This window comes from Crocuta crocuta, unplaced genomic scaffold, assembly GCF_008692635.1.
Source record: "Crocuta crocuta isolate KB4526 unplaced genomic scaffold, BGI_CrCroc_1.0 scaffold27, whole genome shotgun sequence".
Classification (NCBI taxonomy): domain Eukaryota; kingdom Metazoa; phylum Chordata; class Mammalia; order Carnivora; family Hyaenidae; genus Crocuta; species Crocuta crocuta.
The window spans coordinates 8,169,386-8,293,049 of record NW_027532250.1 but is presented as its reverse complement, the minus strand read 5'-3'; the positions used below and the strand labels follow the sequence as shown (position 1 = coordinate 8,293,049).

Below are 123,664 nucleotides of genomic sequence, written 5' to 3'. Positions count from 1 at the left end.
AGCAGCCCCCCCTCGCACCTTCCCCACTCCTGCCCCCGCCCCCTGCCCCTGTGTGGTGACTTCTGGGGCTGGACTTGATGAGCAGAGACTGTGCAAGCCTCTCCGGCTCAATCAGTCATGTGATCTGGCAGTATCGTGTTCTACTCCCAGCCGCTCTCTCTCGTTTGTTTCGGCTTCCTGAATGGCGCTGCTGGCACAGTTGGCAAAGGGGCAGGCTAGTGAGGATGGGAGCCTGGCCTCTGCAGAGCAGCAGGTCGTCGCAGCACCGGGGTGGCAGCACTGTAGAGAATCTCAGGACCTGGTGTCATTTTGTGTGCCTACAGGCAAGGATATGACAGATCAGGAGCCAGAAAGGTTAAACAACAGAAAAGCATTTTAAAGAGTCTTTAAGTCAGTGGAAGCGAAGAATGCCTTAGGAGGCACATATCCTAGAGGGGTTGTGTCAGATGAGTGATTCTCTTACCTGGTCAGAAAAATACCGATCACCAGGCTCTACCCCAGAAGTGAGGATTTGGTAGATCTGGGTTGAGGTCCAGGAATCTGTACGTGTAATGGGCTCCCTCAGGTGGTTGTGACTCTCAGGCAGGCTTGGAAGTCATCCTGCCCCTGACCTTTGGGATCCTTTCCAGCTTTCAGGTTCTCTGTGGTGAAATCCAGGTGACAAGTGAGGTGGCACAGCCCCTGTCCCACCTACTCGGTCGCCTGACCAAGAGGGTGTGGCCCAAGTGACCCCTCACCTCTTCAGCCACGGGATTGACACACCTCTGATGACATAGGTGCAGAATTTTGAGGTCCCCCTTAAGCAAGACACACGATCAGTTGTTTCCGATGTATCTTTCCTTTTAAAAAGAAAAATGTGTACATACGGATTTTTAACAGCTCGTGATAAGATTTACATGCACACAAGCCACCCATTGAAAGTGTGCAGTTCAGTGATTTTTGTACATTGACAGAGGTATGCAGCCATCACCACGATCAAATTCTAGGCTATTTTTATCACTTCAGAAAGAAACGCTGGGCTCATGAGTAATCACTGCCTGTTTCCTACTGATGACTTCCTGTCTCTATTCTGTATAGATTTTAGTCCCTCCTCCTTCACACTAGTGGTTGTGTGTGAAGTGTACTGGCGATTGTTGTATACCTTGCCTGTTCCACTGGACACCGCCTCACCGTCCTGAGGCTCCTCTGCATGGGAGATAGGCTGAGCGCTGCGCCCACAGGGTGGCTATGCCGCCGTGCCCCCGGGGAACAGAGGGGTCTGCGGAGACCAGAAGTTAAGCACGGCTTTTGCTGCCAGGAGCAGCCTCAGCCTTGGTCAGGCAGAAACTTTTCCTTCTGTTCTTTCTGCATAGAAACTCATCGCCTATGGGCACATCACCGGCAACGCCCCCGACAGCGGAGCCCCCGGGAAGCGGCTTATCGACAGGATTGTTGAAACCGTTTGCAACTGTTTTCAGGGCCCTCAGACTGATGAAGGGGTTCAGTTACAAATAATTAAGGTATTTCTGTCTGTTTGCCTGATCTGGATTTTAAATAAGAAAGCCAGTCTCCTTTGGGAATTTGAATTTCTAATTTACCATGTGTTAGTTGTCTCAGGTGGTGCTGAGCTGGAACAGAAGACTGTAAGCATCACTTAGATCTTTTGTTAAGTGTCAGAATTTATTAGCCCAGACTGAGACAAGAAGAGTGGAACCAGGTGTGTTTTCAGAGTAAACAGTTCCGCTAATAACACTGTAAATTGCTTGTCAATTGGATCGGCCTGAAATCTCCCGGTCTTTCTCCTTGAAATTCTGGATTCCCAGCCTGCCATTTCTCAGTGGGTCCTTGTTGATAATCTTAACACCAGTCTGCCCCTTGTCCTGCACCCCACCCCCCATTCCATTTCCTTGTTCCATTCCATTTCTGCTGCCAGGAGTGTACCAGCTGCTTGTTGGGAGAACAGGATCAGGATGGGTGTAGCCAACAATCCAGATCTTAAATCCTACCTGTATCAGCTTTGTGTGGGATGACTCCGTGTTGGCCACTCCCAAAGCTCTCTTGGAAACCCTCCAGGGAACTAGGACTCTGACCGCCTATCAGGACCTGTATATTTTGTGATTATTATAGGCGAGATTGAGTCAGAGCAAGTTTCCCTCCTGAGAGAGTGGTCTGTATTTTTGGCTCTTAAAAAAGTAAACTGGTAGAAGGCCGCCTTCAACACAGCTTAACGTCAAGTGATCTGGGTTTTATAAAGTGAATAATTATCTTTAAACTCAGAGCAACGGGAAGTTTTGGTTTGCAGAGCCATCTTAAAATGTACGAAACCAAACCAAAGCCAAACCCTGTATAAAAGTTCGGCTGTGTAAGGATGGGAGGCAGGTGGGTGCTTGTGAAGGTAAAGGTTCTGGATTTTTGTTTTAGGCTCTTCTCACAGCGGTGACATCCCCACACATTGAAATTCACGAGGGCACTATCCTGCAGACAGTTAGGACATGTTACAATATCTATTTGGCCAGCAAAAATCTCATCAATCAAACCACTGCCAAGGCTACCCTTACTCAGATGCTGAACGTCATTTTCACCCGCATGGAAAACCAAGTGGTAAGTGGTGGCCGTTACCTGCTGCCGGGGGTGGAACATCTTCTGGTATGTGAACTGTTTCACCTTAAAGTTTATCCCTTCTTCCCCTAAATTCTGTTTTTGTTCTTGCTTTAAAAGGCAGAGAATCTGGCATGAATTTTGGAATCGGCATTCAGAATTTGTTCTGACTTTTATCAAAAGAATTTATCTCCTTTTTAAAATGTTATCTTCCTGTTTGGATTTTTTTTTTTAAGCAACAGGCTAGCTTATTTTCTGATCCTTCTCAAAATGACCTTTTTTTTTTTTTTTTAAGGATTTTATTATTTTTAAGTAATCTCTGCACCCAGTGTGGGGCTTGAACTCCCAACCCTGAGATCAAGAGTCGCATGCTCCACCAGTCGAGCCAGCCAGGTGCCCCACTGCTGGGACCATTTAGAGTGAACCTTTTTTTTTGTTGCCTTTTAGTTGCAGGAGGCCAGAGAATGGGAAAAACCAGTCCAGTCAAAACCCCAGTCCCCTGTGATCCAAACCGCAACAGTGTCTCCAAAGGTCAGTCATTTGAAGCAGAGCCAGGCACAAAGCAAACCAACGACTCCTGAAAAGACAGATTTAACTAACGGCGAACATGTCATGAGTGGTTCTGGAAAAGAGACCTCAGAGAATGGAGACGCACCCAGAGACAGAGGCCCGTCGGTGTCAGGTACGTCCTGGGCACTGTCCCTTTCCCACTGTAAGAGGGACCCCTCTTGTGTCCGAGGGACAGTTGAAGGAGTCTGGTAACACCTGCAGGAAACCTCTGAGAGCCGCTTGTCTATTTCTGGGCCTTTCCCTCCCCTGTCACTTTTCTCTTGAACACAGCCAGAGAGTTAGTGTCTCATGTCTGGTGTCAGCTGTGTGCTTTTCTTGAAACAGTCCCTGGAATGCATCAAGCTACTGCTTCTTGATGTCAGCTTCCGTGCCACGGGTTCAGTTTGGAGTATTTATCTCCCAGTAGTTAATTGTTGGGGTAGTTAGTTACTCAGTGCCTGCCTTATCCGCCCTGAGGGGATGGGGGACCTCATCTGTCACGTCACATATACATGGGACTCTGCACCGTGCCCACAGCCTGGTAGGTGGTGGCTACTCCTGCACATCTGTGAAAGAAGCAAGAAGGTGATGAGTAGGTGGGCATATAGGTGGACAGACAGCTTTGTTTTCTCCCTCTGTGACCTAGTACATTGCATGTTTTCGTTCGCTTTTTTTTTTAATGAAAGAGATAAACCACACCTGATTATAGTCTTCAAGTAAATGAAACATTAAGCATGAAATGGTGGGTTGGATTATCATCAGATTACTTCTGGAGGTTTGCATGTTTCCTTGGGCAATTTGTATGAACCAGTTCTCAAATTCGTATTTTTTTCAGAAATGTACCTTCCCCAGTGATTTCTGTCCAATAATTCTTCACTCTGGCGGCTTAGTGTACATTAAATATCTGACCCATCCTTACACTTTATCTCACCTCTTTCTGTGTCCCACTATGGATAGGAGTTTCTGTTGGTAGTGTGTTCTGTGAAAGCACACACATCTGAGCAGGTTTCGTTCCTCTGTTTATCAGAGCCCATGGCCTGCGCAGGAACAGACCAAGTGCTGTGACTGGAAGGCCTCTCTGTATCTTTACTCCAGGAAAGGACAAAAGAGAAAGTTACTGCTAAGAATGGCATGTGCCTCGGGGTGAGCACAGAGTTGCTGTCTCCTCAGTCCTGCTGTCTTGTGTCCCAGGGAAGGTGCTCAGAAACTACTGGCCCACCCTCTGTATCTGTCACCATCTTGACCTTCTTAAGCTCTCAAAGAAAGGACCAGGTTTTTACTGTAACCCTTATCAGGCTGTGGACAATCAATAAGTATTAATATTTAAACACACAGTAGGTAGTAAGCATAGCTGTGCAGATGCAAATGTCTCTTTAACTGCATGAAAGTGCTTCCACTACAGCCCATTTTCTACATGGCAGCCAAAGTGAGGTCTTAAAAGCATGAATTAGATCCAGCCCTTCACCCCCCCCCCACTATGGTAATTTCCCATTGTATCCCATTTAGAGTGAAATCTGTGCCCGCCCTGCCCCGTGGCTTCTGAGGCCCTTTGTGACCCAGCTCCTGCCCACCTCTCTGTCCCCTTCTTACATCTCTTTCCCCCATGCTTGCCACGCAGTGTGTGGGCAGGTTTCTGTCTTGAAAGTGCCACCCTTGCTCTTGGTGTCTTTGCACCTCCTACCCCTTCCCCGCCCCACCCCCTTTATCTTCAAGTGTCTCTGTTCGAACTGATCGCCCTCTCCAAAGCTGCCACTGCTTCTGCCCCATCAGCCTCTTTCATGTCCTTCATAGCACTCATCGTTACCTGAGATCACTGAAGAATTTACGTTCACTTATTCCTGGACCAAGATCTAGACCACTCTGCTCACCACTACATTCCCAACACTTGAATGTGCCCGGCACTCATGGCAGAGTCTCCATAAACACATTTTTTTTTTAATGAATGGGGGAAAAAAACGTCTAAAATATGCTTTTGCAGGAACACAGTAACTTAAAATTCTGCAGTAACAAAGAATGATTTGTACTCAGTATATTGCTGTGGATTTTGTTGCCAGTACTTGATGTCCCCCTGCAAGGCTTCCCCCAAGAATGTGGGAATCAGATCGCCTGTAAGAATCCAACAGCAAACCTGCAAATAGTGGGTCAGAATGGAAGTGGCCTGTTAACCCTTAAAAAGAGTGAGTGGCTTCTGGTTCTGGTTCTTAATATGTGGCTCTAAAGAAAGAACCGCTCCTTCAGAAGAAGGGGTTGAGTAGCCAGAGAAGCCAGAGGAAGGACTGCATGAGAGGCAGGTGGTGGAGGTGCCCGTGCTGGGAGGCTGTGCCCTGGGCCCGAGTCCAGGCCGTTGCGGCCGCTCCAAGGCCCGGGCTCTGGTGCCTCTGTGCTGGAGATAACACAGCCTGCCTTCTGCGGGGCCACGGGAGCCACCCCTCGCTAGCCGGTCACTGGGACTCCACATACATTTTCCTGTCTCCTTCCCCAAGAACCCTGCCCACGGCTGTCCTGGGGTCACTCGCCTCCCGCACTGAAATTTGCGTAGATGGAGACAGTTCGCCAACTGATTTGAGCCTCTCTTTCGCCTTAGAAGTTTTTCATCCTAAGTCGATAAATCAGTAGTCACTTGGTAAATCTTATCAGCTTGTTCAAGTCATACATTAGATTGCTCTTTTAAAGTCACAAAATGAGATTTTAGAACCCGAGATAATGCTAGCTTATGTGTATTTGGGGGCACAGCCAGCAGTCTCCCGAGGGGACCTCCATTTGTCCATTACACTCCTCATTGCCTGCCTATTCTTGTCAATTCTTTTAAAAAACAGCTTTATTGAGATACAGTTCCCATACTGTAAATTCACCTGTTTAAAAAGTACAATTCAGGGGCGCCTGGGTGACTTAGTCGGTTAAGTGTCCGACTTTCGCTTAGGTCATGATCTCGCGGTTTGTGGGTTCGAGCCCTGCGTCGGGCTCTGTGCTGACTGCCAGCTCGGAGCCTGGAGCCTGTTTCAGTCTGTGACTCCCTCTCTCTCTGACCCTCCCCTGCGGGGTGCACGCGCTCTCTCTCTCTCTCTCTCTCTCTCCTAGAAATAAATAAAACATTTAAAAAAATAAAATGTACAATTCAATTATTTTTAGTATATTCACAGAACGTGCAGTCATCACTGCAGTCAATTTTAGACCATTTTCATTACACCCAAAAGAAATCCTGTACTCAGTAGCAGTCACTTTTTTTTTCTTTTTTTTTTTTATGTTTATTTTTGAGATAGAGCGTGAGCGGGGGAGGAGCAGAGAGAGAGGGAGACACAGAACCTGAAGCAGGCGCCTGGCTCTGAGCTGTCGGCACAGAGTCCAATGCAGGGCCCAAACTTATGGACCATGAGATCGTGACCTGAACTGAAGTTGGCCGTTTAACTGACTGAGCCACCCAGGCCCCCCACTCCTTGTTTTCTTTTAAGATCCTGACTTTTTGACTCCCACCAGGCACAAGACATTAATTAGCATTTTTACATTTATACAGCAAATGAGTAGCTATGGTAGGTACATAAATACCTGTGTGTTTAAAGATTTCTTAGTTCATTTTTTCTTGTTGCATTTCATTCTTTAAGGGAAAAACAACCCAATCTCTAAGTACTATAAATTAAAGAAAAGCTGTCCTCTTTCCAACCAGTATGGAGATTCTGATCAGACAGCCAGGTTTCAGACCGTGACTCTGCCATGTAGTAGCTCTGTGACCTTGGGAGAATCTTTAACCTCTCTGAGTTGCGGCTTCTCATCTGTAAAATGAGTCTACAGCCAGTACCTGCCCTGCAGGTCTGTGAGACTCAAATAAGACTGGTATCTGGCCCTGGGATCTGTGTTAAGTGTTTGCTGTAATTAACTTTCAAGTAAGTTTCAGCTTAAAAAAGGAGTTACAGGAGCGCCTGGGTGACTCAGTTGGTTAAGTGTCTGACTTCAACTCAGGTCATGATCTCACAGTTCATGAGTTCAAGCCCTGCAGCGGGCCAGCTCAGAGCCTGGAGCCTGCTTCAGAGTCTGTGTCTCCCTCTCTCTCTGCCCCTCCCCCTGCTTGCACTCTGTCTCTCTCTCTTCTTTCAAAAATAAGTAAACATTTTAAAAATTATTTTTAGAAAAGGGGGGGTTACAGAACAATTGCCAACAGTTAAGATGGTAACCAGATGTGAAGGTGGTAGGCGTGGCCCTGTGGAGTAATGTGAGCCTGTTTTCCATGTTAGCACCCGATCCTCTGCTTTAGGAATTTTAATTTTTTGTATGTGGAGAAAACAAAAATTGTCTCAGGACAACACTCTATAAAAATAGCAAAATGTACCCCCAGACCCCCTCCTTTCTGACCTGTTGCTGACACAGGCTTCTGGGCAGGGAGGCTTCAGCTCACCGGGTTACAGCATTTGTACGATGGACATTTATTTTGCAACAGGAAGTTGCCTAATGTATTCCTTCCTGTTGAGGAACCATACTGGCATGTGGCTGGAATGTGACAGCAAACAGCTACGTTCCCTCATTGTTTCCCTTCAGTATCACCACGTGCTTGGACGTTGGGCACAACCAAACCCCAGTTTCTAGGACACAGGCATGTCACGTGTTCTTGTCACCATGTGTTCACATTTGTCCCTTCCAATTGCACATCCGCTGCCTCCCACTCTACTTTTTCCCTAGCGCTGTAGCATACAGCTTGTATAGTTATTTACTATCCCAGCTAGAATGTAAGCACCATGAGGATAAGGATTTTGCTTTAAACAGTGATCTAGGCCAAACGCCTGTAATGGTGCCAAACACATAGGCACTCAGTCTGTTAACTGCATGAATGAGTGAATGCATCTTACTTCCCTGCCTCCCCCCATTCCCCCTGGTCCCTGCTTCACTCGACAGAAAACAGGGATGTGGGAGGGTCTGTGTCAGATTCCCTCCATTTTTTCCCCAGTTATTCTCAGTATGTGACTTTCATCCTCCAGGCTACCTCCTGGTTCCAGATGCTGTCATTTTGCTCTAGGCAGGAAGGAGGAAGAGGGCGGGACTACAGGACTCCCAGCTGAGTTATGCCCCTTTCTAGGGAGCCTTTCTGGAACCTGGTGCAGTCTTCCGTAATTTATGCTTATGCCTCACTGGCTGGAACTTGGTCAGATGGCTACCCTCTCTGCTAGGATGGCCTGGAATCTGGGGACAGCCCCTTCCAAAACAAAATTAGAGCTCTTTTAGGGCTAAGGGGACAAGTTAGTACCTGACGGTCCCAACCATGGGGACCGTTATTCTCCTGCTGGCTAGGGAGGGAATGGCAGCAAGGCTTTCTTTCATCTGAACCTATTCAAGGTGACCCTCTTAATGACAGAGGCTGTGAAACAGGTAGGATCTGGTGCCTAATCAGTGATGACCAAAAGGTGACTGCTTGCCATCCCAGGAAACCAGCAAAACCAGAGTGTTGTTGTTGTTGTTGTTTTTTAATGTTTTATTTATTTCTGAGAGAGAGACAGCGTGAGCATGGGAGGGTAAGAGAGAGAGGGAGATACAGAATCTGAAGCAGGCTCCAGGCTCTGAGCTATCTGCCAGCACAGAGTCCGACGTGGGGCTCGAACCCACGAACCATGAGATCATGACCTGAGCTGAAGTCGGATGCTTAACCAACTGAGCCACCCAGGCGCCCCAGAAACCAGAGTTTTTTAAGTTATACTCTGAACCTTACAAGAATTTGATTTGATTTGGTTTCCTGACATTTTGACCGCATGCTTGAAACTTAAACACAGCAGACTTCCCAGTGGTTATTAGGTCATCCAGAAAGGCCTCTTCTGTAACCTACCCCAGGCTGACACGAAGCAGTCCACGGATACTGTGGGGAGTCCCGCCACTTCTGGGCCTCCCTGGGGGCTTGTCAGCAGCAGCTCCCTGTGCAGGAACCTTCTGTTGGAATTAGGGCCTCCTGACTCTCCCGCCCCTTCCTAGCCTGAGAATGTTCTGATTTGCACAGGTGCCATTATGGATCCAGCCTGTGGAGGAAAATGAGTTAAACACTGTCATCCCTCCAAATAATGGTCCTGATGTGGTTTAAATGGAAAACTGCCGTGAGGGAAAAGGAAGATCCCTGTAGAGATGGACATTCTTTAGAATGAAAGATAGTGGTGGCTTGAAGTAACTGAAACTCCTTTCCATGTGGTTGGTTGGGAAAGTTCAGTGTGGACTTTGTCTCCAGGGCCAGGCAGATGACAGAAATGAGAAGTCCTCTTCTCAGAATGTCATGAGGACATTCTGAGCACCTTACCACAGTCACACTCTGTGGGCCTAAGAAAAACGAACCTTCTGCTCCTCACTCTGCAGGCACTATTTGAAACGTTTTCTGAGTATTACTTTTATTGAATACTCATTAGGCCCTCGAGGTCAGTGCTGTGGAAATTGTCCTTGTTCGCTACTGAGGGAACTGAGGCTTGAGGGGGTCAGGTGACCTAAGTCCCCACGTTGGGAAGTGGCAGAGCAGGGACGTGAACCAGACACACTGGCTCTGGAACCTTCATGCCTCCTCCCCATGTTGAAGTCATTTCCACAGGGAACATTTTCTCTCTGATGTCTTTCAAATACCCAGCACTGTCAGCCTCCCTTTTTCCCCACTCTTGACAGAGACATGTGTCACATTCCTGCTGACTGTGATAATACCTGTCCTCTGTGGATGAGAGACAGTTGACCTTGGCAAGGACCAAGGCACCAGGACATCTGCAGATTCACACCCTGGCTGAAGGGGCCAGTTACTCCTGGGTCCAGCCGTTGTGGCCTGATGTGGCCACATAATCTTTTTCTGAAGCTAGATCTGGATTTTTATGACGTCTCCCAGTGTTTAAATGTTCACAGTGAATTCACATGTTTTTTAAAACCCTGCATAAGCACAGCAAAGGACACAATGAGCAGAGTTTGAATGTTCCCTGTGGGGTGGGAGAGCATATTTGCAAACCATATATCTGATCAGAAGTTAATATCTAGAATATACAAGGAACTTATACCACTCAGTAGCAAAAAGAACAAATAACTCATTGAAAAATGGACAAAGAACCTGAATAGATATTTCTCAAAAGAAGACATACAAATGGCCAACGGATACTTAAAAAGGTACTCGGCTTCACTAATCATCAGGGAGATGCAAACCAACACCATGATGAGATATCACCTCACACCTATTAAAAGGGCTGTTATCAGAAAGGTGAAAGACAAGAGCTAGGTGAGCACTGGAGAGAAGGGAGTCCTTGTGCCCTGTTGGCAGGAATGTAAATCGGTGCGGCCGATATGGAAAACAGCATGGAGGTTCCTCAGAAAATTAAAAATAGAACTACTTTATGGTCCAGAAGTTTTATATCTAGGTATATCTCCAAAGGAAATGAAATCAGGATCTTGAAGAGATGTCTGCACTCTCATGTTTGTTTCAGCATTATTCACATTAGCCAAGATACAGAAATAACCGAAATGTCCAAAGATGAATGGATAAAGTGCAGACATACACGCATGCCTGCACACGCACACTGCAATATCATTCAGCCTTGAAAAAGAAGAAACTCCTGCCATATGTAACAGCATGGATGGGTCTGTAGGGCGTTATGCGAAGTGAAATAAGCCAGTCACAAAAGGACAGATAACTGCTGGGGCACCTGGGTGGCTTAGTCGGTTGAGCTGCCGACTTGGGCTTCGGTCATGATCTCCCATTTCATAAGTCAGGGTCCCACACTGGGCTCGCTGCTTTCAGTGCAGAGCCTGCTTCAGATCCTCTGTACCCTCTCTCTGCCTTGCCCCAGCTTGTGCTGTCTCAGGAACAAAACAGTTTTTAAATAAAGGACAAATACTGTGTGATTCCACATAGATGAGGTGCCTAGAGTAGTCAGATTCATTGACACAGAATGTACCATGATGGTTGGAGAAAGGGGGAGGTGCTTGTTGGGATGAGGGACAGAGTTCTGGAGATGTAAGATGCAGCAGTATGACTGTAGTTAACAATACTGTGTTGTATACTTGAAATTTGTTGAGTGTAGATCTTACGTGTTCTCACTGCACGCAGAAACGGAAGAAAATGTTACCTGTGAGGTGACGGATGGTTAATTAGCTTGACTGTAGTGATTATTTCACAGTGTATATGTATGTCAAATCATCAAGTTGTGTACCTTAAGTATATACAATTTTTTTAAAATGTTTATTTTTGAGAGAGAGACAGCATGAGTTGGGGAGGGGCAGAGAGAGAGACACACATAGAATCTGAAGCAGGTTCCAAGCTCTGAGCTATTTATTAGCACAGAGCCTGATGCAGGGCTCGACCCCACAAACCATGAGATCATGACCTGAGCCAAAGTTGGACGCTTATCCAACTGAGCCACCCAGGCGCCCCAAATATATACAAATCTTAATTGTCAATTATACCTCAGTAAAGCTTAGTTTGGGAGGGGGGTTGTGGGCAGTGCGTAAGCTAACCAGCACCTACCTGCAGACCAGGTGTACCCTGCAGCCTCCACTTTACAAACTCTGATCCAGCTCACCCAGCCTATGACTCCTCGAATAAAATGTTGTATTCCCCACACTGGTATGCCTCAGGTGTTCAGTGTGTACAAGGGACTTTGGAATGTACAATAGAGATTGGAAACTGTCATCATGATTGTATTAAATCATAGCATCAGAGAGTGTTGGAGCTAGAAGGGAACTTGGAAACATCTTGTCACATGTAGATGAGAGGGTCTTAGGTGGCCCATACATAAACAGTTTTTATTTCAATAGTTAACATATTTATTTTTACATGCATTCAGAAAACATAGTGCATGAAATCTGTGGTTTTGTGAATATTCTTGTTTAAGGTGAGTTAACGTAAAGAGGACTGTTAAATATACACGTGTAATCTACTAATACGAGTAATGCGTGAAAATGGTGGAGGTGGTACAAGAATGCCTGAATATGGTCACAGCACATTCAGATGAGGACATGGGTACCGGGGATTGTAACTGTGGCTGCAGACAGACTTTCTTTCAGGTTCTTTTTTGCCCTCTAAGAAAAGCATACACAACATCAACGTTTTCATCTCAGCAAAGCTTGGGGTGTGTGTGGGGAGGGAACAAATAAGTAGTTTGAGTGGGTCAAGTGCTCACTGGAAATGAAAATACGTTGTGCTGCTTTCTAGGACCTTGTGGGTTAAGCACAGAACTCATAAAAATAAGGGCTTGATTGAAAGTCCTCATTCAGGAAGAATTTAAAGGGTAATTTTAGCTCTCTTAAGTGTGGTGATTTTTTTTTTTTTTTTGGTCAGTATGATGTCTGAGAAGTCAGTAATGTTTATTCCTAAAAGTCCAGTCTAGGCCTGTTTACTAGTTCTCCCAAAACTAGTTTTCTACAGAAACAACTAGTGCTGAAGCTCTTCCACTTAAGTATTAACAGTGTACAGAATAATTTTATTTAAAATTTAGTAAATCTGCACCACATTTAGTAAAGCCTCATTCTGCGTTCTGGGGGCAGCATGTGGGGTAGTCGAGGCAGCAGGAGGCATGTCACTTCCCAAGGCTTTGGGGTACCGGACGTGAAGGCACAAGAGAAAGCCCTGTCTTTTGTTCTGCTGAGCAGTATAGCTGGATGAAATCTGGCTCCTACCTCCAACTCTGGGGGTGGTGGAGAGGTCCCTTGGCCCCGTGGCTGTGACTTTGGAAGGAAGAGTGACCCACAGAGGGAGACTCAAAATCATGGCAGACGCTGCCTCAGTTTCCAGATTGTACAGGACCTGTTTTTCGTTGGTGAGAGGACTTGTTTGCCCTCTTTGCCCCTGAGATGTGACCTTCTGCTCCTTCCTTCGCTTTCCCTGGAAATACCCACATGTATGTGCTTATGTCTCTGGGTGTGTGTAGGGACTGATGACGGAGCCCAGGAGGTGGTGAAGGAGATCTTAGAAGACGTGGTCACATCTGCTGTTAAAGGTAAGAACCGAGAGCCCGGCCTCTCCTCCAAGAGAGTTCTTGGGGAGATGATTCAGTGGTGGAGTGCCCAGTTCCCATGAAGTCATGGAAACTGAGTCTGCCCGTATCTGCCCATCTTTCATATGAAACTCAGAAATTACCTCTTTTAAGTGATTAAGTTTATTCTCACTGGGGCTGGGTTCAAAAAGCACAGTCTGACAATGCTAGCATTGGGTGCTCCACACGAAAGACAGAAGGCCGCTCCCATGTATGTCTAGCTTTTCCCAGGAGTGGCTGGGAGTCCTGAGGTGCTGCTGAGTGTTTTGGCCAACCATTGATGTGTCAGTGGGACAGTCCCCACATCAGTGGGGTATCAGATGCGCAGAGAACCTTTGTTTTGTTAGTCTTCATTCATAGCTCCCTCAGTTTTACGGTGTGGTTTTGGTGGAATTAAACTTGTNCTCTCCTAGAAATAAATAAAACATAAAAAAAAAAAATAAAAAAAAAAACAACAAAAAAACTTGTATAGCTGAGAATGACTGTTTAATGAGTTGGGGTTTTTTTGCCTCAAATCTTATGTCAGTGCCTATGTGTTGAACGCTTGGTTCCAGTGGCAGTAAACCATTAATGGGTTGAGAAATCATTAAGTTAGCAGGGTGTTAGAATCAGCCTTTCTTAAATGAGCGAGAATAAAATGAAAATAGAAATTGAATACATCACGATGGTAACGTTAAGCACTGTTTCATGATCACATGTGTATTGATTGGGTCATGGTTTGTTTTTTTAAGTTGATTTACCTTGAGAGAGAGAGCCCATTGTGCACACACATACATGTGTGGGGGAGGAGCAGAGATGGGGAGAAAGAGAATCCGAAGCAGTCTCTGCTTTGCCGACATGGAGCCCGACGCAGGGCTCGGGCGCACGAACCGTGAGATCATGACCCAAGCTGAAGTCAGACACTTGACCAACTTAGCCACCTAGGCGCCCCATTAAAATGTATTTCTTGGGGCGCCTGGGTGGCTCAGTCGACTGGGTGTCCGACTTCATCTTGGGTCATGATCTCATGGTTCGTGGGCTTAAGCCGCCCGCTGGGCTTTGTGCTGATAGCTCAGAGCCTAGAGCCTGCTTCTGATTCTGTGTCTCCCTCTCTCTCTGACCCCCCCCCCCACTGCTCATGCTCTCTCTCTCTCTCAAAAAATAAATAAAACATTAAAATAAATAAATAAATAAATAAAATTTAAAAATGTGTTTCTTACTGTGGGTCATGGTCAAAGAAGTTTGATCCACTGTTCTAAGCCCTGTCCTTTTGTTAATTTAGGTTACCACCAGTCTGTATTCATAGATTTCATAATTTATTTAATGTAGAATTAAATAAAATTAATAGCATGTAAAAACGTACGCTCTGGTAGAAATATCTTTAAAATAGAATAAATTTAATTCTTTATTTTTCCCTTTTCACACGGCTGCCAGGAAGCTCAGATCATTTTTTGTTTTTTGTTTTCCGGGTTTTTTTTTGTTCCCCCCCTCCCCCCCGCCTCATGACTGAGGTCTTCCGTCACAACTGTCAAACTCTTTTCATTTACATGGCTCTTCTTTAACGCCTATATATTAGTAGCCCTTTTTTAAAAATCTATGCTTTGCATGTTTAGCTGCTTCTAACCTTTTCCAGAAGTGGCCGGTAAGGGGGGGGGGGGCTGCTATATTGCTCAAGTCTAGAGACACCACTGATGTGGACTGCACTATGGATGAAACCTCCGGGGAATGGGACTGTGGATAATGGACACATGACACACGTAATGTCTAAGCACCGCTTTGGCCAGGCCTTTTTGAGTATTGTGTCAGTTCCTAAGGGAGTGTGAGGAGAAAAGGGAGAAAGCAGGAGCTGGCAAACCCTGGGAATAACTTCTTCCTGGGCTCAGGCCGCCGTTGAGGATGAGTACTAACTTGGTGATGACTTCTGCACCTGTGTTTCAAGAAGCAGCACAAAAGCAAGGTCTGACCGAACCCGAGAGGGTCCCAGGGGAAGCGGAGTGCCAGGAAGGTGCTGTGCCCCCGGCAGCGGATGGAAATCTGCAGAGCAACGGGCTCGCGGACGACAGGCAGTCCTTGTCGTCGGCGGATAATCTGGTATGTTGGTGACCCCCTACAGATGTGTCTCCAAGTTCCCTTTTTTAGAAGGTGCAGATTTAAATCTGTAGCAGAAGCAGCGAGTGAAAACCAGCCAGCCCTACTCACCAGTCACACTGTCCTAGTCTCTGATACGCTTTGTATTAGTGGGTCCATTCTTGGACTGTGTTCCTGTTGGTTGTATAGACCATTGTTGTCAACCCTTGTTATTCAGACTTGTAAAAACTTAACACTTCCTGCCCTTTTCTTCTCCTTCAACATATGTTCATTAGAGAAGAGTAAGAAAATACAGAGAAGGAAAAATAGGGAAATAAAAGTCATCCATGATCCCCTAACCTAGAGATAAGCCTTGCTAACATTTTACTTACATCCTTCTAGAGCTTTCTCCCCCTCTCATATTTTTTTTTTCACTTAAATGTAATCACACAAGATAACATGCTGTTTTGGAACCTGTTTTTGAAACTTAGTGTGTATTATGAACATCCTTTCAGACTCCTAGATCTGTCTGCCGCATTATTTTTTTTAAATAGCTTTGCTGTTCTCTTGAAAATGCTGTATATAAGCATTCAAAACAGGGAGAAATAGGATGTTAATGTCCCACCTGAACCCACTGCCTGCACCTTTTCACTAGTGTTCCTCAACCTTTTGAATTATCAGCCCCCGCTCCAATCCTTTTTCTGATTCACCACTCCCTTTCATGAATTTTAAAGCCACTGATAAACTGGATATCTGTTTATTTATTATATGTGTGTTCGTGCTTTATACATAGAAACAATAAGGTTTTCTTCAACCCCCTCCCCCTATCTTCCACCAGGAACCAGCACCTGTCCCAGTTTTAGGCTGTTTGGGCCGCCATAACCCAATAGCATAGATGGGGTGGTTTATAAGCAATCAGAATTTATTTCTCACAGTTTTGGAGGCTAGGAAGTCCAAGATCAAGGTACCAGCAGTTTTGGTGTCTGGTGAGGGCCTGTTTCCTGATTTATAAATGGCTATCTTGTGTGGCCCAGAGCTTCTGGGCCTCTTTAATAAGGACACTACTCCCATTCATGAGGACCCCACTCTCTTGATATATTCACCTCCCAGAGGCCCCACCCTCCAAATATCATCACCTTGGGGATTAAATGCCAATTTATGATGGGGATGGGGGGCATAAGCATTCAGTCTGTAGAGGTCCCCAAGGGGTTATGTCATTCCCATTAAGAAAGAATGCACTTAGAGGAATGTACTTAAATCTATATGAAGGACACATGCCTTATATACCAGGCTGTGACTTGCTTTGTTTACTCAGCACTATTTTATGGACATCTTTCCACATCAGTACATATAGACCTAACTAATTTTTTTAGTGGTCATGTAAAATTCTGTCATATAGATTTACCATAATCTATTTTACCAATTCCCCATTAGATTTTTATGTTATTTCGGTTTTATCACAGGAAATGGTTCTATAATGAACATCCTTATAGATAAATCTTGTGCACATCCTTAATTCTTTCTTTAGGATAAATTCCTACAAGTGATATTGCTGGGTCACGAGTTGGAAGCTTTAAGGCTTTTGTTCCTTAACATCACATTAGCCTGCTGGGAAGGTAATGCTCAACTCTCTGCCCACCTGTAGGCTATCAGTGCTCATTTCCCCATTCCCTCATTAAAACCGGGCAATAGAATTCATTCAAAATTTTGCTAGTCTGTTGGGAGAAAGATCCTGCCTTAATAGTCAGTAGTAAGATTATTTAGGTTAATCTATCATTTGCATTTCTTGGTGAATTGCTTATTCATGGTTTGTTTTTGTTTTTTTGCCTGTTTTTCATTTGGGTGGAAGGTTTCTGTATTTCCTTAGTGAATTATAACAACTTTTTGTATGTTGAGCATATTAATCTTTGTCATATGTTACAAATATTTTTTAATTTTTAAACGTAGCTAATTTTTTTAGTTAAAGAAGTATATTTTAAAAAGCCTATCATTTTCCCCCATCTATCCTGCAATAGTGTTCTTAGAAGTACTGTTATCCAAGCTAATAGAATTACTTATACACGTGACCCTTAAATAATGCCGGGGCTAGGGGCAGTAACCCCCATGCAGCTGAGAATCTGCATATGACTTTTCACTCCCCCAAAACTTAACTACTAATAATCTGTTGACTGGAAGCCTTACCAATAGCATAAACAGTTGATTAACACATATTTCATATATATGTATTATATACTATATTCTAAACAGTAGACTAGACAAAACAAAATCTTAAGGAAGAAAAAATACATTTACAATACTGTACTGTATTTGTTGAAAAAATCCACAGATAAGTGGATCCATGCAGTTCAAACCCGTGTTGTTCAAGGGTCAGCTGTATTTGTCTTAGATTTTTAATGGTTTAATGTTTGCTCATTTATCATAAGCCATCCACACCAGTTTTTAAAGGACAAGGAACAAGGTTTTAGAATTGCTATAGTGACTCCCCCATCGCTCCTATTTTGACATATTGTCCCCTTCCCCACATTCCTCACTTCCCCATTGAATAAATACAAGAATTTTAATTTCCATGAGTTAATTACATTTCTTATTTTTGAAAAGAGTTCTTATTTGGTTTTGATGGTTTGATTTTTCTCTTATTTGTTTCTCATCTCAGGAATCAGATGCACAGGGACATCAGGTGGCCGCTAGGTTCTCTCACATTCTGCAGAAGGATGCCTTCCTAGTGTTTCGCTCCCTTTGCAAGCTGTCCATGAAGCCCCTTGGTGAAGGGCCCCCAGATCCAAAGTAAGCAGACAGCAGTTCTTGGCCGTGTGTAACATAACACAGATGACCCAGGAGGATCTTGAGGGTTTCAGAAAACCCCAGTGCCTTGTCCCGTGGTTGCTGTGAATGCAGAATTTACAGTCCTAATGACTTGTCCCTACATTCACACCAGCCAGGATTTTGCCCAGTGTTGCTTTCCTTGTTTTGTGTGTGAAAAATAATCATTCTATTGAGTGTGCTCCCTCTTTTTCCTGACTGATAGATTTAGTCCTGGGCAGGGTGGGCAGAGGCAGGGTGCGTGCGAACCTCCCTGCCCTGCCTTCGTTGGAAACCTCTGCTTCACGGGTATAGATTTAAGCCTCAGACTCAACCCAGAGAAGCCAAACCATTCTTTCTAGTGAACCAGTTACTGCAAGGATGACAGCCCTTTGGAGCCAGAAAGCTGTGTTCCCTCCTAGCTCACTTGAGACCGACTCCACAGCTGTATGAATTACTGAACCTCATCTGAAAAATGGGAACGTGGAAAGTTGCCGCAGGATCAATTACATGCAATGATGTAATCACATCCTGAGTGCAGGGCTCTGCACTTTATGAGTTTTATAGCCACTGTTGTTATTAGTTGCTAATAATAATCTTCAGATCTTCTGTTGAGATACGCTGACCATTAAGGAGATGATTCAGGAAAATTTCCCTTCCTTTTCAGCCCCGTGGGTGGCGGTGGTGAGCAGGAGGCCGGTAGACAAAGAGCACTTTTATCGTCCATAAAGGTGGAGCAGGACACACGTTTCGGTTTCACATGATGTACGATGTAAAGTGATTCATTCTGTTAGGTTAGTTGCAGAACCAGCTTTCTGGAGTCAGTTTACACTTATTTTGCTCCTGCTGTATTCCCTAATTTTGGCAGGGAGAGAAAAAAAGTCGTAGGAGCTGACAGTTCCTGCTCTTTAGGTGTTGGTACCAATTCTTTTTTTTTAATGTTTTGTTATTTATTTTCAAGAGTGAGAGAGAGAGCATAAGCAAGGGAGGGGCAGAGAGAGAGGGAGACACAGAATCCAAAGCAGGCTCCAGGCTCTGTGCTGACAGCTTAGAGGCCCAACATGGGGCTCAAACCCACGAACCATGAGATCATGTCCTGAGCCAAAGTCGGAGGCTTAACTGACTGAGCCCCCCAGGCGCCTCTGCTAGTGCCAGTTCTTAACTCACTGGCTCTCAGAAAACTCTACTCACTGGTAGAGGAGCGAAGCTTTGTCAAGAAACGTGCTTTTTGAAATGGAATCGTGTAGCGCTATGACCGTTTCTCACCTTCTGTCCCAGGTCCCACGAGCTGCGCTCCAAGGTGGTCTCCCTGCAGCTGCTCCTGTCGGTGCTGCAGAACGCGGGCCCCGTCTTCAGGACTCACGAGATGTTCATCAACGCGATCAAGCAGTATCTCTGTGTGGCGTTGTCCAAAAACGGCGTCTCTTCAGTGCCTGATGTCTTTGAGCTCTCTCTTGCCATTTTTCTTACTCTTCTCTCAAACTTTAAAATGCACTTGAAAATGCAGATAGAGGTATGGGCTCTGAAATGATTTTTTTTTTTTTGATGATGATGATGATGTTTATACTCAGTGAGTTAACTCCTGTCGACTCTGTGAGTTACACAGTCTACTTGCTGGCACCCTAAAGAAGGACTTTTTGAATGAGCAATACCTTCTCCTAAAAGTTCTTGCCCCAAAATCTTGCATGCATTTCATTTTAACCAGAAGCTTAAATCAAGCGGTCTCTCTGCTGGGCTCGGTTCCCTGAACATGTTTGATTAGCCTATAAATTGTTTGAAATAAATAACCTGAATTAGTTGGCAAATCAAGAAGTCGGATTTTACATGAAAATCCATGTAAGGAAACCAGATTTCTGGTTTCTCTGAAAATCATACCCTAGTCGTCCTTTGTGCCTGGCAGCTCTTCTTACTGGTCGCTCAGGAGCAGCTTCTCCTACTTCTGAGGGGGCCGACCTTCTCCAGGTCACTGTGGGCCCAGCCCACTAGCCATCCCCACAGGAGGCCGGGGCTCCAGCGCGCCTCCGAGGTGCATGTATGCATTGCTCTTTTACTTCTATCCAGCTACTTCACTCTGCCTGTTCCCTAAAGCCTTTAGGGTTTTTGAACCCTAATTTAAACTGTATTAATTGGTATACTCCTTTGTCTTCATGCCATGTAGGTCTTTTTCAAAGAGATTTTCCTGAACATTTTAGAAACATCAACAAGTTCTTTTGAGCACAGGTGGATGGTCATTCAGACTCTGACAAGGATCTGTGCAGGTACATTCACCCCGAGAGTGCTCATCCGTTGACTTACCCAGAAGTGCTTTTGTTTTCCAGAATCTAGATTGAGCCCTTTACTTTCTGCTTTTAGAGTTTTAATGAAGTGCTGGGAAACCCTTTCCTAAAAGGCTAATGCTAACCTAATGTCTAGTCCTGCCCCACTTCTCCTTTAGAGGATGAACAGCTCAATCTGCTTTTGCCCAGTACTTTGTGGTCTTAGCACAGAAAGTCCTGGGAAGCCTGCAAAACTAGGAGACTTGGTCACTCTACCTACAAACTGAACCATTTGTTAGTCACAGGACCCAAGGTGTTGGTGCTGCCAACCCTCGACTGTGGACAGTAAGGTACATTTGGATTTACCTTATCCACGCACAATTGTGTGGTTGTCCACAGAGCCCCCACCTTCGTCTGTCATCAAGCATGATTTCATTAATTACACAACTTTAAGAGGTGGATCAGGCAATTGTTATTTCTTTTGAGTAGAGTGAGCCTTGGAGAGGTTGGGCCAACTTCTAGAATGACTGACACACTTTTCTTGAGGGAGGTGTGTCCACCCAAGTCAGTAGTTTACGGGGAAGCATTTTTGAAAAAGGAATCTCATTTGATAAGAAAACGTAACTGCTGTGTGTGTTTTATCAGAATTTCTAATATCTGTATGTTATTTTCCAAGATGCCCAGTGTGTTGTAGACATATACGTCAACTACGACTGTGATTTAAATGCTGCTAACATTTTTGAGCGCCTTGTGAATGATTTATCCAAAATCGCTCAGGGAAGAAGTGGACATGAGCTGGGAATGACACCTCTGCAGGTAAAAACCCTGAGAACACCTGTTTATGTTTAAAGTGCATTTGTTTCAATTAACATTTATTTATTATTATTCAGTTAACACGCCACCGTGTCCCAGGCAGGTGCTGTCCGTGGTGCTGGAATACAGTGGTGAAAAGACACTCCCGTGAGCCTGCACAGTTGCTGTGCTCATGACACTTACTAGCGGACAATGGAGAAATAAGCTGTAGAGGAGAATAAGGCAGGGATAAAGGAGTGCTAGAAGTGGGGCTATTGCCACTTTTAATGGGGTCATGAGGGTAGTCCCTCTGTGGTGACATTGAGCCTAGACCTGTGGGAAGTGAGTTAACGCTCAGTCACTGTTCCAAAGATTGAATGAAGACAGGATCTCAGGCTTCAGTAAGGCAAAGTAAATTGCCTCTTATCAGATTGCCTCTGCCTGATAAGAGAGAGAGAACAGGATCTGAAGCTAAGATCTCTGAAGGAACTGGTCAAATGGTCTGTGAGCTGCCTGGAATTATGTGTACAATTTTGGTGTATGGGTATTTTCCCTAGAAAGTCCATAGCTGTCATTAGATTTGCAGAGAGCGCTGTGCCACCTTAGATGCTGTTTTGAGCCTAAACTGTTTGCATTTCTTTAAGTTATCTGTGATTCACATTCAATTTTTTAAGAAGTGCTACTTAAAAAAAACAATACTTTTGTTTACTTTTTGAACAAACCTTAAAACGGAATACAGTTGTGAGGGATTGAGGACTAAGAATGTGTCTAGAATCACTCATTTGCTGGATGATATAAAATTCTTTTCTTTTTTTTCTTTGGGAGGGCGGCAGTCACTGGTTAAGACCCTGTTGGTTTTTTAAAAAGTAAAGTGTCAACTGGTTTTCAAATTACATAAACAATGAATAACTTCCTTTTAAAAATTCAGATAACACTTGGCGCGTACCTAGCTGGCTCAATAGGTAGAGTGTGCAACTCTTTTTTTTTTTTTCTTTTTTTAAGATTCATTTTATTTTAAGAGCGCACACACATAAGCATGGGAGAGGGGTAGAGGGAGAGAGGGAAAGAGACAAAAAAATCTTGAGCAAGCTCCACACTCAGTGTGAAGCCCATCACGGGGCTTGATCCCATGACCCCCGGGATCATGACCTGAGGAGAAATCAAGAGTCAGCCGGCTGAGCCACCCACGAGCCCCTGAGCATGTGACTCTCGATCTTGGGGTTGTGAGTTCAAGCCCTTCATTGGGTGTAAAGTTTACTTTAAAAAAAAAAAAAAAAAGGCAGATAACATTGTTCACTTTTGGAAAGCACACATCTCACATTTTTGCTGCTAGAGTGTTTGTGATGAGCAGCTTTAGAGATTTTCAGGAGTTTTGCCCTTAGTCCTTAGGTCACCTGTTCACTTTTCCTTGGGTTCTGCTTACTAGCACTGAATGTCAGTGATTATCTTCTATACTCCCAGGATTCCCCAAGAGCCCCGTAGATGTCTGCACTCAGTTTATCTGTTAAGTCTCTGTGTCATGTCCCTTCCATCCTTTAGGAGCTCAGTCTGAGGAAGAAAGGTTTGGAGTGCCTCGTGTCCATTCTCAAGTGCATGGTGGAATGGAGCAAAGACCTGTATGTGAATCCCAACCACCAGACCAGCCTCGGTGAGAGGGCACTTCTTACCACCACCTCCCTTCGCCATAGGCTGCTTATGCCTGCTGGGGAAGGCTGTGTTTGTATCGCCATCTCAGAACTAGCAAAATGCTTTAGTTTACTGACTACGTTAAAGCTTCTGCTCTTTAATGCCTCTGGGATTTGGGGGGAATAGTGTGAGTTGTGCTCCCATGTCATTTTCCCAAATGGAGAGACAGTTGTTGTGACATATTGTTAGTAGTCTCTCCTTCCCTCACCTCCCTGAAGCACCACCTTTATGATACATGGATTTCCCTGTGGAAAGAAGCCTGTTCTATGGATTTGTCTGTTCTTGTGCCTTTTCAGAGGCCTTGAGTTCTTAGTGAGTTTGTACCTGTTGGAGCAGGTCTTCCTATTCACTGCTCTTCAAGTGGCTCGACAGTTTTTGCAGTTTTTAGAATTAGCTTATCAAGTTCCACAAAAAGTAAGTTTTTAAGTAAAGTATCCGAGAGATACCAAGGTTTCATGCTTAGGATTCTTCCAGCATGAGCTTTATTGTTGCAGGTCTGGGAAAGGGAACCGCAGCACCAGACCTGAGCTCAGGTGTGTCTGTATCCCATCTGCTTATTTGGTTTCCTCTGCTTTTATGTCAGGTCAGGAGAGGCCCACAGATCAGGAAATGGGGGACGGGAAAGGCCTGGACATGGCCAGACGCAGCAGTGTGACCTCCATGGAGTCCACGGTGTCCTCAGGGACCCAGATGGCTGTCCAGGATGATCCGGAGCAGTTTGAGGTCATCAAGCAACAAAAGGAGATTATTGAACATGGCATCGAGCTGTGAGTATGGCTGCTGCTCTGGCCGGATCTCTTGGGGCCTCTGACAAAGCCACATCTTCTCTGGGACCCTGGGACTAAGTCCACAAGGGGATGCCTGTTAACAAAAGGGCAGTGGTGGCACTTGCAGCCGAGCCCGACTGAGCCACGCAGAGGGAGGGAGTGGGGGAGAGAGAGGGACGTCGAGACTGACATTCAGTAGCTTTGTGTAGCTGACGCCTGGTCTTTTTATTTTTATTTTTCCTAATGAAAGAAATTAAACCAATTCAGAAAATTAAGAAAAGTATGAAGCACAAATGTTTAATCATTCTCAAAATTATTACCTAGACGAAATCACCTCTGATAACTTTTTTCCGGCTCTATCTTATGAAAATTTTCAACATTATAGAAGAAATAATGATACTGTTTTAGGGTATCTTTTTTTCTAAGCCATTTGAAAGTAATTTGCACCTATCATGATACCTCAGTCCTACCTCTGTGAAAAATAAGGACATTCTCCCATATAAGCACGTCATTATTATAATCATTGGTAAATTTTAATGTATTTCTTTCCAATCTTTCACACACAGAAATACATAAGCACAGTTTCATATCGTAACTTTCGAATGATTGGCCAACTTAGTAAATCAGTTTGTTTTAAAAGTTGATGTTAGGGACGCCTGGACGGCTTAGTTGCTTGACTGCCCGACATCAGCTCAGGTCATGATCTCACAGTTTGTGAGTTCGAGCCCCGTATTAGGCTCTCAGCTGTCAGCACAGAGCCCACTTCAGATCCTCTATCCCCCTCTCTCTTTGCCCCTCCTTCGCTCATGCTTACGCTTGCATATGCTCCCTCTCTCTCTCAAAAATAAATAAAACATTAAAAAAGCAAATGTTGAGGCACCTGGATGGCTCAGTCAGTGGGCGTCTGACTTTGGCTCGGGTCGTGATCTCATTGCTAGTGAGTTTGAGCCCCACGTCAGGCTCTGTCCTGACAGCTTGGAGCCTGGAGCCTGCTTCAGATTCTTTCTCTGTCTCTCTGACCCTCTCCTGCATAGGCTCTGTCTCTCTTTCTCTTTCTTTCTCTCTCTCTCTCAAATATAAAATTAAACAAAAAAAATTCTTTTAATAAAAATTTTTTAAAAAGTAGAATACTCATTTACTAATTCTAGTGTTGATCTCATTTCTACTCTCCCCAGACCAACATCTCCCCAGTCTCTTCTCCCCCCAGCAGCTAATCTTTTAAAAGCTCAAATCAGGTCTTACCACTCCCCTGCCGTCAGTCATTCCAGGTGTCCGTCTCCTCATCACAGCCACGTCCCACTTCCGGACCCCCCTCACTGACCTCATCCTCCTGCCGGCACCCAGGTCACAGGATACACTTCATCCCCTTGAACGCTTCAAGCTCTTTTCACCCTCGTGCCCTCTTCTTGAACCTGTGGGTCTGTTTCCTCCTTGAGACTTGGCAAAACCCCTCTTCCTCCTCAAGGAGGCCTTGCCTTCTCCAGGCACCGCCTGCACGGGTCCCAGGCTGCTCTTGCTTGCACCCTGTCCATGTCCTCTCTCTGCAGCCCTTGCCCCAGTCTGTGCTGATAGGCCTGGTAAATAGCGAGTTTAGTTTATACATAGTTAAGTACGCCTACCTTTAACGGGAAATACAAACAGTACTGAAGCTCTGTTAAAGGAAATCCCAACACGGACAGTCTCGGGCTGTTATATTGGCTCTTACGGACATCAGAGATTCAGGCTCTTTTACTTTTTCTGCTTCACCATCTTTACACAATTTTCACCTTCAGTGCTGCCTCCTGGTTTAAGGTGACTGCTAGAGTGTCAGCCGTCACACCTATACTAGGGAATGAAGAAGAAAGGGCAAAAAGAATATACCTCCCAGCCAAGCCAGCTTTGTTCAAGGCTCCTTCCTGAAAGGACCCACACCACTTGTGCTCACATGGCCGTACTTTGTTTAAGGGAGGCAGGAAAATGTTTTTATTCCAGGTAGTGGTGTGACCACATCTAGAGTTCTGTTCATGTGGGAGGAGAGGAGAGCCGATGTTGGGTGACAGCCATCAGATTCTGCTGTAACTGGGTCAGAAACTCACGGTGGAAATCAGAGAAGCTACCAGGACACAGAGGACCTTCCTAAGCTGATAAATGTGATGACTTGTTCATGGCTCCGATGCCAGCTTTTTCTGTCCTCTAGGCTTTGAAATAAGTAACCCATGTCCTGTCTCTTCTCAAAACAGTTTCAACAAGAAACCCAAGAGAGGGATCCAGTTCCTCCAGGAGCAGGGCATGCTGGGAACGTCCGTTGAAGACATTGCCCAATTCCTGCACCAGGAGGAGCGCCTTGATTCTGTAAGACTGGGGGTGGGGTGCTGGCGTGTAGGTTTTACCAGGTGATTCTGAGACCCTCCCGGCTTTAACCTACAGCATGGCTGACCCTGCGTGCAGTGGCTGTTGTCCACACCCCTGCTGAACAGCAGTCCTACTTGTGAGCACAAAGCTCACAAGAGGTGGTTGTGTCCTTGGTGGAACAGGGTCGAACCTAGAAGTGTGCTTTGACTGCTGGAGACTTGTGGCTGCCTGTCTGCAGCGAACCTCCCTCCTGAGTGTGTCTCATCATTTCCCATCTTTAAGTCTCTCGTGCCTCCTCCTCCTGCTCCGCCGCAGGATAGACTGAGCCTGAACCGGTTGAGTGGGTGGGCAGGCTCGGAGTCACCCAGCTTTTCTAGCGGGCCAGCCTGTTCTGGGTGCTGAGAGCAGGGAGTTCTGCCTTCCCCGCTCTGCCTGAAGTGTGCCTTACGGTGGGTTCACACATGACAGTTTCTAGATGTGATGCAGTGTGTATGTTTCAGACCCAAGTAGGTGATTTTCTGGGAGAGAGCACGAGGTTCAACAAGGAAGTGATGTATGCCTACGTGGACCAACTGGACTTCTGTGAAAAGGAGTTTGTCTCCGCCCTGCGGACGTTTCTAGAAGGTTTCCGCCTACCTGGGGAAGCCCAGAAGATTGATCGATTAATGGAGAAGTTTGCAGCGAGATACATAGAGTGCAACCAGGGGTGAGCACTGTGTTTGAGTCCCTTCCACGTCGTCTTTTTGCCTGCCTCAGAGCACTAGTCCTAGATTGGTTAGGAGCTGAATTTAGTCTTTCTAAATCCGTGCTGGGCAACTGAAATTTCTGTTACCACGTACCAGGCACTGTTCTGGGGGATTGTCTTACATAAGACCTCACAGCTTCTGTTTGTGTCCCCTTTCTACAGACAAGGAGAGGCCTGGAGAGGCTTAAGTAACTTGCCCACATTCACACAGCTAGAGTCAATACTGTTTTTTAATTTTTGTTTATGTTTATTTATTTATTTAGGAGGGAGGGCAGAGAGAGAATCCCAAGCAGGTTCTGCACTGTCGGCATGGAGCTTGGATGCAGGGTTCAAACCCTAAATCCATGAGATCATGAGCTGAGCTGCAATCAAGAGCCAGACGCTTAACTGACTGAGCCACCCAGGTGCCCCTAGAATCCATACTATTAATTGTGACAAGAGTAAATTCGTGAGTTGAGGGGAGGTCCTTGGGCATCTCTTCCCTAATTCACAACAGCTCCCTGGGGTGCCTGGGTGGCTTGGTCATTTAAGCGTCTTGCTTTTGATTTTGGCTGAGCTCATGATCCCAGGGTCGTGGGATCAAGCCCCACATTGTACTCTGCTGAGCACGGAGCCTGCTTGGGATTCTCTCTCTCTTCCCCTCTCTCCCCCTCTCTCCCCCTCTCTCCCCCTCTCTCCCCTTTCCCCTCCCTCCCTTCCTCCCCCCTCCCCCTGTCCCTCTTCCCTGCTCACTCACTCTCTCTCTAAAATAAAAAACAAGGGGTGCCTGGGTGGCTCAGTTAAGCGTCTAAATTCAGCTCAGGTCATGATCTCAGTATTCGTGGGTTTGAGCCCTGCATCGGGCTCTGTGTTGACAGCCAGCTCAGAGCCTGGAGCCTGTTTCAGATTCTGTGTCTCCCTCTCTCTCTGACCCTCCCCTGCTCACACTGTCTGTCTGTCTGTCTGTCTCTCTCTCTCTCTTTCTCTCAGAAATAAATAAAACAATAAAAATAAAAACAAAAAAGTACTATTTAAAAAAAAAAAAGAACAGCTCCCTGATTTAACATACAGAGTAGATCTCAAAGATTTTGGTTTTTCTTTGGTTACATAATAATAGGCAGATTAGAAAAATGGCTATATAACTAGTAACACTTGCCTTAAATGTATGATTTCATCTTGTGGCCTCTTTTGGTGGGTAGTTCATGTTTCTTTTTTGTAGGAAGTGGAAATTAAAAAGAGAGCTAACCTTTATTAACTATTTCCTGTATGTTCATCATGCCATGGGGTTCCCATAAATGATGGTAATCCTGTGAGTGGTGTCTCCATTTTATGGATGAGGAAACTGAGGCTCTGGAAGATTGAGCAACCTGTCCAGAAATGAGTCAGCTAGCAAGTAACAGAGTAGGATTGACTGAATCGTCTGACGCTGAAGCTCGTGCTCTTTCTAGCGGGCACGACGTGCCGAGGGTCCGAACGTGCTGTGAGCGTGACGTGGCCGTTGCTCAGTGGAGACATTTTGAGAACAGGTTTGCCTCAGGTCAGCTTGGTTCCCACACTCCTTGGTCCTGATGCTCCAGGTGCACGACAGGCTGTTCCCTCTGAGACACACGGTCAGTAAAGGCAGCATCTGGTCATTTGAACCCAGGGGACACGAGACTCTGCTATGAAGGCATAAGGAGTTCGTGTTTACTTTAAGCACATTCTCCTATGCAGACCGTGTACCTTGATCTGTTTCTCTTCGTAGGTAAACATGTGACCCTACTGCCTTTTATTTTGTAGTGCAGACCTTCTGTTACGTTCTTCAGAGTGTCTCCCTGTCCTTGTGGGGGCGATTTGGACACAGACCAGTTTTGTAGCTTCGGCCTCACACATTTTTGAGGCTATGCATCCCCTGGTTTTTCTTTCTTTTCTTGCCTTGGGCAAAAAAAGAAAAAAACCAGACTTCAGCTTATTATTTAGAACAATATAAATATTTTTCTTCAAATGTCTGCTGTTCAGTATTCCAGTGGGAATGTAAGCTATAAATAACTAATAACTGAACAGCTGTTATCTTTTTAAGATTCTATGTTATTTAAGTAATCTCTATGCCCAAAGTAGGGCTTATGTTTTTTTTTTAATGTTTATTTATTATTTACTTTTGAGAGAGACAGAGCATGAGTGGGGGAAGGGCAGAAAGAGGGAGACACAGAATCTGAAATAGGCTCCAGGCTCTGAGCTGTCAGCACAGAGCCCAATGCGGGGCTCAAACCCATGAGCTGTGAGATCATGACCTGAGCCGACGTCAGATGCCCCCCCCACTGAGCCCCCCAGGCGCCCCCAGCCTGGGGCTTGTTAAACTTATGACCTGAAATCAAGAGTCCCGCGCTCCCCTGACTGAGCCGGCCAGGCGCCCCTGGACAGCAGTCCTTGTCCTCGTCACACCCAGCCCCCAGCACAAAGTAGATGCTCTCAGGAGCAGGGCCAGGGTGAGGCAAGTGCGGTGCAAAGGTGCAGACTAGAAGGGGGCCTCACGCTCATGGTTGGAGTGAGGGTCTCCTTGCATTTTGTGCTCTGGGTGCCTTGCTTGCCACACCCTGATCCCTGGGCCTGGATGTGCCCTGAGAATCTTTAAAACTTTACTTAAAACTGCTTTGTGCGACGAAATCTGAAGCCTGACATGGTTTCTTGATTAGCTTTTTCTACACTCAGGGTCATTAGTAATTATTATTCAGTGACGACGACGAAAGGATGAGCGCTCTTGATTAGTTTAGTATCACGTGGAACGGCCACCTTGCTTTCAGTACAGCGTGCCTCCATTAGTCTCTTCTCTCTTCATGTTCTTACGTCTAGAACCTTCTCTTCCAGGCAAACCCTATTTGCTAGTGCTGACACTGCGTACGTCCTGGCGTACTCCATTATCATGCTAACTACAGACTTGCACAGCCCTCAGGTAAAATGTGTTAGTGATTTATATATTGTAGCTAAATAAGGAGCTTTATTTGGACCATTGGATGTTTTCTCAAAAATTTTTTTTAAATTTCAGGTGAAAAATAAAATGACAAAAGAACAGTATATTAAAATGAACCGGGGTATCAATGATAGCAAAGACCTACCGGAAGAATACCTCTCAAGCATCTATGAAGAAATAGAAGGCAAGAAAATTGCAATGAAAGAAACAAAAGAGCATACGATCGCAACCAAATCTACTAAGCAGAGTAAGGTCTAATGGCACATTATTTTTATTCTAAATTTCAAGGGTATTCGACTGCATGATTAAGTCCCCTGATAATAAATCTAATTTGTGTATTTAGACATCTGAATAGTAAATGTGTTTAAATTAGTTACTGTGATTATATTGAGTCTTTCATAATTATAACCATCTTCTTGCTAAATTTGTGATTAGCTTCAAGAAAGAATTTAAATGAGTGATCTGAGAGCTGAATTATCCCCACAAAATGTTCCTTAAAACTGCTTTAGTGCCAGTGGTGATTGTGATCTCAACCTTGGTGAGAATTCTGTTAGGTAAAGCCCGTGACACAAGCGGTTTCAGCCCCATGTTGGGGTTTAGAGCACAGTCTGTGGAGCCATACTGGCTGGGGTTGGGTCCCACCTCTACTACTCACTGGCCGTGTGTACCTGGCCGAGGTGCTAAGCCTCTCTGTGCCTCATTTCCTCCTTCAGTAAAATGGTAATAATTCGGAACATACTCATGGAGGGGTGGTCGGGGGGGTTGTGAATTAATCGTGGTGACTCTTAAAACCATGCCTCGCACACAGCGAGCTCCCAGTGGGTGTCACACTCCTCTGTCTCTTTGTAGGTGTGGCCAGTGAAAAACAGCGACGGCTGCTGTACAATCTGGAGATGGAGCAAATGGCTAGAACAGCCAAAGCCCTGATGGAGGCCGTGAGCCACGCCAAAGCCCCGTTCACGAGTGCCACTCACTTGGACCACGTCCGGCCAATGTTCAAGGTGAGTATGCTGGGGACTGACGACCTGGCTCGGCCTAAGTCCGGAGGTGACCAGCTAGAAGCTAACCGGTCACCCCGTAATGGTGAAGAGGTTGAGGAGAGGAAAGGCCAACTCTGGATGCTTCTGTCTGAAAAGTAACTAAAAGTGAGTCCTTCCCAGAAGCTTTTGATGATGCCAGCGATGTGCCAGCACCAGCCACTGCACAGGCTGTACTGTCAGAATGTCTGGTTTGAATCCTGCTGCAGCCACTTCGTAGCTCTGTGACCTGGACCAGGTTACTCAGTGTCTCATCATTTGTACTGTGGGGACAGATAGAGGATTGTTGTTAGAGCCGCTGGGGAATTGAGTGAATGAATGATTATTTAGGCAAAAGGGATCATTTTATTTTAACATCTCACTTCAGTGGCCTCAGGGTTAGTTTACCAGATGAAACTAGCTGGCAGTAAAAGATAACGTCCCGAAGTCCTTCTGTATTTAAAAAGATACAATGTTTTATGTACATAACACATAATTTTTCTCTAAGATATTTTTATAGTAACTATCAGTATCCTGTTAGATTTTTGTGAACCTTTATTTCTAGGGAATTGACAAGAAAATTGGAGGAAAAAATAAAGTCTAAATAATTTGAACTAGGAAACTTTCAATAAACTTAAGTTTATAGAATGTAAGTTACTTAAAGGTTTTTTTTTTTTTTTTTTTGCATGCCAACCTCTGATTGGCAGTCGCTGCCTGCTGCACTGTGTGAATGAAGGGTTCTCATGCCCTGAATAGACTCAGCAGGGAGTGGGCTCTCCAGTTGATTAATGATGTCTGCCACAAGCACAGGTCAGCGGAGTGGTAGCACATCAAACCCGTATTTATCTTCCTTCTTCTTGAGCCATATGTTTAGTAAAGAGCATATCTGTCATGCTATAGTGATACCTTTGACCACAGGTTAGGAGGAACTATTTTATATTGTGAATGGAATAGACTGAAATCAAAATAGTGATGACTTTGGCATCCTGACCATTCTCATAACTAGCAGTGTGGCCGCCAAGTGCTGTTTCCATGCTATAATTGTAGCATTTGAAACTTTGCTGCCTTTTAGCTGGTGTGGACGCCGCTGCTGGCCGCCTACAGCATCGGACTGCAGAACTGTGACGACACAGAGGTGGCCTCCCTGTGCCTGGAGGGCATCCGGTGTGCAGTCCGCATTGCCTGCATCTTTGGAATGCAGGTGGGTCTAAGTTAACAAAGCTCTAGAGATCCTGGTGGGCCGTGTGTTTTTAGATCTGGCAAAACTCAGACGCCACCAGACATGTCCACTTAGCCAGAAATCTGCAGCAAGCTCCTTACTCATGCCTGCTGAGAGGCAGCCCACAGATTTGTGCTGACAGCAGTCTCATCTGGGAGAAGAATTGGAGATTTGGATTATAACCTTCTTTAGGGCTGGGTGGCGACCAAGCCGCTTGACAGGGTTTGACAAAACAGACTTCCTATCCGCCTGACTAATTTGCGCGCCCTAGTGCTTAAAGCATTACTCTTCCTTTTAATATTCGTTTTTATTATAATTTCCTTTATATCTAGGTCTTCTCTGAGGGAGACAAATAGCTTACTGCAAAATGAATGTGTCTGTAAACCTCCGAATCTTGAAAACTTAAAGCAACTGAACAAAATACAATTCTCAAACTGTCAGGAAATCAGGAAATTGTCGGTCCCATGCATTACTTCCTAAATAAGAATTTGCACCCATTTATATTGAAAACCTCAAATCTATTTCTGCTTACTTTACACTTAGACATTTTCTGCTGTACCAAGACCGCAGACTTTTACATCAGACTGGGTTTCAGAACCCACCTGTGCTACTTCCCCAGCCATGTGACATTGGCCCAGCTAACTTCTCTGTAAGATACTCTTGATTTCCTCATATGCAGAGTTGAGAAAATAGGCCTACCTTTCAAGATTGATGCAGATGCTACAGTGCATGTGACAGTCTTTTTTTTTTTTTTTAATTTTCGTGTCTACAAAAATTATTAATTCAGAGAGAGCAGAGGGAGGGGCAGAGAGAGAGCATGGACAGAGGATCCAAAGCGGGCTCTGTGTTGACAGCAGAGAGCCTGACACAGGGCTCGAACTCATGAACCGTGAGGTCATGACCTGAGCTGAGGTTGGGCGCTTAACCAACTGAGCCACCCAGGTGCCCTGAGTGTATGTGACAATCTTAACATTTCAACAGATTCCTCTCCCACTCCCTCCAGAGGGAGTAGAACCGGGAACTTAAGCTGCAAAGGAGAGAGCTGGCTCTCAGCCATGTGGTGTGCAGGGCTGTTCCGGGAGCAGGAGGGCGCCAGCACCGAATAACTGGCACGATGATGTGCGTGGCGTCTGTTAGCGATGTGTGTTCAGAAGGTATCAGACGCCCAGCAGCCCTGTCAATGTGAGAGCGGTCGTGCTGAGGGTGCAATCTGTGTCTCTTGTCCGGGCTTCCGTTAACAGCTGGAGCGAGACGCCTACGTTCAGGCTCTTGCGCGCTTCTCCCTGCTGACGGCCAGCTCCAGCATCACGGAAATGAAGCAGAAGAACATCGACACCATAAAGACGCTTATCACGGTGGCGCACACCGACGGCAACTACCTTGGGAATTCCTGGCACGAGGTGAGTTTTCTGTGAAAGCTTGCTAGATGCCTTTCCTTAGGATGACTCCCAGCATTCCTCTTCCTCGTTGTTTGTCTGTCTTTGGTCAGTTGCATTTTTGGAACTACAGGGAAGCCTAACTTTAACTCTGGGGTTTCCCTTATCTTTCAAGTACGTCACCTGTCTTAAAGTCAGCCTCCGTGGCTCTGGTGGTTGGGGTCACAAGCACCATCCCATGAGAGTCCACATCCCCGGCAGCTCGTGTTACACAAGCACACGTGTGTTGCGTGGCTTTCCTCCCACCTGACTGCTGCTTCCCTAGCCCTATGCACTTCCTGGGAGCTCCTAATGCCAGCGTATAGACTTAGAGCTGGGAGCCTGGTCTGAAAAGAAATGGTTGACATTTATAGTAAGCCACTGAGGAGATTGCCGGTGGGTTTACAGTTCTTCTTAAGTAACATTCTAAGGTTCTCACCTAAGGGTAATCATTTATGGGTACAAACATGTTGTTTGAAAGGTCATTCATTGAAATTTTAGTTGTTGTAGGAAAAAGACTGCTTGAGAAACAGCCTAGGTGTCCCAGTAGTGAGAGATTGCACTTTAAAAGAAAACAACAAAAGTGTGGCACACCATTCCTTCCAGTGTTATACAGCCATTTTGAAATAATGTTGCTGAAAGGAGGGACGGCCAGACGTCCTTCCCCCTGAGGGAAGCACACAGTAGCCCCAACCAAGTGTTTCTGCCCCGAACTCCAACCTGAGTCCGTGCAAGCCTGTACTGCAAGTTTACGGGAAATTTGGGGACAGAGGCACTTGTAAATGAGATCATGAGAATACAGTCCGCAAACTCTGGGAGATGAACCCCCCCCTACTGAGTAAATGACCAGGCTCTTCAACAAATAACGACAAGAAAAATAATAAATGGAGGATGGGTCTATGGATTAAAAAAGACTTAGGGGCACCTGGGTGACTCAGTCAGTTAAGTAGCCAACCTTTGATTTCGGCTCAGGCCATGATCTCATGGTATGTGAGTTCGAGCCCCACATGGGGCTCTACACTACAGTGCGGAGCCTGCTTGGCATTCTGTCTCTCTCCGTCTCTCTCTGCCCCACCCCCCTTCTAAAAATAAATAAATAAACTTAAAAAAGACTTCAGGACCGCCTGGGTGGCTTAGTCAGTTAAGCGCCTAGCTTCTGCTCAGGTCATGATCTCATGGTTTGTGGGTTTGAGCCCTGCCTCAGGCTCTGTGCTGACAGCTCAGAGCCTGGAGCTCCTTCAGATTTTGTGTCTCCCTCTCTCTCTGCCCCTCCCTTGCTCATGCTCTATCTTTCTTTCTCTCAAAAGTAAACATTGAAAAAAAAAAGACTTCAGAGAAAAAAATAAAGATGTCATAAAAATGATCTTGTGTCATGGAAATGTGGTCACAGTATATAAAGTAAAAATCCATTCTAAACATACATAAAGAATGAGATTTGAAAGGATAAAGAAAAACGTTAACATCCTAAGTGATAGAATTAGGTGAGCAGTAAATTTTCTGCTTTTTTTCCCTTAAGTTACATCACCTGACTTCTCTCCCATCTGCATATATTGCTTCTTGCTTAGAGAGAAAATTGTGACAAAGTGGAGGTGAGCGAGTGCAGAGTTGCGGGGACTGTGGGCACCTAGAGGGAGGATTGCTGCCTCCTGCCCCACGGAATCCTTAAGGGGGAGCCCCCCCCCCACCCCCAGAGCTGCACTGCGAGGGGCCGGGCCAGGTGTGCACCTCTGCCTGCCTGTGTGGAGTGCAGGTCCCTAAGTCCCCGGGCCATACCTGTGTGGGGCTGCAGGGAGAGGGGAGGTCGTGCGTGGGAAAGGGAGCGGAAGTGCGTTTGGCAGGTGGCCAGGGCTCAGCTGGTGTTAGCTGTTCTCCTTGCCCTCATCGCGGCCCAGACACATACGTCTTCCACCCAGCCTTTCCTTTCCCTGTCACAATCCTGGAGTTTTCGGTATTAGAAAAGACAAAGTTCTATGGGATAGGGGTGGAGAGGGCTGGGTTGGTGTGTGTGTGGGTTTTTTGTTTTGTTTTATCTCTGTGTCCGGTGTGGGGTTCAAACTTATGACCCCAAGATCAAGAGCATGTTCTGCTGACTGAGCCAGCCAGGAGCCCTGGTTTTGTTTGTTTGTGGGATTTTTTTTTTTTTTTTTGGTATTTTTTAATGTTTCTTTTTGAGAGAGACAGAGACAGAGCATGCACGGGGGAGGGGCAGAGGGAGAGGGAGACAAAGAATCCGAAGCAGGCTCCAGGCTCTGAGCTGTCAGCACAGAGCCCCATGTGGGGCTTGAACTCAGGAACGGTGAGACCATGACGTGAGCCGAAGTCTGACACTTAACCAACTGAGCCACCCAGGCGCCCCTATTTTTTTAAGAAATAATTTCCTGTCTTCTGAAGAGCCATAATGTCTAGTGAATCAATAAGTAGCTCCTCTTTCATAGCACTTTCTTTAACCTGGGAGGCATGATCTGTGCAGGATTCCCGCTGGTTGCCAAGTATATAACAGCACCTGGAAATGTTAAAATGAATTACCACCTATCTGACCTATCTGATGGTCAGAAACCCTGAGAAATCAGACTTAGAACCAAGAAGCCCTCGGCCACAAGTTGTTGCCGTACTCGAGACCCTGGCCATCCTCAGCTTCTAGAAAAGGGAGGGAATTAATAGTTTACTGGTAATAACTTAGTAGTATCATTGTATGTGGAGCAGTCCGGGGATCGCTCTTTCTGATAGAATTCAGTACCTTTCTCAGTCAGCTGGAGGGCAGCCTGTAAGTAATGACAGAAGCGCTCTGTGGTACAGCGGGCTCATACTCTGACATTGGACTACAAGGTCAACACAAAAGGCAATACTCAGCTTTATTCAGAAATCCCCATGAAAACCCCTTGGGAAGGGCTTACCAGGAGATCTCCATGCTGCCCCACAATAAGTTTCTTGTAAGCAGTTTTTCCTCCTCTGGAAGTTGAGACCACTTTCTGTTTCTTCAGATAAGATGTAGCTGAGAGAGGGCTTGTGTGCAGGTAGGTATGTCTTCTCAACCCCGGAGGCACCCCACAGGGCTGGACGGCACAGTCTTCCCGCCGCACACCCATCCTAGGGCATCTTCTCAGTCAGTCAGCCGAACAGTAGTCAGCTATTTGAAGTGCCGGGGATTCAGCAGTGAACATAACAGTTAATGCCCTGTTGGGACTTAAGGCAGAGAACAAGCAAATATGTGGCAAAATGCCAAAAAGTGGTAAGTGCTGAGGGGAAAAAAGTTACCAGGGGACGGTGGTGGAGAGGATGTGTGACCTCAGGGCAGTCAAGGGAGGTCTCTGAGGGATGCATGTCTGAGGTGGGAGTGAGCCCTAGGGAAGAGTGTAAGGAACGTATTCCAGGCATAAGGAACAGCAAGGCTGTTGAAGGCTCATGAAGAGACAACAGAGCGGCAGGGAGACTAGTGTTATTTGTGTCTGAGGAGCTAATTAAACATCTGTGTGGCCTAACTCTGTCATACCAGCTTTTCTTTCTGTCATTTTCTCTTCTCCTTTTAATCGTTTGAAAAAAAAAAAATAGCGAAGTCTGACTTCCGCGGCCCGCACTCAGTGGGTTGTCCAGCCATGACTAGAAACCACCCTAGGACCCTCAGATTTTATTCTCACCTGGAAGCTGTGTGTTTCAAAGAACTCTTTAATGACTAAGATTGCTAGAAATCAGAACTCATTTCTTTTTTTTAAAGATATGAGTTTTTTCTTATTTTTTCAGCCTTAGCAGATACTGTTTTTCATTTGTTTTTGTTTTTTAATTCTAGTACAGTTAACATATAGTGTTATATTAGTTTCAGGTGTACAACACAGTGATTCAACATTTTTATATTAGTGCTCATCGAGATAAGTGTACTCTTCTTTTTGAGAGAGATTGGAGGGGAGGGGCAGAGGGAGAAGAGGGAGAGAGAGAGAGAGAGAGAATGAGAATCTTAAGCAGGCCCCATGACCAGCATGGAGCCCTACTTGGGGCTCAGTCTCACGACGGTGAGATCATGACCTGAGCCAATATCAGGAGTTGGATGCTTAACTGACTGAGCCACCCAGGTGCCCCAGGAACTCATTTCTTCATGCCTTCTCTTCATTAGATCCTGAAATGCATCAGTCAGCTGGAGCTTGCTCAGCTGATAGGAACTGGTGTGAAAACCCGCTACTTGTCTGGATCTGGACGTGAAAGAGAAGGGAGCCTGAAGAGCCACACGTTGGCAGGAGAAGAGTTCATGGGCCTTGGCCTTGGTAAGACACCGCACCCCACGTCTGGCCGTCCCGGAGTCACAGCTTAACCGGAACGAAACCATTCTTGTCTCAGCAGGACTGTCGTGCAAACCTTCTCTTCCTTGTATGCTGGCTGACAGTGTGTTTATTCGTGGAAGTGCAAGTGCCGCTCTGGCGCTCTTAACTGTGATTCGGCTGTTGAGTAAATGCCCATTTCATCAAAATCAGGGTGCACTATCTTTCTTTCTGTGCATATCACTATTGGGTGGAGAAGCCGTTTGCTGTAGAAAGGCTACAGCATTAGTACCTCGTGTATATCTGTTTCTGTAGATTTTTAAAAGTACATTCAGTGCCTCTTCCATGTTCATTTGGGGGCCTTTTATTAAGTGGTATTCTCATGAAGGGAGGATTCTCTCTCATCGAATCAAGGGACCGCATCAGTGACAGAACAGTGACAGTCAACAGGGCAAACCACGTGCCAGACCACACTCTAAACCCTCCGTTCCCACATTTGAGCCCCTCTAATCCTCTCAGTTCATTGAGATCGGCACGATTGTCGTCCGCATCTTCCAAGTGAGGAAGCTGGGGGGCGGTGAAGTGACAGGAACAAGGCCACACCGTCTCGGGGCAGAGGGCAGGCCCCTCGGGCCCGCGCACGCTGGCTGGAATAGTGCAGGGCAGCGTAAAGCACAGGCTGCACGAGGGGGAAGGGGCTGTCATAGCACCCCCTCCTCAGGGAGCACGCAGGGATGGCCGGAGTGAAGTCCCGGGAAGCACGCCGGACATTCAGCAGGTGGAAGCCATCGCGTCTTCCAGGAGCTCCAAGTTAGGGTTGTTTAATTTTGTATTTGTTTTCCTGTAGGTATTCTGTACTATAAAAGTGTAAAAGACTGTGAAGGAAAGGAGCTGGTCAGTACAAGCAAAGGAGCTTGTATTTAGAGAATAAGGGTGTATTATAATGCAGTGCCAAAACCTATGTTTAATTTTATTCTGTCATCAGTTGAGGGGGTTTGGGGTTGTTTTGGTTTTGGTTTTGGTTTTTTGCCTGCAAACCCTTCTCGTTTGTGTCTTGCCTCTGCAGACTGATGCCACAAAGTACTTTGTTCTAACTACTTGACTGGTTTTGAAGCACCGTTGACTTTGCACATTGTGTTTCAGGTAATTTGGTGAGTGGTGGAGTGGATAAAAGACAGATGGCCAGCTTCCAGGAGTCGGTTGGGGAGACCAGCTCGCAGAGTGTGGTTGTAGCTGTGGACAGGTAAGATTTTGTTCTCCAGTAGCTTGGCACGTCCTCTGTGTAGTGACTGGATGCTCCATTTATTCGTTTGACTCTTGTGAGTGTCGTGAGCTCCAGATCGCTCAAGCTGGGAAGGGCATCCCCAGCTACTAATAACCTTTACTTTCATTTCATTTGAATTGTGACCTGAATTGCATCATGACCATTTAAAAAAAATTATAACTTGTGACCAAATCATGTCAGAGACCAGAGTTTTTGCTTGTGCTGATGTTTTAGGTTACCTTGTTTCCTTAATAGAATGAGTGAGACCTGGCCAAATCAATAGTTTCCATTCCTTTTTGCCCAGAACCTTTCCATTATATCTGTTTACTTGAAACTTGACCTAAACATCCAAGAGAAATACAGGCAATCTTATTTGAAGACATGCATTAGGTACCGATGCCTAAAATGTGAATTGTCTAAAATGAACACACTCCTGAAAATTACTGTTGAGTAATCATGTACACTGCTGTTCACTCGGTTATTGACCTAGCCCGGTGCATGAAATATAGACAACTTTGAGATGATAGCCGAATAGCAGAATTTTTGTCATAATTTGTACTATTCTCGGAACAGTCCTCTTAGTATTTTAAATTCTTTATCAGTGTATTTTAATTATCTTGTTCCTATTGCTTCTCTACAACGGAGACACTGTCTGTAACGTACTTTTGACAGGTTTCCCGCACATTTTTCAGTCAGGTTTAGGCTAATAGTACAAAATGTCCTTCCATTAATCATACTTCCTCCTTCTCTGTGCCTCTGCCTCAGCCAGATCTAGCACTGCTTTATGTGCAATTACATTTTNATCCTCCTATATGTGCAAACATATGATATTTGTCCTTCTCTGCCTGACTTACATTTTTAAAAATCAAGATATAATTCACATACCATAAGATCTGTGCTTTTAAAACGTACAATTCAGTGGGTTTTAGTATGTTTGGAGCTGTGCGGTCATCACCACTGTGGAATTTCAGGGCATTTTCATCGCCCCGTACTTCCTAGCAGTCACTCCCTGTTTCGTCCGCCGATGGTCTCCAGAGCCAGTGGTCTTCCTTCTGTCTGTATAAATTTGCTGATTCTGGGCATTATTCAGTTGTCCATTTCTCCTTTTCAGTTCTGTTTGCCTCGCGGTTTGGGGATTTGTTGTTAGATGCGTATGTTTATAATTATGTGTTTTCTTGACAGATTTAACCTTTTATGTTATAACACTCTTTGTCATTAGTAGTGATTTTTAAATCTCTTGTCTTATATTGGTACAGACACCTCAGCTTTCTTTTGTTTACTTTTTGATATGCCATATCTTTTTATTGTTTTACATTCAACATAATTTGTGTCTTTGAATCTACGGAGTTTACTCTTTGGGGACGCCTGTCTGGCTCAGTTGGTAGAGCATGTGACTCTTGACCTCAGAGTCATGAGTTCAAGCCCCATGTTGGGCGTGGAGCCTACTTTAGAAAAATAATAATAATAAAATAAATTGAGTCTCTTTGCACAGTGGATGGTTGGACCATTTTTTAAGTTTTTATTTATTTATTTTGAGAGAGAGAAAGCATGGGGCAGAGAGAGATGGGGAGAGAGAGAATCCCCAGCAGGCTCCACACTCTCAGTGTGGAGCCCGACCTGGGGCTCGAATGAACCGTGAGGTCATGATGTGAGCCGAAGTCAGCCACTTAACCGGGCCACCCAGGCGCCCCTCTGGACCATGTTTATTTTAGTCCATTCAGCTAGTCTCTTCCTTTAGATTGCTTTATTTTATCTATTTGCATTTAATTATAATTTAATTGCTGATATGTAAGATTTATATCTGCTCTTTTGCTCCTTTTAAAAATGTGTTGTTTTTGTTCTGTTCCTTCACGATCACTGCCTTCTCATGTAGTAAGATATTTTCTGGTGTATCATTTTACTTTCCTTGTTTTACTATATTTCTTGAGTGTTTTTCTTACTGATTGCCTTGGGGATCATGATTAGTAACATTTTAACTTTCACCATTCCACTTTGAATTAATGTCCACTTAGTTGGAATAGTCTGAAACATGTTGCCTTCCGTATTAGCTCCATTCTGTCCCCTCCTTTGTGCTGTCATATGAGTTACATATTTATACACACCTGCCGGTCAACACAGCTTACAATGATCACCTTTGCCGTCCTCAAATCAGGTAGATAAAATGAGTTAAAAAAAAAACTACCTGTTTCCTCAGGCAGTTACTTTTCCCAGTGCTCTTTATTTCTTCAGATTGTTTTGAGTAATTATCTATTGTCCTTTCATTAGAACCTGAAGAACGTCCCTTAGTGTTTCTTATAGGGTAGATTGGTTAGCAACGCATCACCTCCAGTTTTGTTTATCTCAGGATATTTTAGTTACTCCTTCATTTTTGAAGGTTAGTTTTGGTGCATTTAGAATTCTTGGTTTATAGTCTTTTTGTTTCGGCACCTTGAATATATATTCCACTGCCTGTTAGCCTCTGTGGTTTGTGATGGGAAATCAGCTCTTACTTTTCCATAGGTTCCTTTATGCAGTCATGAGTCTCTGCTCTCTTTCTACTTCCAAGATTCTCTCATGGTCTGTGCCTTTCATCATTTTGATTATTATGTGTCTGAATGTGGATCTCTCAAGTTTATCTTACTGGAGTTTGTTGAGATTCTAGAATGTGTAGATTGCTTTTCATCAGATTTGGGGAATTTTTAGCCATTATTTCTTCAAAAGTTCTTCCAACCCCTTTCCTTCCTCTCTTGTTCAGACTCCCCTTATGTATGTCTGTATACTTGATAGTCCTCACAGGTCTCTGAGGCTCTGTTCATTTTGTTTCTTAAGTCTTTTTATTTCTGTTTATTATACTGCATAATCTCATCTGACCTGTCTTCAAGCTCATGAACTCTTTGGTCAGCTCAGAACTGCTGCTGAGCCCCTCCAGTGAATCTTTTATTTCAGCTTTATGATTTTCAACTCCAGAATTTCTGTTGGGTTATTTATTAAATTTTTAATATATTTATTAATATTCTCTATTAGTGAGACATTGTTCTTATCCTTTCTTTTAGTTCTTTGAACATATTTAAAATAATCAACTGGGGCGCCTGGGTGGCTTAGTCGGTTAAGCGTCCGACTTTCGCTTAGGTCATGATCTCGCGGTTCGTGGGTTCGAGCCCCGCGTCGGGCTCTGTGCTGACTGCCAGCTCAGAGCCTGGAGCCTGTTTCAGTCTGTCACTCCTCTCTCTCTGACCCTCCCCTGTTCATGCTCTCTCTCTCTCTCTCTCTCTCCTAGAAATAAATAAAACATTTAAAACATAAATAAATAAATAAAATAATCAACTTTAAAGGGCACCTGGGTGGCTCAGTAGGTTAAGCATCCAACTTCAACTCAGGTCATGATCTCATGGCTGGTGAGTTCAATCCCTGCATTAGGCTCTGTGCTGACAGCTCGGAGCCTGGAACCTGCTTCAGATTCTGTGTTTCCCTCCCTCTCTGCCCCTTCCCTGCTCACACTCTCTTTCTATCAAAAGTAAACATTAAAAAAAAATGTTTTTAAATCAACTTTAAAACTTCAGTAAATTCAATACCTGGTTTCCTCAGGGACCGGATTGTTGTTGTTTACCTATAAACAGGCCATCATTTCTTGTTTCTTAGCATGTCCTAACAACAACTTTTTGTTGGAAATTGATGTCTTTAAAAATACACTGTGACAGCTTGGCTATCAGGTTGCCTACCATGCACCCCCAGGGTTATTATTGTTATCATTGCTATTTGTTTGTTGAATGACTTTCCTGAACTAACTATATAAAGCCTGTATTCTTTTTGCATATAGCCATGGTCTCTTGCTCACTTGGCCTTTGTGATCAGCTAAGAATAGGACAAAGATCCCATATGCCAAGACTGTTAAGCTGCCAGCCTTTGCTGGGGAAGGAGTGTGTGTTTGGGGCGCATCTTTGATTCTCTGGGATCTTGTGTTGTGCCTTAAGGCCTGCCAGAGATGAGCGCTCAGGGCCTTATCCTGTCTTTCCTGGGTGTGTGCAAAGCCTGACCCGTGTGATGGCTGGCTGGATTACCAGGAATATGGTAGAGCATTTTATTTTTTATTTATTTGTTTTTTAACATTTAAAAAAAAAATTTATTTGAGAGAGGGAGAGTGCACATGTGTGCACATGCGAGCAGGGGAGAGGGGCAGAGGGAGAGAGAGAATCTCAAAGAGGCTTCACCCCCAGTACTGAGCCTGACGCAGGGCCCGATCCCATGCCCCGATCCCATGTCCCCAGGATCACAGCCTGAGCCAAAATCAAGAGTCAGATGCTCACCTGGCTGAGCCACCCAGGCGCTCCTGGCATAGCTTTTTAAAGCCTCCTGTGAACACCTTATTTGCAACTTTTCCTTTTAAATTTTCACCCAGGTCCTTGTTTGCCCTGGGTGTGTCATTGGTTACATAGATTGCTTGTGACAAAAGCCCTGCGGAAAAGGCTATTTGAACTGAACAGAGTCTGAGTCAAATGTAGACAAATCCTGGAAGGGGGGGTTCCCTGGGTACTGCCAGCAGGTCAGATGTCAAGTTGCCTGAAGGCAGTGTTTTCAGGGAAACTCCAGGACTGTTCTGTTCTCTCCCATGGAGCGAGGTTGCCGGTCTCACAGTTACTGTGACTTCAGAGCTGTTGGTTTTCAACCCTCCCGTGGGACTGGGGAGACATTAGTAGAAATAGGCCTCAGTGGCCTCCATTCACACCAACATTTAGCTATTTTTCTTTTTTTTTTAATTGTTTTATTTATTTATTTGTTTTTTTAAATTTATTTCTAGGAGAGAGAGAGAGAGAGAGACAGCGTGAGCAGGGGAGGGTCAGAGAGAGAGGGAGTGACAGACTCTGAAACAGGCTCCAGGCTCTGAGCTGGCAGTCAGCACAGAGCCCGACGCGGGGCTTGAACCCACGAACCGCGAGATCATGACCTAAGTGAAAGTCGGACGCTCAACCGACTAAGCCACCCAGGCGCCCCATGTTTTATTTATTTTTTGGGGGGGGAGAGAGAGAGAGTGCGTGAGCAGGGAAAGGTCAGAGTGAGAGGGAGACACAGAATCCGAAGCAGGCTCCAGGCTCTGAGCTGGCAGTCAGCCCAGAGCCCGACGCGGGGCTTGAATCCACAAACCGAGAGATCATGACCTGAGCCGAAGTCGGATGCTCAAGCGACTGAGCCACCCAGGTGCCCCTGGCCATTTTTCTTGAGTAAGCATTTTACCAGCTTTGGTAATTTCCAGAGTTCGGTCCTGAAAGAGCTGGTTTTCGTAGATTTCTTGCCAAAAAGATTCTTTTGTGTGTTTCTGTTCACCTTATGGAGGAGCAGCTTTTCGGAGGGCTTCACTGTACTGCTCCCACTGCCCTGACATCACGTGCTGCTATATTTTACTCTCCCTTCCTCCTTCCGATGTGTCGCTTTTTCTTTCTGCCCTTATAGACATTTCTGCTCTCAACTCGGTTCATTTACCAGCTCTGTATCTCTGATGCCTCATCATTTATTTTAGAAAAGGTGCCAGACCCGAAATACTTCCTTTTGCCTTTTCTTCAGTGTTTGATGTTGAAACTCAGCTTCCAGATCTAACTTTGATCTTACCGTGTCTGAAATTATCTTCCTAGAATTTTTACTGGCTCTACCAGACTGGATGGAAACGCCATAGGTATGTATTTGTCACTCACGTGTGACAACCTGAGAATCCTCACACTGTGACTCTCTGGCCCTTACTAACGAAGCCTTGCATGTGTTGTTGGGTCTGGCCTGTAGTTGACTTTGTCCGCTGGCTGTGCGCCGTGTCCATGGACGAGCTGGCCTCCCCGCACCACCCCCGCATGTTCAGCCTGCAGAAGATTGTGGAGATCTCATACTACAACATGAGTCGGATCCGGCTGCAGTGGTCCCGAATATGGCACGTGATTGGAGATCACTTCAATAAGGTAACTCTTCACACTCAAAACCCGCTCCACCAGTGTCCAGAAGGAGGCAGACAACTATATTCAAAAAAGAAGTGCTGGAGAGTTGAGGTGCCTGCACCCATTTCCCTGCTATCCAAGAGCAAGAGTGTTCCTGTGAAACCTTTCATAGGCCGAAGTGGTGTGAAGCAAAGAGGCAGTTGCCATTAATTTGTATGAAAAATTTTTCGAGCATCCCCAGACCCTCGAAATAACCTCTTTCAGGCATTTCTGATTCTTTAGGACACATCTTGCTAACGATGCAGAGATTGAGGTAAAGGCCAGGTGCTCCCTGACAGCTCGAAGCTCTGGCCGCTTGAGGTAGAGATGCAGAGTGGAGTTCCCGGGGAGGGGTCGTGGCAGCACCACCCTGGCCTCTGGAACAGCTCACTGCAAACCAAGTGCTGAGTATTATGTTCTCCCCCCTTTTTTTTTTAATGTTTTATTTATTTCTGAGAGAGAGAGAGACAGCGTGAACAGGGAAGGGTCAGAGAGAGAGAGAGATACAGAATCTGAAGGAGGCTCCAGGCCCTGAGCTAGCTGTCAGCACAGAGCCCGCTGCAGGGCTCGAACCCACGAACCGTGAGATCATGACCTGAGCCGAAGGAGAAATTCTCTTCGGGGTTTTTTGTTTTTTGTTTTGATTCGCAAAAATTGACACTGAGGTAGACCTTTCAAGCAAAGCAGCGTAGCATGACGTTGCCAGCAGCAGAGAGGATGCCGGTAATTCATCTTCCCTGTAGAGGTGTTTACATGTCGCTAGAACTCATGGAGTGCGGGATTAAAATGGCGTCGGTATTGGAAATACTTGGATAGCCCCTACCCAGGCTGTAGGCTGATACCACAAAGATAGCTCTCATCTCTGGACCAACATTGGTGTCTGAGCGCATTGCTACTTCCTGTGGTGTCTTCTGAACGACCGGAGACTAAGTCCTGTTCTGTGTGATTTCACTGTTAATCGTCACTGCTGCTGCTTTTGGCTTCCATTGCCACCGCTCTTCTGAAACCGTTATTGAGAAAACTAACATTTATTTTTAAATCAGAAGTAAGCTAGAGGCTTGTGTGTTGTGAAACCGACAGCTATTGAGAGAAAACCAGACTACGCTTCTTTCTTTCCGCTAGAGGTTTCATGGTGTACACACAGGCACTTGCGTACATCTATTGAGCAAATTTTTAAAAATCAGAATGTATACTTAATCGTGTGTGCCTGGATGCGTCTCTGATGCCATTAACTTCTTAAAGGAAAAGTAATAGCTTAATTATACTGTTTACTCTCAAAACACACTCCGTGATTTCAAAACCATATCTTCACTCCTGGAGATAAAGAGTTGTAACACAGATGCTTGTGAGTACTGTGAGCAGAAGATAGTTTATCCAAAAGAGAATCGCTCTGTCTCCATTAAATAGAAGAAGCTTATAAAAAGGAGCAGTCTGCCACTGGGATACGGAACAGGCAGTAGGGTGCTGGTGAACAGTTTGCAGCATCTGGCGATTTCTGTCAGGTAACTACCCCCGCCACCCACAACCAATTTGAAGCCAAGCTGAATGATACTGCGGATAGTGGTGGTGCGGATAAATGGGGTGTAGCCCCCACTGGCTCTCCTGGGCAGCTGCTAGCCTGCTCCAGGCCCCCACCAAAATGAGACCTTGTCAGATGCAGTCTTACCTCTAACTTGGTACATCAGCTCACCAGAGTTCTTTGTTTGCTTTGTTTGTTTATCCACTCAAAGTAAGGTACCGCACTGTTTAATAAACCATCTGAGCGCCTTATACCAGGTGGTAGGTAGGTGAGGTCCCTGCCTCCCGGAGCTTACCCACATTTTAGGGTGAAATCACTGACGGTTAGGCAGTGCAGTGTGTCAGAGCCCTCTGGAGGCTACCTCTCCTCCCAGGCCTTGGGGAGGACACAACCAGGAGAGCCTGCACTTGACCCAGAGTAGCTGTTTGTTGAGTGAATGGCAGCGCTGTCCTCTAAACTAATCAACCATCCTTCTCACTACTCTGGGTAAATAAGTTCTGGGGGGACCACTTGACATAATTGATGTGACACTGCTTGAGAAAGGGAATGTGAACCATTACCTGACCTTGTATTCTTGTCCGGGGCTGTGGCTGCTAAGCTGGAGCAAACACTGCTCGTTTATTCCACAAGATATTTCCACTAGCAGCTGTGGAATCCTTTTTTCTCTTAGAAGTGATAATCCAAAAGTGGGTGGGTTTTTGGGTTTTTTTTGTTTTTTTGGTAGACATTTCCCAACTCTTCTGAGTCTAGATTTTATGTTCAGTGGGACTTGAGAGAGAACATCAGTTTATACAAGTTACTTAAGTTTATTTAAAGAGAGAAAGCACGTGAGCCAGAGAAGGCCAGAGAGAGAGAGAGAATCCCAAGCACAGAGCCAGAATGTGGGGCTTAATCCCACGATCCATGAGATCATGACCTGACCTGAAGTCATGAGTCAGGTGCTCAACTGACTGAGCCACCCAGGCGCCCCTTTTGTCACAACTGTTTCCATGCCAGTTCTCAGTTATCTGTGGGTCATTTAAGGGCAGGCTCGGGATGTGGGCTGGCAGATAGTAATTAGACTTTTCATGGTTGTCAACTTCATTACAAATGTCTGTTCCATCTCATGAGAGCCGTTAAACACAAAGTTGTGGAAAATTCAGCTCTTCCGCCTGCGGCTCTTCATTCTTTCCATCACTTCAGGAAGATGTTCTGCTTCCCCTTGGGCACCGGAGCACGTATGAGTCTCATAGGTTTGAGGAGACGGATGGCTGGTACCACTGTACCTTAGCTCTTGGAATTCTAGCAGAATCTTTGGAACAGTCCCATGTTCCTCTTTCAAGCTAGGACTCGTGTGTCCTGACGTGTGCAAAGCTGCTCGATGAGCACGGAGTGTGTTTCTGCAGCAGGAATTCCGGAATCCTCCAGATTGTTACAAGAGGAACATTCTTTTTATTAGTCTTCAATTAAATGAACATTACGTGAGGGGCGCCCAGGTGGCTCAGTTGGTTGGGTCATGTTCTCAGGTCATGTTCTCAGGTTTGTGGGTTCGAGCCCCACATCGGGCTCTGTGCTGACAGCTCGGAGCCTGGAGCCTGTTTGGATTCTGTGTTTCCCTCTCTCTCTGCCCCTCCCATGCTCGCTCATGCGCTCTCTCTCACTCCCTTCTCTCAAATAAATCAACATTTAAAGCAATTTTTTAAATTAAATAGCACATTTTGAAAGCACGTTTAGTTAAATGTGCAGTACTGATCTTTCATCATTAAACTTAAAAATTGTACAGGTCATAGCCAAGAAATACCATTTTCTTTTTTGCTTCAGTGTGTTTCTCAAGAGCATTTGTTTGGAAGGCAGGCTATCTGTTTCTGTTGTCGAGAACCGCACATCCCACTTGTTGTGCCCATGTTATCTCACCTCCCTTTCCTGCCCAGGTTGGCTGTAACCCCAATGAAGATGTGGCCATCTTTGCTGTTGACTCCTTAAGGCAGCTCTCTATGAAGTTTCTCGAGAAAGGAGAATTAGCCAACTTCCGTTTCCAGAAAGACTTTCTGAGGCCCTTTGAGCATATCATGAAGAAAAACAGGTATGTACATTGTTCTGGAAAACTCCCCATGGCAGGTCTAAAAAGGCCTCCTAATACTAATCACATGGTTAACATTTTCCTTCCTTATTGAGGAAAACAAATAAAATGAACAGCCTATGATTCGTCTGTATCATTTTTTTTATGTTTACTTATTTTTGAAAGCAAGTGAGTGGGGGGGGGAGGGGCAGAGAGCTTGGGGGACAGAAGATCCAAAGCTGGCTCTGCACTGGCAGCAGAGAGCCCGATGAGGGGCCCGAACCCACGTACCAGGAGATCATGACACCTAGCCTACTGAGCCACCCAGGTGCCCCCACGTGTTGTTTCTAAGTAAATCACTAAGATCTGTGTGTAACCTTTCCCAGAAGAACAGATTACACCACGACAACTAGTAGAAACATGCCGTGCATTCTTCCTGGGGTGGGTGCTGAAATTCAAAGAGCCACTGCTGAGGCACCCTAAAACAAGGTCAAGAATTCTGTGACCCTTCATTTCTGCCCCAGAAGGTGACAGAAGAGACCAGAGAGCTATCCCTCTGGAGCACTTACCCTGTTCATCTTTTGTTCACTTGGCCTGTTTTGCAGCCTGCCATCCACTAGGTACTATTCTACGTGCCAGGTGTACTGCCCTGAAGAAAACGGTCAAAAATTCCTGTTTTCACCTGGCTCTGATCTAATCGTCATCTCAGTTGGGTACATGGTGTTCATTACAATATTCTCTTTATTTTTGCATCTGTTTGAAATTGTCCACAACGAAATTCAAAAGTAAACCTTTGTTTATATTCCAGTGAGGTAGATAGACAAATAAATGTTTAAATCAAGGTGAGGGGCTAAGAGTAGAAGCACTTATAAGCGGCCATTTGGTAAGTTGACCCTTAAGGTGAGGAACAAGCCAGAAGAGGCTGTTTGTGGTCTTGGGAAGAGGGTTAGAAGCAGAGGGAAAAGCAAGAGCCGAGCCCGTGGCAGAGCGTGCTGGGCATAGGTAAGGAGGAGCACGGGGGCCAGGGGAGCCGGGCAGAGTAAACAAGGCAGAAGGTCCGGGCGGATGCAGCCCCAGCGGTCGTAGAGGAGCCGTCAGCTTTTGTCAGCACTCTGGATTTTTTCTCTGTGAGAGACAGAAGCCATTGGAGGCTTTTGAGCAGAGATGTGGAACAGTCTGACGTGTTAAGGGATCGTCCTACATTTATCCGTGGAAAATGGAAAGCAGTAGGACGAGCTAGGCAGCCACATAATTGCTCAGATTCGGACCCAGGGGGTGAGACACCATGGCATTTGATTCTGCAGGTTTTGAAAGGATGGCCTACAGTGTGCACGGAGGACTTAGCTGTGGGGCAGAAAAGAAAGAAATGTCAAGGATGACTTCCAGGCGTAACTCTGTATCTTTCCCCATCCCTAAAATGTGTCCATGAGATCTGCATGTTTTGTTTTGTTTTAAAGAAAATGAGAGGGGCACCTGGGTGGCTCAGTCAATTAAGCATCTGACTTCAGCTTAGGCCATGATTTCTGGTTCGTGAGTTCAAGCCCCGCGTCGAGCTCTGTGCCGACAGCTCAGAGCCTGGAGCCTGCTTCCGATTCTGTGTCTCCCTCTCTTTCTACTCCCCTCCCCCACTCACACTTCGTTTCTCTCTTTCTCTCAAAAAATAAACATTTAACAAAAGAAAGTACTTCCAAGTTCAAAGGCTGTAAGCCAGTGTGGGTCTCTTCGGGGTAACAAATAAAAAGAGCGGCGGCCAAGCCTCCTCAATGTGTCTCTTCTTCTCTTGATGTCTGTCTTCTTCCCCTTCCTGTTTATCTTAATAGAAAGTAAACCTCATCCCAGAATCTGGCCTTGCCCCTGATGTTAGTGTGCACACAGACCCACCCTCCTGACTTCGGGGGCGCTGTTGAGAGTGCCAAGGAGACCGAGGCCTCACGTGGCAGAGCCGCGGACGGGCTGGTGGCACTGACAGCCCCAGAATCCTAGGCCCGCCCTGCCCATCCCGTGGCTGCCCAGCCAGCATTTGAATAAGGCACACAGTAAGATTAGACTCACACATTGCCGGCCACTGTTAGACACTGTCGATGGAACCGTAACATGCTGTGACATTTTCAAAAGCATCTGGGCAGTGTTCTCTCCAGAACCTTACTGTTTTCGTGCCTCTTGTAACTCTTCTGAGGATTATTGTAAATGACACAGAATAATTTTTTAAAAACCAGATATCCCTACATACAGGAACGTTAAAGTAAATGTTAGTACAGCCACAACATGGCTCACAAGGTTTGGGGGCCTGGGCGGTTAAGCACCCGACTCTTGGTTTCGGCCCAGGTCATGATCTTATGGTTTCTGAGTTCAAGCCCCACATCATGCTCCGTGCTGATGGTGCCTCGCCTGCTTGGGATTCTCTTCTCTGCCCCTCCACTGCTCGCTCGCTCGCTCGCTCTCAAAATAAATTTGAAAAAAGAGGTTCACAAAGTTTATGATCTGGGAAATGCTTATAATAATTTAGTCAAAAGTGCAGGTTATAGAACTAGACAGTGGAGTTACCTAAGTGGCTCATTTGGTTGAGCATCTGACTCTTGATTTTGGCTCAGGTCATGATCTCGCTGTTTTGAGATTGAGCCCCATGTTGGGTTCTGTGCTGAGCATGGAGCCTGCTTGGGATTCTCTCTCCTCTCTCTCTCTGCATCTCCCCTGTACACACACATGTGCTCAAAATTATTTTTGAGAGGCAGTGCAAGTGGGGAGGGGCAGAGAGAGAGGGAGACACAGAATCTGAAGCAGGCTCCAGGCCCCGAGCTGTCAGCACAGAGCCCGATGCGGGGCTCAAACTCACAAACCATGAGATTGTGGCCTGAGCCGAAGTCGGACGCCCAACCGACTGAGCCCCCCAGGGGCCCCCACCATGTGTGTTCTTTGTAAGATAAAAACAAAGCCATAGTAGAAACCCCTCCCCTTCCCATTCCCATGAACGTCTCTGACATGTAATTAGTCAGAACAGCTCATGTAGCTCCCCAGGCTCCAAGGGAGTCTGGGAAATTGAGGACCTGGCAGATGAGACGAGATTGTCATGTTGTCTTACCCTGTTCCTGGTTGGTTCCCTGAGGCTGGGCATGGTGCCGCCTGGGTGAAATCAGAATCCTGTTGTTGTCAAGGAGGTGAGGGAGGGGTGGTTGCTGGGAAAGCATCTGTTGGCCACAGTGATTATCTTAATACTTTTTCTTTTTGTTGTCTAATTTAATTTGTTTTTAACGAATGTGGATTCTTTGTGCTTTTAAAAATGCATTTTTGTTTTTAAACATGCTGTGTCTAAGTGATGCTGTGTCGATCTCCCGTCCCACCGTCCAAGTCCAGGTGCCCCACGGCTGCCCCGTTCTTCCCTCAGGTCTCCCACCATCCGGGACATGGTGATCCGCTGCATTGCCCAGATGGTGAACTCCCAGGCGGCCAATATCCGCTCGGGCTGGAAGAACATCTTTGCCGTGTTCCACCAGGCAGCCTCGGATCACGATGGGAACATTGTGGAGCTGGCCTTCCAGACCACGGGCCACATCGTCAGTAAGTGGCTCTAATGTCCCACCTGCAAGTCTAAAAGGGTGACCACCTATTTCCTGTCTCTTCTACTCCCCAAAGGGGCTTCCCTGTTTCAGACCTGCTGTGATACAGTAACATGCCAGGTGGGTCCTGAGCACTTGAGGTGGGCTTAGGCGTGTGCACAGGAGCCCCGTGAGGCAGAGCCTGGCGAGCCGCGTTATTCACAACCGCAGAACCAGTGCTGCCGGCACTATTGTTGGCATGTGTGTGCATCCAGCAGGGGCATACTTGTCACCCAAGGCATGAGTTCCCAGCCAAGGTTAAGCAGGCAACACTCTGTCTTCTGGTTTCAGCTCTCCCACTATAAATAAAGAAGTGTCCTTTCTGTGGTATATACTTACTACCACATATCATATTCATTTTTGGGTTTTTCGGTGGTGAGTTCACCATTTAAAGTGGCCCTAAAGTATAGTGCTGGAGTGCTGTGCCGTGTCCCTGGAGAAGATACATCTCGATGAGCTTTGTTCAGGCTTGAGTTAAAGTGTTGTTGGCCAAAATTTCAGTGTTGTGAACCAACACTATTTGTTAAATTCAAAAACACACATTTTTGAGCGACAGAGCATGAGCAGGGGAGGAGGGCAGAGAAAGAGGGAGACACAGGATGAAGCAGGCTCCAGGCTCTGAGCTGCCCGCACAGAGCCTGATGCAGGGCTCAACCCACGAACTGTGAGATCATGACTTGAGCCCAAGTTGGCCGCTAAACCAACTGAGCCACGCAGGCACCCCTGTTTTTTTTTTTTTTTTAAGTTTGCTTATTTTTGAGAAAGAGACAGAGTGCTAGCAGGGGAGGGGCAGAGAGGAGAGAGAGGCAGGCAGGCAGGCAGGCAGACACAGAAACTGAAGCAGGCTCCAGGCTCTGGGCCATCCACACAGAGCCCAATGCAGGGCTCGAACTCAAGAGCCATGAGATCATGACCTGAGCCGAAGTCAGACACTTAACTGACTCAGCCACCCAGGTGCTCCATATTGATTGTGTTAATTTTTTTTAAATGTTTATTTCTGAGAGAGACAGCATGAGCAGTGGAGGGTCAGAGAGAGAGGGAGATACAGAATCCAGAACAGGCTCCAGGCTCTGAGCTGGCTGTCAGCACAGAGCCCTACGCGGGGCTTGAACCCACGAACCGTGAGATCATGCCCTGAGCCGAAGTCAGATGCTCAAACGACTGAGCCACCCAGCCACCCCTTGATTGTGTTATTAAAACGCTGTGACCAGAGGAACCTCACTCTGTACCTGCCCTGGGAGTAGCGGGTCTGCCCTGTTCACGTGTTCAGTGTTCACACAACCCTGTAGAGCACAGCTGCCATGAGTAACAAGAACTGACCACACCTTTACTCCCCATGTTTCACCAGAGAGGAAACCGAGGGACAGAAAAGTGAAGTAGAACAACCTGCCTGAGTCACACATAGGACGTGGTGGGGCAGAAGTCACCCCCAGACAGCAGCCCAGAGTTGGCGCTTTGTGTGTCTGCTCTGGACTGACTGTAGACGCCCCTGGTCCTGCCTGTTGTCACACAATAAGGTGTTTACTGAACTTGGTCTTCATAAAAATTATAAAGCAGGGGCACCTGGGTGGCTCAGTTGGTTAAGCGTCTGACTTAGGCTCAGGTCATGACCTCACAGTTCATGGGTTCAAGCCCCTCATCGGGCTCTGTGCTGACACCTCAGAGCCTAGAGCCTGCTTCGGATTCTGTGTCTCCCTCTCTCTCTGCCCCTCCCCCACTCGCTCTTTGTCTCTGTCTCTCAAAATAAAATAAAAAGCATAAAAAAAATAAAAAATTATAAAGTAGTAGATTAGCTTTGGTCTTTTTTGAGGTCTTTTAACTCTTTGTAAGCTTCTTGTTACTCCTATATTTGTCTTAGGTGATATTTGTAGGTTTTTGAAGAACCTTAGACTTCTAAATTACTTTTCACCTTTAGCTCATTGACCTTGATCTTCCTTCATCTTCACAACCAGGTAGCATGAGGGGTGGTCCTGGGACAGAAATGACCAGGACAGTAAAGGAGTGCGCTCAGGATCACCCAACCAGGGCCAAGTTCAGGGCCCAGCTTCTGGCAGGGAGGCTGCTGAGGGCCGCTTCACATGCAGATCAGTGTTTAACCTGTATTGTTCCTTACACCCCATCATAAAATAGCTTACGCTGAAATGGACACCTTGGTGCCCTGGTGAGGCTTGGTTTTCTCATGGCTTGTCCTCTCTCACTTCCTTGGGGACACTTCTTCAGAGAGTCCTTCTCTGACCCCCAGCCTTAAGCAGCCTTTCCTGCCTTCTGTCCCTTCACCCAGCACTTGCCCACCCTGAGATTATATTGTATAAATGTACTGACGTAGGCAATTAATGTCTGTCTTGCCCTTTGGATAAAGAGCATCGTGAGAGCAGGAAAGTTGATTGGTTGCCTCTGTCCTCAGGGCCCACAACCATGCTTTGCACATAGTTGGCATTCAGTAAATATTTGTTGAATGAATGAATATGTGGACCTTCACATCATTGCTTGAGTTCAGGAACCAGTTTAGCCCAAGTGGTGCTCAATGGATTCATTCTTGAATAATTTAATAAGAAGTTCTGTCTTCTGGAGATAATGACACGCTTTTCCTAGATTTTCACAAAAGTAATGGTCTTGGGGCAGGAGGGGGTGTTGGATCCCCATTTCTTAGTCCTGGTCTTTATACACAATGTGGCTTTGTTTCCACAGCAACTATTTTCCAGCACCATTTCCCTGCGGCGATCGACTCCTTTCAGGACGCAGTCAAGTGCTTATCGGAGTTTGCGTGCAATGCCGCCTTCCCGGACACGAGCATGGAGGCCATCCGGCTCATCCGCTTCTGTGGGAAATACGTCTCTGAGAGGCCTCGGGTACGTGTTTCCTCTCCTCCCCCTTGGGCACTCAGGGGAAGGGGAATCGTGGGGCAGAGAACCCTTGTTCCTGGCAAAGAACTTTCCAGCTGCGCTTTTAGAGGTGCATGTTTGCCCTCAACTGGGTGTCGCTTCACGTGCCGCTAGTGCTCTTATGTGTGTGTGAGGTTGTTTTACTCACACCGAACTTTCATGTAGTATTCTACTAATTGTGTTTGTGGAAAATAATAGTATTTAGCTTTGAATTTTGGCAAAGCTGAAGAAGCTTTGGTGCCAGGGTGCCTCAGTCATTTCGGCTCAGGTTGTATCTCCCAGTCTTGGGATCAAGGCCCCAGTCAGGTGTGGGTCCTGCTTCAGATTCTCTTTCTCCCTCTTTTCCTCCCCCTTTCAGCTCCCTCCCCTCCCTTCTCCAGCAGGCAGGCGTGCGCACTCTCTCTCAAAAAATCAAGCAAGAGAAAGAACAAACCTCCCTCTTAAGGAATGACATTTTACCCTCTGCCCAAAAAAAGAAATGATATTTTACCATTGTGACATGACTGAGAAATCACATTTTATTTTTTTAACATTTATTTATTTTTGAGAGAGAAAGAGACAGAGTACAGTGGGGGAGGGGAGAGAAGGAGGGAGATAGAATCTGAAGCAGGCTTCAGGCTCCGAGCTGTCTTCACAGAGCCTGACACAGGGCTTGAACCCACAAACTGCGAGATCATGACCTGAGCCAAAATTGGACGCTTAACTGACTGAGCCACCAGGCGCTCTGAGAAATCACATTTTAAAAATCACCTTTTGTTTTCTCCTAGAAATGTTTGGGTTTACTCTTTTAGGTCTCACCTTTCCAAAGAGGCCTGCTTGGTTTAAATGACAGTCTCAAACACTGAAATTAAGTAGAAATAAGTACATCTAAACTATGATGGCTTATACAGATCTCTTCTTCAGATCTCTTCTGTGTATTGATTTATTTAGTCTCCACATCAGACCTATGAGATTGGGAATTCTGTCCCCATTGTACTGGGGACTTAACCAAAACACAGAGAGAAATTGCATAATGTTGGATAAGCAGAGCTGATAAAGAAATTCCATTGCAGCAGATAGTACTGCTTCAAAAGTGCTTACAGAGCAAAGGGCTCAAATCCCAGAGATAGGGCAGGGAGTAGGGCTTCCCACCCAGACTGGGAAAGACTGCCAGCTTCTAGCTATGTGACCTTGGGCAGCTCACTTAACGTCCTGGTGCCTCAGCTAACCCATCTGTAAAGTAGGACGATTATTTCTGCCTGGCTCATGGGTTGTTGTGAGGACTGTTAGCCCACGTAAAGCACCGTCCCAGTTCCTGGCGCAAAGCAGGCCCTGTGTAAACACCTGCTGCTCGTATTATTTTAAGTAGTATGTGTCACAGTAATATTCCAGAAAGACCTAAGTTACGGAATCGTCCTGAATGTTTTGCTAACACCTCTTGAACTATAGTGCTCTTCTTTTTTTTTTTTTTAATGTTTATTTTTGAGAGAGAGAGAGAGAGAGCGCGCGAGCCCAGATGAGGGAGGGGCAGAGAGAAGTGGGAGACAGAGGATCTGAGGCAGACTCTGTGCTGACAGCAGAGAGCCCCATGTGGGGCTCAGACTCTTGCACCATGAGTCACATGTTTAACTGAGCCACCCAGGTGCTCCGACCTTTGGTGCTTTTCTTAATGGAACACCTCCCACCCGCTGGACCCTTGTGATTTGCCCACTCAACTTACTCTAAAACCCACAAGGGTCCAGAGGCTCCTACGTGGAAGATGCTCGTGTGCTCTCAGGAGAGGCTTGTGTCTGCCACCTCAAGATGCCCTGTCCTACTCTTGCTGCATGGATGTCTGTCGGAGGGAAAATGTGTGGGGCCTTACGCTTCATGTGGTTCCCTTTGAGTTTCTTCCTTTGCTTCCTTCGTCTATATCTGAGACCTGACTGTCCTTGTAGGTGCTACAAGAATACACAAGTGACGACATGAATGTGGCTCCTGGCGACAGGGTCTGGGTCCGAGGCTGGTTCCCCATCCTGTTTGAGCTCTCCTGCATCATTAACAGATGCAAGCTAGATGTTCGGACAAGGTAACACGTCCCAGATGGCACCCCTTATGTCATGGAATGAGCCTCGGTCATTGGCTTCTCCGCTCTTCTTTCCCCTCACGCATGCCCTCTCTGTGCCTGGCTTTGTTCCTCCAGGGGACTCACGGTCATGTTCGAGATCATGAAGAGCTATGGCCACACCTTTGAGAAGCACTGGTGGCAGGACCTGTTCAGAATCGTGTTCAGGATTTTTGACAATATGAAGCTCCCTGAGCAGCAGTCAGAGGTAGTTGATGACTAACACAGAGCCCTGGATATGGGGGCTGGGGTGAGGGGGGTCTCTGCCTTTGTCTGCCTCAGGGCTGCATTGTCATCCCCGCGAGGTGTGTTTTAAAATGAAAATCCCTTCTTGGAACTCCTATACCAAAGCAACTAATGCTAAGAAACTGCCCCCATCTGAGAAAGGGTGAGGGGAGAGAAGTCCCCATGGCCAGCCCACTTGGCATGAGCAGAGGAAGGTCAGAGAGAGAGGGAGACACAGAATCCGAAACAGGTTCCAGGCTCTGAGCTGTCAGCACAGAGCCCAACGTGGGGCTCGAACCCACGAACTGGGAGATCATGACCTGAGCTGAAGTCAGACGCTTAACCGACTGAGCCACTCAGGCGCCCCTCAATGAATTTTTTTAATGCTTATTTATTGAGAGAGAGTGAGCCTGTGCGGAGAAGGGGGGGAGGCCAGAGAGGGGTAGGGGGGAGAAAGAGAGAGAGCGCAAGTGAGCATGTGTTGGGGGAAGATCAGAGAGAGGGAGAGAGGGAATCCCAAGTAGGCTCCATGCTGTCAGCACAGTGCCCATCTCAGGGCCTGATCCCATGAACTGTGAGATGATGTCCTGAGTCAAAATCAAGAGTTGAATGTTCAACTGACTGAGCTACCCAAGTGCCCCCATACTTTATTTAATCCTTGTTCATTTGACAGGCCAAACATATCACAGTAACAAAGTTCTTTAATTGCTAGTGAGGTTGCATGCTTTCTTTTCACATTGCTGTTTCCCTCTTTTTTTATGAATTGCTTTTTCACATCCTTAGCGTATCTTTTGGGTTATCTTTCTCCTATTGATGTAGGAGCTTTTTATTGTACAATTAAAATAGCATCTCCTTACATAAATTGCAAATGCTTTTGCCCACTTTGTTATTCTCATTTTCATTTCATTTTAGAAAATTTTAGCTTTTAGGGAACCAAATTCATCAGTCTTTTTCCCTTATGGCTTCCACTTTTAGAATTTTAGCAATAGCAACCCCTCCCTTTTCAATGTTTTCCTAAATCTCTCTACACATTAAATGCTTAAAATAGTGCCATGAATTTCCCAGAGATAAATTTTGGGTGTAAAGTGTACTTAGCATAATCTCATACTCAGGTTTTCCAAATCATTAAAACCTTTGGTTAGCATCCCTATGAATGACTGTTAATATCCTGACATATAGATAAACTTAATTTAGTTGTCACTTTCTTGAGCATTTGTTCATGTGTGTGTGTTCAGTGTGTGCATGCCAGTGTGGTAGAAACCTCTTTATTCCCCAGCCTGCTCCCACAGATGTTTAATTCTTTCCTTAGGGTCCTTTCCTGTGGGCAGTGTGACTGCCTCTGAGGGTGTGAGCATTGTGAAAACTCTTGACACGTGCTTCCAGGTTGCACAGCAGAACAGTTTTGCCCCTGATGTAGGAGGGGGCCCATGTCATCACAAGGAGAGTAGCTTTTAAATATCATCTTGTTGTTTTCAGAAATCCGAGTGGATGACGACAACTTGCAACCATGCGCTCTATGCTATTTGTGATGTGTTCACCCAGTTTTATGAAGCCCTGAATGAAGTTCTTCTTTCAGACGTGTTTGCGCAGCTGCAGTGGTGTGTGAAACAAGGTACTCCCTCCGTCTCCAGCGTCGTCCTTCCTGATGTAGTTTTTAATGAGAAGTTTGTTTCAAGAACGTAATGCCAAGGAGTACAGTGTATAGGGGCGCCTGGGTGGCTCAGTTGGTTGGGTGTCTGACTTCAGCCCAGGTCACGATCTTGTAGTTCGTGGTTTTGAGCCCCGCGTCAGACTCTGTGCTGACAGCTCAGAGCCTAGAGCCTGCTTCGGATTCTGTGTCTCCCTCCCTCCCTGCCCCTCCCCTGCCTGTGCTCTGTCTCTACCCTGTCTCTCAAAAATAAATAAATGTAAAAAAAAAATTTTTTTTTAAAGGTGGGATATAGTTATTATTTAAAAAGATGTGCCTTAGTATATTGTACTCTGTCGGTATTTGAAATTTTCTGTCATGTTTTTAAAATGTCCTGTGGGAGGGGCACCTGGGTGGCTCACTTGGTTAAGAGTCCAACTCATGATTTTGGCTCAGGCTATTGTTCTCAGAGTTCGTGAGTTCAAGCCCCGTGTTGGGTTCTACACTGACAGTGTGGAGCCTGCTTGGGATTCTCTCTCTCCCCCACCCTCTCTCTGCCCCTCTCCTGCTCGCTCACTCTCTCTCTCTCTCTCAAAAATAAATGAATAAACTTTTTTTTTAATGTACTTTGGAAGTCAATATCAATAGCTTCATCAGTGGACATTGTTCGTTTGAGTTCTTATATGTTGATTTTAGTATGTATTGGGAAGAATACCTACATAGCACATTCTACCTGGATTTCCTAGGTAGTTTTGGCTTAGGACAAAGCTTAACTTCATTAAGTTTTTCAAAAAGTGACTTAGTTTTCAAATAAATGAAAAAACAGTTGATACCGGTATGGCAAAAACTGGAAATGCAGTGTTTGAGTAAGTTTTGAGAAACACTGATCTAATATTTCCATCTCCTACCATTGATTACCAGAAGCCAGTTAATTAAGAAACAAAGTGACCTTCCATCCGTACCAGTAAAGCTGTGATAAATCATTTTACCTCTTGGGGCGCCTGGGTGGGTCATCAGGTTGAGCCTCCAACTTTGGCTCAGGTCATGATCTCATAGTCCGTGAGTTTGGACCCCACGTCGGGCTCTGTGCTGACAACTCAGAGCCTGGAGCCTCCTTCAGATTCTGTGTCTCCCTCTTTCTGCCCCTCCCCTGCTTGTACTCTGTCTCTCCTTGTCTCTCAAAAATGAATAAATGCTTAATAAAATTTTATTTTTTATTATTATTTTTTAATATTTTATTTATTTCTGAGAGAGAGAGACTGTGTGAGCAGGGGAGGGTCAGAGAGAGAGGGAGACACAGAATCTGAAACAGTCTCCAGTCTCTGAGCTGGCTGTCATCACAGAGCCCGACGCGGGGCTCAAACCCATGAACCGTGAGGTCATGACCTGAGCTCAAAGTCGGACACTCAACCAACTGAGCCACCCAGGTGCCCCTAAAAAATTTTTTAAACATGATAATAATTTTATCTCTTGATAGCCTGTTAAACTGTAAAAGTTTTAACACTGGATCATTGCTTCATTAAGTAAGAGCCTGCTAATCCTCCATTGTGTCGTCTCCACCTCACAGTACGAAGCATCTGTGCCCAGGCGGGAATCAAACCAGCAGCGGAAGTTTGATGATAGACGTTGCTTTATTTTGCAGATAATGAGCAGCTGGCTCGGTCAGGTACAAATTGCTTAGAAAACTTAGTGATATCCAACGGGGAGAAATTCAGCCCCGACGTCTGGGATGAGACATGCAGCTGTATGCTGGATATCTTCAAGACCACCATTCCACACGTGTGAGTGCAGACGTGATTCTCCCCCATTCTTGCTGTGCTCAGGGGCTTACGGCTCCACGCCGCCTCTCGCACTGATCCTTTACTTTCTCTTGCATTCCCTTCAGTTTGCTGACATGGAGACCTGTAGGAATGGAGGAAGACCCATCAGAAAAACACTTGGTAGGTTTTTCGTTGTTCTCTTTTCTCTGATCTCGTATTAAGGTAAACAATTAAGGAGCCCAACAAGTTTGTGCTTTTCTGACGGGAAGTGAGTGAATAAGGCTACATACGATTTGGGAGCACCTGACTGGCTCAGTTTGGTGGCACGTGCAACTCTTGGTCTCGGGGTCATGAGTTGGAGCCTTCCTTTGGGCGCACAGATTACTTTAAAAAAACTTTTTTTTTTAAAAGGAAAAAAAGATTTAAAAACTATGTTCATTAACATGTTTTTTAGAAAGTACAGAAAATAGGTCACCTCACCCAGTAAAAGCCACAGTTCACATTTCTGGTTTTTACTTTGGGTGACGGCGCACGTATAACCCTCACGTGTTTGAAGTTCGGGTGCACTCGGCACAGAATGTTCTACCTAACAGCGTGGAAGCAGTTTCCCGTGTCCTTAAATACGGCTTGAGAGCAGCCTTTTCAAAGGCTGCCCGTTAGTATATTTCAGGAATGCTCCTTTGTTGGACTTTCAGGTTTGGTGTCTGTCTGTTAGAAATAACACTTTGGTGTAATTACCCTCATTTATTACTCTCCCAAATAAAGAGTGCTTTCCTGCACCACACCAGTGAAGTAGACGTGGTTATTTTTTGTATGGGGACACTTGAAGTTCTAATTCCGGTCTCACTTTAAAATATCTTACTTTATGGGGGCAGGGAGGAGGTTGTATTATTAACTTCTATTCCCAGATAACTGTAAGGCCATTAGATTTTAAAAGGCATTTGGGGGGCATCTGGCTGACTCAGTAGAGCAAGTGACACTTAATCTCAGGGTCATGAATTCGAGCCCCACATTGGGCATGGAGCCCACTTAAGAAAGGAGGGGGCGTTTGGGATATAGCAACTTAAAAAATGAAGTACCCTATTTAAACATTGTTTTGTTTGTCTTCAGTCAGCTCTTTAAAAGGCTAGCTATCACACTCATTTATTTTTGAGCTTGTCCCCGTTAATTGGCCACACTTATTGTTAAATCATAATATGTAGAGAAATACCTTCCAGGTTGGAATGAGAAAATGTGAAATTTTAGTGGGAGGGACAAATAAGTGAAATTTGTCATCTCTCCTGTGCAGTCTAGCGTGAAGTGTAATTTTACTTCAGTCCAAGCAGGGCGCTTAAAGTCGAGCTGGGCCAGCAGTGTTACACCGGGCACACCTCTGCCCAGGTTCTGAGCTGTGGATAAAGAATGTGAACACTGTATTTCTCTGTGGCTTATTCTTAGGATGTGGATCTGGACCGCCAGTCCCTGAGCAGCATAGACAAGAATGCCTCTGAGAGAGGCCAGAGCCAGCTCTCTAACCCGACTGATGACAGCTGGAAAGGTAGACCATATGCAAGTAAGGCTACTTTTTGTAGTTGTTTTCATTCATTTATTTTAAATAGGTAACACATTTACGTAATTTAAATATTTGGAAGGTACAAGAGGGTAAACACGATAAGCCTCTCTTCCACCCGGTGCCTCAGTCTCCCAGTCCCTTCCTTGTGGCGGCCAGTGTCACCAGCTTCTGTACGTTTCCAAAGACGTTTTATCCATATCTAAGAACTGCGTATCCATAAATACGTAGTACGTGTACACACACACACACACACACACACACACACACACACACACACGAATTCTCCCGTCCTCTTGATACAAATTACAGAATACTATACATTGTTTTCTCAGGTAGGATATCTTTGAGATCATTCAAAATCGGTACCTTAAATGCTGTCACCTTCTTTTATATTATTTATTTTGTGTCATCCCAGGGTGTAGAGGTACTATTGTTTGCTTAATTGGGTTTCCTACTAATGGACATTTATATTATTCCCAATCTTTTACAAACAGAACTGCATTGAATCTCCTCATTTGTGTGTCATTTGTGAGTTCATCTGTATAAAAAATTCCTAAAAATGGTGAAGTGCGCTTGCCGTTTGACAGATGATTAGAGTTCTACCCGTTCATGTTGCATCTGTTTACATGATCTTTGGGAACACATAGGGGATATTTCATACCTTTGGAGTATTTTCGATTTGCAGTTTCCTAATTATGCCCGGCACGTGGAAGGAGCTCAGCTACTACTTACTCAACACTGGCTGCATCATTATTAGGGTTAATCTTTATCATCTAATATAGATCAGAAACTGTTTGCCAGCCTCCTCATCAAGTGTGTGGTCCAGCTGGAGTTGATACAGACCATCGACAACATCGTGTTCTACCCTGCGACAAGCAAAAAGGAGGATGCGGAGCACATGGTTGCTGCCCAGGTAACGGGACCAGCCTCGGGGAGGACAGAACGTGTCCATGGGGAGGCGGCTCAGACGCAGTGGTGTGCTGTAGCCCAGCTCCTGGATCACGCTCCCCTCTCCCCAGCCCCGCGGTCAGTCAGGGCATAGCGGTAGCTTGAAATCGGCCGCGATGAGAATATTTACACCACAGAAATCAGCAAACCCTAAAATTCAGAGCTTTGGGTTTATTTGTTTTTTTTTTAATTTCCCAGAGAGCCGCTACCAGCATGCCACTGCCCAGATGCCACCCCTCCTCGGTGCCTTGAACAAAGAGTGTTCTTAAGTACAGGGACTATTCCACATACTTGGTGTATGGTTTAACCATAAATAACCGAGAGAGAAAAATACATGGATGAAGATACCACTTTTTCCTTTAGAAAGTTTACTTTTTCATTTAGTACGTACAGCCTTTCATATACATATAAAACGTATGTATACATATATATACATATATACACACATGTTCTTGGAGACAGAGGATTAGGCATCCAGAAGTCCGGCTGTAACATTACACCATAGGTTGTAAACTTAAGTGCTTCCAGAACTAACATCCTGTGAGTACATAGCCAAGGTGGGACTGGGGGCGGAGACCAGACACCTCCAGCGCCAGCAGAGCCGCAGCCGCCTCCCAGCCCCAGCGGTGTGTTGCTGACAGATGGGTCAAGTCACAACAGTCTTTCCGTTTTTCAAGAGGAGCCAGTGTCAAGATTTTTTTCATATAGGAAATCTCCTGTTTCTTAAGGAATATAATTACTGATGAACAAAATATATCTGGGGGCTAGATTCAGCCTAAAGGCTGTCCTTTTTGTTTGTTTGTTTTGAGAGAGAGTGAACAGGCAGGGGCAGAGACCAAGGGGGAGAGAGAGAATCCCAAGCAGACTCCACACTGTCAGTGCAGAGCCCGATGTGGGGCTTGAACTCACAAAGCATGAGATCATGACCTGAGCCGAAATCAAGAGTCAGACCCGTCTGAGCCCCCTAGGTACCCCTGGTTTTTATTTTTTAGATGTACAGTTCAGTGTTCTGGAATATTCACAGAGTCGTACAAGCATCACCCCTAATTCCAGAATATTTTTGTCACTGCAAAAGGGAACGCCCTAACCATTAGCCGTCCATCCCCCTTCTCTCCTCGCCCCAGCCCTTGATAACCACTAATCTATGTTCTGTCTCTGTGGGTTTACCTAATCTGGATATTTCATATTAATAGCATCATATAATGTGTGAGCTTTTGTGCCTCTGGCTTCTTTCACTTAGAATAATGTTTCCCCAGTTTATCCATGTTGTAGCATGTAACATCCATGTTGTTACATATATATGGGTGTGTGTGTGTGTGTGTGTGTACGTATGTATATATAATGTTCCATTGTATGGCTATTCCACATTTTGTTTATCAGTTCATGGACATTTGGGTTGTTTCCATTGTTACTCCGTTATGAGTAACAGTGCTATGAACATTTGTATGTAAGTCTTTATGTGGACATATTTTTTTTTAATTCTCTTGAGCATGTACCTAGGAGTAGAATTGCCTACCTTTTTGAGGCACTGCCAGACTGTTTACTAAAACAGCTGGACTATTTTACCCACCCATCAGCAATTCATGAAGGCTCTAATTTCCACACCCTCATCAGTGGTTGTTATTGTCCTTTTTTCATTTTCTTTCTTTTTTTTTTTAGCACAGCCATCCCAGTGGGTGTGAAGTGGTGTCTCATTGTGATTTGGATTTCCATTTCCCTAGTGACTAATGACCTTGACCAGATATCTTCTGTGTTTATTGGCTCATTTGTGTTTGGGGGGAGATGTCTTTTCAAATCATTTACCCATTTTTAAATTGGAGTACTTATCTTTTGGTCATTAGATTATATATATGAGTTTTATATATTCTGGATACTAGCCGCTTATCACGTACAACTATTTTCTCCAATTCTGTGCATTGTCATTTCAGTTTCTTGATGGTGGCCTTTGAAGCACAAACATTTTTAATTTTAATGAAGTCTGAATTACTATTTTTACTTGAGTCCTTGTACTTTTAGTGTTCTATCTGAGAAAGTATGGCCTGATTCAGGGTCACAAAGATTAGGCCCATGGTTTCTTTTAAGAGTTTTATAATTTTAGCTTTTACACGTAGGTCTTTGATCCATTTTCGTGTATAATGGGAAATAAGAGATCACCTTTTTCCTTTTGAAGTGGCTATCCCCCATTGTCCCAGCGCCATTTATTGTAAAGACTGTTTTCTCCCCAGTGAATTGTTCTGACACTCACGTTGGAAACCACTTAACCCTAAACATAGGGATTTATTTCTGGATTCTCAGTTCTGTTCCACTGACCTGTATGTCCATCTTTATACCAATACCACCACACTGTCTTGAATGAAATTGAACTGTGAGTCTTTTAACCTTGCATTTCTTTTTTCAGCATTGTTTTGGCTATTCTGTGTCACTCGCATTTCCATATGAATTTTAGGATATGCTTGTCAATTTCCACAAGGTAGTAATCTGGGATTTTGATAAGGATTGTATTGAATCCGTAGATCAATTTGGGGAATATTACAAACTCTGTTTTTCTTTAACCTCTGGCTTATAAGAGGATAGATCCATTCTTAGAATGCTCAACAAATATAAGATCCCTAATTACGTCTCACATTTTATTTAGGTAACATTTAATAAAAATGTCTAGAATTTATACCTATTTTTATGTTTTTTCCCTTCACGTTTGAAAACATAGTTGAAGATAAAGATGGCATTCAGGCTTTGGTTAGCAGTTTCTGCCTTTGTTGTTGTTGTTGTTAAGTTTATTTTGAGAGCGAGAGAGAGCAGGCAGGAAGGGCAGGGGCAGGAGGGGGATAGGGAATCCCAAGCAGAAGCAGGCTCCGCACTGTCAGTGCAGAGCCCAACGTGGGGTTCGAACCCATAAACCATGAGATCACGACCTGAGCCAAAACCAAGAGTTGGATGCTCAACTGACTGAGCCACCCAGGCACTCCAGTTTCTGTCTTTCAATAAGTATGTTTTGAGACTCACACCTCTGTGACATACAGTGCAGTTTGACTTTCTCATTTTCCAATCTCATTATAAAATAAAAATAAGTAAAAAGAGGAGGAGTGCCTGGCTGATTCAGTCAGAGGAGCATGCGACTCTTGGTCTTGGACTTATGAGTTTGAGCCCCACATTGGCTGTAGATATTACTTAAAAATAAAATCTTTAAGGGGCACCTGGGTGGCTCAGTCGGTTGGGTGTCTGACTTCGGCTCAGGTCATACTCTCGCCATCCATGAGTTCCGGCTCCGTGTCGGGCTCTGTGCTGACAGCTCAGAGCCTGGAGCCTGTTTCAGATTCTGTATCTCCCTCTCACTCTCTGCCCTCCCCACTCATGCAGTCTCTCTCTGTGTGTGTGTCTCTCTCTCTCAAAAAATGAATAAATGTTAAAAAAGATAAATAAAATCTTTAAAAAATTGTTTCTTTAATAAATAGAGGACAGTGCAGTCCTGTTGTGAAGTAGCTGGAGAAGTACAAGTACTTGTGTTCATGCAATGAAGGCAGTACCGACAAAACAGAAACTTGGGCCAGCAAAGCCTTACGTCATTCAATAGCTCGGCATAAGTCTACCCCCTCCCACCGCCGGTGAACAGAGTGTAAGGGGAAACATTCAGGGTGGTGAGGAATGAGGTGTGTGCGTCTCAGACAGAGGATGACTTGTGGCGAGTAAGGACTTGATGTGATACCCTGATGTCCAGAACCTGCGCATCCTCACTTAGCTCTCCTGCCCTCCCCTCTCTAGCAAGACACGCTGGATGCAGATATCCACATAGAGACGGAGAGTCAGGGCATGTACAAGTGCATGTCTTCCCAGCACCTCTTCAAGCTGCTGGACTGCTTGCAGGAGTCCCATTCGTTCTCGAAGGCCTTCAACTCCAATTACGAGCAACGGACTGTCCTGTGGCGAGCAGGTAAGGCCCCACAGCAGGTAGGACAGGAGGCCACACCGGTCACCGTCCTAAACACTGAAGCCTTTGGGAGACTCTGGATACTTGTACACTTGGCTGGAATAACTTGCCAGACATTTTCATGCTTGAGGGGAAAAGAAGGAATGCTGGGTACGTCCCATCCCAGTACCAGGAATACCAGGCACGCGGGGGGGTTTCAGCAAGTAGTTGGTAGAAAAGTGAATTGACAGAGACCTGAACTGATCTAGCAAATGAAGAAATTTTACGTTAGGTTAAATTTGTGTAGTTAAATTCGATGATACAAAAGATGTGGTAGTCTGGGAGAAACAGAAAGCATTCATACGTTTTCTGAGGCTTTTAGGGGTTCTCTTTCTTTCCCACCTCCAAAAATACATAAACTCTGGAGGTGATACATAGATATATGTGGATAGATATATAGATTTATATAGCTATATCTATATATAAATAGAAAGATACCCATGCATGGTGCCAGTGGGACTCTCATTTTTGTAAACTTTGTACAAAAGTAAGACTTTATATAATTTTTGTATTGTTACTGTTACTGGGTAACTGTTCATTTTCTTCCCAAATGCCTATTTTAATCCACAGTTTTATAATACTGTTTTTCTTTACGGCTCTAACAGATCTAGATATCTTATGCCTTTGCCAGTGATAAGGCTTTGCTTGTGCAAGCTGTGTACGTGTCTCTGTGGCTGACGGGTACTGCTTTGTTTAAGAAAATGTGTCTAAGAGTAATGCTCTATGTCCATTAGGCTTCAGTTAAAAAGAATGTGAGATGTTTCAGTGTTCTTTCCCTCAAGTAGCTAGGTGAGGTCCCCACATGACCTCTCACCTGTATCTCAGAAGTGTGCACTGTTTATCTGACTGTCTAATCTCTAGGTTTTAAGGGCAAATCTAAACCCAATCTTCTAAAACAAGAAACCAGCAGCCTGGCCTGTTGTTTGAGGATCCTGTTTCGGATGTACGTGGATGAGAGCCGCAGGGATTCCTGGGATGAAATACAGCAGCGACTTTTAACGTAAGAAGATTGGTTTCTGATGAAACGTCTTATCTGGAAAACACAAAATGCGTCACAATAATACTCTGAATTGGAAAGAACAAGAGAAAAATCTATACATGCTGAAACCCACACAAACTACTTTCCTTTTTTGTTTTTTCTATTTGCTGATGCTTTTTTTTTTTTTCTTATGTTTTACTTATTTTTGAGAAGGCACAAGCAGGGAAGGGGCATAGAGGGGAGGAGAGAGAATCTGAAGCGGGCCCTGCACTGACAGCAGCGAGCCTGTTGTGGAGCTTGAACTCACAAACCTCAAGATCATGACCTGAGCTGAAGTCAGATGCCCCACCGACTGAGCCACCCAGGTGCCCTTATGCTGGCACTTCTATTTCACTTTTCTTAATGCCCTGAAGAGGGTGGGGACTCACTTCTTTCATTTGTAGATTGAGATGGGGGGGAGAGAGAGAGAGAGAGAGAGAGAGAGATTGAGAGATTGAGAATCTCAAAAGGCTCCCCACTCAGCTCAGGGCTCAATCCCACAACCCTGGGATCATTACCTCAGCTGAAATCAAGGGTCAGACACTCAACCGACTGAGCCACCCAGGCATCCCTCGTTCTTAAGTTTCTTAAGGCACAGAAACATGGGCAGTGAAAAGTGCTCAGGGTCAGCAGGCCTGGAGTGAGGTCATGACTAAGTCCTCTCTAGGACAATGTCCACTCTAATCTCCCACACCCTTCCTTCTTCCCAAGAAGCACATATTGGAACCCAATGGGTACCAGGGTGTCCTGACTTGGCTTGTACAGAAACGCAGCCGTGAGGAGATGGTGGGGTGGCATGGAGAGTTCCAGACAGAAAAGTAAACATTCGCCACCCAGCTTCTTGTGAGCAAGATGCCATGTCTGCTTCCCCTTTGACCCCCTTTGTTATTTCACATCATTAATGTATGGTGCTGGCACTCTCCTGCACTGCTAGGAGGAGTGTACCGTGAGGGGATTTTTCTAGAAAGCAGGAATGAGAAAATATTCAGTGTCTTTTTTTGACACAGTAATTCTACTGTTACGGAATCTACTTAAGAAAATGTCTTAGGGGCGCCTGGGTGGCTCAGTGGGTTAAGTGTCCGACTTCGGCTCAGGTCACGATCTCATGGTCTGTGGGTTCGAGCCCCGTGTCAGGCTCTGTGCTGACAGCTCAGAGCCTGAAGCCTGTTTTGGATTCTGTGTCTCCCTCCCTCTCTGACCTCCCCTGTTCACACTGTGTCTGTCTGTCTGTCTGTCTGTCTCTCTCTCTCTGTCTCAGAAAAAAATTTTAAAAAAAAATTTAAGAAAATGTCTTAAGCACCTGCTGGCTCAGTCAGTGGAGTGTGTGATTTTTTTTTTTTTTTAATTTTTTTTTTTTTTTTTTTTTTCTAGGAGAGAGAGAGAGATAGCATGAGCAGGGGAGGGTCAGAGAGAGAGGGAGTCACAGACTGAAACAGGCTCCAGGCTCTGAGCTGGCAGTCAGCACAGAGCCCGACGCGGGGCTCGAACCCACGAACCGCGAGATCATGACCTAAGCGAAAGTTGGCCGCTTAACCGACTAAGCCACCCAGGCGCCCCTGGAGTGTGTGATTCTTGATCTCAGGGTTGTGAGTTCAACCCCACTTTGGGCGTAGAGATGCCTTAAACTTTCAAAAAAAAGAAAATGTGTTAGAAATAGGAACCAGGATTCCCACAAAGAATTCTCCACTGCAGACTGACTTATAAAGAGAAGAAATATGGGGTGCCTGGCTGGCTCAGTTGGCAAAAGCATGGGCCTTTTTTTTTCTTGAGGTTTTATTTTATTATTATTCTTTTAATGTTTTATTTATTTTTTAGAGAGAGAATACAAGCAGGGGAAGGGCAGAGAGAGAGGGAGGCAGAATCTGAAACAGGCTCCAGGCTCCGAGCTGTCAGCACAGAGCCTGACATGGGGCTCGAACCTACAGACCGCAAGATCATGACCTGAGCCGAAGTCGGATGCTTAACTGACTGAGTCACCCAGGCGCCCCTTGAGATTTTATTTTTAAGTAATCTCTCATAAGTCCACTCTCATGAGTCCCCATGTTGTACATTGATTACTTTTTAAAAATTAAAAATAGGGGTGCTTGGGTGGCTTAGTCGGTTAAGTGTCCGACTTTCGCTTAGGTCATGATCTCGCGGTTCGTGGGTTCGAGCCCCGCGTCGGGCTCTGTGCTGACTGCCAGCTCAGAGCCTGGAGCCTGTTTCGGAGTCTGTGACTCCCTCTCTCTCTGACCCTCCCCTGCTCACGGTGTCTCTCTCTCTCTCTCTCTCTCTCCTAGAAATAAATAAAACATTAAAAAAATAATAATAAAATAGAAAAATAAAAATTAAAAATAAAAAAAATAAGAATAAAGAGAAGAAATTTAAAACAGCTCAGCTGTAGAATGGATAACTAAATCAGTCTATCCTGTGATGGAATATTGAAAATGAAGTTTTAAAAAATAATTTTCCATGATGTGGGAATGTGCTGATGGTACAAGTTTCATCACCAAAAAGCAGGATGTAAAACTATATAGATCTGTGATTTTTTAGCAATGTTTTTTCAATATCACAGATAAAAGACTAGAAGGAAATGTGACAATATTTTGGCATATGTTCCTTAGGATGACAGAACTATGCATATTTTTTTCTCCTTTATAATTTTTTGTACTTTTTATTCATCATTAATTATAGGGACACCAGCAGCTCATATTAACTTAAATCAAGCTCAGAGGATAATTATCTACATAGGCTCATAAAGTTTCTGTAAAGGAGATAAATTTTCAGTTTTTAGCATAACATTTTTTTCAAAGTAGGCTCTACATCCAGTGTGAGGCTTGAACTCACAGTTCTGAGATGAAGAGTCACATGCCCCACCAGCCAAGCCAGCCAAGCGCCCCAGCATAACATGAGTTTTGAAAGTAGCACTTGTAGGGCACCCGGGTGGCTCAGTGGGTTTGGCGTCCGGCTCTTGATTTTGCCTCAGGTTATGATCTCACAGTTCGTGGGTTCAAGTCCCATGTTGGGCTCTGTGCTGACAGCTTGGAGCCTGGAGCCTGCCTCAGGGTCCAGATTCTGTCTCTCTCTCTCTGCTCCTCTCTGCTTTCTCTCTGCCTTTGCGCTCGCTTGCTCTCTCTCTCTCTCTCAAAATAAATAAGCATTTAAAAAACAAAAGTAGTAATTCTGTGTGACCAGAGAAGAGAAAGGCAGTGTGCAGCCAGGTGTGGATGATAGGCTCTGTGTCACTGTGCACAAACGCTGAGTGGACCCTCTGCTGCGAGCAGGTCCTGAGCTGTGCTAACGTTCAGCACACCAATCTCTTTTCATCTTTGCTGCAGCCCCTTGAATTTAGTACAATTACTTATCCCTCTTTTATAGCTGAGGAAACTGAGGCTTAGGGATTTGCCCAAGATGGCATAGCCAGAGCAGGTGCCCAGCAAATAATACTCATCACAAGAATGAAGAGTTCACTCCGTGGGGCACCTGGGTGGCTCAGTCGGTTGAGTGTCCCCACTCTTGATTTCTGCTCAGGTCATGATCCCAGGGTCGTGGGATGGAGCCTGGCATCAGGCTCTGTGCTGAGCATGGAGTCTGCTTAAGATATTCTCTGTCTGTCTGTCTCTGTCTCTCTCCTTCCCTCTACCCTTCTCCCCCACTCACCTGCTCTCTCTAAAATTAAAAAAAAATTCTCTAGTAGAATGTAAGAGGTTAATCGTGTGTGTGTGTGTGTGTGTGTGTGTGTGTGTTTTAACGTTTGTTTATTTTTGAGACAAAGACAGCATGAGTAGGGGAGGGGCAGAGAGAGAGAGGGAGGGAGACACAGAATCCGAAGCAGGCTCCAGGCTCCGAGCTGTTAGCACAAGAGCCCAGCACAGGGCTTGAACCCATGAACTGTGAGATCATGACCTGAGCAGAAGCCAGGTGCTTAACCGACTGCGCCCCCCAGGCGCCCTGAGGTTAACCTTGTGTTTGATGTGCCTCCCTGTTTCTGACTCTCCTAGCGTGTGCAGTGAGGCCCTTGCCTACTTCATCACCGTGAATTCGGAAAGCCATCGGGAGGCGTGGACAAGTCTTCTGTTGTTACTTCTAACAAAAACCCTCAAAATAAACGATGACAAGGTATAAACCCGGAAACTCTAATGTCTCCACTGGGACGTAGGTTTGGGTTTTGCCTTTTTATTCAAAACTTAAAAACTATTTTCTCAATTCTTTCAAGGATGGTTATGTAACTAGCACCATTCTAGATGCATTGGAGGAAAGTTTGTTCGTTACCGACAGTGATGCTATGGCCTGTTGGGGCTCTTTCTCTCAAAGAAGCCCAGTTGAGAAAGGCTGACGCTGAGGCCGTCCCTGCGGTCAAACAGCTGCAGTGATTTTCCGTGCGGCTCTGTTGGAAGTGGGGGTGGTGATTGTGAAGCACTGGTTCAGAGCTGGGAATCTGCTTTGCTAAAATGAAAGTTGACTTTGGTAGCAAAGCTGTCCCCAGCTAATTTGTGTTTGGAGTTAAACATAATTCAAAGACCTTCTAATTTGCAAATTTCTCACACCCACTTTTTAATAGCAAGTAAAACCACCAAAATATTGCAGGAAGTTCCAGGCTGAGATGAATACTTTCGGCAAAGTTGTGCCGGAAAAAATAGTTCCCTGTCTGATTTTCTCTCTCTGCTTCTCTCCCACCTCAAGTTTAAAGCACATGCTTCGATGTACTACCCCTACTTGTGTGAAATTATGCAGTTTGACCTCATCCCTGAGCTCCGAGCAGTTCTGCGCAAGTTCTTCCTACGGATAGGTGTTGTATATAAGATATGGATTCCGGACGAGCCGTCACAGCTACCGGGGACACTGTCACCAGTGTGGTAGCCCCGGCCCCCGCGGGCCACTGCTGCAGCTCTGCAGGACACACACCGGGCCACCTCTGCCTGGCACGTCTCGTGAAGGGTCAGATCTTACAAGCAAGGAGTCGGCCTCTGGGAGCTCAGGACGGCCTGGACGATGCCGGCCAGCGCGCTGGGCCCACGGGGCCCTGACTAAGACGTTGTGCCGTTTCGATAAAGTGTCGCAGACCCCGTTAGCACAGTAGGTGGGGAGTCTGTCTCCTCTCCGTCATTCCGTTTGGCGGATTAAGCTGTCAGACCTGTCACTGCACCTGTGATCGTTTCCTAGCGGAGGCCACGATCGGCGCCCGTGTTTTGTGTGAGGAAGTTGCTCTCCTTGAAAACACTGAACATAGCTGTATAGGTTCGTGATTATTAGCGAGTATGTTAATAAAATTTCTTGTAATGGCTAAGTGCCACCTAAAATACGCTGGATTTTTTGTTGTTGTCTGAGTGTGTTGGAGAATTTGGAGTGTTTTTGTCAGTTGTGAGTCAATTGTAGTTAGATTAGTTTGGAGAAAGTCAGTGGGGAAAAGGGTTGTTGCTTTTTTTTTCTTCCTGTTTTGTTAATGTCTGATTTTTTAAATTACTTTAAGAAAAGATATTATTGAAAATTTCATTGAAAGCAGAGTTTAGTAATTAAGTTAGAAGTAAGAGCTTGCAAGGTTAAAAAATAAAAACAGGTAGTGCCTCCTGGCTCTCCCTTTTGGAGTAACTTGGGGAGAAAAAGTCTATAGGAAAAAGTAAAAACTGTAATGAAGATGATTAGCCTTCCTTTGAAGTAAGTATTTGTGGATGGGTATTAACGGTTTCCAGAATACATTGTCCATCTCACACATTGAAATCTAATATATGAAGTAGGAGCAAAAATGAAGTAGTAATTTAACAGAGTTAATTTATATTTGAGTAAACCTTTTATTTTTACCTCAGAAGAGTGCGTGTACCAATTGTTAGCGTCCCTGCTTGCCACAGCCCCCGTTAAAGGGCCCTCGAGAGAGGGATGGTGGCTGTGTGTGACCAGGGTCGTCTGTGAACCTTGACTCATTGACCCAGAGGAGGCCTGTGCTGTTGCAGGGCCAGCACAGCTGAACTGTGACTGCGACAGGAGATGGCCTGTGCCCAGGCGCTTGGCATCAGCTCGAGCCCAGGGGCTACGTTCTTCGGGAAGGGGGGCGCTGGGGGTCCTCCCCGTGGTACTGAAGTCACAGTACTCTTCGCTGCAGTCAGACCGGAAGCCTGATGCAGCTGCTTACGTAAAGGCTTGCAGTACCCAGACAGGGCCTGACGCCTGCGAGCAGTCTGTTTGGAAGCTGAATTTATTCGGAGTCAGCGAGAAAGAGGACACACACTCTGCTCTGCCCTGGTCCTCATCCAGTGCTCCCCGCATGCCGCACTCAGCGTTAGAAAAAGCGTTACACAGAGTCATTAAACCATTCGATTTCTACCTGTGCCCTCTCTTCCTGTAAATTGGGTTGTATTGATGTCAACTCTGGTGCCTTAGAAGTTAGCAAGTTGGAAAACTATCCACAATCGGCTAGGTTTTCTTTATAGAGAAGGATTTCTGGTGCTTTTGTTTACTAAGAGACCGATTTCTTAAATGTTTTTTGTTTGTAACAGCCTTGAGAAATGTGTGGTTTAGGCCAGCAGTACTCTATTTTTTTTTTCTTTCCCACAAAGTATTTTAATTTCTCTACCAAAGAAGAAAAGAGCAGGCTTACGTTTTTATGTTAGTTATGTACATTAGAGAAGAGGAGCTGTGTAATTCAGGAGGAAGGGGCGGTGGGAGAGTATTTTACTGTGAATGGAAAACGTTAGCACCTTTGACCTACCTGTCCTGGAATCCACCTGCCTCCTAGACGCACTCCCTGGTCCTGTGGCCCGTCCCAGCCCCGACAAGTCTGTACTCTCCGTCCGCCTTTGGGTCCTAAAGGTTTAATACAGAAGAACGCAGGTGTCCCTTCACACTTCTGTTTTCTATACCCTATCGCCATGTCCCCAACTGGAGACTTTTCCTTTCCTTCTGGGGCTCCCGTGTGACATTTTCTTCATCAGCTCTGACTGCATCACCAGTGTCTTCCTGCCTTATCTTTCATTTCTGCCACCTCTCACAGAGCAGGAAATGTTCGAGCGCGTTTTGTTACACGCTAAAACACTCAGCTTTGGAGTTTTTTTAAACTTTGTCTTTTAAAAGATGGGGAGGCATTTGCAGCGTACCAGCACGGACCTTTTGAAAACTGGGATGTAAAACCATTTGGGGTAGCTGTCGTTGTAGGTGGCCCGTGACATACAAAGGAATTCCTTACCTCTACTAATAAGCCATTCAGCCTAAATTCTATTTTGTGACCCAGTCTGTTCTATCACATGGTACACGTGGCTTGTGCCGCTCCAACACTAGTGAAAAGAGTGTGTGTAACTCCGCAGCACGGGGCCAGGATGCTGCTCACTAACCAAGTTAGAGAAGCTGGAGCATTTCCAAGGCCTTATTTCTTTCTCAGTATGCTTTAAGTATTGAGTATACGTGCCGGGTCTCTACAGCAGTTTCTATTTGTTGTAATACCGCTCCGCTCCTTTGAGCAATTTTGTTTCCTCTTCATTGTCCTTGAGGGCAATCACCAGCTCTGGTATCGTAACAACAAACGGTGGACGGGAAATTGGATTCCTCACGCTCATCTTTAGAGTCAAGTACACCTTTTCCTTTCCCCTGTTACTCCTCACGTACAACCAAAGAACTACATTATGGCAATTGTATGATAATATCTGGAAACACAACCTTTTCCTCTGACAGGTGACTTTTGTACAAAATGCAAAAAAAAAAAACAAAAAACAAAACAAAAAAAAACACCCTAAACCTTTCTGTTGTTCTTTTGTCATATGGCCGTACATTTCGTAGTCGTCACAGTTCTCGAAGGAGCCTGCTGACAGATACAAGTACCACCGTCCCATTCAGATGTCTGTTGTTACGATGCAAACGAATATTGGTTGAGACAGAAGCTAGATCCTTAGTACCGCGTTTTCTGAGTTCTGTTTTACCATTTCTGTTAAAGTAGAAATAGCTTGATTGAACTCCTGTGAAATCCCGGGGTTTCACTATCAGCAGCTTTGTAGTGTGAGAAACAAAGAAACCAAAGCTGAATATTTAAAAGAATGATTATATCTGGAAATCCTTGCTCTCAAAAAAAAAAAAAGACACTCATCAAAGGTGTAGTTTTTCTCAGTGTTCTAATTTTTAAAAAATTTTATCTTCATATTTGCATCAAATATTTCTTTATGTGCAAAAATGTATGTTTTACCTCCTTAAAATGCCTAAAAGTTAGTTAACAGCTACTTTTGTTTAATCTATACATGATGATTAAGTGCATTTAATATTGGTAATTTAATGAAAAGCATTCCTTGCCCAATGGATGTATACATTTTTGAAAGAATAAGCCGAATTATATAATATGAAATGCTATGTAAAGTTTTCTATGTAAAAATATTATGTATAATACTGTTAAAATCCCATGCTTTAATCAGGTGGTAAATCAATAAAGTTTTAAAAAATAAAGCTGTTTTTAATATAGTAATTTAATGTATATATATCAAGTTATATTCACCTTAACTCATTTCATTTGTCCTTAGGCAGCTTATAAGCTTATAGTTCTCAATTGGTGGTAACGTTTGGCCTCAGTAATTAACAAAAACAATTTTTTTTTAATGTTTTATTTATTTCTAGGAGAGAGAGAGAGAAAGCGTGAGCAGGGGAGGGTCAGAGAGAGAGGGAGTGACAGACTCTGAAACAGGCTCCAGGCTCTGAGCTGGCAGTCAGCACAGAGCCCGACGCGGGGCTCGAACCCACGAACCGTGAGATTATGACCCAAGCGAAAGTCGGACGCTTAACCGACTAAGCCACCCAGGCGCCCCAACAAAAACAATTTTTAATAATTTTTAACAGTGGGTTTTAATTATTCTAAGTAAGATTCTCTTCTTACTCCACCTTCCCTCCCCACGAAAGAGGGGAAAATCCAGTCAGGAGAAGATTCTTACTTATCTCTTGAGTTGACTTTAACTCATTAATTAGTTTGAACCGTGGTCCCAAGAGAAGACAGAAATCATTGGCTGGCGTTGAGGGGCGAGACCACACAGCAAGACTCACAGGGTACATCATGGGCCCCGAGTGGAAGACCATTCTGAGCTTCGCACAGGGCGCCAAACTCGGTTTGGCTTTAGTGCCTCTGAATTCAGAATCCATTCTTTCTGAAATATTCTAAAATTGTAAATGACTACCGTACTTAAAATTATTCCCCTGCTGAAATTGACAAATACCTTCGCAGCTTTATTAATTGATTGGAGTAAAGCTGCGACTCTCTGTGGTCCTACAGTTCAGGGTGCTTCCGGTAAAGAACAAAAGGAAAAGGTTTCCCAAGAGTCTCTTTCCCTGCATACCAGACAGTGCCTGGGTTTTATCTGTAGCCGTCATTTTCAACCTGCTGCCAATCACTAGTTTTCAGTTCTGTCCCCCAGGGGCCACTTGGGACACTTGGCGATGGCTGGAGACCTTTTGGGTTGTCACAGCAGGAGAGAGGTGGGTAAGGTGCTGCTAAACAGCTTCCACCGCAGGGAATTACCAGCCTCAAGGTCTCCCTCATTCTCAAAATAAGTAAACTTAAAAAATAAACAAATACCAGCCTCGAGGTCTAACTGGTGCTGAAAAACCCTGAATTAAATTGACTCCGAGTCTAACAAGGTTTCTTCAACGTGGTGGTGTAGGACCCAAAAGTCCATCTGTGGCAGACACTTAACAGCTTTCCTTTAAAAAAAAAAAAAAAAGTCACTTCTGCTTACCCATTTTAGAAAGGAGGGCATGTGGAAACTAATTTGACAATAAACTATTTGTAAAAAAATAAAAAAATAAAAGAAAGGAGGGCATGCTCAGGTCACTGGTCAGGGAAGGACCAGCTCCCCTTATTTATTTCAAGTGCTACTTATTGAAGCATTTTGAAAGATAATTCCAGCTTTATGTTGCATTTGTAACCCTGCCAACAGACTGGAACATGTTTGAGGCCAAAGTACATTTTCTTTTTCGAAGGACCAGAGTGGTTCCCTGGAATTTTGTTTTAATGTTTATTTTGAGAGAGAGAATATCCCAATGTGGGGCTCCATCTCATGAACTGTGAGATCATGACCTGAGCCGAAATCAAGAGTCGGACGCTGACCTGATGGAGCCGCCCAGGTGCCCCAGTTCCCTGGGATTTTTGCAAAGCTGTGTAACATGCCTGTTGTCCAGTTTAAGAAATCTCAGCTGTCCTTGAGTTAGTTATTTGTGTCACATCCTAGAAGTATCCGGCTTACTAAATGTAACTAAATGCTCACAGCAAAAGGAGGGGTGGGGACTCCCCAGGGATTCTAGCAAAAATGATTTTAGTATCTTTTTTAAATGTCCACTTCTAGAGGCAAGCCAGCCTTCCCTGGTGCTCGACGGAAGACTGAGCCTCTGCAGATAATTTTATCTAAGTCATTTTTTGTCTTTCCCAGAGACTCTATCAATCTTTGCATAAAGCTTCTGTAGCTGCTTCTTCATTGACCTAATTTAGATTTTCTTGAAGAATTTATCTTGATTTATGTTCAAGAAATACCATGTGTCCTGGTAAACTTTTTTTTTCTATGTGTACCTATTCTTGAGAGAGAAAGCACGCGCACCCACGCGAGCGGGGGAGGGCAGAGAGAGAGGGAGACACAGAATCCAAAGCAGGCACAGCACAAAGTCTGCTTGAAATTCTCTCTCTCTCCTTCTCTCTCTCAAAAGTAAATGAAAGTTGGGGCGCCTGGGGGGCTTAGTCGGTTAAGCGTCCGACTTTCGCTTAGGTCATGATCTCGCGGTTCGTGGGTTCGAGCCCCACGTCGGGCTCTGTGCTGACAGCCACCTCAGAGCCTGGAGCCTGTTTCGGAGTCTGTGACTCCCTCTCTCTCTGACCCTCCCCTGCTCACACTGTCTCTCTCTCTCTCTCTCCTGGAAATAAATTAAAAAACATTTAAAAATTTTAAAAAAAAGTAAAGAAAAGTTAAAGAAAAAATTTTTACCAGATCTCTTAGACCAGCCTTTGTGATCAATGTCTGAAAGTGCGGTACAGTTTTTGTACCTGACTGCTGTCACCATGCACTCCGCCGCTAAGATCCGAGTATCTTTTTTTTTTTAATTTTTTTTTTAATGTCTTTATTTATTTCTAGGAGAGAGAGAGAGACAGCGTGAGCAGGGGAGGGTCAGAGAGAGAGGGAGTCACAGACTGAAACAGGCTCCAGGCTCTGAGCTGGCAGTCAGCACAGAGCCCAACGCGGGGCTCGAACCCATGAACCGCGAGATCATGACCCGAGCGAAAGTCGGACGCTTAACCGACTAAGCCACCCAGGCGCCCCAAGATCCGAGTATCTTGTCTTCTGCAAGGGGGTTGGGAGTGATATGTTTGATTCTGCCCACACGGCCTCTGCCAAAACAATCAGATCTTTCTGAAATCGGTATTTTCTGTGTTTTCTTTCTAATTTACAGCTTTTCTTGATTTTTTGTTTAATGTTGTGGATGAATGCCAACTTTCAGACAGCCCACTTAGCCTGTCCACATGTGTCTCGATGCCAAGACTCTATCCTTCCTCCCAGGTATTTTTGGGTCTCATCCTACTTAGCCTCCCCAGATTTCTCCTGACGAGTTAATGCAGGTCCGTGACTGGGTGCACCTGTAGTCGGTGGAAATGGAAAAAAAAAAAAAAGTCTGCATTATTGCAGTTCTGGCTTCTCTCCCATTCTCTGTCACANAAAATTTACAGGGGCGCCTGGGTGGCTCAGTCAGTTAAATGTCCGACTTTGGCTCAGGTCATGATCCCACAGTCTGGGGGTTCGAGCCCCACATCGGGTTCTGTGCTGACAGCTCAGAGCCTGGAGCCTGCTTCAGATTCTGTGTCTCCCTCTCTTTCTGCCCCTCCCCTGCTTGCTCTCTGTCTCTGTCTCTCAAAATAAAGACATAAAAATAAATGTACAATGGATGCATTGCAGTTATATGTAATTGTATAAATGGTGCAACAGTAATAAAGTTAAAGAATTAGAAAAAAAGACTAGCCTTTGTGGGGCTGTACCTTGGACCCTTTCATGCCCACCATGGGTATGCTCATAAACTGCCTTCATTTCTCCATTTAATATTACACACCTCAAAATCTGTGACACCAGTTAGTGACTTCTTTAGATTTTCACACTTGCTCTTTCCTCAGTGCCTTTGCCCTTGCTGTCCCTTCTGCCTGGAAAGCTTTTTGTCTAGATTGCTCTATGCTGGCTCCTCCTCCTCCCGGGGTTCAACCCAGATGCTAACTCCTCAGTTACCTCCACTGGGTCTTCAGAACCCACTGCCACCTGCAGTGATGTGTTTGAAATCTGCCTCCCCCATTGAAGGTAAATGTGTGAGGGCAGGAACCTGGCTCTTTTAAGATAACCATATCATGTGCTAGAGCACGGCCTGCTGCTGATGTCTGTGGCTCTACGGCAGAAATGCAACCATGGCCTTGCATCCAATAAGTGTAAATATTTAAAAGTTGGGGCTCCTGGGTGGTTCAGTGTGTTAAGCTTCCGACCTGGGCTTGATCGTGAGGTCATGATCTCACAGCTTGTGAGTTCTAGCCCCACATCTGGTTTTCTGCTGTCAGCACCCAGCCCACTTCAGATCCTCTGTCCGCACCCCCCCAAAATAAATAAACATTAAAAAAGCAAAACAAAAAATAATAAGTATGTAAAAGTTATATAAGTGTTCAAAAACACACATTCCTACCTTCCTCCTTGACAAGGAATACCTTTGCAATACCTGGAAACCCAGGGTCAAAGATTGAATTCTAAAAAAAAAAAAAAATAGATTGAATTCTCAGGCCCAGAGTTGCACGCAGAACAGAGCAGCATGGGGAGAATCAGCCCTGATCCTGCACCCTCTCTCTTCCCACCCCAGGCCTCACCCTGTCCCGCGAGGCTTTGAATGTGCATGTGCGGATGCGCAGCTCTGTCCAAACCCCCTGCAAACACAGCTGTCCACAAGTCACACTGCCGGGTTAGGGGTGCTCACGGCTGTGTGTATCTGCTCTCGGGAGCCACCCAGGCCAGAGCTTTCCCCAGACCCTGGAGGAGGGCTTGGGCCTGTCGGTGGAGAATTCCAGGGTCCCATGTGACCGGAATGAGGTCTGAAAGGAGGTGGTATGGGTTCTGGGTGAGCACACCCACTTGGAGCATGGCCCCCTCACCTGCGGGAGCCCGGGCAGGGCCAGAGTGGCCCCCTCTAAAGCACAGGGGCCAAGCAAAGGGCCAAAGGCCTGCCTAGGTCTCAAGCAGCACCACCCGGGAAAAGGCAGGCCTGGGGATGACGGGAGGGCATCAAAAATACACTGCCGCCCGGTCACGGGATGGCCATACGACCTAACACGGTTTGGACAGTTACTGTTTTTCAGGCGCTCTTCCACGGGCCTCATCTGCCCTGGCTCCTTCATTCTCCTGCCTACCCTGTGAGGCAAATCACTATTACTATCACCACTGTAGAGACTAGACAGCTCAATCACAAGTAACTTGCCCTGTGTCATGCAGATGGCATTACGGGCTTCCCCTGGGTAGTCAAGTCCATGCTCTTAACTAGTGTGACACAACAGGATCAAAGAAGAATGACAGAGGGGCGCCTGGGTGGCTTAGTCGGTTAAGCGTCCGACTTTCACTTAGGTCATGATCTCGCGGTTCGTGGGTTTGAGCCCCGCGTCGGGCTCTGTGCTGACTGCCAGCTCAGAGCCTGGAGCCTGTTTCAGAGTCTGTCACTCCCTCTCTCTCTGACCCTCCCCTGCTCACGCTGTCTGTCTCTCTCTCTCTCCTAGAAATAAATAAAACATAAAAAAAAAAAAAAAGAATGACAGTAAAGGGCTGGTAAAAGATGTGTCAAGATATGTTAATTCTATCTCAATAAAGCAGGGGGATTAAAAGATATGCCAGGAAATTGTTAACCAAAAGAAAGCAGGTCACATAATATTGATGTCGGACAAGATAGAATTGGAAGAGAAAAGGTCTGAACAGGCCAAAAAGGAATATGGCACGTGGTCAGATGATAGATAGACTTCATCATCTGGAAGGAACGGCAGGAACCTTATCTACCTAATAGCTTCACAACACACAACAAAAGGCAAGCGAATACTCGTTAACAAGGACAATCCCAGATTCATGGTGGGAGACCAATAAATGAGCCTCTCAGAGAACATCTGATAAAGCAAAATTAAAAGTAAGGACATAGGGAACACAATACGGATTCCCAAGGAAGTCTTCGGGTTTCACCCACGGAGACTGGAGGACAGGCCGACCTTTTTCTGTGCTCCTCACCTGCATGGTTCTTCTTGCAGCTGCAAAGGGTGAGGGGAGCAGGCACCACTAGAGCCATATCCACAGACATGATAACCTTGGCACCCTTCAGGGCTCCCTGCAGATACTGGCAGAGATGCTAGACAATGCAAGATGCCAGCCAGCCTCCTTGGTGATTAGCTCTCAGAGACAGAAAACTGTTAAATCATCAGGATTGTTCTCACCAGGGGTGGAAGAAAATGTTTGTCCAGGAAAGAAGATAGTATGATTGATTGCTTGTACTATTGCTATAATGGTAAAAATACATCTTTTCCACCAATGGCCTAATAATTTACATCTTTCTCAGTGGACTTTCTTTATATAGTGTATTTCATTCAACATTCAACATTCAACAAGTACTTATTGATCAGGTACTGTCTGTTAGGTGCTGGGGGTACAGCTGTAAATAAGATAAATAAGGTCCTTTTTTCTTTTTTAAAGCTTATTTATTTATTTTAGAGAGAGAAAGCGGGGAGGAGGGGAGAGAGAGAGAACACTAAGCAGGCTCCAAGCTGTCAGCACAGAGCCCAGTTCAGGGCTTGATCCCATGAACTGCGAGATCATGACCTGAGCCAAGATCAAAAGTCGGACCGTTGGGGCACCTGGGTGGCTCAGTCGGCTAAGCGTCTAACTTCGGTTTAGTTCATGATCTCTCAGTTCGGGGGTTTGAGCCCTGTGTCGGGCTCTGCATTGACAGTGCAGAGCCTGCTTGCAATTTTCTCTCTCTCTGCCCCTCCCCAACTTGCACTTTCTCTCTCTTTCAAAATAAATAAATAAACTTAAAAAAAAAGTCTGACACTTAACAGACTGAGCCATCCAGGCACCCCAAGGTACTTGTTCTAATAGAGTCCTTAAGCTAACGGGAACATTTAGCAAAGCGACAATTGCAAAGAGTGATAAATGTTATGACGAAAACAGAAAGATATGAGGCTAGGGTTGCCAGATAAAATTCAGGGCACCTGAATCAATGTGAATTTCAGATAAACAATGTATGATCTTTTAGTATAAGTATGTCCCATGCAATATTTATACCAAAAAAGCCATGCACTGCTATTCTGAGATTCACATTGAACTGGGTGTCATGTATTTTACTTGCTAAATCTGGCAAACCTAAATGTTGAGTTATTTGGTGTGGACAGTGGGCAATTTCAGACAGGATGGTGACATTTGACTTGGAATCTGAATGTACAGAGATGGAGCCAGTTATCCAGGGGTCTAGAAGAGCCTTCCAGGCAGAGGGAAGAGCAGACCTAAACACTCTGAGGAGTAAGCTTGGATCTTGGAAGAACAGAAAGGAAGCGAGGTGGCTAAGTTGAATGAGGGTAGAGAAGAGAAGGGAGGAAGTTAATGAGATCAGACGGGTTGGCAGGGGCCAGATCTTGCAGGGTTTGTGGGCTGTGATAAGAGATGTTGAGTAATTTTACAAAAAAACTTACATCATGACTCTTTCACTCAAACAAAGCATTTTTTTAAAACATTTTATCTCAGGAATTGCTTTTACATGTTCATAGGCAGGGTGCTATCAAAGATAAATAAAGCTGGACATTGTTAAAGCAGTAAAAAAAATTTTATTCAGTAACTACTGACAGTAGAGGAAAGAACTGCTTCTGACTATGCAGAGGTGACTGGGCAATTTAAAAGAGAATGAAGGAGTAGGGGAGAGAGTGAGGGCACAGGTAAAAACTTACAAAGGGTTGGTCAGTGTAAATGTAATCAAGTTAGCTATGTCTGCTAGCTGGTAATTATCAAAGTTAGGCTTCCAGCCTCCCACAGAGAGCAAAAGATCCAGGCCTTACCTTCCTGATGATCGTATTTCCAAGGAATAGCTTTCAAGTCATTGAGAAAGACACTCCCGAATTGCAACATACATATATATCTCAAAGAGACTGAAGAAGGATTCACAATTGCTCTAAGATGGGGCGCCTGGGTGACTCAGTCCATTAAGCGACCAGCTCTGGATTTTGGCTCTGGTCATGGTCTCATGGTTCGTGAGACTAAACCCCGTGTTGGGTTCTGCACTGACAGCCCCGGAGCCTGCTTGGGATTCTCTGTCTCCCTCTTTCTCTGTCCCTTCGCTGCTCATGTTTTCTCTCTCTCTCTCAAAATTAATAAACTTAAAAAAAAAAAGTAAATGCTCTAAGAAAGAGAGGTTGGGGTCTATCCTTGGGTATTGGACTAGAACAAACACATACAGTAAATTCTCCTGGCAGCATTGAGCTGTCTCAAGCAGTCACGTGTGTGTGTGTGTGTGTGTGTGTGTGTGTGTGTGTGTGGTGGTGGCGGTGGTGGTGGCGGGGGGACACTGCGGTCATACTAAGGGCATGGCTTCATGCTGCTAGAAGCCAAGTTCAAGTTTGGTTATCTCTCTCTTTTTTTTTTTATGTTTTTTATTTATTTCTGAGAGAGAGACAGCATGAGCAGGGGAGGGTCAGAGAGAGATGGAGACACAGAAGCAGAAGCAGGCTCCAGGCTCTGAGCTGGCTGGCAGCACAGAACCCGACGCGGGGCTCAAACCCACGAACCATGAGATCATGACCTGAGCTGAAGTCGGACACTTAACTGAGTCACCCAGGTGCCCCAAGTTTGGTCATTTCTTGCTGCAGAGGTTTGGACAGAGTCTTTACGTGTTCAGAGTTCTTCAGTTCTCAGTGCCTATGAAATTCTGTGTTCTTACAATATTTGTTTCCTTGAATGATAACCAAATATATGTCTTTCAGTCCCTAGAGGAGCAAGCAGCAATGGCAAGGGATGGACTCTGAGAGAGCTGGGCCTTGCTGGTGGCCGAAACTGAGGGCTGGGATTTCCATAACTCCTCATTGCTTCCTGTCATTGTCACGCTCAATGGATCATAGGATCCTGCAGGCCCTACTCTCCAGTATATCCTGAAGCTGTCCACTTGTCTCCATATGCATGTTACTCACTTGAATCTGGGCATTGCATCTCTCTTCCAGAGGCCTCCAGTCTCCCTGCTTCAAGCTCTTCCCGTCTCCCCCCCATACAGTCCATTCCCACACAGCAACTGGTGGGCCTTTTTTTTTTTTTAAATAGTTTATTTATTTTTGAGACAGAAACAGAGCACGAGTGGGGGAAGGGCAGCGAAAGAGGGAGACACAGAATCTACAACAGGCTCCAGGCTCTGAGCTGTCAGCATAGAGCCTGACGCGGGGCTTGAATCCAGGAACCGCTAGATCATGACCTGGGCGGAAGTCGGACGCTTAACCGACTGAGCCACCCAGGCGCTGGTGGGCCTTTTAAAATATAGATTTGATGGCCATCCCAGAATAGATGCACAAAAGACACAGTCTAACGAGGCTTATGAGCCCTACATCATCGGGCCCCTGCTGGCTTCTCTACCTTCAGCTCCTGTTTCTCCGCACTTCATCAAGCCCCGCCTAGCTCACTCCTGCCTCCGAGTCTTCCCTGTTGACATCCCCTCCTCCTGGAATGCTCTCTAGGCTGATCTTCACACAGCTGTCTCCTGGTTGAAACTCAGGGCAAGAGTCACTTGTTCAGAGGCCTTCTCTGACCATCCCATGACTTTCCAAGTCACTGACTGTCATATCACCCTGCTTTAAATTTTCTTCTCATAGGGGCGCCTGTGTGGCTTAGTCGGTTAAGCGTCCGACTTTCGCTTAGGTCATGATCTCGCGGTTCGTGGGTTCGAGCCCCGCGTCGGGCTCTGTGCTGACTGCCAGCTCAGAGCCTGGAGCCTGTTTCAGTCTGTGACTCCCTCTCTCTCTGACCCTCCCCTGCTCACGCTGTCTCTCTCTCTCTCTCTCTCCTAGAAATAAAAAATAAATAAAAAAAATAAATTTTCTTCTCATAGAGCTTATCAAGATCTGAAATTATTTTGTTTATTCTGTCTCTCCCTCTAAAACATGCGCTCTGCAAGGGGAGAAAGTTCTCCGTCTGAGACGCTATGGACAGGGCTTTGAGCCGTTCGTTCAACAATTATGCAAGACCTACTACGTGCCTCACTGAAGCCCTACATCAGACGAGGTCACACTCCAGCGGCCACTGGCTGAACCCGTGTCCATCTAGCGGGGGAAAGTGGGGATTGTGCTGCCCGTGGCGGCGGTCTAAACCAAAGGGCACTGTCGCTTCTGACGTCAGCGCAAACACAGAGCGCGTCTCCATTGGTCCTTCGAGTTTGGGTGGGGCGCGAGCGCTCCTGGCCCCGCCCCCCGCCTCTGCCCCGCTCACGCATGCGCCCGGGCCGCAGCCTCGCCGCCGCGCCATTTTGCCGGGGTTTGAATGTGAGGCGGAGCGGCGGCAGTGGTGGGTAGTGCCGGCTACAGTTCGCGGCTGAGATTGCCTTCTCCGTTCCCGTATCCCCAGGAGGTGAGGCGCGGGGCGTGCACGGCCTGGCAGGGTGGCTTCTTGGGACCCCGCTAGGGGAGGGATGCGGCGCTCCTGACACTTCCGAGCGCTGGGAAGCAAGGACCGCGCCTCCGGGCGAGAGCGGAATGCGGACCCGTGCTTCAGGCGGCGCCCTCCGGCGAGGTCTTTGCCTGCATCGACCGGTCTCGCTGAGCCTCACCTTGCGGCGCCCCAAGACTCGGCCGCAGGCCCGGCGGCCCCGGGGCCTGTGAGGGGCGAGGGCCCCCGAGGCGCGGCCTAACGCGAGCTGCCCGAGCGTCCGCCCCTTCCCCTCTAGAGCCGCGCGGATTGGTCGCGCAGCCGCCGGGCCGCTCGGGAAGGCCGCCTCTCATTGGTCGCGCCCGCGCGTCCGTTCTCGTCGCTCCCGGCCACCCGCAACGTGAGCGGAGTGCCGCTGCGAGGCCTGTCCGGCCGGGCTGCTGGGCGAAGGCCGGCCGCCGCCCAGACCTCCTCTTGCTCTGACCCGCTTTCGGATTGTAGAGGGGGCAGCTTTAGCCTCCCTGGGCTTCAGTTTCCCCGACCGCAGGTGGGCATCGTGATCTCACTTTGCCGAGTTGTCCTAGTCCGTGCACCTGCCCAGGAATGCAGGGTCCAGCTCTTGGCGGAAAGGCGATAATACGGCACTTCGGAGCGCGAGCTTTGGAATTAGAAGGCCTGGGGTCGCTCCAGCTTTGGCCTCTCCGTAGGGGTGCAGTTTAGGGCTATAATCACTTCATCCCTTGGTGTCTCCCATTTTCGTTATCCTCAAAGCGGGTTCGAAAACAAGCTGCTTCGTGAAGTGGGTGTGAGGATCCCCTCAGTCATTACTGTGGCTTACAAAGTCCCCCCTGAAGGGACCGTTGTCCGCCTCTTCCACCATCTCTCCCCAGCCGCTGTAGCTGGCCTGCTGATGTCGGGTTTCTTCAGTGTTCCAGGCTCGTGCCCACCGTAAAGCGTTTGGACGTGCCTTTCGTTTGCTTGCAAATTACCGACATCTTAGGGTTGCCAGGCTGGCTCTCTGTCTTTTAAGTTTCAAGCCTCTTCCACCTTCTCTGAGGGCTGCTTTCTTTTAACTGTAGATAGTATTTATCATTATGTGGAACTACCTAGAGTTGTTCCTTGTCTTTCTCAGCCGCTTGGTTGTAAACTTGAAGAGCAAGGACCTTGCCCGTCTTGTTTACTGTTGTGTTCCCTGGGTGAGTGCTTGCCACGTGGTGGATGCAGGAGTATTGTTATTCCTTGGAGGCACAGAAGGGGACTTTTACTCTTGGAATCACCAGTGTTCTTTTCTCATCCCCTTTTCTGCCACCCCCCTCCCATTTTTTTTTTTTTTTACTTGTGTGTGTTTCTCCACTTTCTGCATAATTCCTGGGACTCTTAAGTTCACCTTATCACTTCCTACCCCCCCAAGACACTTCCCCTTCTTTCCATCAGTGCAAGGGTATTTTCTCTTCCCATCTGGTTACTTTTATTTCTGCTAGTTTGAGGGCGAGACCGAGATTTCCTACACTTGATCTTAGCCAGAAGGCCAAGAAGTGGTACAGGTAAAGGTTTCCTCTACAGGATTGGATGGGTTTGAGAGCACTGATCTACCTTTGGGATTAATTTGTTTCTTTATTCGTTTAACAACTAGAGCATCCACTCAATCTCTGGGAATACAGTGAAGAAATAAAAATGGATAAGGTTTTTTCCCTTGGAGAGCTTATATTAGTGGGAGAAAGAAACAAGAATACAAATAAATTAATTAGATACTTTCAGATAGTGATACGTGACAGATGAAGAAGGTGACATTTGAACTGAGACCAGCCATGGAAAAGCGAGGAGACAGAGCATTCTAGGCAGAGGGAATAGAAGGTACAGAGGCTTGAGGATAGGAACAAACTTAGAACATTGGAATATTGGAGGAAAATCCAGCTTGCTACAGTAATGTATGAAGAAAGGAGAGGTGTCTAGAGGCCGATCATGTAGGGCTTTGTAGACAGTACAAAGTTTGGATTTGAACGTAAGTGGTCTGTTCCTGTGATTAGAAAGCAGAGGGTGGGTCAGGGTGTTGGGGTATGTTCTTGATGTGTATGTGCCAGATAGTTTTCATTCATTGGATCTCTTTCCCTTTCCCCAGATGTAAGGACTCAGGAATGGTTCTCTAATATGGAGGAAATATCTAAGGAAAAGGCACAGATCTTGGATCAGCTATGTCACAGATGTCTGTAAGATGGCCTTCGAAAGCAAAGCTTTTATTCCAAGTCTTCATCCATAACTGAGGGCCTGTGGGAAGAGGCTAGACTTAGGTCCAGCCATTCATTCAACAAGAAGAACTTGGAATTTAGTTAAGTCTCTCATAATTGATTTATTGTGGCACATGTGTTTTAGTTTTTAACTGAGATGGTAGGGATTTCCAAAGATAGTTCTGTGGAAAAAGTAAAGTGTTGCCCCTTATTTAAAGGCAAAAGAATGAATTTCCCATTTTTAGTTTGAATCTTTATTTTAAAATCAATAACACTTTCTACATTTACGTACTGCTGATATTTTATTTTATTTTTTAATTTTTTTTATGTTTTATTTATTTCTAGGAGAGAGAGAGAGACAGTGTGAGCAGGGGAGGGTCAGAGAGAGAGGGAGTCACAGACTGAAACAGGCTTCAGGCTCTGAGCTGGCAGTCAGCACAGAGCCCGACGCGGGGCTCGAACCCACGAACCGCGAGATCATGACCTAAGCGAAAGTCGGACGCTCAACCGACTAAGCCACCCAGGCGCCCCCGTACTGCTGATATTTTAAAAAGTCAAAGAACTTTCACCTGTGGCAAAATTAGGTAGCTTAATTAGACCTTGATCTTGCCCTTATATTGTGAATACCTATAGAGTATTTTCTAAATTTACCTGATTCGTCATGCCTTCCCAGATCAGGGCTAAGCTTACAATTTGGTTTTATAGACATTATCATTAAGGAGATATAAAAAGGGTTTGTTGACAAATATTTAGTTCCTTAACTAATATTAAATTCTAGGATCTGTGTAGTATTTTGACTTTCAGGGGGTTTTGCCTGTATATTTATGTATCTCCCCCACAATTCCCCCCACGCACACTTTTTTTAGGTTTATTTTATTTTGAGAGAGAGTGCATAGGAGAGGAGCAGAGAGAGAATCCCAACCAGGCTCCGTGCTGTCAGTTCTGAGCCTAAATCAAGAGTTGGTTACTCTACCAACTGAGCCACGCAGGCCCCCCCCCCCCCGTTTTTTTTAACTTATAAATAGTCATATCTTAGTACTTCAACTTTGTCATTTTAGGGTAGAATCCGTTTCTCCACCTCTTCCTATTTGTCACAGTCAATTGATCAGAACAAATGTATAGAATGATAATGCTTTTGATGGAAAAATCAAGAGATTATAGCTTTTGAAAGTAGTATAAGAACTATATATTAGGTATTTATCACTTTTGTAAAGCTCTAGGGGGATTGAAGTGAACAAAACACAAAGCCCCTACTCTCGTGGAATTTAGTCTAGTGGAGAGAGAGGCACAGGGAACAAGAAAGCAAAGTAATATGCTTATAAAATCTGGAAATTTGGAGCTTGGAAAAATAGAATAAGGCAATGGAGAGTGGCTGACATGGGTGTTCTTTTAGATAGGATAGTTCAGGGGCGCCTGGGTGGTGCAGTTGGTTAAGCGTCCGACTTCAGCTCAGGTCATGATCTCACGGTTCGTGGGTTTGAGCCCCATGTTGGGCTCTGTGCCGACAGCTAGCTCAGAGCCTGGAGCCTGTCTTCGGATTCTGTATCTCCCTCTCTCTGACCCTCCCCTGCTCTCTCTCTCTCTCAAAAATAAATAAAACATTTTTAAAAAATTAAAAAAAAAATAGGATGGTCCAGGAAGGTATCTCTGAAAAGAGATAACCTTGGAAAGAGACCTGAATGAAGTGGGTAGTGAGCCCTGTAGCTCTCCAGAGGCAGAGCTGTTCAGGCAAGTAGGACACTAAATGCAGAATCCTGAAACAAAAATGTGAACGCTAACATATATGATCGGTAGTCTAGGACAGATCTTAAATTCATTTCTTTCTTGAAACACTTTTTAGTGAATGGAAATTAATTGTGGTGGGTAAGTCGGTCGTGTAACTGAGTTCCTATGTTGTGTTGGGGCTCCTTATAATTGATCCTCGAAGAATAGTCTCTAATCCATACTGGGAACTCCTGCTTTAGCTAGTTGACTGACATATTGACTCATCCTTTAGTTCATGCAGCAACTGCTTATTGAATATTTTCCATGTGCCAGACAGTGGTAAAAGTCCTGGGCTTACAGAGACAAGACTATAAAGTTCCTGCGCTAAAGAGCTTACAAATAAGGATAACAGTTACATCAAAGATACTTTAAAAAAAAAAAGTTATTTCAGATGATGTTATTGCTGTTAATAGTGTAGATGATAGTGATGGAAGGTCTTTTTGAGGAGTTGATGGTGGGCTGACAGCTGAATGATGCCCAGTTTAAAATCAGAAGGAAGAGCATTATTACAGGCATGGTGAACTGTCTTGGCTGGTTCGAACAACAGAAGGGGAGACTTTTGTGGCTTAACCCCAGAGCCAAAAGAAGGTAGATGAGGTTGATAGGTGTCAGATTGCATGGAACTCTGCCATGGTAAAGAGTTTGGATTTTTAATTCAGATAATGATGAGGAATCTAAGAGATTTTGGTTGTGATAATGTACAGTGCTATAGGAACATAATTAAGAGAGTTAGTGAAATGCAAAATTATTAAGGAGTATATTAAACTCAACAGAATAGATCCAGTTAATCTCTGTAATCCTCCCAACACAACACACACACAGACACAGAGTTTCTAACATGCTGCCTTGCATAAATCTCAAAAAAGGCAGGACAAATTTGTGTGATACAGAGAGATGGATTTGTTTTATTTTGTTTTGTTTTTTTGTAGGTCATATATACTGACATAAATGATTTTACTTGGCAACAGCCAACTTTCATGATTTCATGAGATATTGAGCATTTCAGTATACAAAAAAAAGAATAGAAAACAAATTGGTTAAATCACCATTTTGCAAAGTTTTATATAATGAAATAGTTCTGTGACCAAGTAATAAGGGGGAACTCTGGATTAAACAACATTAACCTGATAATTTACTGCTTAAGTTCCTGAAGATGTTAAGGTGAATCTCCAAAAGAGGGGATTATAATGTATAGAATTTTCCAAACTTTTTTTAAGGTTTATTTTTAAGAAATCTCTACACCCAGCGTGGGGCTTAAACTCACAGCCTTGAGATCAAGAGTCACATGCTCCATCAACTATGAGCCAGCCAGGTGCTCCGACATTTTCCAAACTTTTGATACAAAACTCGGAAAGGGTGGCTTCTCAATAAATCGTGTGTATGGTTGAGTGGGACTCATTTAGCTTCCCTTATCATAAAGATGTTTCTAGTTTCTAATAGGGAGAATACAGATAGTTTCAAACAAATCATTCTCCTTAGAAGGCTGTGGTCTCTGGTGGTGGAGGCGTATGCTGTGCAATTGTCTATCTGTCTCCCTCCCTTCATTCCTAGTCAAGATGTCCTTTCTGTTGCTTTTCCTGGTGCTTCCATTCTTTGCCAGACCTCTGTCCTTATTTCTTCACCTGAGAGACAGCCTTAGTTAGTAGGATAGGAAGAGAGTAGACCTATAAAGTCAGACTGATTTGAATCTGATTTTTTTTTTAAGTTTATTTATTTATTTAGAGAGAGAGTGTAGGAGTGAGCAGGGGAGGGGCAGAGAGAGAGGGAGAGAGAGAATCCCAAGCAGGCTCCGTGGTGGCAGCATAGACCCTGATGCAGGGCTCAAACTCATGAACAGTGGGATCATGACCTGACCCGAAACCAAGAGCTGATTGCCTAACCAACTGAGCCACCTAGGCGTTCCTGAATCTGATTTTTATTAACTGTGTGACTTGGGGCAAGTTATCTCTCTGAGTCTCCTTGTATGTAAAAGGCTTATATGAAATGATACGAAGCACGCGAAACATTTAGCATTGTGCCTGGTTTGTAGATGTTACCCTTCCCATGTTTGAAGAAAAAAAAAGGTATCCTAACAGATCTTCACTTGTTCTCCTTAACTCCATTCTGTTTTTTTTTTTTTTTTTTCCTTCCTTAACTCCATTCTGGAAACCAAGACCAGCCCAAAGTTCATATACTCCACTTTCATTAAGTTTTGACCCGTTTCAAAAAACCTTAGTGGCTTCCTATTATACATTAAATCATGTAACTCTTTAGCTAAGTCTTAAAGATCTAACAATCTGATCTCAGCCTCAAATTTCACTGTTCCCCAAAGGAGCTTTGTAGCTTACTGTTTGTTACTTTGCTCACACTAAATTCTTTTTTTTTTTTTTTAATGTTTTGTTTATTTCTGAGAGAGAGAGACAGTGTGAGCAGGGTAGAGTCAGAGAGAGAGGGAGAGAGATAACAGAATCTGAAACAGGCTCCAGGCTCTGAGCTAGCTGTCAGCACAGAGACCGACGTGGGGCTCGAACCCACGAACTGTGAGATCATGACCTGAACTGAAGTCAGACGCTTAACCGACTGAGCCACCCAGGTGCCCCAAGATATTCACACTAAATTCTTGTGTGAGATAGGTCTTCATTCTCCTTTGCCTTTCCAGTTCTATGTATCCTTTAGCTCAAGACTCAGTCTCTTGGAAATCTTGGCCCAAATGGAAATGTAGGCCAAGTGACTCTCTTGTTAACCTCTCAGCAGTTAAGTTTCTGTGTGACTGATTTGGCACTGCTACTCCAGGGGACAAATGTGTTTCAGGATTTCTTTTTGGATGCACATACTGTGGATTATGCAACATTCCCTGTGGGTGTGGGGTAGCAATCTGCAATCAAACACCCTAGTATTTCTTCTTAAGTGAGACAAATTTTTATACAAAGTGAGATACTTTATTTATAGCCTTAGGCAGTTTGGGCCAAGGTTTGCTGCCAGTGAGTTTGCCACAAATTTAAACAAAAACAAAAAAACCTTTCAGTTTATAGATTTTTGGATTTCAAAACTGCAGGAAAGGGATTAGTTTTGTAGCTGGCATCACAGTTGTATCTTGTCTTCCAACTAATACGTAAGCTTCATTGAGAGCCTGAATTTAATTATGTGTGACAAGGTCATTTTAAAAAGACAGTAAAATTTTATTTATTTATTAATATTTATTTACTTTTGAGAGTGAGTGAGAACATGTGAGCAGGGGAGGGGCAGGAGGGAAGGGGACAGAGGATCGGAAGTAGGCTGTATGCTGACAGTAGAGAGCTCCATGCAGGGCTGGAACTCACAAACTGAAATCATGACCTGAGCCAAAGTCGGATGCTTAACTGACTGAGCCACCCAAGTGCCCCTAAAAGTACAATAAAATTTTAATAACTTTCTGATTCTAAGTGTAATACATATAGGTAGTTGTAGGATATTATGAAAATCTAGAAGAATATGAAGAGAACAAAAATGTCTGGTGTTCATCACATAGACGTTACTGCTGTTTACATTTTGGAGTGTATTTTTCTATATATGGGGGTGTGATAACATTTTTTTAAAAAAAGATTTTATTACATAATCTCTGTAACCAATGTTAGGGGCTCGAACCTAAAACCCTGAGAATCAAAAGTTGCACGCTCTATCCGCTGAGCCAGGCACCCATAAATTTTTTTTTTACATAATTTGAATTGTATATTTGACTTTTTTTCCACTTAGCTTTATTACATTTTATACAAATTATTACATAAATTTTTTTCTTGTTATAGAAGCCCCAAATGAAGTTGAGTGCATGGTTGCCCTGAAAAGGCGACATTTCCTAGGTTCCCTGGGGACTAGTGTGGCTTTGTCCCTAAAACTCATCCTGGGATGTAAGCAGAAGTGCAGTTTTAAAAAATAGCTATTGAAGGGGTGCCTGGGTGGCTTAGTTGGTTGAGTGGCCGACTTTGGCTCAGGTCAGGATCTCAGTTTGTGAGTTCGAGCCTTGCATCAGGCTCTGTGCCTCCCTCTCTCTCTGGGACCCTCCCCACTTGCTGTGCGTCTGTGTCTCTCTCTCTCAAGAATAAACAAACATTTTAAAAAATAAAAAGAACTATCGAAGTATGACTTACTGTGAGTTCATGTGAAGTGTACTTTTTGGTGAGTGTCATTAGTAATTTTTTACAGTTGTGCATCTATCTACATAGTCCCATCAGCACAATTTTAGAACATTGTTTTATCACCCCAGAAAGTTCTGTCGTTTTGCACTTAATTTTATCTATTCACCAAAAACCTGGAGACCAGAGAGTCCTCTTTTATAGCATTCTTAAACTTTTTGTTTATGGGGGATGATGTGTGCACACACTCACTCTTGTAAGCTGTATATATGCGCTATTTTTTCTGTCTGTATTTCTTCATGTCATCAGTCATGGATATAAGCCATAGATTTAGCTTAGAATTTGTAATGTATTAGATGTGAATTTTTTTGGTCAGTGGCAGTATATTCTGTGATTTATGTTCGGTGTTAAGATTTGAATACTTATGGGGCGCCGGTTGGTTAAGCAACCGACTTCAGCTCAGGTCATGATCTCATAGTTCATAGATTCGAGCGTCAGGCTCTGTGCTGACAGCTCAGAGCCTGGAACCTGCTTCGGATTCTGTGTCTTCCTCTCTCTCTCTTCCCCTCTCCTGCTCACACTCGGTCTCTCTCTCTCTCTCAAAACTAAAAATAAACATTAAAAATTAAAAAAAAAAAAGATTTGAATACTTCTTTAATAAAATTGTTACTTTTTAAAGTTTACTTATTTTGAGAGAGAGGGAGAGCCCAAGCAGGCCCTACATTGTCATTGAGGAGTCTGATAGGGGGCTTCTTAAACTCTTGATCCGTGAGATAGTGACCTGAGCCGAAATTAAGAGTCAGATGCTTAACCTTAACCAACTGGACCACCCAGGCATTCCCCCCCCCCCCCCCCGCCTTTTCATTTTTATCTTTTTTTATTGAGCTGTAATTGACATATAACATTACCATTAGGTTTGGGTATGTAATACGATGAGTAGTAATATATGAATACATTGTGAAATGAATACATTGTGAAATGACCGCAGCACATCTAGTGAACATCCAACACTAAACATAATTACAGATTTTTTTTTTGTCGTCAGAACTTTGTTTTTCTTAAGTAGGCTCTGTGTCCAATGTGGGGCTTAGAACTCATGACCCCAAGATCAAGAGTCACATGCTCTATGGACTGAGCCAGCCAGCTGCCCCGCAATACAGTGTTGTTTGTTTGTTTATTTATTTATTTTAGTAATCTTTACACCCAGTGTGGGGCTTGAATGCACAAGTCCAGTATAAGAGTTGTATGCTCCCCCAGCTGAGCCAGCCAAGTGCCCCCTATATTATTAACTATAGTCACCATGCTATATATTATATCCTTTTTTTTTTTTAATAGTTTTTATTTTTGAGACAGAGACAGAGCATGAGTGGGGGAGGGGCAGAGAGGGAGACACAGAATCTGAAACAGGCTCCAGGCTCTGAGCTGTCAGCACAGGCCCGAGGCGGGACTCGAACCCACAAACCGTGAGATCTGACCTGAGCCAAAGACGGACGCTTAACCGACTGAGCCACCCAGGTGCCCCTATATATTATATCCTGATGGCTTACTTGTAACTGGAATTTTGTACATTTTGACCCCCTTCACCCATTTTGTACACCTCTAACTCCCCACCTCTCGTAACCACCATTTGGTTCTCTATATGTATGAGCTCTGGTGTGTGGTATTTTTTTGTTTGTTTAAATTTTAAATTCCACGTTAAAGTAAGATTATACGATATTTTGTCTTTCTCTGACTTATTTCACTTAGCATAATGACCTCAGGGTCCATCCAGGGGCACATGGCTAGCTCAGAGTATGCAACTCTTGATCTTGGGGTCATGAATTCGAGCTCACTTTGGGCCTGGAGCCTGATTTAAAAAAAAAAAAAATCCATCCATATTGTCACAGGTGGCAGGGTTTCCCTTTTTTATGTCTGAATATTCCATTGTAGACACATAATCACATTTTCTGTATCCATTTATCCAGCCATTTATCTTGGCTNAAAAAAAAAAAAAAAAAAAAAAAAAATGCTGCAGTGAACATACAGGTGCAGATATCTTTGAGTTAGGGTTTTCATTTCCTTTGAGAAATACCCAGAAGTAGAACTTCTGGATCACACAATCCTGTGACAGTTCTGTTTTTAATTTTTTGAGGATCCTCCGTACTGTTTTCCACAGTAGCTGCAACAATTTGCATTCCCACCAACAAACAGTGCACAGTTTCCCTTTTCTCCACATCCTCGCCAACACTTGTTATCTCTTGTCTTTTTGACGATTGCTATTCCAACAGGTGTGAGATGATGTCTCATTTTAGTTTTGGTTTGCATTTTCCTGATGACTAGTGATGTTGAGAACTTTTTCATGTACCTGTTGGCCATCTCTATGTCTTGGAAAAATGTCTATTCAGATTTTGGACCATTTTTTATTCAGGTTTTTTGTTTTTGTTTTTGTTTTTTTGTTTTTGAGTTGTGTGGATTTTCTTTTTAATATATTTTGGATATTAACCTCTTATCAGATACATGATTTGCAGATAATTGCTCCCATTTGGTAGGCTGCCTTTTCCATTTTGTTGATGGTTTCCTTTGCTGTGCAGAAGCTTTTTAGTTTGATATAGTCCTACTTGCTTATCTTTGCTTTTAGTGTAGAAGGTTCCTTTTTCATCATAATCACAGCTGTCATCCTCTGAACCTCAGTGTCCTCCTCAGGTACGGATTCTTAGCATCTGGTTTGTTGTCAGTGTTTGTGATTGCATGTTGTACAAAGGAGTTTATTCTAGTTTCTTTAATCTCAGAACTCTTTATGGGGTCCGTATTTACTGCTTAAAATTGTATAACCAATTTTAATGGTGGGCTTTTTTTTTTTTAAGTTTTTAAAAATATTTATTTATTTTTGAGAGGGAGAGAGACAGATGGTGAGCAGGGGAGGGGCAGAGAGAGAGGGAGACACAGAATCCAAAGCAGGCTCCAGGCTCCAGCTGATAGCACAGAGCCTGACACAAGGCCCCAGCCCACAAACTGTGAGATCATGACATGAACCAAAGTCAAGTGCTTAACCAACTGAACCACCCAGGCTCCCCTTTGGTGGGCCTTTTTAAAAAAAGTTTCTACTGAGTCTTTTTTTAAACTCTCATCTTCTCTTTTTTGTAGCATTAAATCTAATAAATGTTATGTGACTTTGATCAATGCTTCACCTTTGTTTTTCTGCACCTTCTTTTTTTACTTACTGGTATGTTTATTCTTCATCTCAAAATTAGCCCACCATTGTTTCCAAAAAGCCTGTTAACTTCTGGAACCTTGTCCCAGCTGAGTCAGGCTTATAGCCCATACCTTAAAACATAACAAATAGATGACCTTCAGAGAGGGGAAGACCCATAGTATAAAAGTATTCTTTTATGTAAATTACTGTTTCCCAATGTGACCAATTTACCGAACCTCAATTTTTGTTTTAGGTTCTATGGCGATGGAGCTTAGCGATGCAAATTTGCAAACGCTAACAGAATATTTAAAGAAAACTCTTGATCCGGATCCTGCCATCAGACGTCCAGGTAAAGAGAATAAATGTTTTGTGGTTTGATCTATTCTTTAAGGACAGATGAGGAAACCTTTGCATAATCTACCTGTATTTGTAAATTAAAAAAAAAAAAAGAAAGAATTTACACTTTGATTTTCAGGCATCATGTCTTTTTTATTCTCCAGCTATAAAGTGTGTGATTGGCTGCTTACCGCTGCTGTAATGTATGGTGATGGGTGTTTTTGGTTTGCTTTTGTTTTTTGAGTAAAATAGCTTTTGTCTTCTGGGATTAAAAAGTACTGCTGTGTCTAGAATGCTTTGTCCCTTCACCTTTTCCTGAAAATCCCCACACCTGCCCGTTTTAGAGAGATAATAATTAGGGCATAGAGATGAGAGTTAATTGCCTAAAAAGTGATTAAATGAATTAAACCAGGTAATGAGACACTGTCATGTAATCCCCATGCTGGGTTTGATTTAATTAATACATTTTTTTTTAAAATGTTTTATTTATTTCTAGGAGAGAGACAGCATGAGTAGGGGAGGGTCAGAGAGAGAGGGAGTCACAGACTCTGAAACAGGCTCCAGGCTCCGAGCTGGCAGTCAGCACAGAGCCTGATGCGGGGCTCGAACCCATCAACCGTGAGATCATGACCTAAGCGAAAGTCGGACGCTTAACCGACTAAGCCACCCAGGCGCCCCAATTAATACATTTTAAGACCTAGGTTCCTCTCTCCTGTATTTGACCAGTTTCTGTTAGAAATTTAGTATAAGCTTAGATTTTTTTTTTAAGTTTATTTATTTGAGAAAGAGTGCACACCTGTGCAAGTGGGGGAGGGGCAGGGAGGGAGAGAGAATTCCAAGCAAGCTCAGCACTGAGTGCTGGACCAATGTGGGGCTCGAACTCCCGAACCGTGGGAGATCATGACCTGAGCCAAAATCAGAGGAGAGCCGAGATCAAGAATCCGACGTGCTTAACTAACTAAAGCCACCTAGCACCCTAAGCTTAGAGTTGTAAACTCAGATGCCCACAGGAGTCAGATGTGAAGGTAAATGATGGAGCAGGCCAACTGAGGACTGGTCATATGTGACTTACATACCTTGGTTAAGGGCTTTCGGAATGAGCTAATAACTCTGGGGGGTTCAAACAGTTTTTGCAAGATCAGATTTCCAGCTTTGCTTGAAAAATAAAAGAAGTATGCAGTGTTCTCACTTTTAAGTGATAGCATCTGACTTCAAACATTTTGAAACACTATGCAGACCAAGCAAACTACTTCTGAGAGCCAAATGTCTCTTGTGGGAGGCTAGTCAGTAGATGATTCTCAATGGAAGCCTTATTAACCAGGTATGCTCAGCCTGCTGCTTCAGAACTTACTAATGGATGTGCTCAGAAAGAGGCTTTTAGAATGGCCCCACAGAGAAATGAGTGTGTGTGTGTGTGTGTGTGTGTGTGTGTGTTGAAGATACATGTTCTGTACAAGAAGTAGAATGGCAAACATGTTAATGCATCCATTCTGTTTTAGGATAGCCTTTGTGGTTTCTGAGGGAAAATTGTGGTTTTTCCCATTAGTGCTAAAAGAAGTAATGTGTTCTTGGAGGAAGGAAAATTAATGGGCGTAATCTTCTTAGACTTTCCCAGAAAGCCTCTGCAAGCCCTGTCTGTTGAAAATTATTTTTAATAATTTTGTGTTTGTAAGGTGCGGTTGTTACTGTTTAATGAATCCAGGGACAGAGTGTAGGAATAAATTGATGTTTCTGGAAAGAGTTATGAACATGGCATTTCTCGGGTTGGTACTAGACCGACTCAACATCTGAAGAAAATGACCTGGAGGTTGAAATGTGTAGTGAATCCCAGCTTATAGATAACATGTGCTCCTTTGGTTCTTGAGATGACGCTGGTGTGGATGAACTGGAACACAGTTTAAGGCTCCTTGAGTGTGTTAGAAACATGTCAGTGTAAATATCTGGTGAACAAATTAAAGGAAGTGAACACAGAAATAATTTGACTTAAACTCATGAGATTTCTTTCAGGTTATTGATTACAATTGAAGAAAGAGATCTAGCAGTCTTTATGGGCTTTTCCCCAGAGCATGGATACAGTGTGTTGCCCTGTGTGTTCAGTGCTCACCACTGAGAGGAAACAACCAAAGCCTTCCAGACTCCTACAAAACTGTAGTGTCCTTCTTGAAAATCATTTTCCAGTTTATTTCATTTATTTTTTTAAAAATGTTTTTGAGAGAGAGAAAGAGTGCTAGCTGGGGAGGGGCAAAGAGAGGGAGACACAGAATCCAAAGCAGGCTCCAGGCTCTGAGCTGTCAGCACAGAGCCCAAACAGGGCTCCAACTCACAAACTGCGAGGTCATGACCTGAGCTGAAGTCAGACATTTAACCAACTGAGCCAGCCAGACAGCCCAACATTTTCCAGTTTATCATTACTCATCTTATAAAAAAATTTTTTTTTTTAAATTTCTGAGAGAGAGGGGGACAGCGTGAGCAGGGTAGAGTCAAAGAGAGAGGGATACACAGAATCTGAAGCAGGCTCCAGGCTCTGAGCTAGCTGTCAGCACAGAGCCCAACATGGGGCTCGAACCCATGAACCATGAGATCATGACCTGAGCTGAAGTCGGATGCTCAACTGACTGAGCCACCTAGGCACCCTCTTTTTTTTCCTTTTTTTTTAATTTTTAAATTTTTTGGGGAGAGGGGGAGAGAGCATGAGCAGGAGGGGTGTAGAAGGGAAGAGAGAGAACCTTAAACAGGCTCTACACCCAGCGCTGAACCTAATGCAGGGTTCGACCTCAGGACTGACTGTGAGATCATGACCTGAGTCGATGCTCAGCTGACTGAGCCACCCAGGTGCCCCTAGCATTCCTCATCCTTTATTTTTTATTAAAAAAATTTTTTTTAACGGTTTTATCCATTTTTGAGAGACAGAGTGCGAGCAGGGGAGGGGCAGAGAGAGGGAGACACAGAATCTGAAGTAGGCCACAGGCTCAGAGCTGTCAGCACAGATCCCGATGTGGGGCTTGAACGCACAAACCGTGAGATCATGACTTGAGCTGAAGTCGGTTGCTCAGCTGACTAGCCACCCAGGTGCCCATCCATCCCTCAGTGAATTTTTGATGAAAGGTCAGTGCAAAAGCAACACATATTCAGTAGAAACCGTTGAAATGGAAAACTTCAAATTGTGGATTTTGAACCTCTCCTTGGACCAGTGATAGGCAGCGAGCCCCGGCTCCCAGTCAGTCACGTTACCACAAAGGTAAACAACCAGCACAGTTAGAACCATTCTGTTCCCATGTAACTTTTCTGGTTTCACTCTCAGTATAGTATTTAGCAAATTCCACGAGAGAGTCAACACTTTATTATAAAAGAGGCAAGAGGCTTTGCAATACATGATTTTGCCCAACTGTAGGCTAATCTAAGTGTTCTGAGCACTTTGAGGGAGGCTGGGCTAAGCCATCCATGATGATGTTGAGTACGTTAGGTGTAGTGAATGCAGTTTTGACTTCTGACATTTTGAACTTAACCATGGTTTTATTGGGACATAATCCCACCCTAAGTCGAAGAAGGTCTGTATATATGAATTTTGCCTGAGACTCACTTAATCTCTCTGAGAAGCATTTTCTCTTTCTGCAGAGGTGCTAAGTCAGTCAGGCCATGCTACAGGTTTGCCAGAATCAAGTGAGGTGTTTTGTTTTGTTTTTTTAATAAAAAAAAAGTGTTTTTTAATGTTTATTTATTTTTGAGAGAGAGAGAGAGCACAAGCAGGGGAGAGGCAGAGAGGGAGGCACAGAATATGAAGGCTGCTCCACGCTCTGAGCTGTCAGTACAGAGCCCAACACAGGGCTTGAATTCACAAACCTTGAGATCATGATCTGAGCCAAAGTCGGATGCTTAACTGAGCCACCCAGGTACCCTCAAGTGAATTTTAATGGATGGTAAATTGATTTGAAAACTCAAGTATTATGTAAATTTAGTGTAACACCATTTGTAGTCCATTTAACACATAAGAATAGTGAAGCCTCGTAGACCCATGATAGATCCCCTAAGGGAAAATATCCTAATCTTTCAAATTTTTGGATGCTTTTTGAATTTTTTATGTTTATTTATTTAGAGAGAGGGAGACCTTGCAAATTGGGAAGAGGCAGAGAGGAGAGAGAGAAAATCCTGAGTAGGTCCCCATACTGAGCATGGAGCCTGATGCGGGCTCAGTCCCATAACCCTGGGATCGTGACCTGAGCTGAAATCAAGTCAGACATGGAACCAACTTAGGCGCCCAGACGTCCCTAATTTTTTGATGCTTTTAATCGGATCTACATAACTCACCTATATATAAAATGGAAAGATTTGATTAAATAACAAATCTTCTAACATGAAAATTCTTTTACAGCTGAGAAGTTTCTTGAATCTGTGGAAGGAAATCAGAATTACCCACTGTTGCTTTTAACTTTGTTGGAAAAGTCCCAGGATAACGTTATCAAAGTGTGTGCCTCAGTAACATTCAAGAACTATATTAAAAGGAACTGGAGAATTGTAAGTATTTTGTGAACACATAGTCTTATAACCTGTATGTTTATAAGATTTATATATGCAGTGCTCCTGAAAGATTAAGGCACAGATTAAAAATAAAATTAAATAGAACTCTCCTCAACAAAATATTAGCAGATCAAATCCAAAAAAGGTGTAAAAAGAATTACACACCGTAACCAGGTGGGATTTATTCTAGGTATGTAAGGCTGGTTCAACATTTAAAAATCAGTTAATGCATCATATCAGTAGATGAAGAAAAAGCATTTAACAAGATCCTACCCCCATCCATGGTAAAACTGTCAGTAAACTAGGAATGGAAGAGAACTTTCTTGACTTTATAAAAACTAGCTACCAAAAAACCTAGAGCTAATACCCTGCTTAATGGTGAGAAACTTGAAACCTTTTCACTAAGATCAGGTACAAAGCAAGAATGTCCCCCCTCATCACTCCTTCTCAACATTGTTTTGGAAGTCCTTGCTAATGAAATAAGGAGAGGAAGTAAAAGGTTTAGTGATTGGGAAGGAAAACAGAAAACTGTCTTTGTTCGCAGATGATATGATTGTCTATATGGAAATTCTGACAGACTTAACAAAAACTGGACAGAATGCTTCTCCAAAGTTCCTATTGTTTGATTTGCGCTCCTATAGATGACTTGAGCTTGCTAACCCAGGTTGCTAGAGAGTGTGAGGCTTGGTTTTTGCCTCCACTATGGTTGAAATTTTTTTTAAGCTTATTTATTTTGGGGCGGGGGGAGGTGCATAGAACGGGGGGAGAGAATCCCAAGCAGGCTTCATGCCGCCAGTGCAGGGCCTGGTGTGGGGCTCCATCCCACAGAATGTGAGATAAGGACCTGAGCCAAGATTAAGAGTTGGACAGTTAACTGACTGAGCCTCCCAGACGCCTGTCCATTATGATTGAATTTGAATGTTAGCTCATTGTCAACTGAAGAGAGATTCTGTGGGTAGACACAGTCTTACTGAATAATTGAAGCAGGGTCTCTTATGGACTGGAAAAAATTAAACACAGTTGAAAAACCATGTTCTGTATATTAAAAATTTGTAGAATGTAAAATAATTTAGATTTGGAGTTTTTGATAAGGGATATGTGGAAATAAATTCTAATTTTAAGGTGAATCCTTTTGTACTGCAAGTTTAATGAGTGGTATAAATTAGAAATTAAGAAATTAAGGTATTTTCCCTACCTTAGGACAGTGGTTCTCCATGGGGGGTAATTTTGCCCACAAAGATGTTTGGAGACATTTTGGTTGTCACAGCCGGGGGCACAGTATGTTAATACGGCCTAGCAGGTGGGAACCAGGGATGCTGGTAACTGCCCTACAGTGTACATAAAAGATTCCCATACCAGAGACTTATCTGACTCAGAATGCCAGTAATGCTGAGACTGAGGAAACCCTTAGGATAAAGAAAAAAAAAAGAAAGAATTGCTTTGAAGTGTTAGCAGTAATGATATTTAGAAAATATTAAGGTTGACAAAAATGGTAAGTTTTTCTAAAAAGTCAACTTTAAATATGCCTAAATATTTATTTAGAATTCTTTTTTTGTCTTCATTTCATGAAAGAGTTTATGAGGTAGTAAATAGTGTTCTTAAGCTTGTACAGGTAGGTGTTGAAAAAATAACTGGTGAATTGTCAGGTGTTTAAAAATCCATCCCTCTGCTCTCAGACATGCTAGCCTTCTTCTGTCTTGATTTGTAAAAGTAGTGAGACTTCAGAACCTCTTTGAGTGATGCAGTCCTGGATGTTTTCAAACTGGTAATGATCAAGTTTTCATTGGAAAGAACTCTGACTTAAGGCTAGGGTCAGATCGAAGGTTCTGGAGATGGATGTGGGCTCTGCAGTGCACGTGCATAAAGCCTTTAAGCATACGTTCTGAGAACGGTGACATATAGAACTCACCAGTGAAGGGAGCCAGTGAAGCTCATTGATTTGTATGTAAAATATTTGCATTTGGGATGGAATATACATTTTTCTTTAGAAAGGGTTTATGCTTTCATCAGATTATTAAAGGAATCTGTGACCCATTCATGTTGAGGGACTTCCTTCTATGTTTTTCTTAGAAGGCCAGGCAATAAATGGTTCTGTTTTGTCTATAAACCCATATAGTCATGGATATGGACTTCATGTTACTTACTATTGATGTTTTTTTGCTTTTAAGGTTGAAGATGAACCAAACAAAATTTGCGAAGCTGACCGAGTAGCCATTAAAGCCAACATAGTGCACTTGATGCTTAGTAGCCCAGAACAAATTCAGAAGCAGGTAATGTCAGGCCCTGCGATTTAAGGATGCTTGTTTGCAGAGCTTTGATCTAATTAATGTTTTCTCTCCCTGCTCTAGTTAAGTGATGCTATTAGCATTATTGGCAGAGAAGATTTCCCTCAGAAATGGCCTGACTTGTTGACAGAAATGGTGAATCGTTTTCAGAGTGGAGATTTCCATGTTATTAACGGAGTCCTCCGTACAGCACATTCTTTATTTAAAAGGTATTGATAAAATTTTTTTTTTTTAAAGAATTTATTTTTAAATACTCCCTACCCACAACTTGGGGTTCAAACTCACAACCCCAAGATCAAGAGTCTCATGCTTTTCCAACTGAGCCAGTTAGGTCCCCCAATAAATTCATGTATTTAAAAAAATAGGTATTTATTTTATTTATTCAGAGAGAGAGGGGCACAGAGAGAACAAGACAGAATCCCAAGCAGGCTTCCCTCTGTCAACACAGAGGGCTTGCTCACCAACTGTGAGATCATGACCTGAGCCAAGATTAAGCTTAACCAACTGAGTCACCGAGGAGCCCCAATTCATATTTTAACAATACTTTTTTTCAAATGCTTTTGTTTGTGTAAACAGTTGTATTTTTGTGACTATTGTCATTCCTTTGAATTTGGTAATCTTAGAATAAGAGAGAAGCTTCTCAATTCATTATTGTGTTTGTTTCTTAAGTAGTGCAATCTATCCTTTAAGGCCTAAACTCAGTAAACCTAAAACTTGTAAATTTACCTACTTTACCTTAATTTTTTAGATATCGCCATGAATTTAAGTCAAATGAGTTATGGACTGAAATTAAACTTGTTCTGGATGCCTTTGCTTTGCCTTTGACTAATCTATTTAAGGTAATGGAATAACATCTCGGTGATACTGTAAAATTACTTAATATTTTAAATTGCTTAATTATTTGTGTAAATTTTATTTAAGAGAATGCTTAATGTCTATTTGGTAGGTAATAATTAAAGCAGCATCTCCTTTGAAAAATTCCAAACCTATACAGAAATAGAGAAGATGATCTCATGACTCCCATGTATCTATTACACAGGTTTAACAGTATTACTCCCCCCACTTCCTCTCATTTATAGCAATATTTAAAAGCAAATCCCAGACATCATATTTCACTCAAGTATTTGAATGTGTGTTTCTAAAGGAATCAGTCCCCATTTTGATTTGATTATATATGTAGTTCAACTAATTAATTTATATATTTGTATATCTTCTTGTAGTGCATAGGCTGCTTTCCTAAACATGTTTTTTATCTTTGTGAGAATCCTATAAGATTGAAAGATTAAAAAAAAATTTAATTTTCAAAAACTATTTTTAAGCAATCTCCACACAGTGTGGGGATTGAACTTAAAACCCAAGTGGAAGAAAGAGTCACATGCTCCACTGACAGCCAGGTGCTCCCTTTTTTTTTTTTTTTTTTTTTTTAAAATTTGGTAAGTAATCTTTACACCCAACATGGGCTTGGACTCATAACGCCAAGATTAAGAGTCACATGCTCTTCTGACTGAGCTTGCCAGGTGCCCTGAAGGAGGTATATTTTTAATCTTTTTCCAGATAAGGAAAGAGGACTCAGTATCCCCCAGCTAATAAAAAAGGGGGCCAAACCTTAAACCTGGTTTTGCTAACTCTGGGAAAGCTGCTTATTTCCTATTTTCAAAAAAGGAAAGTTGTATGATATTCACAGCTTTCTAAGATGTTAAAGTGTGTACAGAAATTTTCATGGGTAGGATGTCTTACTGGTTGCCCTTTTATTTTTTTAAATGTTTGTTTATTTTTGAGAGAGAGCATGAGCGGAGGTGTGGGGGAGGGAGGACAGAGGATCTGAAGTGAGCTTTGTGCTGACAGCAGCAAGAGCAAGGGGCTCCAACTCCAGAACCTTGAGATCGTGACCTGAGCCAAAGTTGGACACTCAACAGACTGAGCCACCCAGGCTCCCCACTGACTATACAGTTTTATCTAAGAAAATAAAATTGGATAAAATGTAATCAATATTTTCCATTTATTGGGTTAGCACAGATTCTTACTTTGTTTTACTAATGTTAAAAGTGTTAGCCAGAGTGCAGTGAAATGAAGTCTATTGTCTTGTCCATTGAATTATAAATGGTAGTGTGTGGAGTTTGATGTTTCATTAAGAAAACCTTAATATTCAAATTTCTTAACTCCATGATATAGGGAGTAAGATTCGTTGAGTGTCTTTTACATAGTACATGAAGTACTAGGATATTTTATGTATATTTTTTTCATTCTCATTCTCTGAGGTAGGCATTATTTTCAGATTATGGATGAAATTGGGGCTCAGTAAAATAACTTGCTCAAAGTAATGCTCATGATGATCAACAGAGTCTGGATTATATCCATTTCTATCTGGCTTGCAAAACCTGTGCTTATAGCATAGTGATCTGCTTTGGTAATATACTTCTAGAATTTCATACTGCAAAAATTAGAGGTGTGCATAGTTTCAGATAAGCCTGTTTATTGCAGTTAGAATAATAAGTAATTGGAAACATGCCAGGTGGCACAGGAATTAATTAATGGGAGAGCATATAAGTAAATACAATTTTGAAATATATTTATATGCACAAAGGAGAGTAGAAGGATCTAGTCCAAATATTAACATTGGACTTTTTAGTAGGGCTATTATGGACAATGTAAAAATATATACTGTTGTAATACATGACTGTATATTACAGAATCCCTTATATGACTGTATATTATTTAAAAGCTAAATTTTGGAGATCTAAGTAGTCTCAACTTATTTGACTAAAGTTTACACTAACACTAAAACTCTGTTCCTAAATTCCTTTCCAAGGCCACTATTGAACTCTGCAGTACCCATGCAAATGATGCCTCTGCCCTAAGGATCCTTTTTTCTTCCCTGATCCTTATCTCAAAATTGTTCTACAGTTTAAACTTTCAGGTAAGTTTTGTTGTATTTCTTTGTTATTTTTTTTAGGTTTATTTATTTATTTTGAGAGAGAGAAGGAATGAATCCCAAGCAGGCTCCATGCTTTAAGCCTGATGATGATGATGACCTGAGCTGAAACAAGAATTGGATGCTTAACGGACTGAGCTACCCAAGCACCCCAGTTTTGTTGTATTTCTTGCTTTTGATTCTTTGATGTTAAATATGCAGGTTCTCAATGATAAAGACTTCTTGGCCAGTATTGATTTTTTTTTTTTTTTTTTTTTTTCCTGGAAAAAAAAGAAGTTTTTTTCTGTCTTCCCCCATTCTTTGTCTACAAATAGCATTCTACTTTATAGTTGTTCCTGGAGATATTTCTAGGATATTTCTAGTGGGTATCGTGTGGGGAAAGGTAGCATTCTTTTGTAGTCCAGTAACTTAGAGAAACCCCACTTCCTAAATTGCTGTTTTGGAGAGTCACCCTGTATATGGTATTGTTAAAGACACTGAGAGATCACATTCTCAGGCCTTTCTCTTTTATTCATTTAGATGGATATTAACACTAGGGGAACCATGTTTTGGTTACAGGTCTCTGGCTAGCTTATACAAAAAGGCTTTTATTGGAATTATGGGGGATAGAAGGCAGAAGAACCAGGTTTTGGAAGGTGTAAGAAATTGTGGCATTTCAGAGGCAGCACAGCCATAGACTTCTAGAAAGAAAATGTCTGGTCACCCTCTTGCTCCTGAGATAGTGGCCTCTATTCTTTCTCTTCTTGAATTGTTACTTTAAGATTCAGGACCTCAGGAATGAGAAGAGGGGGCTTAACAGTGCGCATTACTGTGCTGACATACAGGAGGAAGCTATCTGGCTTTCTCATTGTTCATCGCCAGGGCCTGGTACCTGGACTTCATCCTCCTAACATGACTACACTCACAGTGGCAGGAAGAGCATTCTGCAAAAGGAATGGGTAGAATAGGAGATGAACAGCCCAGAATGGCATATCCACATCTGTGTTCCGCTGCACACCAGTTCGAAAATTTTTACTTAAAGGATATCACTGTTTTCACTTACAACTTCTTTTGAATTCTTCTTCCTAGAAATCAGGTAGAATGAGGCTCTTAATAACTTGTTAAGCATAGTTAGGGAAACCAGAAGAGGAGGCATAATCTTTACCTTGGAAAGCTTATCCCTCATTAAAGGGGATACTTTGGCACAGGAAATCAGTAACTGTTTAAGATGGTAAGTCTGAATTGTGGTCATCTTACAATAAATGCAGTAGTTCAGAAAGGAAAAGGAAGATACTCGTAAGCACTGAGTTTTTGTAAGGAAAGGTTTCATACAGTCTTAGACCTTGAAAGAGAAAGGAAATATAGATTGGGACAGGAAACAGAGGTGGCCTCATTTGTGGTTGAAGGTGTATAAACAGAAGACACAATAGTTTATTCAGCTACCAGACCCAGCTGGAATAGAGAATTCTTGTCTAAATAGTTAATGGTCGGCTCAGGCTGAAAAGTGTGGACTTGAGGCTGTAGGCATGTTGGAAATATTTGGCATGGAGCAGAACTGAACTAAAATAACATTTATTTTAATCAAAAGTCTCAAGTTAGTGTTTATTCTAGGATCTCCCTGAGTTTTTTGAAGATAATATGGAAACTTGGATGAACAATTTTCATACCCTCTTGACACTGGATAACAAGCTTCTACAAACTGATGTAAGTATTGTTTTAAAATGTTTCCCAAGTAGCCTTCTTTTAAATGAAGAATTGTTTGAAATATTAGATTTTGATTATGTCTCAGTTTTTAAATATGTAAAAAAAAAAAAAAAGGTGCCCTCTGAAAACCTTTGGAATATAGTTAGACTTCAAAAAATGAAATGATTATTTGAGAACGCTTGTTTTATTTATTTTTTAAGTAAATTCTTTGCCCAACGTGGGGCTCAAACTCAAGACCCAGAGTTCAAGAGCTTTACTTGTTTACTGAAATAAGATGAAATGTTTTACTGAACATTTAAATTCTGGCTGCTAAAATTTTTTTTACTCTTGCGCTATTAATAGGTAGAACCCAAGAATACAAGTAATATTTAATTATAGGGGATGTTCTATGTTTGGTTATTTGCAGCATACAGAATTACTCTTCTTCTGGGCCTGGTGTAGGTAGGTCCACAATTTATAGAGAAGACTATATCATTACACTGTTCAAAGTAAAGCCTTAGAGCATTCACACCATGACCATTTTATGAAATAAAAAACCATCGTTGAAGATACTAAGAAAACATAAACCTTTTTAATAATAGCCTCTTTTTATTTTATTTTATTTTTTTTACAAATAGTTTATTGTCAAATTAGTTTCCACATAACACTCAGTGCTCATCCCCACAAGTGTCCTCCTCCATGCCCATCCCCCCCTCCCCCCCACATCCATCAGTCCTCAGTTTTTGTCAGCATTCAAGAGTCTCTCATGGTTTGCCTCTCTCCCTTTCCCCCACCATTTCCGCCCTTCTTCTCCCCCTTGTTCCTCCGTCAAGTTCCTCCTAATCCTCCTATACGTGCAAACATATGATATTTGTCCTTCTCTGCCTGACTTATTTCGCTCAGCATAACACCCTCAAGGTCCATCCATGTTGCTACACATGGCCAGATTTCATTGTTTCTCATTGCCATGTAGTATTCCATGGTATAGATAAACCACATCTTCTTGATTCATTCATCTGTTGATGGACACTTAGGCTCTTTCCATGTTTTAGAACAATAGCCTCTTTTTAAAAAGCATCCACAGCATGGGAAAGTGGGACCATTATGAAGGTTTGTAATGTGTTATAGTTTCTGGTCTGGGATTTGTAATAATATGTACTTTCCAACATAGGGCACTTACTTTGTGTTGCTCATTTGCGTGTTTATTAATAGATTTATGATCTGCCTCTTTCCCAAGAAACAAAAAACGTAAAAAGTAAAATACTGAGAATGCTTCAAGTTCAGATAAAATTAGAATAGGTGATTCAAATCAGTTTTGGAGAGTGAGGTGCAGACAGAATCATCTCTATGGGTGTCCATCAAATTTTGTCTTGAGATTTACCAATTAAAGCAACAACAAAACTGCGGCTCCCATGACATAATTCTTTCAGTCCAGTAAGATAAAAACGACACCCTTGTCTTCACATTTAAATCTAAAGGAAGTTTTTCACATCGAATTCTTACGGGGGGGGGCTCTCTGCCGTTTACACCAGCTATCACCTTGTGTTCTCACACTGTGTAATATTCCTTATATTTACGCCTTGAGGAGACAGCTGTTAGGGAGTTCTTTTCATCTTTTCTAAATTTGAGTTCTTTGGCACTTAGTACAGCTTAAAGGGGGTTTATGGATTGCTGTTCTAGGAGACAGTGTTATATAAATGACATCATGGTTAGATTGGGGATGGCAAACTGTTCCTGTAAAGGTTCAGGTAGTAAATATTTTTGGCTTTGTGGGTTGTAGAGTCTCGGTTCTGACTACTCAGCTCTGCAGTTGTAATGAAAGCAGCCGGTAGGCAATATTGTAAATTATATAAATGTAAAGAAGGAATGAGCAAGGCTGTATTTCAGTAAAACTTTACTTACAAAAATAGGCAGCAGGCCTGCAGACCGTAGTTTGACCCCAAAATTAGATTGCTGTTTAATACTTTATAACCGGAATATTGTTGGTGAGAATCTTACAGCATTACCTTAATATATTTGAAGTGACAGCCTTTTGGGAGGAGATAGCAAGACAGTACAACTGACCACGTCACAAAGGAAAGTGTGATATGGTCTTTATCATTTAGGTTTCTGTAGGAATGTTATTTTCAATTTAACATGTAAATATTTTATAATTCAACAACCAGAAGAAAAGTCTGTTTAACTTGAAAACTCGAAATTACTCTCACTGATTAAAAAATGAGAAGTATTTCATTTGTTTGGTATTTGAAAAACTAAATGAATAAATTGATAGTGGCATCAATGCCTTTTGTAACACTAGACTTTGGGTTACATTTTTAAGGATTTTATTTCATGAATTAAAGCTATTCTCTAAATTTATGGTAACATTAAACATGTATGTTTGAGTTTTCTTTTTTCTCTTATGTGAGGATGAAGAGGAAGCTGGCTTGTTGGAGCTTTTAAAATCCCAGATTTGTGACAATGCTGCACTCTATGCACAGAAGTATGATGAGGAATTTCAGCGGTACCTGCCTCGCTTTGTCACAGCCATCTGGAATTTACTGGTCACAACAGGTCAAGAGGTTAAATATGACTTGGTAAGATGATGGTGGAGAGACAAATAATTAAGGCATTCCCTCCCAATCCCCCAAGAAATAAATAATTCTGTTTTGCTCTTAAAATATGCCTATATTTGTGCTTTTTTTCCCTAGTTAGTAAGTAATGCAATTCAGTTTCTGGCTTCAGTTTGTGAGAGACCTCACTATAAGAATCTGTTTGAGGACCAGAACACGCTGACGAGTATCTGTGAAAAGGTTATCGTGCCTAACATGGAATTTAGAGGTAATTATGGCAAAGTCTGAAGCGTTTTCAGCAGATTAAAAGCTTGTTTTTTTAAAGAGTGTTTTAGTATACATTTAGTAAGTCTGTTCCCTGTTGCTTTTTATATAATATATTGAGTCTAATTTTTTTTAATGTTTATTTTTGAGAAAGAGAGCTTGCACACATGCAGATGGAGGAGGGGCAGAGAGGGGGACAGAAGTTCTAAAGCTGGCTTAGCACTGACACCAGAGAGCCCAATGTTGGGGCTCGAACTCAAAATCATGACCTAGGTCAAAGTCAGATGCTTAGCCAGCTGAGCCACCCAGGCACCCTGGATTTTTTTTTTTTTTTTTAGCTTATTTATTTATTTTGAGAGAGAGCTCACACGCCACACTAGCAGGGGAAAGGCAGAGAGAAGGAGAGAGAATCCTGAGCTGAAAACAAGAGTTGGACGCTGAACCAATTGAGCTACCTAGGAGCCCAGTCTAATTTTTTTATTGCTAATTAAAACTTCTATAGGTCACTTAATTGCCTATTTCTGAAAAAATGTTTATTATTTTGAGAGAGAGATTCCCAAACAGGCTTCACACTGTCTGCAAGGAGCCCAGTGCCAGGCTTGATCTCGTGAGATCATGACATGAGCTGAAATCAAGAGTCAGATGCTCAACCAACTGAGCCACTGAGGTTCCTGGACTTACTGCCTATTTTCTAAACTAAGACAAAGTATGGATTAAAAGACATTTGTGAGGGGCCGCCTGGGTGGCTCAATTGTTTAAGCATCCAACTTAGGCTCAGGTCATGATCTTGCAGTTCATGGGATTGAGCCCTGTGTGGGGCTCTGTGCTGACAGCTCAGAGCCTGGAGCCTCTTTGGGATTCTGTGTCTCCCTCTCTTTCTGTTCCTCTCCAATTCACACTCTGTGTGTGTGTCTCTCTCAAAAAATGAATAAAACATTAAAAAATAAATTTAAAAATTTTAAAAATAAAAGACATTTGTTAATATCGCTGTAATGAAGTTTGTTTTATACTGTGGAGGGTTTTTCACAGAAATATTGAATAAGACTAAAAAAATTCCTATTGCATTGATAGGAAAGTAAACCATCCAGGATCTCAGCTTAGGAAAGAATTTGGTATTGTTTGATTTAGTGTTTCACCACAACAGATAGCAGTTTTCAAACAGTGTAATTGAGAGTGGAAGTGATTGATAACCTGTAAATACAGAGCTGAAGTCTGCATAGTTTGTCATTAAGAGTCTTTTTTTTTTTTTTTAATGTTTTATTTATTTCTGAGAGAGAAAGATAGAGACAGAGACAGCGTGAGCAGGGGAGGGTCAGAGAGAGAGGGAGACACAGAATCCAAAACAGGCTCCTGGCTCTGAGCTGGCTGTCAGCGCAGGGGCCAACTTGGGTCTCGAACCCATGAGCTGTGAGATCATGACCTGAGTTGAAGTCAGATGCTTAACTGACTGAGCCACCCAGGTGCCTCATGGTTAAGAGAGTCTTAAGACTGTTTGTATACAAATTGCCTCTCCTTACGGCTGGGAAGGGCAGCTAGTAAATATGAAAGGGATTGTGTTTTATGTCAGAGTATTCATTCATTAGATTAGTGGTTCTCAAATTATCAGGAGCTAAAAGAGGAATGAAGGACAATATCATGTAAGGTTTTATTTCCTTTTGTGTTTTTTTCATAAAACTATAAAGGACAGATCTTTATTCTGGTATTGTCCATCCTACTTTTTTTGGTGTGGAAATGACTTTTATGAAATAATGGTGGTTATATTTGTCAGGCTGTTTGTTTTTTTTAATGTCCTTATTTAGCAGAATAAAAAGTTGGCATCCCTAGGTTGGGCCCTAACAGTCACTGTTTGATGTTGGTGGTTAAGGTCCAGTCACATTTAGAACAGGTGAGCTGTGTACATTACCTGTACTTACCCTTTCAGGGTGGCATTTGTGCTCTAAGTAACATTTAAGAATAAATGTATAAAATTAAAAATGAGTATATTTTTGAGTATAAAAATACTTATATATAAGTATATATAAACCTGGGTGGCTCATTCAGTTTAGCTTCCAACTCTTGATTTCAGTTCAGGTTATGATCTCATGGTCGTCAGATCAAGTCCCGTGTCAGGCTCTGCACTAACAGCGTGGATCCTGCTTGGGATTCTCTCTGTCCCTCCCCAGCTCATATGCCCATGCTCTCTCTCATTCTCACTCTCCCTCAAAATAAATAAGCATTTTCTAAAAAAGAATATATGAAGTGTCATTTGTTGGGAAGGAACACATTGCTGTAAAACATGGCAATGCTACATACTCTTCTGTGTATTCATACTTACCTGGCAGGGGAGATACCATGATCACGAAGGTTTTCCCAGGGTGAGGCTTATCCATTGCATTCTTCTGTGTATTCAGCTGTGAAAATACAAATGACTTGTCCTGTCTTTTGAGGGGTTATTTGAAATGCCGTCTCTCTTTGTAGCTGCTGATGAAGAAGCCTTTGAAGACAATTCTGAGGAGTACATCAGGAGAGATTTGGAAGGATCTGGTATGTATTTTGGTTTTTAATTGTTAGTTTGATAGCAAGGCACTTTTAAAGTTGTTCTTTCTGGTCACTGTAGGGAGGAGTGGGAGTCAAGGCAAGTGTGTCGTCTCACCTGCCTTTCTTCCTTTAATCTGTTTACCTTTAAGAGCAGCTCTTGTCTTGAGTTCTATCCACGTGTCCAGCATTGAATGTCCACTCTTTTTTATATGCTAATTAGTGTGTAACTACTATTATAGTCTTTTTAGTTTCATTCCCATTTTTGTGTTTCTTGTGAATAAAATAATGTTCTTTTTCATTGTTTATGTTGTGGATAACTATCAAATGGCTATTTATTGCCTTATAATCTTGATCATTTGGCGGTTTCTTTATCCTACGATATTTTTCCCTTTGATTTTATAGATATTGATACTAGACGCAGGGCTGCTTGTGATCTAGTACGAGGATTGTGCAAGTTTTTTGAGGGACCGGTGACAGGAATCTTCTCTGGTTATGTTAATTCCATGCTGCAGGAATATGCAAAAAATCCATCTGTCAACTGGAAACACAAAGATGCAGCCATTTACCTTGTGACATCGTTGGCATCAAAAGCCCAGACACAGAAGGTGAATTTTCAGGGTAGTTTTGCTTCTAAAATAGACTTGGTGGTAACCACAGAAATCAGAAAGAAGCAATAGATATCTAATGATGCAGCCTACTCTGCGAGATAACCTGTTTGTTCTGAATAGAATTCGTATAGTCTCCAAAGGTGACTTGACATTGATGTATTAAACACTTAATTTTCTTATGGACAAAAAACTGATGAGTTCCCTTCGCTGAGAATCAGTGTATGAAATGTGCTAAATTTAAGTGTAGCTATTCTTTAATTTAAGGAAGTTTTCTTTACTGCCTATTAAAAAGTCTTATTTTTTTATATGTAAGGAGTTGTGATTTGAAGTATTCATCTTCATTTGTAACCTGTTTTTTAAAGGTTTCCTAAATTTCTTATGTGATATATACAAGTATTCCATGTTATTTTACTGTATTAAAATTTTGTTTTCCAGCATGGAATTACACAAGCAAATGAACTTGTAAACCTGACTGAGTTCTTTGTGAATCACATTCTCCCTGATCTAAAATCAAATAACGGTGAGTCTGTAGGGAGAAAAAAATGTTTTTGTAAATATATTTCGAGAGAGAGGGAGAGAATCCCAAGCCGGCTCTACACTATTAGTGCAGAGCCCAATGTAGGGCTCAATCCCATGAAACCCAAGGAGTCCTGACCTGAGCTAAAATCAAGATTTGGGAAGCTTAACTGACTAAGCCACCCAGGCTCCCCTGTTAAAACTTTTTTATGCAGCTTACAACACTTTACTTGTGCTATTGTTTATTTGTTTTTTAAGTAATCTGCACTCAACGTGGGGTTTGAACTCATGATCCCCTGAGATCAGGATTCACATGCTCTACCAACTGAGCCAAGCCAGGCACCTCTGCCTTGTTATTTTATACTATAAAATAACTCACATTATCGCAAAAGTCGGAATAGTTATTCTGTATCACCATGATACTCAAAAAAATGGCTCCTATCCTTGTTGCAGTTATTTTCTTTTACTGAATAAAATCTCAAATGGTTTTCCCAGATCTTGCCCAGTTGAAATGAACTGTCTAAAGAAGATGTTGCTTGTTTAGAAGGAAAATAGGAGCAGCTAAAACTCAATTTGTAGCTCAGCTACAAATTCCTGTAGGAATTATACTTTTATTTTCCTTATTTAAAAACTGAAATCTTAACAAAGTAAATTTAAGTACATGAAATTGATAAATATTAAGGATAATTTTCTCTGTTTATGAAAGCATATTGATTAAGATACCTTATGTATTCCCTTCAAAAAAAAGAACTTTGGGGGTACCTGGGTGGCTCATTTGATTAAGTGTCCGACTCTTGATTTCAGCTCAAGTCTTGATCTCACTGTTAGTGGAACCATGGCCGGCATTGAGCTGTGTGTTGACAGCATGGAGCCTTCTTGGAATTCATATTCTCTCTCTCTCCCCCTGCCCCCAAAAATAAATATTAAAAAAAAACCTTTTGTATGGAAATTTCAAATATAGTAAAAGGGAGAATATTTTAATGCACCAAGAATTTTTAATAATTGGCCAGTATTCTGTCTTTTTCACTAATTTATTTTCCCATAATTGAGTAGTTTAAAGCAAATCTTGACCAGTGTTCACTTTGGTAGCATAAATAGTAAAGCAAATCCTATCCAGAGACACATGCTTCTGATTCAGAATAACTTCATTTCTAGGCAAAAGTTGATACATGGTCCTTAGTTTGTGATCCTTCAGTTATGTAAGTAGTACATGTTCATTTGTAATGAAACTTAAAGGAGAAAAAAGTTACTTATAATCTTACTAATAGCTGCATAGTAGATCTTTATGTAATTAACTAAGTTCCAGTTACTTGACATTTTGGGTAACAAACTCTTTCAAAGAGTAATGGTCTTTAGCAATCAAATAACTATGGCTTTATTTTTTTAATAGTGAATGAATTTCCTGTCCTTAAAGCCGATGGTATCAAATACATAATGATTTTTAGGAATCAAGTAAGTAGCTTTTGATTTATATGTTCTGTACCACTTAATCTTTTATGAGTTTTATTGTATACCAGCTTCTCTCCCTACTGTGCAGTCATACTTGACATCCACATCTAACAGAATTAACAGTGACTTGTTAAGAACTTGGGATTCCAGACTATGCTTAATTTTTTCCTTTGTCTCAAAAATATTATAGTGATTTTAATAAAAATTGGGATCCAAGCAAGGTACACACATTGCTGATAGCTGATTGTCTCTTGTCACTTATTTTACAACAGAGAGGTCCTCCTTCCCCTTTCTTATTCCTGTTATTTCTTGGAGAAACCGATCATTTGTCTTGTAGAGTTTCTCACATTGTACTTTTGGCCAGTTGCATTCTCATGTGTGTTTATGGTTTTACTACATACTTGTTTCCACAAAAATTCTGTAGTACTTTATAGGCTTAAAATTTTATTTATATAAATGTTATCATGCTATAGGTTTGGTCTGTACATCCTGTGTTTTTTGTGCTTAACACTGTTTCTGAGAGTTACTCATTTTAGTAGATGTAGTTCATTTTTTTAATAGTTATGTAGTAGCCCATCATAAGAATATGTCACAGGGGTGGCTAGGTGGCTCAGTCTGTTAAGCATCTGACTTTGGCTCAGGTCATGAACTCGCAGTGCGTGACTTTGATCCCCACATCGGGCTCTGTGCTGACCGTTCGGAGCCTGGAGCCTGTTTGGGATTCGGTGTCTCCCTCTCTCTGTTCCTCTCCTGCTTACATTCTGTCTGTCTCTCTTCTCAAAAATAAATATTAAAAATATTAAAACAAAAAAAAACAAAAAAGAGAATATGCCACAGTTTATTTCCTGTGGAGAATTCTTTAAACTCTTGATTTATAATTTTTATGTCTTTGGCAGACATTTACCAGGGATACATGCAACCTTGTGAAGCTGTTCTATTTTAAAGAGTATGGGTATTCTCAATTTTTACAGGTTTCTACTCAAGATTAGTATTCTTGTCTTTGCCCCACTTCTTTTTTCTAGAAGAGAAAATGAGGCACAAAGGGCTTGAATAACTTTTCCAAGAATTACCTAAGTGAAAAGAATAATTCTTAATAATAATGAAGTTTTAGTGTGCTTATCCATATTATTATTTTGTGGTGTTCGTTTTAATTTCTCAACCATATCTTCTCCCAGTTGTAACAGCTGAAAAAACATTTTCTAGAATCTGCAAGCCCTTCTATTCCAGTTGTCTTTTACTCTAAGGTAGCATCATTGAGTTAAAGCGTGCATGTTACTGTGTTTTCCAGGTACCGAAAGAGCATCTCTTGGTCTCTATTCCTCTCTTAATCGGTCACCTTCAGGCCGAAAGCATCGTTGTCCATACTTATGCAGCACATGCTCTTGAGAGGCTGTTTACTATGAGAGGACCTAACAACGCCACTCTGTAAGTATTTGCTTCTAAGCAGTTTTTATTTTTTTTAGCTTGGGGTGGGGACTGTTCTGTGCTGTCAGATATCTCTTTGACTATATTCATAATTTCATTGGTAGTTTGAAAAATAAATGTGTACTTTTTCCTCATTTATTTATAGTGTGTCTCAGTCTAAACGGATGAATTAGTATGCTAAAAGATACATAATGACCAAAAGTTAAACAGGAAATCGGAGCAAAGGGAAGTAATGGGGTGAGATTACTGAAAAGAAATAGGTGTCAGAGGATCCTGAACAGGAGTTAAGGAAATTTCCTGAAATTTATGTGCTGTCTTCTGGCAACCAAGGCAAAGAGAGGAATTTGGTCAGTTAAAATTTTCAGTGTCCTTGAGATTAAAGTTAGAACAGTTCCTCAGAAGGCATCTCAGAAATGGGCCTTCATTAAGGGAGTGGTCTTAGCACCATCATGTAACAGAGTTGTTTCTACATGGCTGTTTTTGTATTATTACTCATTACGGAGATATGACACAGCTGAGTGAAAGTAATTCTCTAGGGTCTAGGATAGTAGCTCTTCTGGCCTGATCCAAGGATAAAATGTAGAGGAATGGACAATCTGCAGATCTTTCAGGCCATTTTCCACCAGTGTTATTTCTTGAAACTGAGCTTTGGTTAAGAGATGGAAAACAATTCTAGGTTCTTTTTTCTTCATCAAGAATTTGAAGTACATATATTCTCAGTGACTAATTAAGGGTTGAAAGGACATCCTTTGAGGTGAGTCAAAGCAGTACCTGTCTTCAGGCCCGGAATTCATGCAGAAGTTAGGAATCTGCTCTGCCTCCAGGAAAAACAGATACCTGAGACCTGAGGGTCTGAGTATTGTTCTCGCTAGTGCTAGATAGGAACCAGGGATGACCTGAATTGCTTTAGATGATGTCGGGTTTGCCTGGCTTTTGGTTTGTGTTTGATCCCAGATGTGCCTTTTTTTAGGAACTTAACATGAACACATGTAAACAGTTACTTTCCTAAGCTGTCAGTTGATTGTCAGTGGTGGGAAATGGCTCGCTTTTATGCCAAGAAGTGTGATTTAGTGGTTGCCAAGGGTATTCCAGAGGACAAGCTCAAGAGTTGGCAGTGACTGAAAGCTGTTTTTTCATCTATAGCTTTACAGCCGCAGAAATCGCACCGTTTGTTGAGATTCTGCTAACAAACCTTTTCAAAGCTCTCACACTTCCTGGCTCTTCAGAAAATGAATATATTATGAAAGGTAGGCCGTTCCCCTGGTACAGACTATAAGAATCCCATCTCCAATTACAGGGGTGAATACTCTGAGTTGTACTTCATAGTCCATGAACCAGATACTGTTGGCCATGAAGTAGGTAGGTTTAGATATTTTTACTTGGAAAAGATTTGGTGTATTATTATATTAAAGCAGTGTTTTCAGAAAAAAATCTACCCTAGTTTGATATGGATACCCCTCTTGTTAAAGAAAAAGTAGCAAACTCCCTTTTTCTTTACCTAGATTGAATTTCTTGAGGATAGAGTTCAGATCAGACATTTCTTAGTGGCACACTAGGCTGCGTCTTTGCTGTGCAACCTGCGTGCCCTTGAGAGACTCCGCACAGATCCTGCCTTCGTAGAGCTGCTACCAGGAACACAGGCAGCTGTAAACCATCTGCCCGGTGCTGTGTTAGGAGGGTATTGTGCTGACACTCTGACTTTAGGGGCAGTTTCAGTCTTACTCACTGTCACATTCCAGGAGCCTGGCTGTGTCTGACTCATAGGAGATGTTTTTCACACAAACTCCCTCATGGCCAGTTAGGCCCCCTGGCGTTGTGTTGTGTATGTGTGTGTACATGTGTGTATGTATGTGGATAAGTGTATCTAGGTGTGTATCTATGTGTNCCGCCAATAGTGATGTGTGTTTACTGTTGTTTAATGTCCATTTCTGTGAGCTTAACTGGCGTGTGGTCTCATTACTGTGTTTCTGAGCTATCCAAGAACACCCATATATAATACCTTTTCAATAAGTGCTGTTGTATGAGTGAGTGAATGGATTCTGCCAGCCCAGAGGAGGGCCACTGATCCATCCTCTAAGCCCCTAACCAAGCTCAGGGAAGCTTTCTCTAGGGGGTAAGGGATAAGCAGTGATTTGCTAGTTGGAGGTGAGTCGGCTTCAGGTAGGAGAAACATCTGCAAAGTTTTGGAGGCAAGAGATGATGATTTTCTGTGCTCTGTCACTTGGCTTGTAGTAGTGGCTGTACTTAGTAAACCTCTTTTTTACTTACGCAGAAACATTTATATTTTAAGCTTAGTAATATTTTTATCTCCAGTGCTAAATGTTTTTAGGCATCTCTATTGAGCTGTATTCCTGCGGTATGCAATCTCCATAGCCTTACATATATTTTTAGAATTTCCTTAGGCTCCTAATCACTCTTTTTGAGGGGAGATGGGCAGATGGCCTTCTCTCAGTTTTTGGTGGGCTGTGATGTGTCCATTAGGCTAGGGCTAAACATTTCCTGCCACTGATTTCTAAGCAAGAGACTGGAAACTGCACTCTTTTCTAGCTACTGTCATTCCCTCCCAACCCCCCATCATTCTGCCCTTCTTCCTGGTCTGTGTCTGCCTCTTTAGTCACTACTTTTTCTTGTCCCTTTTTTAATTCTTTTAAGCCTTAGGCCTTCTGAAAGTAATATTTCCTAGCTAGCCAGACTTTGTTGTCAGTCCGTGGCCTAATTTTAAAGTGAAAGGAAATTTAGATTATTCTTTAATATAGAGAGCTGTCTGGGGTTTGCCTAAGGGTCTTAAAATTTTGGTGGTGAATCAGTGGGCTTTTTTCCTTAATCACTATTTTGTTCTGAAGTTTAACTATTTATTTTTGCTGTTTTTATATTTTACAGCTATCATGAGAAGTTTTTCCCTCCTACAAGAAGCCATAATCCCCTACATCCCTACCCTCATCACTCAGCTTACACAGAAGCTATTAGCTGTTAGTAAGGTAACAAGAACAGTTTTAAAAGTGCATTTGCTTTTTAACTTATGCTCCAAACTGTTTGATCCTCAGAATTCCCTGGCAGTAGACTGGGCTCAGGAAAAGTTCCCTGAATTCTTCCTGACCATCAGTTAATACACTTTTGAGAAGTGTGGGGAGTCACTAGATTGGAGACCTAGTGGCACTTGGCCTTTAAGTGCAGGCCTGGAAACTTGAAAATATTTCATTTAAGTTATTCTCACTTTAAAAGTAACATGTTTCATTGAGTAAAATTGAAAAAGTACAGATGATTGATCGAAATGATCTTAGATGGAGGAAAGCAGGCTTTGTACCAAGTGGACACAAAGACTAGACTTCTGTAAATTGGTGTGGTCCTTTGTGTCTGGTCTTTACTCTTTTTATTAATGTTTGTTTATTTTTAATTGTTTTTGTTTTTGTTTTTTTTAATTTATTATTTCTGAGAGAGAGAGGCAGCATGAACAGGGGACGGTCAGAGAGAGAGAGAGAGAGAGGGAGACACAGAATCCGAAACAGGCTCCAGGCTCTGAGCTAGCTGTCAGCACAGAGCCCGATGCGGGGCTCGAATCCACAAACCGTGAGACCATGACCTGAGCCGAAGTCGGACGCTTAACCGACTGAGCCACCCATGCGCCCCTAATGTTTGTGTATTTTTGAAAGAGAGAGCATGAGTGGGGGAGGGACACAGAGAGACAGAATTCAAAGCAGGCTTCAGGCTCTGAGCTGTCAGCACAGAGCCCCACGTGGGACTTGAACTCATGAACTGCGAGATCATGACTTGAGCCGAAGTCCAGCACTTAACTGACTAAGCCATCCAGGCGCCCCTAGTCTTCTTTTACTCTTATTTCCCCCAAGTAAATTTCATTCCTTTGATAGGAAATTTTATAGATAATTTGATTCATATTTATTGACACTAAGTTTTAGAAAATAAAAGTCATTTTAAGGTTGCCAAAACTCTTTTGAGATGCCTATTCCTAATTACTCTATGGAAAGGAGATAAATTCATAGAAGTGTTACAAGGATTCTGGAGAACAGTGATTATTTTCTCACTGAGTTTTGGGTAAGGATGTTGGACTGCCCTGGGCCTTGGGAGATTAAGATAGAAGAGACATTGGGCCTCCCCTGCCTCCCCCAGCCATCTCCTGAGTTCATCTATTTTCTGTGGTAGCCTCTTAAGAAGGATTTTGTTTGAAGGAAAATAGGGTTATGTTGCTGTAAAAAGATTGAAAACCACTGGTAGAAAGGATTGTCACACAGGGGTGCTTAGTTGCTCAGTCAGTTAAGTGTCTGACTTCAGCTCACATCATGATCTCCAGGTGTGTGAGTTCAAGCCCCGCATTGGGCTCTTGGCTATGAGCGCAGAGCCTGCTTTGGATCCTCGGTCTCCCTCTCTGCTTCTCCCCCGTGTGTGCACACATGCTCGGTCACTCTCTCAAAAGTAAACACTGAAAGTAAATAAAATATCAGATACACAAAAAAAGTATTGTCCCTGTAGATACAGACATTGAGGCCCATAGAAGTTAAGGTTTGCCTAAGGTGTCCCACAGAAGACTAGTGGCATAGCCAGGACTTAACATGTCCCTGCTCGTTTCTTCCACCACTGTTTACAGTGACGGCTCTAGAGCACATGGGTTTTGGACAAGTTCCTTACAGCCCTGGGAGCTGAAGCTTGTGTCTCTGACTTTGAGGTATTTTTTGTTTTTTAATTTTTTTTACATTTATTTATTTTTGAGAGACAGTGAGACAACGTGAGCGGGGGAGGGGCAGAGAGAGAAGGAGACACAGAATCTAAAACAGGCTGCAGGCTCTGAGCAAGCATTCAGCACAGAGCATGACCTATGAACTGTGAGATTATGACCTGAGCCAAAGTCAGATGCTCAACTGACTGAGCCACTCAGGCTCCCTGAGGTACTTTTTGTGGTGCACTTTTGCCCGTTTAAAAAAGTCCTAAGTGGGGCACCTGAGTGGCTCAGTTGGCAGAGCACACAGCTTCGGTCAGCTCATGGAATCTCATAGTTTGTAAGTTCGAGCCCTGCATCAAGCTC

At 43.7% G+C, this 123,664-nt stretch overlaps 2 protein-coding genes across 6 annotated transcripts in view; both read left to right on the top strand.

The window, feature by feature from the left end:
• The first annotated feature begins 2,460 nt into the window (after positions 1-2,460).
• Positions 2,461-76,132, top strand: ARFGEF2 (ARF guanine nucleotide exchange factor 2). 4 transcript variants are annotated; one of them, XM_077778363.1, is made up of 35 exons: positions 2,461-2,580; positions 3,025-3,259; positions 12,981-13,049; positions 15,007-15,155; positions 17,785-17,915; positions 19,209-19,443; positions 20,089-20,188; positions 20,862-21,001; positions 22,517-22,625; positions 23,247-23,430; positions 25,650-25,761; positions 26,262-26,467; positions 29,330-29,414; positions 29,508-29,679; positions 30,282-30,433; positions 31,521-31,649; positions 32,909-33,067; positions 37,188-37,335; positions 38,473-38,572; positions 44,197-44,237; positions 44,342-44,511; positions 47,956-48,107; positions 51,466-51,638; positions 54,365-54,525; positions 56,475-56,605; positions 56,720-56,849; positions 58,343-58,478; positions 60,136-60,274; positions 60,379-60,433; positions 61,691-61,805; positions 62,588-62,718; positions 66,513-66,681; positions 67,579-67,717; positions 71,716-71,833; positions 72,398-76,132. In XM_077778363.1, the coding sequence occupies exons 1-35, from the start codon at positions 2,542-2,544 to the stop codon at positions 72,572-72,574; spliced, it is 4,791 nt and encodes a 1,596-aa protein (XP_077634489.1). In that variant the 5' UTR covers positions 2,461-2,541; the 3' UTR covers positions 72,575-76,132. The 4 variants fall into 4 exon arrangements, with proteins under 4 accessions (XP_077634489.1, XP_077634490.1, XP_077634488.1 ...); XM_077778364.1 differs by having other exon boundaries at positions 15,004-15,155; positions 61,691-61,790; XM_077778362.1 differs by having other exon boundaries at positions 15,004-15,155.
• A 10,078-nt stretch (positions 76,133-86,210) lies between these two features.
• The window catches only part of CSE1L (chromosome segregation 1 like), a 44,150-nt gene continuing 6,696 nt past the window's right edge, over positions 86,211-123,664 (top strand). The window contains exons 1-17 of one of the 2 annotated variants that reach the window (XM_077778381.1): positions 86,211-86,301; positions 97,822-97,917; positions 102,274-102,416; positions 104,588-104,689; positions 104,768-104,913; positions 105,453-105,543; positions 107,514-107,621; positions 109,227-109,319; positions 111,707-111,874; positions 111,989-112,118; positions 114,572-114,637; positions 115,034-115,236; positions 115,675-115,759; positions 117,146-117,207; positions 118,493-118,629; positions 119,773-119,876; positions 121,510-121,607. In XM_077778381.1, coding sequence (XP_077634507.1) covers positions 97,827-97,917; positions 102,274-102,416; positions 104,588-104,689; positions 104,768-104,913; positions 105,453-105,543; positions 107,514-107,621; positions 109,227-109,319; positions 111,707-111,874; positions 111,989-112,118; positions 114,572-114,637; positions 115,034-115,236; positions 115,675-115,759; positions 117,146-117,207; positions 118,493-118,629; positions 119,773-119,876; positions 121,510-121,607 — 1,827 coding nt within the window. In that variant the 5' untranslated portion in view covers positions 86,211-86,301; positions 97,822-97,826. Of the gene's footprint in view, positions 86,302-86,847; positions 86,867-97,821; positions 97,918-102,273; positions 102,417-104,587; positions 104,690-104,767; positions 104,914-105,452; positions 105,544-107,513; positions 107,622-109,226; positions 109,320-111,706; positions 111,875-111,988; positions 112,119-114,571; positions 114,638-115,033; positions 115,237-115,674; positions 115,760-117,145; positions 117,208-118,492; positions 118,630-119,772; positions 119,877-121,509; positions 121,608-123,664 lie in introns of those variants that run through there. The other variant, XM_077778383.1, reaches the window with a different exon arrangement.

Bases quoted from the DNA above. Each gene is read 5' to 3' on its own strand.
- ARFGEF2 (XM_077778362.1), top strand. From the start codon at position 2,542: ATGCTGAACGTCATTTTCACCCGCATGGAAAACCAAGTG. The intron at 56,606-56,719 runs GTAACACGTCCC...TTGTTCCTCCAG, and splicing joins AAGCTAGATGTTCGGACAAG to GGGACTCACGGTCATGTTCG. The intron at 67,718-71,715 runs GTAAGAAGATTG...TGACTCTCCTAG, and splicing joins ATACAGCAGCGACTTTTAAC to CGTGTGCAGTGAGGCCCTTG.